Source organism: Panthera onca, chromosome E1 (assembly GCF_046562875.1).
Source record: "Panthera onca isolate mPanOnc1 chromosome E1, mPanOnc1 haplotype 2, whole genome shotgun sequence".
NCBI classification, from domain to species: Eukaryota; Metazoa; Chordata; class Mammalia; order Carnivora; family Felidae; genus Panthera; species Panthera onca.
Window position 1 is genome coordinate 18,302,523 of NC_138352.1, and position 136,642 is coordinate 18,439,164.

General features: G+C 53.3%; 6 protein-coding genes, 3 long non-coding RNA genes and 2 pseudogenes across 26 annotated transcripts; 6 read left to right on the forward strand and 5 right to left on the reverse strand.

Annotated features, from left to right (window-relative positions):
- The window catches only part of LOC132687133 (MICOS complex subunit MIC26 pseudogene), an 871-nt pseudogene extending 576 nt beyond the window's left edge, over nucleotides 1-295 (reverse strand).
- Nucleotides 296-8,134: 7,839 nt separating this feature from the next.
- Nucleotides 8,135-95,366, reverse strand: LOC132688426 (uncharacterized). 6 transcript variants are annotated; one of them, XR_013552130.2, is made up of 6 exons: nucleotides 94,981-95,366; nucleotides 92,972-93,052; nucleotides 19,490-19,626; nucleotides 13,066-15,964; nucleotides 11,591-11,934; nucleotides 8,135-11,460 (listed from the first exon to the last, which is right to left on the reverse strand). It is a non-coding gene; the product is annotated as an uncharacterized LOC132688426 (long non-coding RNA). The 6 variants fall into 6 exon arrangements; XR_013552129.2 differs by having other exon boundaries at nucleotides 8,135-10,999; nucleotides 11,223-11,934; XR_013552131.2 differs by having other exon boundaries at nucleotides 8,135-11,812.
- Nucleotides 18,443-22,054, forward strand: LOC132688427 (uncharacterized). The gene is made up of 3 exons (XR_009614525.3): nucleotides 18,443-19,033; nucleotides 20,493-21,023; nucleotides 21,347-22,054. It is a non-coding gene; the product is annotated as an uncharacterized LOC132688427 (long non-coding RNA).
- LOC132688702 (U4 spliceosomal RNA) lies at nucleotides 38,693-38,775 on the reverse strand (annotated as a pseudogene).
- Nucleotides 73,457-81,964, reverse strand: LOC132688425 (uncharacterized). The gene is made up of 3 exons (XR_009614523.3): nucleotides 77,194-81,964; nucleotides 76,752-76,948; nucleotides 73,457-75,780 (listed from the first exon to the last, which is right to left on the reverse strand). It is a non-coding gene; the product is annotated as an uncharacterized LOC132688425 (long non-coding RNA).
- On the forward strand, nucleotides 82,265-93,805 carry LOC132688422 (polyunsaturated fatty acid lipoxygenase ALOX12). 6 transcript variants are annotated; one of them, XM_060647531.3, is made up of 14 exons: nucleotides 82,265-82,429; nucleotides 82,934-83,138; nucleotides 84,201-84,282; nucleotides 84,364-84,486; nucleotides 84,585-84,688; nucleotides 84,936-85,096; nucleotides 85,876-86,019; nucleotides 86,770-86,979; nucleotides 89,206-89,292; nucleotides 89,507-89,676; nucleotides 90,465-90,586; nucleotides 92,648-92,748; nucleotides 92,869-93,039; nucleotides 93,144-93,805. In XM_060647531.3, the coding sequence occupies exons 1-14, from the start codon at nucleotides 82,295-82,297 to the stop codon at nucleotides 93,321-93,323; spliced, it is 1,995 nt and encodes a 664-aa protein (XP_060503514.2). In that variant the 5' UTR covers nucleotides 82,265-82,294; the 3' UTR covers nucleotides 93,324-93,805. The 6 variants fall into 6 exon arrangements, with proteins under 6 accessions (XP_060503514.2, XP_060503515.2, XP_060503520.1 ...); XM_060647532.3 differs by having other exon boundaries at nucleotides 90,501-90,586; XM_060647537.3 differs by lacking the exon at nucleotides 93,144-93,805 and having other exon boundaries at nucleotides 92,648-92,779; nucleotides 92,869-92,955.
- Nucleotides 95,367-95,397: 31 nt separating the features above from the next.
- Nucleotides 95,398-97,098, forward strand: RNASEK (ribonuclease K). Its single transcript, XM_060647542.3, has 3 exons — nucleotides 95,398-95,613; nucleotides 96,275-96,351; nucleotides 96,755-97,098. Exons 1-3 carry the CDS (start codon nucleotides 95,536-95,538, stop codon nucleotides 96,894-96,896), a joined length of 297 nt encoding a protein of 98 aa, XP_060503525.1. The 5' UTR covers nucleotides 95,398-95,535; the 3' UTR covers nucleotides 96,897-97,098.
- Nucleotides 97,099-97,335: 237 nt separating this feature from the next.
- Nucleotides 97,336-99,958, forward strand: BACC1 (BPTF associated chromatin complex component 1). 3 transcript variants are annotated; one of them, XM_060647539.3, is made up of 6 exons: nucleotides 97,336-97,471; nucleotides 97,675-97,769; nucleotides 98,210-98,311; nucleotides 98,943-99,133; nucleotides 99,337-99,441; nucleotides 99,694-99,958. In XM_060647539.3, exons 1-6 carry the CDS (start codon nucleotides 97,451-97,453, stop codon nucleotides 99,756-99,758), a joined length of 579 nt encoding a protein of 192 aa, XP_060503522.1. In that variant the 5' UTR covers nucleotides 97,336-97,450; the 3' UTR covers nucleotides 99,759-99,958. The 3 variants fall into 3 exon arrangements, with proteins under 3 accessions (XP_060503522.1, XP_060503523.1, XP_060503524.1); XM_060647540.3 differs by having other exon boundaries at nucleotides 99,698-99,958; XM_060647541.3 differs by lacking the exon at nucleotides 98,210-98,311.
- A 5,485-nt stretch (nucleotides 99,959-105,443) lies between these two features.
- Nucleotides 105,444-111,233, forward strand: BCL6B (BCL6B transcription repressor). Of its 3 annotated transcripts, none has more exons than XM_060647514.3 (9): nucleotides 105,444-105,554; nucleotides 106,108-106,298; nucleotides 106,501-106,722; nucleotides 106,825-107,157; nucleotides 107,407-107,531; nucleotides 108,096-108,260; nucleotides 108,349-108,479; nucleotides 108,593-108,730; nucleotides 109,128-111,233. In XM_060647514.3, exons 2-9 carry the CDS (start codon nucleotides 106,120-106,122, stop codon nucleotides 109,242-109,244), a joined length of 1,410 nt encoding a protein of 469 aa, XP_060503497.1. In that variant the 5' UTR covers nucleotides 105,444-105,554; nucleotides 106,108-106,119; the 3' UTR covers nucleotides 109,245-111,233. The 3 variants fall into 3 exon arrangements, with proteins under 3 accessions (XP_060503497.1, XP_060503499.1, XP_081647277.1); XM_060647516.3 differs by having other exon boundaries at nucleotides 105,524-105,612; XM_081791151.1 differs by lacking the exon at nucleotides 105,444-105,554 and adding an exon at nucleotides 105,649-105,753.
- A 2,639-nt stretch (nucleotides 111,234-113,872) lies between these two features.
- Nucleotides 113,873-117,425, forward strand: SLC16A13 (solute carrier family 16 member 13). Its single transcript, XM_060647525.3, has 4 exons — nucleotides 113,873-114,491; nucleotides 114,644-114,787; nucleotides 115,402-116,139; nucleotides 116,816-117,425. Exons 1-4 carry the CDS (start codon nucleotides 114,293-114,295, stop codon nucleotides 117,013-117,015), a joined length of 1,281 nt encoding a protein of 426 aa, XP_060503508.1. The 5' UTR covers nucleotides 113,873-114,292; the 3' UTR covers nucleotides 117,016-117,425.
- A 558-nt stretch (nucleotides 117,426-117,983) lies between these two features.
- Nucleotides 117,984-120,326, reverse strand: SLC16A11 (solute carrier family 16 member 11). 4 transcript variants are annotated; one of them, XM_060647524.3, is made up of 5 exons: nucleotides 120,212-120,322; nucleotides 119,746-119,953; nucleotides 119,297-119,440; nucleotides 118,364-119,131; nucleotides 117,984-118,253 (listed from the first exon to the last, which is right to left on the reverse strand). In XM_060647524.3, the coding sequence occupies exons 2-5, from the start codon at nucleotides 119,945-119,947 to the stop codon at nucleotides 118,015-118,017; spliced, it is 1,353 nt and encodes a 450-aa protein (XP_060503507.3). In that variant the 5' UTR covers nucleotides 119,948-119,953; nucleotides 120,212-120,322; the 3' UTR covers nucleotides 117,984-118,014. The 4 variants fall into 4 exon arrangements, with proteins under 4 accessions (XP_060503507.3, XP_060503502.3, XP_060503506.3 ...); XM_060647519.3 differs by having other exon boundaries at nucleotides 118,364-119,440; nucleotides 119,746-120,052; nucleotides 120,212-120,326; XM_060647523.3 differs by having other exon boundaries at nucleotides 118,364-119,440.
- Between the last annotated feature and the right edge of the window lie 16,316 nt (nucleotides 120,327-136,642).

The following is a 136,642-nucleotide window of genomic DNA, read 5'->3' on the forward strand; positions in this document are numbered from 1 at the left end:
GCCCCACAGACCTCGGAGTTACCTTGAACGTGCTGCTGGCAGGGGGCACTCCGGCCTCCCCTGCTCTTCAAAAGGTCCAAGAGGAGATGGTCTTTCTTTCCGCCACTGTGTGGTGTTGGGTCTGCCCGGGCTCATTGGAGGAGGAGCGCCATCTTGCCAAGGAGGTAAGTCACTGGACGAGCTCATTCACGAAGGATGGACGGATAGGAAAACACAACCCCAGCTCCTCGGTGACGCTGACCTGGACAACCCTAGACTCAGCCTACCTTATGGGCGTCTTATCTTCTGAGATCATAGTTTTTCCCTACTGTCTGAGCCATTTTGAATAGATTTTTTTTTTTTTTTTTGGTTACTGGCAAGAGAAAACATTCTGTATGTAAGTGAAATCATTCACTTCTTATTTCAATCAGTCCCATTATTTAGGTTTTGCTCCTTGAAATGTCACGACATAGCCAGTGGGAGCCCCTCTAATTGGAACCATGCCCTTTCAGTACTGCCTGTGACTTTCTTGAGAACGCCCTTCCTTTTTTTTTTCTTTTTTAGCGACAATAGTATGTCCCAGGCATATCCTGAGGTTTGCCTGCTCGAAGGTATGGAGTCAGCTGCCCTCCAAGGAGCCCACGTTTTAGTGGAAAATAATATCGTAGACCACAGTCCGGTTTCCAAGGAGCTGGTGTAGGTAGAAAAGACCGTTGTTGCTGTCGGGACTCTTTTCGTTGTGACAGAGCTGGAAAAATCGTTTCCTTCACGTGTCCATAGTTCTTACCAATCAGTAAGAAAAAGACGAAAATCCCAGAGAAAAACGGAGCGGCCGGTCCACAGAAAAGGAAATACCAGTGGCTTCTACGATACGGAAAGATGCCCAACTTCACTCAGCGTAAGAGAAACGGAAATAAAAATGACACGAGTGTGCCGTTTCTCGGCTGTCAGACTGGCTGCGGCGAGGGCGCTCATCAGCACGGTGTTGGCGAGACTGAGGGAAAGGGGGCATCCTCACGCATCACTGGCCTCACTGATGGAAGCGGAAATTGCCACAGCATCTGTGGGGGGCAGCTTTGCACGTGCCAAATGTCCACATGCTTGTGGCCCAGAAATTCCATTTTTAGGATATCGTGCTACATGTATACTTACATTTGAGAAACCATGTATGTGCCCGGCGATTTCTTGTAGCAAAACACTGCTTTTTTATATTTACACAAGATTGCCAGCATCCTAAATGTCCACTTAGACAAAGCTGGTAGGCTATGTTTTGCTACGTCAAAACGGTGGCACCCTTTTTAAGAAATATTTATTTCAATTAAAATATTTATTTATTTTTGAGAGAGAGAGAGAGCAGGAGAGGGGCAGGGAGACGGGAGACACAGAATCTCAAGCAGGCTCCACACTGTCAGCACAGAGCCGGATGTGGGGCTCAAAGTCACGAACCTGAGATCATGACCTGAGCCGAAGTCGGACGCTCAACCTACTGAGCCCCCCGGGTGCCCCCAAACAGTGACACCCTTAAGGCACAAGGAAGCTCTTTAAGTTGATACACGATGATCTCCTGATTTAATCTGCAATGTGGAAAAACCAAGCTGCGGAACAGTGTGTAGAATATGCTACCACGTGCAGGAGGAGGACGAGGGCGATCGGCGTGTCTCCGCTCGTGAACGTGCGTAGGGAAGACGTACGGCGACCACAGGAGGTGGAGACACCGGGTGGCGTGGGGCTGAGCGGGAGACCCTAGCGAATGCCACTTTCTTTCTGCCGTTCCCGCTTTGCGTCATGGGAAGTTACCGCCCACGAGAAAAGCAAACCAGAAACGACGCTGTCCCTGTTTCTGTTGACTTCACTTGCTTTGTCAGGCTTATGGGACTCGGCGTCACGGCTACTGGAGTCGATCTGGCTATTCCTTTATTATTTATGTTGCCTGGGAGTTGCTCGTTTGCCTGTGTCTCTCCCGAGGGAAGGACTTACTTTTAACGGGCCTTTGTGCCCAGTGTGTTCTAGCAAACACCTCTCAGCACCCGCAAGCCTGATACCGTGCTGTATCCAGAAGAAACCAAAATGAGGACGTCCTGCTGGGAATGTGGTCCCTGCCGAGGGAAGCTGGCTCACCGTGGTTGGGGATCCGGCCGTTCGCGCAAACTACTGTGGCATTAAGTGTGCGGTAATGAAGTATGCACAGGGCAAAAGCGGTAGAGAGCGAAGCCGATGAGGTCTGGCGGGGGGCGGCGGGATCACCGGGGAGGACTCCAAAAAACCGGAATCTGACCAGGGATTAGAAGGCTGAACAGAACGTCCCAGAAACAGGGACCACGAGCAAACTGCAGAGTGGGTTCTGGGAAACACAGGGGTCCGGCCCACGTGGGGAGACGGGAGGTGAGGATGGGGTGTCGTGGAATAAGGTGGGAGAGGGGCGGGCCAAGTGGAAAGAGCGTCGAAGGCCAAGAAGCTTGGATTTTTATCCCGCAGGCAACAGGCGGGTAGCGATGAGCCCCCGAGCTTGGCACAAGGAAGGCCTGTAAGTGTGGGAAGTTGACCAAGTTAGTTCCGAGGCCACGCTGTACCTCACTGAGGAGCTCCTGTGGACCAGCCCCCCCCCCCCCCACCGCCCTCCTCCCCTGCAACCTTAAGCATGGCCCTCCCAGAGAAGAGCCACCTCGTGAGGCCAGTGTGTGTGTGTGTGTGTGTGTGTGTGTGTGTTCGGATGGGGAGGCCTTGGGGCCCCTGGGTGGCTCAGTCGGTTGAGGGTCCGACTTCGGCTCAGGTCATGATCACCTGGTTTGTGGGTTCAAGCCCTGTGTCGGGCTCTGTGCTGACAGCTCGGAGCCTGGAGCCCGCTTCGGATTCTGCGTCTCCCCCTCTCTCTGCACGTCTCCAGCTCGCGCTCTCTCTCAAAAATAAGCGTCAAGGGGCGCCTGGGTGGCTCAGTCGGTTAAGCGGCCGACTTCGGCTCAGGTCATGATCTCGCGGTCCGTGAGTTCGAGCCCCGCGTCAGGCTCTGTGCTGACAGCTCAGAGCCTGGAGCCTGTTTCAGATTCTGTGTCTCCCTCTCTCTGACCCTCCCCCGTTCATGCTCTGTCTCTCTCTGTCTCAAAAATAAATAAATGTTAAAAAAAAAAAAATTAAAAAAATAAGCGTCAAAAAAAAATTAAAAGAAATTAGATGGGGGGGGGGCCTTCCCAGCCCCACACTGGGAGGCCCCCTTCCCTCCTCCTCCCCCAACCGGGGTCGCTGTGTGCCTCCCTGGCCCCCAACCCCACCCCCGCCAGGCCCGCCTTCTTGGGCTCCGGGCTGGTGGAGACCCGGGTGCCCCCACACCCGGGGGCCCGCTGGGCTTCCGAGGGGGAGGGGTCCGGGCTCTGCTCTTCAGAGAGTCCGCTCTTCCCCCTGCGACCGCGACTTGTCTTCCGGCAGGATGGGTGTCCGCCGGCTCCTCGCTGTGCGCGGGCTCCAGCAACCAAGTGCAGCTGTGGCTGGTGGGCCAGCACAGGGAGGCGGCGCTCAAGACGGCGCGGGAACAGGACCCGGCGGGGACAGGTGACACAAGGGCCCGGACGGACGGGGCGCACGGCGCGCTCCCCCGCGGCCTCCTTGGAGGTGACCAGTGCGCGCCCGCCCGTCGTGGCGCAGAGCTCGGCCTTTCCTCGAATAGGCCGTCCGTCCTCCCGTGTCCCCCGTTCTTAAAAGCTGCCGTTTCAAGCCTTCTGCGGCGTCGCTAGGTGGGGGACCTGCGGGCCCTCCCCGGGTACCCGGCGGGGATGCGGGCGCCGGGGAGGAAGCCCGAGATGCGAAGCCCGCGTTTCCCAGGCTCTTCCCTGCTCTCGCCGCATCCACCTGCTGCTCGCCCCGGCTCCGACCCGCCAGGCCTCACCGCCTGCCCCTCTTCCCAGCCCTCCCCGCGGCGCTCCCCCCCCCCCCCCCCCCCCCCGCTTCCCTTCCTCCGCCTCTAACCGAGAGTGCGCGCGGTCAGTTCTGTCTCCCGGACCTCTCGGCCCCGAGCCCCGCCCCCGCCCACCGGGGCCGCCTTGAACCCGAGTCGCCTGCGCGCCCTCCACCGCCCCGCCCCGGCCGCCCTTCCACCACCGGAGCGGTTCTCCAAACGTTCCCACCTTCAAAGGTGCCCCCGCGCAGAACACGGGAGTGGCTTCCGTGTGTCCTCGGGACCAGCCCAACGCCCGTGGCTTACCCTCGAGGCTGCACGGTGTGGTCGCGCCCCTCTCCCCACAGCCCTGCCCTGAGCCCCAGCTCCACGACGCGGCTCGGCTCGCCTCGGCCCCGTCCCCCGGTACCCCTGCGCGGCACGCCTCCCCGCCTCTCCCTCTCCCTCCCCCGCGCGGCCCGGCCCAGCGCCGCCCCCTGGAGGGGTCTCTCTAGTCGGCACGTCGTGCGGAAGGCCTGCCAGGGCCGGGGACTGCCCGCTGCATCCTGGGGGCGCTGGCGAGGGCGCCCCTGCCGTTCTGCTCTGCGGTCCCCGCGCCCGGGGGCGCTCCCTCGGGGCGCGGCGCGTGGCGCGGTGACCACAGGGAGGAAGAAGTGAGGAAGGGGTGCACCTCCCCGTCTCGCCTCCCCCGCCTCCCCCGGACCCGCGTGGGGTCGTGGGGCCACCTGCTCCGTGCGCGCCCCCTTGGCTGTGCGGCTCCTTTCGCGCGCCTTTCCCAGAGGCCCTCGGAAGGGCGTCCGGCGCGGGCAGGGCTCAGTCCCGGGGCTGCTTCTGGGGAGCCCCGCGGTGGCCGAGCCCCTGTCGCCCGCAGGAAGTGGAGCTTCAGGCGGACGTGCAGGGCCCCGGCGCCAGCGGGGACGAGTTCAGGTTCCCGTGCTGCCGCTGGGTGGAGGGCGCTGGCATCCTGAGACTGCCCGAGGGCACCGGTGAGCGCGGGGCCGGGGGTGTGAGGAGGCCCGGTCGGGGGAGCGGAGGAAGGGGGCAGGGCGCGCGGGCTGGAACCTGGAAATCGGGGTTCGGGGCGGTTCTGGAAGAGGCAGGTTGCTGGAGATACACCTGCCGGCCGGAGGCTGGGGGAGGGCAAGATGCTGAAGGGTCAGGGCCAGCGGGCAGGGCCGGCAGGGGAGGCGTCCTTGGCGGGCAGGGGAGAGGCTCTCCGGAGGAGCCTCACTGCCCACCCCTCCTCCCCACCCCTCCTCCCCACCCCTCCTCCCCACCCCTCCTCCCCACGCGTAGGCCGCGCGGTGCTGGACGACCCTCAGGGCCTGTTCAGGCAGCGCCGGGAACACGAGCTGGAGGAGCGGAGGAAGCTGTACGGGTCAGCCCTCCCCCCGCACCCGACTCCTCCCGACCCCACTCGACCCTCCTCCCGCACCCCGACTCCTCCCGACCCCACCCGACAGCCCTCCTCCCGCACCCGACTCCTCCCGATCCGACAGCCCTCCCCCCGCACCCGACTCCTCCCGACCCCACCCGACAGTCCTCCTCCCGCACCCCGACTCCTCCTGACATAGCGATGCAGGAGAGGGCGACGGAAGGCGCGGCCGCGGAAAGCACCCCTTTCTGGGTACTTGCTCTCTGCCTCCGGCGGGTACCTGCGCGGCCCCCTGCGCCCCGCGGCCCATACTGGGCTTTGGGCGCCACCTGCTGGCCTCCAGGCAGTACTGGACAGGGGACCTGCCTTGGGCGCAGAAATTCGGAGAAAGGGGCGAGCTGCTGCTGGGGCCTCAGGGAACTTTGGAACACCTCCTCCCTGCAGCCCCTAGAGGAGCTCAGGGCGGGGTTATGGCTGGGCTGGGGATTCTCACCTTGTGACTACAGTCCGGGGCAGGATGACAACACCAGCGTTGTGCGTTTATTTTCTGAATTCTTGTATTTTATTTTTTCTTAAGTTTAGTTATTTGAGAGAGCACAAGCGGGGGAGGAGGAAGAGGAGGAGGAGGAGGAGGAGGAGGAGGAGGAGGAGGAGAGAGAATCCCAAGCAGACTCCATGCCGTCAGCGCAGAGCCTGACGCGGGGCTCAAGCTCACGAACTGTGAGATCATGACCCGAGTCAAAGTCGGGTGCTTAACGGACTGAACCACCCAGGTGCCCCTTTCTCACCAACACTTACTATTTTCTTGTCTTTTTGACAATAGCTGCCTCACAGGTGTGAGCTGATAATCTTATTATAGTTTCGATTTGTTGGTTGGTCTGGTTTTAGGTGACTGTCTGCTTTTTGTGTGAGAATTTTCTCTGTTCTGTTTTTATGTGACTATTCAGGAAGATCCAAAACCTCTTGCCACCACCTTCCCAGAAACTCTGTGTGTTACTTTTTGTAGTGAAAAACCCCTGAGGTATGGGAAGCTTAATCTGGGCATTATTTGGAAGGTCGCTATGGCAGGGAGCCAGTGTTGATTTCTGAGGAATGGAAGCGTCATCAGATCGGTTCGGAAGTTTAACTTGGCAGAAGTCTGGCGACTGGGGAAAGGTAGTGGAACGGGAAAGGCCAATTATGACGGTACGTCAGCCCTCCAGATGGGAGATGCCACTGAGGGAGAGGTGAGGGGGGACGGGTGTGAGAAACACGGTGGGGGCTGAGTCAAGTGGCTTGGTGACGGGTGGCGGGAGAAGAAGGAGAGTTGGAGACGTGCCGGTCAACCGGAAACTCCTAGAACGAACGTCTGGGGAAACGGCAGAGTCCCAGACGTCAGTAGGGATGACGGCAGTGACTGCCGAGAGGGGGACCAGGGGGCCGAGGGGGAGATACCGCTAAGGTCTCGAAAATCAGTTTGGCGAGTTACGGGGTCCTGGGCGGAGACGCGGGCGGGCGTCCGGAGCTCGGGGAAAGAGCCACGCCGGACACGCGGGTGTGGGGGTCGTCTGCGTTCCGCACCCAAGGAAAAGACAACAAATGGCACTAAAACAATATTTGCGGAAAAGTGAGAAAAACTGCTTGTGAGACGAAGGAACCATCTGGCTACATCAAAAATAAAAAGGCAGCAGGAAGCTTTATGTGCGCGGGAAGGGCCCGTGGCTTTCTCTCCGAGTGGTCTGGCTCTGTTTACGGGGAGTTTCTGAATGTCAGGATTTGGTTTCTTGGTTTTGTTTTTTTTATTTCAGAGAGAGGGAGAGTGTGCGCGTGAGCAGGGGAGGGACAGAGGAAGAGAGAGAGAGGCTGGTAAGCAGGGCTCGATCCCACGACCCCGGGATCATGACCTGAGCCGAAATCCAGAGTCGGATGCTCAACGCTTGAGCCACCCGCGCGCCCCACTGAATGTCCACGTTTGGAGAGATGTTCTCCGGGGTCATTCACATCACACCCCCTCGTAAGCCTTACGCCCCACCCCAGATCGTCTCTGCATCTACTGCTCCGGGTTCATTTCCCCTTGGTTTCGGCTTCTCCGGAGAAGAAAGCCTCGACAGGTGGGCGGTGCGCTCGAGGGACGTACACCTGTACCCGGATGCCTGTACGTGTACAGATCTTCGGCCCAGCCGCGTGCCACGCACACGCGTTACGGGGTAAACGGTACCTCCCAGGCTTGGGCCTCTGAGAGCTTCCCGGGGACGGTCCTCGGCCTGGTGTTTATTGCTGTCCCCCCCTTGCTGCACTTTGTAGCGTCTGCAATGTGAATCTTCAGTCTTCACAAACGCTCGAAGTCTGTTACGCTGAGAGTCTTCCGTCCAGTTGATTTTGTCCCCGCACACGCACGTTTTGCTTCCCCACTGCGTGCTGGTGGGGCGCCTGGGTGGCTCAGTCGGTTGAGCGTCTGACTTCGGCTCAGGTCATGATCTCGCGGTTCACGAGTTCCAGCCCTGCGTCCGGCTCTGTGCCGACCGCTCGGAGCCCGGAGCCGCTTCGGATTCTGTGTCTCCCTCTCTCTCTGCCCCTCCCCCATTCACGCTCTGTCTCTCTCTCTCTCTCTGTTTTAATAAACATTAAAAAAGTTTTTTTTTAAAGAATGGGATTAGTGATGGCAAATGTGCACAAGAGAATGCCACGCAGTCACGAGAATGAAAGAACAACTAATGAGCAACCACGGGAGCGAACTTCACAAACACATTGTTGAACAAAAGAAATCGGACGGGAGAGAGTACGGATGCTGCAACTTTATACAAAGTACGGAAACAGGCAAAACGAATCCGTGGTGCCACAGGTCGGAACAGTGGTTACCCTTTGGGGGAGGGTACTGACCGGGAGGGGTCACGAGAGAGACTTCTGGGGGACTGGTCATTTTCCACGGTGATTGTTTTTCCCTTTTATCTGGGTGCCGATTATATATGAGTGCGTCCAGCCTGAGAAAGCCATCAGGTTGTATCCTGGTAGCAATCCACTTTTATATATGTAACTTGTACTTCCAGACATGAAGATTAAAAGAGGATGGGCCATAGTTAAGCCACATGGACCTTCAGAGTGAAGTTACTTAGTATCTAATACAGTTTAGGAAAAGGACCCCTTTGCCAATGTCGTTGTCAAATGAAAACAAATCCAGACTTAAGGAAGTGGAAATTATTCAAGAGTATTGCATGGGGAGACCACTTTGACCACAAGATCTGCAAGTGTCTCAAATGTCAGAAAGAAATTCACTCTGGTACGAGAAGTGTTCAGCTAGAAAGAACCAGGGGTGCTGATGTGGTCAAACCTTGGAGCAAAAAACCAACCAGCCAACCAACCAACCAAACGAAACCCTTGGAGCAGGAAGTACCTCTCCTTCAGGTTGGCTGACGGGGTGTTCCCCAATGCTAGAAATTCTCTTTGATTTTTTCTGACCTCTAGCCCTCTGCGTTAAGGTCGGGCGTGGGGTGGGGGAGATGGGCTGTAAACCCCTGGTGCGTACCGTCCGGACGCATCATTGATTCTCCCGGGGGAAGGCAGACAGGGGTTGGGAATCCCTCTATGAGGCGGGAGCAGGAGTCAGTAACAGTGACGTAACGGGTCTCGGGAGGACTGAAGGCAGGGTGGCATGAGGGGTTGAAACTCGAGGGAATCTGGCCTTTATTTGTTTATGGCCCACACGTCTTGGACTCCTACACATCTTTCTTCCCGTTAAGGTTTTGTTTTTGTTTTTGTTTTTGTTTTTTAATGTCTGAGAGACAAAGAGAGACAAAGTGTGAGCAGGGGAGGGGCAGAGAGCGAGGGAAACGCAGAATCCGAAGCAGGTTCCAGACTCCGAGCTGTCAGCACAGAGCCCGAAGCGGGGCTCAAACTCGTGAACCGTGAGATCATGACCTGAGCCGAAGTTGGACGCTCAACCGACCGAGCCACTCAGGCGCCCCTCCCATTAGGTTTTAAAAAAATCAATCCGCTTTAGTTTTTAGAGCAGTCTTAGATTTACAGAAGATAATTGAGTAGACAGTACAGAGAGTTCCCAACACATCTCTGCTCCCCCATCTTGTGTGTAGTTTTCCTATTAATGTTACACGTTATTAATAATAATACATAGAGTACCTTGCAGTGATATTGTACATTTGTTACAATCATTGACCTGATCCTGATACAGTAACTAAACTAAAGCCACTATCGTAACTGATATGAGAATTGACGAAAGTCCACAGCTTACGTTAAAGTTGACTCTTGGTGTTACAGTTATAAGGTTTTGACAAGGGTGTGATGACGTGTATTCCTCGTGACGGTATCCTACCGATTGGTCTCGCTGACCTAAACTCTCCCTATTCGTCCTGCCTGCCTCCCCCACAGCCTCTTTGGCAACCACCCATCTTCTGTCTCTGCGACTTTGCTTCTCCCAGAGTGTCATATAGTTGGAATTATGCGGTGTGCCGCCCTTTTTAGTTTTATTTATTTATTTTCTGGGGGAGGTGGGGGAGGAAGGGCAGACAGGGAGGGAGGGGGGAGAGAGAGAGAGAGAGAGAGAGAGAGAGAGAGAGAATCCCGAGCAGGCTCCGCACTGTCAGACAAGTCACTTTTAGATGGAAGGCTGTGGAAATAGGATCTGAAGTCTTTCCTATGATCTCTCCAGCTCTGTGATAGGTCCCAGCGTATTTGGGTTTAACTGCACATCTTTGTGAATTTTGTAAATTTTGAGAAATTTGAGAAACTGTACTAATTGATAAAGGTAGGAAAGCCCTGACAATAGGACCCTAAAACTCACCTAAATAGTGCAGAACATCCCTGCCTTCAATATAGTTTCATTTCGGACCTGCCCCTTCACAAAGCCACGACACGACAGCCATTGCAAGTGATGACTTCAGACGGGTCCACGTGTGCCCGGTATTGGTCTCCTTTGGCTTCAGTCCCAAGCCCTGCTTCCTCTTTAGATCGTGGGGTTTCCTTGTGTGTAATAATGACCTTTACCATTTGCCGAATGCTTCTTTTTTAAAAAAAATATTTATTTTGAGAGAGAGAGAGAGAGCGAGTGAGCACACGCAGGGGAGGGGCAGAGAGACAGGGAGAGAGAATCCCAACCAGACTCCGTACTCAGTGCAGAGCCCGACGTGGGGCTCGATCTCACAACGGTGAGATCGCGACCAGGGCTGAAACCAAGAGTTGGACGCTTAGCCAGCTGAGCCCCCCAGGTGCCCCTTCGTTGAACGCATCTTAAACATTACATATTGTGTTAAGAGCAGTTTCCACAGCAACCCTTTCAGTGTCCAAGCAGCTTTATGATGTCGGTGTGATTGTTTTTATTTCGTAGCTGAGGACGCAGAGACTCTGAGAAGCTCGGTAACGTGTCACGGGTCGCACGGTCACAAGTTAGAGGCGGGGCCGGAATTGGACTCGAGCGTGTCTGGCTCAGAAGCTTGTGCCCTTAACCACCACTCCGGCTTCCCCCCTCATCTCGCACCCTGAGGTTCTTCCCTTGAGATGGTCTCAAATCTTTAGATGTCACTCGAAGCAGATGGCCTCGTCAGGACACGATTTATAACCCTGTTTAACGTGGAGGACTTTCCCATTGCCCAAAGATGCTGCGGCGGTGAGGATGGAGATTCCCAAAGTCCCCCTGACAAGTTTAATGTTAGGTTTTTGGTTCATGTTTTCTAACTGGAGGTAACGGGTAGCTGTAGGTTTTCCCCCAAAGGGGATATTTGCTGAAGGCGTAGTACCATGGTGGTCTCTTGGCAGGCATACCCGTGCTCCTGTGCCGTAGAGAAAAAAATTCTGTATTCTTTCCACAGATAGATAGATGTACGTATCTATAGATCTGTATCTGTAGAGTAGATCTCTATCTATCCGTATATCTTTATATATGTGTTTAACGATCTTCCCCACGATTCCTCTCCCTGAGAAAGAAACTCACAGAGAAATCCACACAGAAATTTAGTGTGCTATTTGGCACACGGGCCATCATCAGAGACTTACTGGCCAAGTGGAGTTGAAGTGTCTTAGCATCGAGCCCGGCACCTCCACGCGTCTCTGCTGACCTCTTGGCTTTATCGCCTTGACCTTGGGCCATCGATGGGAGGTACAAAACAGCACGGGGGTCCGGTCCTGAAACGTCACCGTCATAGGCTCACGTGCCGGATTCCCGTCCGGTGGTGGAAATCGTGCGGCGTGGAAATGACGTGGCAGGGAAATACCCTGTTGCCTTTGGTCACCACTAGGGACGCAAACGGAGACGGGGTTGGTGGGGCGGTAATGTCTGGGGAGACGGCGCCCTAAGCTCTCTTCCTCCACCCAGATATCCTCCTTGGTTGCCGGGCTCTCTGCTTTCACAGTCGGGTACGGACCTTGCTGTCAGAAACCGGGTGCTGAGGTGATTTGGATGCCACCGTTCGTTCAGACTCACGGTCAGTTTCTCGCTTTGGCGCCAGCGGTCCCACCTCACTGACTGTCGTCGAGAAGCGCACCGTCGTGGGTCACGTAAGTACGGTGCTTTTCCGTTGGGGGAGGGGAGCTCGGACCAGACTGCTCTTCTCTAAGGCGGCTGTTTCGTCTCCCAGAGCCGCGGCCTTCGTGGTCAGGTGGTCCGAGCCCCGCAAGACAACCAGTGAGTGCTTAACCAAGCGCTTTGTTGCCGGACCCTCGCTAGCCCCCCACTCCACCTCGATTTTCCCACCGCACGCAGAGCTTACTAAAGACGTCAGTTCGAAAATGGTTCCATTATGGGGTGGGTGGCTGGCTCAGTCAGTTGAGTGTCGGACTCTTGATTTCAGCTCAGGTCATGATCCCAGGGTTGTGAGATCGAGCCCCACGTTGGGCTCCACACTGAGCGTTGAGCCTGCTTAAGAATCTCTCACTCACTCTCTCTCTCTCCCCCCCCCCCCCCGCCCCTCCCCCCCCCACTTGTGCTCTCTCTCTCAAATGAAATTAAAAAAAAATTTCAAATGGCTCTATTATCAACCACCCCATTCTGGTCAATATAAAAAGACGACTGATAGAACAAGTCACTAGTATTCCGTGGAGTTTGGCGTTTTGGAGGGAACTATTTCCTTTCTTCTCACCAACATGAGAGAGAGGCAGGGTGGTGTTGTCTCTAAGGCCAGGGTGAGAGTCGGGTGCGAGAGAAGCTCTTGTAAAGGTGTCTGCTATAAAGGGAATGTTCTGGATAAATTCCTCTTGTGCCTTTAGACCCACTTTGTAGTGGTTTTGTTTGTTCGATTTGGTTTTTGTTTTTGTTTTTGAGAGAGGGAGCATGCACGAAAAAAAAAGGAAAGGGGCAGAGAGGGAGAGAGAGAATCCCAAGCAGGCTCCATGCTGTCGGCGCAGGGCCCCACTTGGGGCTCAATCTCACGACCCTGGGACTGTGATCTGAGCCGAAATCAAGAGTCTTAGACTCAACCGACTGAGCCCCCGGGCGCCCCTCATTTTGTGTTCTGTCTTCCCTGGGAGGATGGTCTTGTGGGTTATATCAATGGGCTCGCATGCCCCCTGGTCTCTAGGGGGTTTGTCCGAGGCAGCGCCCCGGCGGGAGGTCACGGGGATGGATGAGAGTGAGGTGGGTATGTTTATTCCCCTGGGTCCCTCCCCTAAAAGTGCCTTTTAGGCTGTGTGACCTGAAAAAAGGATACCGCTCCTTTCAAGGAAGCCTTCCCTGGAAAGCTTTCTCTTTCTGGGCTTTAGTCCCCTTTTCCCCGGGCTTATGGGTGGTGACAGCTTACAGGGCCGATGGGCTCAGGATCCTGTACTGTTCCTCTGTGGTTGTGTCACACCCTACCCTTCCTTCGCCAGCTGTCCCTTTGTTAATAAGCTGTCCTCCACTCACCCGAATTTAAACGTGTCCTCTGTCTTCTGTTGGGTGCTTGGCTGACGCGAGGGAGACCAGCAGAATGAGAATCTCCTGGTGCCATCACTGGCGTGGAGGAGAGCGAGATAAAAGTCCGCGTAAGTTTCTGACTGCCCGGGGGCCCAGGGCGTTGCCATTTTAAGTTGCCCTTCTCCATTTTGGGGAAGAACAGGGAGCGATTTGTCTTCTGAATTTGGAGGCATATTTAAAAAAAATTTTTTTAATGTTTATTTTTGAGAGAGAGAGAGAGAGAGAGAGAGCGCACGAGCAGGGGAGGGGCAGAGAGAGAGAGAGAGAGAGGGAGACAACAGAATCTGAAGCAGCTCCAGGCTCCGAGCTGTCAGCACAGAACCCGACGCGGGGCTTGAATCCACACTCCATGAGATCGTGACCTGAACCGAGGTCAGATGCTCAACCGACTGAGCCACCCAGGCGCCCCTGGAGGCATATTTTAAGAGAGAAACCCGTGTTTGCTTTTGGTCTGGAGGCCTTGGGATTGGAGGAATCTTACTGGAGCCTTTCGGATCTAGTAAAGAGTTCCCCGAAGGCCTGAAAGAATCTTAATATATTTGAACCTGGGGGAAGATGGGGCCGTTGCCAACTCATCCGTCCTGAAAGGGTACGGCGGAGGGCATCAGAGTCCCGTGGCCCCACATGAAGGGCAGAAGCCCGGGGACTCCGGGTTTCTCTTCCAGGCCAAACGATGGCACGTCTAGCTGAAAACGGCGTCGGGATATTGCACTGAGGAAACCTGGCTGCTGTCCTAGGAGTTCTTTCGACAGCACCAGCCGGCAGCTGAGCACTGCCCCAAGAGCCAAGCGCTGGGCCTGCAGACCATCCTACCTGCACGAGCAACAGGTAGCGGGTGGCACAGGAGCCTCTGACGAGCGACTTCACCGGAATTTCCTCATTCCGTCCCGGCCCCCGTCGGAGGATGGATGAGAACCCACAGTCCAAAGGCAGGAAGAGTGACACCGCAGGCGAGTTTTGAGTGATTATACATGGCGTGTAAATTGTGCTCGGGTGGGGGCGGGGGGGCAACTGAGACGTGCCCCGTAGGGATCTGGAAGCCGAGTTGGCGGAGGGAACACGTTGCCAGAGAGCAAGAAGCTTCTTCCCGAAATGGAGGTTGAGGCTCTGGAGGTGACCGTAGGTTACGGAGCGGAGGTGGGGTTTGTCGGGTTGGAGTCGATGAGGAGGAGAGGAGAGTGCTTCCGGTTTGGGGGGGGGGGGGGAGGTGAAGAAAAGAGGGCTTACTGGCCGTGAGCTGCAGAAGAGAGGCCCCCGGGGGCGTGCTGTGCGGTGGCGAGTGTCGGGATGGCTCGCGGTCCCCGATTCTTGAGTGTCGGGAGGGGTGGCTGCAGCGGACGAGGTAGCCTCAGAAAACGAGTGGATTTTGCAAGGAAGCTTCCAAATCGTCTACGCCGAACCGGCTCATCAGGTGACCGACGCTGAGCGTCGGGGGCGGGACCGACGGGGCCACACTGTGCCAGAAGCCTCGTTCCCGCACGCCTGGCTCGGTGGCACCCGCCGGGGAGCCTTTTGTTTGTCAAGAATCGTGTGAGCGTTTCTGTCACCTGCTTGTTACCGTCACTTGCGATTCACAGACTTGTGAAATGAGTAAACAAAACGTATTGCTTTTATGAAAACCCAGCTCGACTGACTTACGCCTCTGTGAACAAGGATCATTTAAAAATCACCGTCAAGCGGTGCCTGGGTGGCTCAGTCGGTGAAGTGTCTCTTATCCCGGCTCAGGTCGTGGGAGGGGGGTCAAGGGAGGGCGACTTGCCTGCTTGAGTCTCTCTCCCTCTCTCTCTGCCCTTCTGCCCCGCGTGTGCTCTCTCTCTCTCCCTCTCAAAAAAATTAAATAAAAATCAAAATCACTGTGAATTGAGTGATTAGAAGGAGGCAAGACAGCTGCCGGTGTGAGGAACCCCGTAAAGATCTGGAGGGTCACCGCATTTCGTCTTTTCCCTACAAACACCTTTCATTTCGAGCTCCCTTTTAAACAGATGTCGACTCATCTGGCTGTGGTTTACGCAAGAAAGACCCGGGGAAGGTCTTCTTCAGGACCCACGCTCCGAAAACTCCCGCCCGATACACGAAAACACTCGTGGGTGGCTGTTCATTTACGGTTTCGCTTTAGATCGACGTGTTTCAGGTTTGTGTCAATACTTCTTGATTCCCTCTTGATCCCCTTCCGATGTTGGCCGACCCGACGAATTCAACATGCAGAAACAGAGGCGGCGTTTAAGCAGAAGCCCGTGGACTCGAGGCCTCTGGGTCACGGCAGAGCGGAAGGTCCGGGAAAGGGGGAGGGAAGCCTGTGGTGAGCCGGGCGCTGGAGGGGTGGGACGGAAGTGAGCCTCCCAAGAAGGGAGCTGGGAGGGATGTGGACCTGCGACCGCGGCTTCTCTGAGGAGGCCCCCGAGACCCACACGTGGGGAGGCGGAGGGGCAGCCGACGCTGCTGGGATGGGAGCGGGCTGATGGCACCCGCAATACGGTGCTGGCCCCGAAGAGCCCGTGCGGGGAAAGCCCCACGGAGGCTTCAGGACGGGACTTGAAGGGGAGTTCCCGACTCCTCCTCTTGCCCGGGAGCCTGGACAACCGAGCCACGGCCTCCGCCTGCCCGGCACCGTGTACTCGTCCTGCACTGTCACTCGGGATCCTTGTCAAGATGGTTTACTCACGTTCCCCTGAAAACAGCCCCGCACGTCGAGCCTCCCTCGCCCCACTGTCTGTTGTCGTCTTACTTATTCGCTATATCCGGGTGGCCCGTGCTCAGCGCCTTCAGCCCCCGGCAGGGCGTGGAACTGGCATCGGAACGTTTGCAGGTGGACCAGGGCGCACCTTCTCCGGGGACGGTAGGGGGGCACCTGTGTCGGCGGAGAGGAGCCGGTGGGTGGGAGGTGGAGACCCTGGGAACCGGACCACCCCCCGCCCCGCCACCTCGCGGGGACACAGGTCTGGGTGTGGCTTTCTGGGGGCGGGGAGCGGCTGGACCTCGGATCTATTTAATCGCGGGTCTCCCTCCCCCCAGGTGCCCTCCAGGTCCGGGCGCGACGGGCAAGTACGCTATCCGCGTGGTCACCAGGGACTCGCTCCTGGCGGGTTCCAGAAACCTGGTGCAGCTGTGGCTCGTGGGCGAACACGGGGAGGCCGACCTGGGCAAGAAGCTGGGGCCCGTGCGCAGTGAGGTCGGTGCGCAGCCCGCGGGGCACTGGGGGTCCGGGGGAGGAGGCCGGGCAGTGGGGGGGGTCCCGGGGAGGGGGCCGGGCTGTGTTGGGGGGGACACGGCGGGGGGGCCGGGCGGGTGTCCGGAGCCCGGTGCCCTGCAGCCCTACGCGGTCTGTCCGGGTCGGCTCGGAGGGAAGGTGGGCCGTCTCCCCGGCGGCAAGACCCGCAACCCCGGGTGCGAGCCCGCTCCCCGTCCTGCCGCAGACGGGAGTTCGAGGTCAGCGTCCCGGTGCACCTGGGGCGCCTCCTGCTGGCGAAGCTGCGCAAAATCCTGCTGGATGACGCCTGGTTCTGCGAACGGATCTCCGCGCGGCCCGGGAACCCAGGGCGAGCCGCTTCCCCTGCTGCCGCCGGGTGCGGGGCGACCAGGCCGTCTGCCTGCCCGAGGGCACCGGTGAGGGTGTGGGGGGCGGCGCGCGGGGCTGGAGGAAGCGGGGGTGGGGGTGGGGTCGCCGTGACGCCGAGAGGGGACAGGCGGAAGGGCGGGGCCGGCGCGGACCGGGTCCAGGGAGGCCTGTGCTCGTGCAGTCCCCCAGCCCGGACCCTGAGCGACGACCACCAGGACTTCCTTAAGGCGCAGCGGGAGCAGGAACTCCAGGAGAGAAAGAAGGTGTACCGGTGAGCCCGAGCCCCAGGAACCCCCAGCCCCCCCTGATCCCCGATTCCGTGTCCTTCCTCCAGGTGGGGCTCCCGGAAAGACGGCTCAATCCTGCCGGTGGCTGGGAGGACGCAGTGTGACCTCCCCAGGAACGAGAGATTCCTGGAGGATAAGGATTTCGACTTCAGGGTCTCCCCGGCGAAAGCGCCAGCGCCTGGGGGAGGGTGGGCACCTGCTCCCCGGGACGCAAAGCAGGGGCCCTTCCTGGTCTCCCGGCACCGCCATTCTTTCCGCAGGCCGGAGGGCTTGGCCTCAAGGGTTCCCTGGACCTCACACAGCCAGTTAAAATAGCGGAAGCCTTCAAAAGAGTATCCCTGCGCGCAGGGACTCCTCTGGCTGGTCAGTTGCCGCAAAGTCCCCAGACCTGTGCGCACCTTTCCAACCCAGGGCTCTGAAAGAAGACGGGGAGGCCGGAGGGAGGGGGTACGCTAGCGGATCAGGAGCTCGGGGCTCCCCGCAGGCTTCCGGAGGGGTGTCTTTAGAGCCGGTTCGAAGTTCAGGGAAGGAGGACGCCTTCTTTGGGTACCGGCTCCTCAAGGGCGCAAACCCCACGCTCCTGAGGCGGCACCAGCCTCCCGTCGCGGCTGCTGGGGCCTCCGGGGTGGGAAGAGCCGAACCCCCAGCCGGAGGCCGAGTCCCGGTGCCCTCCCTGTGCTCACCCACAGACCCGAGCCGCCGCCCGTCCCTCGGTTCGCCCACCAGCCTCCGTATGCCCTCCTCCATCTGCACTCAGGGTTTCTCCGAGGCCGCGGGGGTGTCCTGTTCGTTGCAGGGTCCGGGCACTCACTGCAGCCCCGGCTCGACGACCCCAAATGACTCCAGACGCTGCCGAACATCCTCTGGGGCGGGCGGGGGACGAAAGTCCCGCTGGTCAAGAAGCGGGGAGCTAACGTCCGCCCCTGGCATCCCTTTCTTTTCTTTCCCGTCTTCTTCCTTCGTTAGATGCGTCTCCGGCTTCAGGAAAAGCCGGAGGGAAAGGGAGACCGAACAAAGCCCTGGAGAGAGCTGGAGCTGTGGAGCTTTTTGGAGGGGAGGAAAAAGGAACTATTTTTTAAGAATTCTTTTAATGTTTATTTTTGAGACAGAGACAGAGTGTGGGTGGGGGGTAAGCAGAGAGAGACGGAGACACAGAATCCGAAGCAGACTCCAGGCTCTGAGCCGTCAGCACAGAGCCTGACGTGGGGCTCGAACCCACGAACCTTGAGATCATGACCTGAGCCGAAGTCAGACGCTTAACCGACTGAGCCCCCCGGCGCCCCATAAAGGAACTATTTTGTGGTAAGTTTGGCTAAAACCTGGAGGGGGTTGGTGATAGGGAGGACTTTGGTTGTGGGGGCAGACGGTGTGGCGGAAAACCAGGACGTTCACTTCAGGGGGCTCCAACTCTGATGGGGGGGGGGGGGACACTGGGCGTGGAAACCTTGCGTCCGGGGGGCTTTGGCTGTGGGGAAAGGGAGGGGTGTGGGAGGGGAGAGGAAGGAAGCACGTTGCCAATGAAATAAAGGCGGTCCGGAACCGACCCCAAGCCCTTGACCTGTCCCTGCTCCCCACCCCGCAGGCTGGATCTCTGTCTGAAGCCGACTTCTCCCTGCCGGATGGGGTCAAGCCGAACGTCGTCTTAAGACAGCAGGGTGTGGCGGCCCCTCTGGTCATGCTGACGCTCCAGCCCCACCGAGACTCTTGCCCACCGTCGCCCAGCGAGTCTTTCACAGACACGGATCTCCTTGAGGGGCTCCGACGCACAGGCCCCGAGCCCCCCACTCTCTCTCCTGTTCTGGCTTCAGCCACCGCGCCACGGATGCCCCCGCCCCCACTGTTCCTGCCCTCCGGTCCCCGCGTGGCCTGGCTGCTGGCCAAGACCTGGGTCCGCGGCTCCCATTTCCAGCTGTCCCAGCTACAGTCACACCTGCTGCGGGGACCCGTGATGGCCGAGGTGACCTCTGTGGCCACAGTGAGGACCCTGCCCGGCCCGCACCGTACCTGCAAGCCATTTCGGCATCTCTCCTGAGTACGGCACTCAGGAAGCATCTCTGTGGAGTCTGAGCTCGTGGTAGGTGAGGTCAGTAGCGATCTTAGCTTACGTGCATGCGCACAGCGTGTTACAGAACCACCACGCCCGGGGCTGGGGAAAGCGTTTTACAAAGGCGTTGGGGAAATTTGGAGCCAGGAGGTTGCCAGGGGAGGACGAGGGCTGGGCGTTCCAGTGAGAGACGTCTGCGGGGGGCGGTGGGATGCGTCACCCGCGGCTGACATTAGGGGCGACCGAGGGGTAGGGTGTGGGTGACCGCAGTGTCAGGTGGGAGGAAAGGGAGGTGAGAACAGATGACGGGAAGCCGTGCTGCTCGGTGCACGGAAGAATCAAGCTTCGGCCCTTGTAAATCGAGAGGAAGGAGTGAGGTAAGAAAAGGAGCAAGGAAGGGACGCCCACTGGGGCGGGAGGGAGAGCGAAGGCACGATGTCACGGCAGCCAAGAGGAGAGAGCGTTTCAAGAGGGAGGCGTGGTCACCCGTGTTCGATGCTGCTGCGAAGCCAACGAAAGGACGGAGGCGCCGCCTGCGGGCGGTCAGCACGGAGGCCACGGCCGATGCACCGCATCCCAGGGGAAGGGCAGGCGGTACAGGCTGAGTCTTGTAAGACCACTCGCTGTGGGAGGGAAGTGAGAATCGGAAGCTGCTGGAAAGGGGGGGGGGGGGAGAGGGGGAGGTCAGGGCTTTCTCTCAGGGTGTCCAGGATTAAGTGTGTGTGTGTGTGTGTGTGTGTGAGAGAGAGAGAGAGGCAGAAGGGAGAGGAGGTAGACAGAGGATGGAGAAAGGGAAGGAGGGAGGGAGAGACGGAGAGGGAGGAGAGGGGAGGGGAGGGATTGGGGAGAGAGGGAGATGGGGGAGGGGAAAGAAGGGGAGGGAGGGGGAAGGAGGGAGGGGAAGGAGAGAAGAAGGAAGGGGAGGGAAGGGAAGGAGGGGGGAAAGCGGGGAAGGGGAACGGGGGGGGGAAGGGAGGGGGAAGGACTGGGGAAGGAAAGGGAGACAGAGAGAGGGAAGGGGAGGAGGAGGGAGGAGAAGGGCAGGGGAGGGTGAAGAAGAGAGAGGGAGAGGGACAGACTGCAGGAGTGACATCCCAGGGAAGGCCGTAGAGAAGGTGAGATTGGCTTCTGGCGGGAGCAGAGATACTTTCCTGGAGCAGAGACAGAGGCAAGAGGTATAGTTCTGTGCGTGGGAAACGTGAACTTTCGTGGCGTGAGACGAGCGTTCCCGGAATTCTTAAAAATTACATGAGACCGTGCACACGGGTGAACTTCTAAAACCCCTGACCTCGGGAGGCCTCGGGAAGACGGCCCCGCACCTCGCTTTTCCCCGATCTTAGCCCGACTGGACCCAATCCCAGGGGAGTCTGTGATTTTCAGGGAGGCCCGTCCTGTCCCTTCTTCTCTATCCCCGGCCCTTGAATTTCCTCTCCCCGCGGAGGGTCCTGGGGTCCCGGCTAACGGCCCCGCTTCTTTCTTCCCCAATCAGCTCCTGATCCCCTCGCGCCACACCACGGACATCAACTTCCTGGCCCGGGAGAGTCTTGTCTCCACATGGGGGATTTCTGGTCTGGGATGGAGAGCCACGGGCAAAGAGGGAAGTCCCAAGGGTCGCTGGCTGACCCTGTCCTCCACGAAGGCCTCTCCCTGGTCGGCCACGCACCTGAGTCGGTCTTCTCCTTCGAGGGGCCTGAGCAGGCCCACCGACCCGGAATCTGACCCCGACCTCCCTGCCCTCTGACGCAGCTCACCCTGGTGTGTCCGGGGGGGTCCTCGGGCGGTGAGCACCGGGAGTGGGGCCACGTGGACGACATTCTCCTGAGGCCCACGGCTTGCCTGACCCACCGCTCCGCTCCCTCGGCCCTCCTGACGGCCTGGCCTGGCTGATGGCGGCCTCTTCTCTCTGTGGCCAGACGCCCTCGGGCTGTGGGGACTCATCAGCCGGTGAGGGGGACCCAAAGGTGCGGGCCTGGTGCGGAGAGATCACGGAGACCGGGCTACAGGGAGCCCCGGATGGGGGGTGAGCACAGACCCTCCCTGCCGACCTGCGTGTCAGGAAGCCGCGCCCTCTCACAACGTCATAGCCCACCCTCCCCACCCCCGGCTTCCCTGAGGATCCCAGGGAGCCCCTCAGGAGCTTCCAGAAATCCCAGCGATCCCTCCCGACGCTCCCGCCCCTTCTGCCTCGCCCTCCCGTACAGCCTTCCCTGCCCTCACGCACTCGGGGCTGCTTCTGGAACCAGACACGTTCCTCTCGGGGGCGTAAACATCTGAGTACACGCCATGCGGGAGCCGTGGACTCCAGGGGCCATGAGCACAGACGGCTCTTCTCTGTGTCTCCAGGTACCTTTCACCGAGGTCTCTCGTGTCCCGCGCTCGAAGCCTCACTTGTCTTTCGTGTCACCGTGTTCCCCGTCTCCTTAGACTCCGGGGCTCAGCTCTGCCACTTTGTCACCGTGTGTATCTTCACGTGCACCGGTCAGCATGCTTCTGCCCACCTGGGCCAGGTAACCCGCTGTGGTCAGACCCCAGGGGCTCCTGGGCCGTAGAAGACGGGGAAGCGAACGCGTGGCTCGCCAGCCTGGGTTCCCGAGTGGCTCCCGTGCTCGCAGCCGGACGGGTATAGCTGGGTCCCTAATGGCCCACGCACCACGCGGAGGCCCCCGCCCGTCTCCAAGGACGGGACAGAGAAGGACACAGTGGTCTCCTTGCTCCACTCCCAGTGGGCCCGTAAGCAGAGCACCTTCACAGAGTTCCGCGGCGGATGCCAGCCCGTCACGGTTGGAGGCAGATGCCTGGGTCCCGGGGAGGACCGACTTGGAGGGGCGGTGCCCTTGTTGGCCGAGGGGCCCCGGGCCGATTCACCTCTCTCCCCTCCTCTCAGGTGGCCTTAGGGCATCGTGAGGAGAAGTATTTCTCAGGCCTGGAGCCCCAGGCGGTGCTGGAGCAGTTCCAGGAGGAACTGGGCCCAGTGTGGAGCCCAAGGCGGGACTTGAACTCATGACCCTGAGATCAAGACCTGAGCTGAGATCAAGAGTCCCATGCTTTCTTTTTTTTTTTTTAATGTCTACTTAGAGAGAAAGAGCACCAGCAGGGGAGGGGCAGAGAGAGAGGGAGACACAGAATCCGAAGCAGGCTCCAGGCTCCGAGCTGACAGCACAGAGCCCGACGCGGGGCTCGAACCCACAGACCATGAGATCGTGACCTGAGCTGAAGTTGGTCGCCCAACCGACCAAGCCTCCCGGGCACCCCGCTTTACACCATGTATAAAAATTAACTCAGAACGGGTCAATACCAAAATGTAAGAGCTAAAACTATCCAACTTTTACAAGAAAATATAGGGGGTAAATGCATGTCGCTTGACTTGGCAATGATTTCTTGGATGTGAGACCAAAAGCACAAGATACAAAAGAAAACAATGGGCAAATCAGACCTACATCAAGATGTAAAACGTCTGCATCAAACGGCACCATGAAGAGAGTGGAAAGGCGGTCCACAGAACGGGACAGAATATTCACAAACTGTACCTCTAATAAGGGGTTAATATCTGGATTATACGAAGAGCTCCTAAAACTCCCCAACAACCAAAGCAAACAGCCTGACTTTAAAATGAATGAAGGGCCTCAGCAGACATTCGTTTCTTCCAGAAAGACGTACAGATGGCAACAGTCAACATCACAGATCATTAGGGAGAAGCGAATCAAAATCAGGTGAGATACCATCTCACACCCGTTGAGATGGCTACTGTTAATACGAGAAAATGAAAGTGCTGGCAAGGATGTGGAGACCCTGAAAGCCTTGTACTCCGCTGGTGGGAATGTCAAAGGGTGTAGCCGCTATGGAAGACAGTACGGCGGTTCCTCAAAAAAATTCAAAGTAGGCTGAATTCCCACCGGATCCGGCGATCCCTCTTCCGGGCATATGACCCCAAAGACTTGAAAGGGACTCACACGGTTACGTGCACACTCATATTCAGAGCAGACTCCTTTCCAACAGCCAAAGGTGAGGGCAATCCGAGCGTCCGCTGGGAGATGAACAGATACGCCGAATGAGATCTGTACACACAACGGAGTACCAGTCAGCCTTAAAAAGGAAGGGAATGCTGACAAATGACACAACGTAGATGAGCCTTGAGGACAAGGCATGCTAAGTGAAGTGAGCCCGTCACAAAGAACAAATGCTGTATGTTTCCGTTTATATGAGGTACCAAGAGTGGTCAAAATCCTGGAGGCGGAAAGAGTGGTGGTCGCCAGGGTCCGGGGGGTGGGGGGAGAGTTTCGTTTAACGGGTGCAAAGTTTCAGTTGTAGAAGATGAAAAACGTGCACAGACGGGGGCGCCAGAACGAAAATACTTAATACCACCAAATCATACACTAAAACAGGGCTAAGTGGTAACTTTTATGTCACATTTTACCACAATTAGAAACAAAACAAAACAGGGGCGCCTGGGTGGCGCAGTCGGTTGAGCGTCCGACTTCAGCCAGGTCACGATCTCGCGGTCCGTGAGTTCGAGCCCCGCGTCAGGCTCTGGGCTGATGGCTCGGAGCCTGGAGCCTGTTTCCGATTCTGTGTCTCCCTCTCTCTCTGCCCCTCCCCCGTTCATGCTCTGTCTCTCTCTGTCCCAAAAATAAATAAAAAACGTTGAAAAAAAAAAATTAAAAAAAAAAAAAAAAAGAAACAAAACAAAACATTCATTACTTTGTAAAAGAAACTTAAACAGTAATAAGTTAGACACAAGAATACAACACATTAAAATGATGAAGTGGGGAAAAACAATAAAAAAGAAAATTATTGGGGCGCCTGGGTGGCTCAGTCGGCTAAGCGTCTGACTTCTGCTCAGGTCATGATCTCACGGTCTGTGAGTTCGAGCCCCATGTCGGGCCCTATGCTGATGGCTCAGAGCCTGGAGCCTGGTTTGGATTCTGTGTCTCCTCCTCTCTGCCTCTCCCCCCGCTGGTGCTCTCTTTCAAAAATAAATTTTCGGGGCGCCTGGGTGGCTCAATTGGTTGAGCGTCTGACTTTGGCTCGGGTCATGATCTCGCAGTTGACGAGTTCAAGCCCCGCATGGGGCTCTGCTGACAGCTCAGAGCCTGGAGCCTGCTTCCAATTCTGTGTCTCCCTCTCTCTCTCTGCCCCTCCCCTACTCATGCTCTATCTCTCTCTCTCTCTCTCAAACATAAACATTAAAAAAAACTTTAAAAAAGGAAATTACTTATTAGCTATTATATAGCCATTTAAACCTATTATATCCACAATAGCTCAGAAATAAAATTCTATGAAGCATGATTCAGTATAATTACAACAGATCACGAGTACATTTTCCTTTATAGAACACTCAGAATTTAGAACTGTGAATCGAGCTTATGTTGACTAACTTTAAAGGATGATTTTTTGGGGGTATTTACTTGAAAAACATAAGTAATGGGGAAACCCATTGAAACCCAAGACCTTGTGGCACATGCCGGCCTCCGACCAGCTTATTTTATGACTCCAAGTTGGGTGGTGCAGGGATATGCGTTGGATATTCTCAGATTACTCTTCTAGGAATTGGTTGATCATAGGATGGGAACTCAAAACAGGCCAGATTTTGGAGGGGCTTGGAGAAGCAGACGGAGGTGTGCAGACAAGTACCTACCTCCTCTGCTCCCTGAACCCCGGGGGCTCCAAACGGACAATGGAGAATGGCCTGAGGTCAACGACCTTCAACAGGGGCCTCTCCAGGCAGCCCAGGCAAAACAGAAAAGGTCAAAGCATCACAGGGTTTGACAACCACGATCGATCGCTCGGAAAATCCCTTGGGATTTAAGGATCAACAGGTCATAGAGAAGCTGTAGGGGACATTTCCTGGAGTCCTGAGGACAGAAACCAACACCCACAAGGACAAAGAGAGGCTGATGCTGTTTTACTGCCACCGGAAAACGGAGCACAGACACTTCTTCTCGAGAGCATTGGTGAGGCTTGAATCCTGTCACCAGAGACGCAATCTCTACCCACCGCCAACCGCTGGCAAAGAGATTATGGCAAAGAACTGACCCGTCAACGGTCACTCAAGGTCTCTGCCCTTGCTTTGTGCCGTTCAAACACAAATGGTCAGAAGAACAGTATCCCGCATAAAATAGGAAGAATGCTTAGTTTCTGGTAACAACCGAAGTGAATGGAGAACGAGGGAGCATCGTGAGAGGGGACAGAGAAGAGAGAGAGAGAGGCTGAAGCAACATGGCTCCTGTGTGTGTGTGTGTGTGTGTGTGTGTGTGTGTGTGTGTGAGGATGGCGGTTAATGGGAATAAAGGCAACAGAGTGAAATTCCTGGTGTCAGGAAGTCACAAAACGTTTAACAATATGAATGTCCTGCAGCAGGTGTGACAATCTTGGTTGTGTTGAGGGATGACAATCTCCCCTCCATCACGCCAACTGATGGGGGATCTCTGTTGTGTGACTGAGTGACACTATTCTGGGAGGGGTGACTTCGAAGTTTGGGTCATTGGGACAGAGCGGGGACCAGAACCAGCAGACAAATAATGAATAAGGTTGAGAACTCGGTGGAAGATCCTAGAACGAGGTCTGATGAAAAGAATGCAGCTAGAGCTCGGAGCTACAGGCAGAGACCCGCACCGGGCAGCCTGTGCCCCTGCTCGGCCTCAACTGGGCTCCGTTCTCATCTGTCCTTTCACCGTCCTTGTCCAGGAAGGAGGGACATGTGAGAAAGCGCGATGCTGCCCTTCTGGCTCGGCTCTGGGGCATGATGGCCGGGTCCCCGAGGGCAGAGCGCATCTAGCATCAGGGGCCAGGAAGAGGGGCGGGGTGAACGGAGGAACCGTGACAGGTGAACCTCAATAACCCTGCACGACATCTTCTATTTTCCTCCTTCGCTGCCTCCTGCCTCCTGTCAGAGAGGACTAGTCTCCCTGTCCTCCCAGAATGTTCTCCCACATGTTCTCCCAGTGTTCCCACATCTCACCCCCACTGTGCCGTCCCTTTATCTTGTCTGGCATCCATCCTTTCTTCCTTCCTTTCTTCCCTTTCTATTCTTTTTTCTTTTCTTTCCTTCTTTTTCTTTCTTTTCTTTTTTCTTTCCTTCCTTCCTTCCTCTTTCTTTCTTTCTTTCTTTCTTTCCTTCTTTCTGTCTAGTTGCAGGGACTTTTCTGTGTATGTTTTGTCTCTTATCACAGATTCTATGTTCTCAAATTCAATACAAAATATTTACAGTGAAAAGCAACAGTCCCGCCAAACTCCAACCTCAATATCTAAATATTCATCACCCATATCTTGAAAGTGGTTAAGCCTCTTTGGGTCTGTATGTCTCCTCTTCCTTTACTTCTTTAGTTTTTGCAATTTATTTGTTGATGAAAGCAGGTCGTCTCCCAGGATGGACGCTGGTTATCACCCTGTGGTGGTGCTGAACCTATTTCTTTGTCCTGTAGACTTCCTATCGATTAGCAGTTACATCTAAAGATTATATGAGAATTTCTAACAATTTTCGTTAATTTGAAAATGACATCAGAGGTGGTGCAAAATATTTCCATTGGGAAACATTCATGCGGATGGCATGTAACCTTCAGCAATCTCACTTCTTGTGAATTTAGCTTCATAGATAATCCTTACCCTAACCATAACCCTAGACCTCACCCTAACTCCAACCCCTAACCTTAGCTGAAGTCTTGGGTTTTATTCATCGGAGAGGTCTCTGAACTGCAATATACCAGACACATTCCCTCACCCTAACCACACTAATCCTAACCCTAACCACAAATCGCTGACCTCTAACCATAATCCTAACCCTAACCCTAACCCCAAGAGAAGTCAGGGGTTTTATTATCTGGAGAGGACTTTAAACTGCAAAATACTAGGTACATACCCTGACACTTATCCTGAACCTAACTCCAACACTAAGCCTGACCCTAAATCCTAACCCCTAATACCTAAGTTTAACCCTAAGCCTATCCCTAACACTAAACCCAACACTGATCCTATGAGGAGGTCTCTACACTGCAAAACACCAGGCACATACACTAACCTTAACCGTAACCCTAACCATAGATCTGAAGAAGGTGACTTCCTGAACGCATGATAAGAGCAGATGAGAAGCAGCCTAATTATCCAGGAGAAGACCCCAAACATTTAAGAATTGGTAGTGTTTCTGAAACTGGGTTTGAAGATAGACATAAAAAGATTGTTTCCTCTTATGGTTCCTTACCATGAGGAAACAATTTTTTAAATAATAAAAAAAGGGCAGAAGACATGAACAGACATTTCTCCAAAGACACACAGATGGTCAACAGACACATGAAAAGACGCTCAACATCACTCATCATCAGGAAAATACAAATCAAAACCATAATGATATCTCACCCTTGTCAGAATGGCTAAAATCAAAAATACAAGGGTGCCTGGGTGGCTCAGTTGGTTAAGCATCTGACTTCAGCCCAGGTCACGATCTCACAGTTCGTGAGTTTGAGCCCCACATCGGGCTCTGTGCTGACAGCTCAGAGCCTGGAGCCCGTTTCGGCTTGTGTGTCTCCTCTCTCTGCCCCTCCCCCACTCGTGCTCTGTCTCTCTTTCAAAAATACATAAACATTAAAAAGTTAAAAAAAACACAAGAAACAAGCATTGGCGAGGATGTGCTCAGTTGGTGGGAATGCAAGCAAGTGCAGCGACTGTGGGAAGCAGGTATGGAGGTTCCTCAGACAATTAAAAATAGAACTACCCTACGACCCAGCAATTCCACCTCCAGGTATTTACCCAAAAAATACAAAAACACTAATTCACAAAGACAGATACACTCCTATGTTTATTGCAGCATTATTTGCAATAGCCAAATTAGGGAAGCAGCCCAAGCATCTGTCAATAAATGAATAAAGAAGACGTGGTATGTACACACACACACACACACACGAGAATATTATTTAGCCATAAAAAGAATGAAATCTTGCCATTTGCAACAACATGGATGGATCTAGAGAGTATAATTCTAAGTGAAATAAGCCAGTCAGAGAAAGGCAAGCCCCATAAGATTTCACTCATATGTGGAATCGAAGAAACAAAACAAAGGGAAAAAAAGACAATCCAAAAAAAAAAAAAAAAAAAAAAACCCTCACTCTTTAAAAAAAAAACACGTTATTTGTTTTTGAAAGAGCACAAGCAGGCAAGAGGCAAAGAGAAGGGGACAGAGAATCCGAAGCAGGCTCCGTGCTGACAGCAGAGAGCCCGACGTGGGGCTTCAAGTCACGAACCACGAGATCATGACCTGAGCTGAAGTTGGACGCTCAACCGACCGAGCCCCCAGGTGCCCCACCAGACTCTTAACTACAGAGAACAAACCTACGGCTAACAGAGGGGAGGCGGGTGGGGGAGGTTGAAATAGGTGAAGGGGATTAAAAGTACTCATCTCGTGATGAGCACTGTGTGATGTATGCACCTGTTGGGTCCCCGTATTGTACGCTTGAAGCTAATACAACACTGCATGCTAACTATACTGGCTTTAAAACTAAACGGACGAATGAAAAAAGAAAGAGAGAAAAAGGATGTGTTGGCATAGTCATGAAAGCCCCAAATCCCCTCCTTGACTCGGCTGGGTAGGTGGCTGCCGTGTCTATTCCCACACCGGCAGAAGTCTGGGGTTTGATTCCCTGGAGGGGTCTCTGAACTGCCAAATACCAGGCACATAACTTGACTCTAACTCTGACATTAATGATGACCCCTAATCCTTAACCCTAATCTCAAATGAAACCCTGTCAGTAACCCTAATCCTCTGGAGAGTTCTCCGAGCTGCAAAATACCAGGAATGTTCCCTGAACCTAACCCAAACCCTAATCCTAGATCAGAGAATGGAGTTTCCTCAACACATGATAAGAAAAACTGAGAAGCAGCCTACTTATCCTGGATAAGAGCCCCAAACATTTATAAATTGGTAGTATTTCTGAATACTGGTAGTAATTGAATGTGAAGGCAGAGAGAAAACCAGAAGGACCGATTGAATATATATTTAAAGAGTATTTAGAGCCCTGAAAACACCCCAGAAATCATCCTGAAGACTGACAGAACAAACTCTACAACTAAAAGGAGAGAAGAGGCCACATTGAAGAAGTCAGAAGGTTGGAGATGTATTTGGGGGCAGAAAGGGATTGTGAGTGCTGTGTGGGGGTGGAAGCCATGGTTGCAGAGAAGGGTGAGAGAGAGAGGAGCACACAGGGGAAGACACAAGGAGAATGTTTTCCCAAAGCCATCAGCTTGGAAGGTGAGAGGGGTTGAATTTTGTGAGTTCTTATAACCAGCAGGGCTTGGAGACTGGAGTTTTAAAGGTTGGTGGGTTTGGCTGGGATAGAGCTACCGAAAAAGAGAATTACAGGCCAATGTCCCAGATGAACATGGATGCAAAAATTCTCAATAAAATAAATACTAACAGACTGAATCCAACAACGCATTAAAAAAAAAAAAAATCATTCACCATGATCAAGTGGGATTTATCCCCGGGTTGCCAGGGTGATTCAATATTCACAAATCAATTGGTGTAATGTGATACACCACATTAATAAAATAAAGGATAAGAACCATAAGATTATCTCAACAGATGCAGAAAAAGCATTTGGCAAAGTACAGCATCCATTCATGATAAAAACCCTCAACAAAGTAGTTTTAGAGTGAACATACCTGAACATAATAAAGGCCATTTGTGGAAAACCCACAGCTAATATAAAAACTGAGAGCTTTCTCCCTAAGATCAGGAACAAAACAAGGATGTCCACTCTCACCACTGCTATTTAACACAGTACTAGAAGTCCTAGCCACAGCCATCAGACAAGAAAAAGAAATAAAAGACATCCAAATCAGCAAGGAAGGACAAGTTTCACTATTTTCAGATGACATGATGCTAAATATAAGAAAGCTTAATATTTTTAAGAAGAAAAAACTGCCTAAACCAGTCTACAGGTTCAATGCAACCCCTATCAAAATCCCAATGACATTTTCTTCAAGAAATGGAAAAACCCATCCTAAAATTCATATGGGAATTTCAAGGGATCCAGAATAGGAAAAGAGTCTTGAAAAACAACAAATTCGAATACTTCCTTAAAAACTTACTATAAACCTACAGTAATCAAAGCACTGTGTTATTGGCATGAAGACAGACACACAGACAAATGTAATGCAATAGAGAGCCCCGAAATAAATGTTCACATAGAGTCAACTGATTTTCAGTAAGGGTGCCAAGGCCATTAAGTGGGGGGAGAGGAAAGTCTTTTCAACAAATGGTGCTGTCCAGGAAAACTGGATATCCACATGCAAAAGAATGAAGTTGGAACCTTACATTACACATATACAAAAATTAAATGGCTCAGAGACTTAAATTTAATATCTAAAACTATAAAAATCCTTAGAATAAAACCTAAAGGAAAATCTTCATGACCTTAGATTCGGCTTCTTTTTTAAAATATGACATTAGGGGCGCCTGGGTGGCTCAATCTTGATTTTGGCTTACTACCGTGAGATCAGGCCTCAGGATCTGTGCTGAGTGTGTAGCCTGCTTGGGATTCTCAATCTCTCTCTCTCTCTCTCTGTCTGTCTCTCTCTCTCTCTTTCTCTCCCCCCTCTCTGCCCCTCCCCTGTTCTCTCACTCTCTTTCTCAAAATAAATAAGTAAACATTAAAAATATGATATTAAATGTGTAGGGAACAAAAGAAAAATTAGGTAAAATAAATTACATCAAAATAAAAAACTTTGGGGCATCAAAGGCCACTATCAAGAGTGAAACGACACCCCATGTAATTGGAGTAAATATTTGAAAATCATATATATGGTAAGAAATTAATATTCAGAATATATAAAGAATTCATACAACCCCAAAACAACAATACAACTCAACTAAAAAACTGGCAAAGGACTGGAACAGATATTTCCCCAAAGAAGATCCCCAAAGAAGATTCCACTGCCTGCATGTAAACTGCTTTTTATTTATCCATTCATCCACTAAAGGACATTTGGTTGTTTCCAAGTTTCAGCAAATATGAATAAAGCTGCTGTAAACATCCACGTGCAGGTTTTCGTGCTGACATAAATTTATAATTCATTTGAGTTAAACACACACACACACACACACACACACACACACACACACAAAGAATTGTAATTGCTACATCATATGGTAAGGATATGTTTAATTTTGTAACAATATGCCAAACTACATTCCAAAGTGGCCACACCATTTTGCATTCCTACCAGCAATAAATGGGAGTTACTGTTGCTTCGCAGCCCTGCCAGCATTTGGTGGTGTCGGTATTTTGGATTTTGGCCATTCTAACAGGTTTGCAGTGGTATATTGTTTTAGTTTGCAATTTCCTAATGACATGATATTTTGAACACCTTTTCATATACTATCTGCCACCTGCATATCTTCTTTGGTGAGGTACGTGTTCAAATCTTTTGCCAGGTTTTTAATTAGGCTGTTGGTCTTATTGTTGAGTTTTAAGGGGTTTTGTATATTTTGGATAACAGTCGTTTATTAGATATGGCTTTGCAAATATTTTCTCTGAGTCTGTGGCTTGTCTTCTAATTCTGTTGACAGTGTCTTTTGCATAACAGAAGGTTTTTATTGTAATGAAGTCTGGACTATCAATTATTTCTTTCATGGATCGTGCCTTTGGTGCTGCATCTAAAAAGTCACCGCCAAACCCAAGTCATCTAGATTGTTTCTTATGTTATCTTCTAGGAGTTTTATGTATAATTTACCATAATTTTTAAAAATAAAATATATATAGGGCTTTTCAATTTTCTATTTCTTCTTGTGTCAATTTTGGGAAGTTCTGTCTTTCAAAGAAGTTGTATATTTCATATAATTTATTAAATTTACTGCCATGAAGATGGTGACGACATCTCACTATTTTTAATGGTAGTATTATCTATCCCTCCACCAATACCACACTGTTTTGATTACTGTAGCTATAGAGTAAGGCTTGATATAGAATTATTCCTCCTAGTATTCTTCCATGTCAAGATTAGTTTAGATATACTTGGGCCTGTGCTTTTCCCTATAAATTTTACAATAAGCTTGTCTACATTTACAAAATGCCTTACTAGGATTTTGATAAAAATTTTATTAAGCCTACTGGGGGAAACTGAAACGTTTTTACGATATTGAGTCTTCCAATCCATGAACATCATCCACATATGTCTCTACAATTTGCATTTTCTTTGACTTCATTGGAATTTTGTAATTTTCAGCATCCATAATCTGTACATATTTTGCTTATTGTATCCTTAAACATTTTATTTTGAGTGATTATAAGTGGTATTGTTTTTAATTTTGGTTTCCACATATTTATTGTTATATCAATATTGGTTAATTTTTGTGTGTTGATATTGTGTCATGGCTATGGTGAACACACTTATTAATTTCAGGAGTTTTTCTTTTTTTTTTTTTGTAGATTCCTTAGGATTTTCTACAGAAATAATCATGTCATCTGTGAGATAGTTTATTTCTTCATTTCCATTATGTACGTCTTTTATTTATTTTTCTTGCCTTACTGCAATGGTTAGAACTTTCAGTTCTATGTTGGATAAGAGCTAGTATAGTTGATACATTGGACCTAATCTAAAGGGAAGAGCATTCAATCTTTATCCACTAACTATGATGTCAACCGGGCTTTTTTGTAGATGCTCTTTATCAAGATGTGGTAATTCTCTTCTGCCTTCATTTTGAATCAAGTTTTTTTTTTTAAAACATGTATTTATTTTTGAGAGACAGAGCACGAATGGGGTAGGGGCAGAGAGAGGCGGGTACACAGAATCCGAAACGGGCTCCAGGCTCCAAGCTGTCAGCACAGAGCCCGATGCAGGGCTTGAACCCACGGACTGCGAGATCATGACCTGAGCTGAAGTCGGCCACCCAACTGACTGAGCCACCCAGGTGCCCCTTGAATCAAGTATTTTTATTTCACTTTCCTTTTAGCCTCTCTATCTCTTTCTCTTCCTCTCTCTCACTGTCCTTCTCTCTCTGTGTTGCAATTTTTGATAGTTACATTATGGATTACAACATTCGTCTCTGATTTACTGTAGTCTAAGACAAATTAGTACTTAGACCCTTTACTTAATAATACTAATATCTTAGAACACCTTAATTGCTCCCTCCTCTTGCATTATTTTCAAGCATTGTAATTCTAAATATATTTTAAATCCTATAATTATCAATATCATTTCTTGATATTGTCTGTATTCATTTATATTTGCCCACATAGCTAGTGTTTACATTTTCCTTCCTGTATTTCTGTGTTTTCTTCTAAGATCATTTTCCTTTTATAATTTTGTTTCCTTCATGAGACATTTGGTTCCTGCTAAGGACTTCCCTTTATAAATTCTCTTACTTTTGCCTTCATTCTTCCTTCATTTTGTGGAGTATTCTCACCGAGTACAGAATTCTAAGTAAGAAATTATTCTGTTGTAGACCTTGTCTTTTGCTTTCCATCGTTTCTAGCAAGAAGTTTGCTCTCAGTCTCGTGCCTCTGAAATCAATGTGTCTTTCTCTGGCATTTTTTAACATTTCCTCTTTTCTTTGGTTCTGAGTGGTTTATTATGTATGCAGACAGATATGATTTTCTTTTCATTTTACCTGTACTACATGTCTCTTGAACCCTTTATTTTATTAAAAAAATTTTTTTTACATTTATTTTTGAGAGACAGACAGAGCACACAAGTTGGGGGAGGGGCAGAGAGAGAAGGAGACACAGAATCCAAAGCAGGCTCCAGGCTCTGAGCCATCAGCACAGAGCCCAATGCAGGGCTCGAACTCACAAACCGTGAGATCAGAACCTGAGCCGAAGTCGGATGCTTAACCAACTGAGCCACCCAGGCGCCCCTCTCTTGAACCCTTTACAGGGCTTTTACATATGGTGGATTATCTCCCTCACCCTTTCCTACACAGTTCTAATATGTTCCCTAGCTCCCTAGTTCTTCATAGTTCCAAGTTCTATTCCATGTCAACAAACTTTCAAATTAGCCACTATTGGGTCCAGGACCCCCTGGACACTATTCCTTCTCTGTACACCCACAGTTCTGGCCTTTGCACCCCTTTTGCTGTCTGAGCTCTGGTCTCTCAGCCTCCGAGTCTTCTGATTTTACCCAGTGTCCCCGTCTCCTTAGAGTATCTCAGCTCAGCCATTTTTCCTCCACGTGGATCTTCATATGTGTTGGTTCAGTGTGCTTCTGCCCACCTGGGCCAGAAGATGTGTGTGTGCGCGGGGGAGTATGTGTGTGTGCGGGGGGAAGGGGAGTTTCTCAGAACACAGAATAGGAGGACAGAATGCATGGGTCAGCAGGCTGGATCCCTGAGTGGTTCTCTGATTGCAGCTAGGCTTCTGGAAACTGCACCGTGCGAAAGCCCCCACCCACCTCCAATCATATGACCAAAACAGGATATTGTAGACTCTGCTCTGTCTCCACCAGGCCTGTATGGTTTAAAAGTTTAAGAAAAGCATAACAGGGGCGCCTGGGTGGCTCAGTCGGTTGAGCGTCCGACTTCAGCCCAGGTCACGATCTTGCAGTCCGCGAGTTCGAGCCCCGCGTCGGGCTCTGGGCTGATGGCTCAGAGCCTGGAGCTTGCTTCCGATTCTGTGTCTCCCTCTCTCTCTGCCCCTCCCCTGTTCATGCTGTGTCTCTCTCTGTATCAAAAATAAATAAACGTTAAAAAAAAAATTTAAGAAAAGCATAACATATAACCAAATATAAGATCAAGGGGCAATTGAAAAGAAAAATGAAAGCTCTAATAAGGACATGAGCAAAACAGTGTATAAAAAAGATAAATCTTAAAGTGTAGAGATCAAAGGACCTATCTGGAAATTACTGCTGTCATCTCAATGTGAGGAAATGAAAGCCTGGCCTGGGGAAAGGGCTGTGGGATGGCAAAGAACAGGAAAGATAAAGTCTGAATCCCTAAAACATCTTAAACATTTCATTTATCGATGCCCCACAGCTCTCCACAAATGTCTGCAGCTTTTAAATAAGGTTGACATAGTACAGTTAATAAGGCAGAAACAGGCACGTATGACCGATCGAAACCAACATGTTCCGCCAACCTTTTAGCTCCCAGTCACTGTCTCACCAAGCAGGAGGTGGAGTTTGAGCTCAGAACTCGCCCTCTTGGATGGGTAATAAGAGACAGGCCCTGAGAATGTGTGCACTGGTCACTGAGAAGTTCTTCTGGAGAGGCTTTGTGAGGCAAAGACTGGAAGAACTTGAAGGCCGGTGACGTTTCAGGAGAGGAGGAGGGAATGTGGGAGATTGAAAGGTGAGTCTGTGGTTGTGAGTGTGGGCATGTTGAAGGTGGGGTAACAGTGGGACGCGGACAGGAAGAAATTAAGCAGACGTTTGAAAAAGGGGTCACTGAGGTCCAAAAAGGGCTCTGGAGGCTGAGAGTGGGTGGGCCCGGCACTCCTAGGGCACACCTGCAGTGAGAGACTCCAGACAGAGGAGAGGGGCTTGGGAAGGAGAGGATAAGCTTACGGGACAAGGGACACGGGGGGGTTTCCCTGTGCCTCCCCTTTCCTTCAACGCTCTCTCTCTACTCTCCCCTTCCCCGCAAGCACCCTAACCTCCCTGACAGCACACTTTGAGGTTACTCGATCTGCCCAGGGGAACTGGCCGTTGCCTTGCATACCTGTTAATGGTGACCCCACGTGGACCACACCCCCCCTAACTTCCCATCAACAATCTCTCTCCCCCTTGAAACCAGGCTCAAAACACCTGCAGGAATCCTGGGCGGATTTCTTTGCGCTGACTCTTAGTTCTTCCCTCTTACTCCGTGGGTGCCCTTCACCACTCCAGGGTGGGCGTTCCCCGGGTACCCCTTCCACTGCAGCTGGGAGACGCGGTGGCCACGGAACAGGAGGAGGGAGGACCGAGGGTTCTCTTTTGGCTAAAGCTCTAGGCTGGAGGCCACACCACTGGGTCTCCCCAGATCCCCCCACGACGGCCGGCAGCAGCCCCTGTTGTTCCGTCGCTGGCCCCCAGGTGGCTCTCCGTTTAAACCATGGGCAACAAACCCACAATTGAAATGTGTGGTCCCCCTGCGTCACCTGCAGATCGGGTGGGCCTCCTTTTCCACTCTTGGGGTTTGCTGGCATAAAAGCAATAATCCCAATTCCTTAAGTCGAGTACTGTCAGGTACGGATGAGGTTCAAACAGTGGGTGCTGTAAGTTAGGGACTCCGAGGACGCTCCCTCTTTTCTGTCCTTGCCGCACAATTCTTACAATTTATTTTTTTAAACCTATGCTGTATGAGTAGTGCTTCTTTTGTTCCTCAATACGGTTTAGTTTTGCTCTCTCGTTTTTGTCTAAAATAAATAAGCAAAGCTTTGAGATTTGCTGGTCTCACTGGTTTTATTTTAAAATGTTTTCTATGTATTCTTGTTTCTGTGTTTCCGACGGGATTAATTTTTGGTATTTGCTCCCACCTGCTCTCTCTATGTTGAAATTGTGTACTTCTTTTTCGACTCTAAAAAAAAAAAAAAAAAAAAAAATTTGAAGGGTGCCTGGGTGGCTCAGTGGGTTGAGCATTGGACTCTTGATCTCAGCTCAGATCTTGATCTCAGGGTCGTGAGTTCAAAGCCCGCAGCCAAGCTCTATGCGTGGAGCCTACTTAAAAAAGTGTTTTGAGTCCTTAAACCATAGCTGAAGTGGCAGTCAGCTTCAGGTAAGAATGGCTCCAGTAGACAAGTGGCTTATTTTTCTCATAGAAGGTGTAGGTGTTCGGCTGTCCGAGGCTGATGTCCTCTGTGGCTTTTGTCTTTATGATCACAAATGGTTTCTGAATCTCCAGGCATCTTGTCCACATCCCAGGCAGCTAGAAAGAGTATGGGAGAAAGAGGTTTGTTCTCATTTCCTTTGGGGGGCATTGATTTTGTCAAGCAACTCTCTTCTGATAACTCGTGTCTCTTATCGGCAAAATCTTACTGCTGTGTAACGTGCAGAAAAGCACACAGATCATAAGTACACAGGTCAGTGACTTATCACAGGGTAAACACACCCACGGGACTAGTCTTTTTTCAAGAAATAGAAACTTCCAGCATCCCAAAAGTCCCCTCTTGGCATCTTCTCCAATCGCGTCTCCAAAGGTAACTGTTAGTTTTGCTTTTAATACTATATATAGTCTTGTATTATTAGAAGCACACAGTATGTGTTCTTTTGGTCTGGCTGTTTTTTTGTTTTGTTTTGGTTTTTTTGCTTTTGTCTTGGCTCAATATTGGTGAGATTCACCTATGTTGCATTTAGCAATAATATATTTATTTTCATTACTGCATAAGTTTTGCCTGGGTGTTATACATTTTACCAGTATTTTAAAATAACAAACTCTTGCTTTTTAAATATTCCCTGTTTTGAGTTTGTTTCTATTTTATTAATTTCTTCTCATTACTATTTGCTCATTTCTACTTTCACTGAGTTTACTTGCTATTATTTTTCTAACTTCACGAGGTGATGCTCAAAAGACCGCTATGAGCCTGGGCTTTTTTTTTCTATTTTCATTTAATGTTCTAAGTCTTCCTTTAAACGTGGCTCTAATTGCAGGTTTTGATACATATTTTCATTTACATTTAGTTAAAATGCTTTTCTAATTTTCACTTCATTTCTTTATAGACCCATGGTTTTTTGATGATTTTTTTTTTGGTATAATGCTTCATTTCCATGTATTGGAGATTTTCTAATTATATTATTTTATTTCAAACAAGACAATTGTGGTCAGAAAAGTTACTCAGCGTCGTTTAAAATCCTTGAAGTTTACTGCGGTTTACTTTATGCCCTTATTTGATCAATTATGGGAAATGTTCTATGTGCACTTGGACATAATGTGTTTTAGGTCAAATTGGTTAATTACATCATTCAGATTTTCTATAACCTCATGGATTTTCTGTCATGAAAATCAGTTACTGAGATCGGTGTGATGTAATTTCTTTGTAAAACAGAGGACGTGTCTCTTTTTCATTATACTTATGCCAATTTTTGCATTACCTATTCTCAGACTATGTTGTTAGTTTGTACAAAACAAATTTAGAATGACTATATCTTCTTTTTAAAACACTTTTAAATATTTATTTACTTTTGAGAGAGAGCAAGAGACAGAGTGGGAACGGGGGGAGGGACAGAGAAAGAGAGGGAGACACAGAATACGAGGCAGACTCCAGGCTCTGAGCCATCAGCACAGAGCCTGATGCGGGGCTCAAACCCACAAACTGAGATTGTGACCTGAGCCCAAGTTGTATTAAAGATAATAGCTTAACCGACTGAGCCACCCAGGTGCCCCTAGAATTACTACATCTTCCTGGTGGATCTTCAGATTAGGTCAGCCTTTTTACTGCTATTAATATTGTATTTTTCTGTATTTTTACTTTTGACATTTTCATATCTATAACCAGTCCCCTGCTGAAGATATTTGGGTTTCCTCTGAGTCCTCTGTGATTACACGGAGTGCTACAATTGATAGTTTTATGCTTACGTCATTTCTCATTTTTGTCCAGTACTTTGGGGATACCTACAAGTGGGATTTGGTTTCAAAAGGCAAATTCAAGGATGATTTTGCTACATATTGCCACATTCCCATTTTGCCTACACACCAACATGCATGAGGGCCAACAGAGTGTTGCCAAGCTTTTGGATCTTTGCAAATCTGAGAGGAGAGAAATGATACCTTGGTGTAATTCTGATTTGCATTTCTCTTATTGGGAAAAGTTTTCAATTAGCAATAATCGCGCCTCGGATAAACCTCATTGGCTACGATACTGCCACTGCACAAAGCTGCATTTCCCTTATTATGAGCAAGACTGAAAACCTTTTCCTATATCCAAAGGCCATTTAAATTTCTTTTTCTATAAACTCTCTGTGTATATCTTTCACTCATTTTTTTTTCCTACGGGGTTACTGGTATTTTTCTTCTCAAATTTAAAAGCTCAGTATATATTAAAGATAATAGCCTGTTGTGGCAAAAGTTGTTAATTATTTCCCAGTTTACCACTTGTCTTTTTACTTCATTTGTGGGGTTTTGCTGTATAACAGCTTCGTTTGCTTATTTTGTTTTGTATTTACAAAGTCAAGTTCATCTTCTTTTTTTACAGCTGCTGAGTTTTATTCGTGGTTACAAAAGTGTTCCCACTGCCAGGTTGTGAAAGAATTCACCCACACTTTCTATTACCACTTATGGGGGCGGAGGGTGTTGGTTACTGGGTTGTTCTTTTTTTTTTTTCACATGTAGTTACTTGACTCATTTCGAAATTTCCCTACTTTATGGTTTGAAGAATGGTTCCAATTTTGCCTTTTTTCCATATGGTTATCCAAATGTCTCAAACATCACTTATTTAAAAGTCCTTTTCCACAACAAGGGTAGATGATATATATATATATATGTATATATATATATATATATATATACATATATATATACACGTATATATATACATGTGTGTATATATATATATATATATATATATATATATAATCTGTAGATATATATAAAATCTGTATATATATATAATCTGTATATATATATAATCTGTATATATATATACTCTGTCTTATGCTTTTATATCTATTTCTATATTTGTACAATGTCTCATTGATTTATTTACTCGTGCGCCAACACAATCTTGACGATGGAGACTTTACAACGTATTTAGTATTTGGGCTATGACTATGGTCCACTGCACTCCTTTCTCAGAGATTTTCTGGGTATTTTTGCTACTTAGTTCTTCCAAAAACAAGGTTATGACCAGTCTTTTAGGTGTAGAACAAAATTAGCTGTACATATATTACGACTGCATTACCTTTTAAAATTAACTTAAGGAGAATTAACATGGCGTGGAATCTTTCTGTTCATAAACGTGACCTGTCTTTCCACTTGGTCAAGCCTGACTTTTGTCTTTGAAAAGTCTTTTGTAATTTTCTCACGTTGGTTTTGTAAATTTCTCGTTCAGTTTATCCCTAGTAATTTTTCTTTCTTTATTGGTATTGTAAGTGTGGTCTCTCATTGTTTTGTTTTGTTTTTTCCTACTAGGTGTTGTTTTCTATATGAAGGCTTCTGATTTCTGTGTTTAATATCATATTTGGCTACTTTGCTAAATTTCCGTTTCATGTTTTGTTTTCCATTTAGTTTTTTCCCCCAGATATGTATGATATAATCTGCAAATAAAGATAAATTTACTTCTTCCTGTCTTTAAATTTCTGTCATCCCTCTCTACCTGCCATGCTGGCTAATATCTCCAACACACTGTTAAATTATAATGAAGATAATGAACCATTTTGCCTTCTCTCTAACTAGTGGGAATGCCTCTATTTTTCCCCCGGTAAGAAAGATGTTGGCTTTGTATATATATATTTTTCCATGTTAAAGAAGTATCAACTCCTATGTGACTGATTTTTATTTTTATTTTTTATTTTATGTATGTATTTATGCATTATGTATGCATGTATGTGTGTGTGTGTGTGCGTGCGTGTGTGTGTGCGTGTGAGCAAAAAGGTGTTTTTATTAAAGCTCAGGGACAGGACCTGGAAGCAGAAAGAGCTGCCCCAGGACTGTGATGAGTAGCCGATTATATAGTTGTTAGTTAGTCCGGGTCAGGGATAGCGTAAGTCCGAAGAATTGTGCATATTTAAAAAGCAAGGTCTCCAGGACCTTGGGAGGCTAGCTATGGTTAAGATAAGGTTGCTTTTTTGATTTTTAAGTCTGCTTTCACCTACCGGATTCTCAAAGAGGCATGCCTAAATTCTCCCACAGAGATTAAGGATTTACCCATTGGTCCTTCCAGTTTTGTTAGTTTTTGCCTTGTATATTTTGACTGTTGAGCCTATACAAGTTTATAATTGTTATATTATTTTGGTGATGGTTCTTCCGGGCATGACACGGTGTCTTTTTTTTTAATCCTTATTAGTGCTATCTTGCCTTCTACTTTGCATGATATTAAAATTGTTATAACGGGGGCACCTGGATGGCTCAGTCGGTTGAGCATCCGACTTCGGCTCAGGTCGTGATTTTGTGGTTCACGAGTTGGAGCTCCGTATCGGGCTCTGTGCTGACAGCTCAGAGCCCGGAGCCTGCTTCGGATTCTGTGTCTCCCTCTCTCTCTCTGCCCCTCCCCTGCTCGCGCTGTCTCTCAAAAAATAAAAAAATAAAAATAAAATGTTAAAATCGTTATACCACACGCTTTTTGGTTAGTTTTTACAGGACATACCTTTCGCCATCCTTTTTTTTTTTTTTTCCAGCACTGCGGTGTAGTGTCGTTCCAGAAGTCTCTTCTAAATAGCATATACATAGATTGTATTTTTATAATCCAATAGGACATCTCTAACTTTTTGCAGGTAATTTTGGATGTATTGGAAAAATTGATACATTTAGACTCATTTCTCCATCTTCTAATGAGTAACGCTTTGCCACCTTTTATTTGCTTCTTATTGTTTTCTGCTTAATTTGCCATGTTTTTAGAGTACCCTCCCCGCCCTTTTTTCCTGAATTAGAAACCATCAGTTGCATTTCTCTTTGTTCGTGTATTTACATTGACTCTTTAAAAAGTTTTATTTATTTATTTTGAGAGAGATCATGTGCGTGCATGCGGAAACATGTGTGCCAGCAGGGGAAGAGCAGAGAGAGAGAGAGAGAGAGAGAGAGACAGAGAGAGAATCCCAAGCAGGCTGCGTGCTGTGACAGCAGAGCCCTACACAGGGCTCTATCTCATGGCCCTGAGATCACGACCTGAGCTGAAAGCAAGAGTTGGACGCTTAACCGCCTGAGCCACCCGGGCGCCCCTACACTGACATTTTTCATCGAAAATCGAACTGTAAATTTTCCTATAAAACTAAAAGCATTCAAAATAGATATAAATTCTCTCAGCGAATCAGAAAACAACTTTTTGCTAAGTCGGAAGTTTTAAGTCCCAAGTCTGTTAAAATATGGAAAAAATGGTTATTATGATTGTTTCCTTCCAATCAACAGTTAATCAAACCCTTTAAGTGAATAAATTAATTACACTGGACAACCTATGTATATCTTTTGGTGCTCCTGGCATTTCATGCACTCTCTCTCTCTCTCAAAAAAGCCTCCTTTCTTACTGAAATGTCTTTTCCTTTCTCCATCTTGTATATGTCCCTTAAAACTCACCAGAGGACTGTCTCCTTCCCCCGGGTCCTAACTGCCCTCACTTCCAACATCATGTAATATGCGGTTTCACTGGCTGTCTCTGCATGGTTCGCCCCCTCGGACAACAAGCTCCCGGGGAGGGGTTCGGGGGATGCTCACCGCTGTGTTCCCGTTACCAAACATTCATTCGTGCATTCAGAAAGTCACTCAACAGACAGTAATTAACTGTGCACAGGGGACAGTGCAAAGCAGGGGGCCGCGGGGGGCCCTTCTCCAGTTCCCGGAGGCGCTTCACGAAGCGGGGATGGTCGAGGACCAAGCGTATCACGTTTCCCGACCTTTCCTCTCTCCTAAGCGTCCACATTCAGGAGCTGATGCCGTCATATACCCAGGTGTCCCAGCTGAGAGCCGGGGGGTCGTACTGGAGCAGTCCGCCCCCCTCTCTCTCCTTCTCCTCTGCCTCCCCCTCGTCGTGCTCTCCTCTCTCCCCCTAGGACCACCAGCTGAGTCAGAAAGTCGTGCTGGTTCCACTTCCTTAGCATCTCTGTCACACTCCCCCGCCCGTATCTCTGCTGCCCTTCCTTCTCGAGCTCGCCAGCACTCCGGGGTCTCCTCGGGGGCCTCCCGTTTTCTTTGCAACCACACCCCTCGTCCCCTCCCGGCCCAGGCTCACGAATTCCCGTGAAGTTTCACCAGCTCACGGCAACCCTTGCTGCCTCTTTGCCCGCGACGCCCGCCCTCTCCCTGGCTCTCCTCCGTCCCCGCCAACCTACCAGGAGCCTGCTCCGATATCCGGACCCAGGAGCCTTTCTGTCCCCCCTGCTCTATGCCCCTCGGTGCCGTAAGCAGAGCTGTTTCTTCATATACACACCGCCGCGTGTACTTTTTGGTTTTTGTGTCCCCCACTAGACTAGTCCCCTCTACGGGGCAACATGTCTGTATCCTCAGAGACTGGAGCCTGCTTCAGAGTCTGCGTCTCCCTCTCTATCTGCCCCTGCCCCGCCCATACTCTGCCTCTCTCAAAAATACACATTAAAGAAAATTTCTTTTAAGAACAGTATGCTTAGTTTGGTCTGTCTCACAGGCATGCATTTCGCTTGTTTGTGCATAAAGAAATTCTAAAAGAATATACAAGAGGGCGCCTGGGTGGCGCAGTCGGTTAAGCGTCCGACTTCAGCCAGGTCACGATCTCGCGGTCCGCGAGTTCGAGCCCCGCATCAGGCTCTGGGCTGATGGCTCGGAGCCTGGAGCCTGTTTCCAATTCTGTATCTCCCTCTCTCTCTGCCCCTCCCCCGTTCATGCTCTGTCTCTCTCTGTCCCAAAAATAAAAATTAAAAAAAAAAAAAACGTTGAGAAAAAAAAGAATATACAAGAAACGAATATCATGGTCTCCAGGAAGGGGTGTGTGTGTGTGGGGGGGGGATTAAAACAACAGTGACGGGAAGAAGAGTTTTCATTCCACACCCTGCTACTCATTCTAAACATTGAAGGGGAACTAGTACCTTTCTAAATCCTTGGAGATGGCATGCATCGGTACCATAATATGGGAGCAGTGTGTCTGTCAGTACCTAGAAACATAACAAATATACACGACCTTCCCCCCCCCCCCCCCCAATTCTTCTCCTGGAAAGTTACTTCCCAGAAAAAAATTTACTTTATTTGCAAAATGATTTTTTTTTTTTAACCACGAAAAAGAATTCCTCCTAAATGTAAAATTCGTAATGGTTGGACCAATCGTTATCCTCTCCTGAATGGAACAGACAAATGAGAACAACAGGTATGGAAACACGCTTCCCGATAACATCCCCCCATCCAAGACTCTGGGGCTGGGGCACAGGAAATGCAAGATGGGCCCGGAGCATCTCACAGTGGGAGAAGAAAAGAAGTGCTTAAAAACTAAAAGTAAGTACAAGGCTGGGGCGTGTCCCGGGGAACACGGGAGCCAACCTTGAAGAGGCCACCAATGGCCAGAGCCACGACAATTTCGGCAACAAAGTAAACGATGAAGGGTTAGATTGTAACCCGAAGTGTAAGATAAGAATACTTCCTGATATAAATAAGTGATTCCGTAAAGACATAGCTGAGGAGAAGAAACAAACGTTGCTTACAGGACGCCAAATCATTTATGAAGACACTACCCTCTCCACGAAAAGGAGCATATTTCCTTCACCTCTTTTTGAGTATGGGCTGCACCTAGTGACTCATGTCCGCAGAACAGAGTCAGGAAAGGGGAAACAGTAACCTTCCAGTGGAGAAACCTGGCTAGGGCTGCCTTACCCGAGTGACCAAGGGCACATCACCAGTAATATCAACGGACATCACGTATCCTCTGATATGATGGGATGAGAAGGGTACGTCACCTCTGCGGTGGTCTTTCCAACCCCATTCTAATCACGAGGACATATCAGACAAACCCACTTTAAGAGACATCCTACAAATACTTCAAACCAGGGCTCCCTCAAACCCTCAAGGTCACGACAAATAAGGAACCGCTAAGAAGCTGTCACAGGGACTAAGGAGTCATAACAAGAACATTCGATGTGGTTGTCCCGGGCTGGATCGTGAATTTACAAAGGATATATAAAACGTGGTAAAAATCCGCACAAATTCTGGAGCTTGGCTAATCGTACCAATGGCCATTTCTCAGTTCTGACACGCGGACACAGCGATGTAAGAAGATACAATGTTGGGAACACATCGGGTGGGGGACGTGCGCAAACTCTCTCGACTGCCTCTGCAAATTCTCTGCAATCAAAATAGATTCCGCACTGCAAAGTTTATCAAGAAAACTCCTGGCGACGCGGAAAAAGCTTACGATGCAATATTAAATGGAAAGGGATGACGGAGACGTATCTGCCCCGGGGGAAAAGGGAAGAGAAATGGAAAGACAAGGGAAAGTGCAAGTTGGCTCCCTCCTGCCCGTCCCACCTGCTCTCGGCCCCACACTTCCAACTTTGCTGACACAGCCACCCAAACACTCCTAGGAGTGTCTGCCCTTTCCCGTCCTGCCAGCCACCCCCCCACACACCCCCCTCCGCCATGATTGAAGCTTTGTCACCACCCCTGTTGGTATGGCTCCTTCCCTTTGTGCTGAATTCTCTCTGCCTCTGGGTATTCTTCACCCCAGCCACTTTGACTTTGCTCTAGGACAGGTCACGCCCTCCTTCCTAAGAGCTGGACAACACGGCTTGGCCCCTGCCTGCTTGCCAGCAGAAACGAAGGCTTTAACTTGATTTGGTTTTCCTTGCAAACTTCTATGGCTGCTGTGTTCAAAGGCTTGCGAAGCAGCACAGCAGGTGCGAATACAATGGCCCAGGGCCGTGTAGGTCCGCTAAGGGCTGGATGCCCGTCCGGGTGGATCCCTTTCCCACCCTCCCACTTCCCAAGGCCTGTGCACCTGCATAAGTGAGTCCCAGGCTGGTCGCCTTGAGCCCCGGGAATCCCAAAATGAGACCATGAGGAGGCAGCAGTGAGACCAAGGCCCATCAGATCATCAGCTCATTGGGGGGGGGGGGAGGGGGGCGGGGGGTAGATTCCTGGATCTCCGTGCACCTGCGTGTGGAGAGGAACACCGTGCCTTAGGCCGGGATCCCTCTTTACCCTTCTTTCAAAGTCCCTGACGGCAGATCAGGTCTCCCCGAACGTGCCAGCTCACTGGTTCCCTCCCCAGCAAGCGCTGTCCTGAAGTCTATGTCTCACTTCTCCTTGTGAAGCTTTCTCCAGCTCTAGAGACGCAGGATGTGGGAGAGACAGGATAGAAGATGGAGGGGACATTCCTGACCCCAAGACATCAAGGCCATACCGGCAGCGTGGATAAACAAAGTGGCACAACCAGACAAGGGGATGTTGTTCAGTGCTAAACCTGCATGAGCTGTGAAGGCACAAAAAGACATGAAGAACCTCACCCGCGTGTCACTAAGAGAAAGAAGCCAGTCTGCAGGCTACACACCGAAGGACGCCACCCATACGACATTCTGGGGAAGGCGACGCTCTGGAGAAATGAAAACATCAGTGGGTGCCCGGGGCTGGGGGGAGCAGGGATGAACAAGTAGCACACAGACGACTCCCAGGGCAGTGAAAATACTCTGTATGCCACCATGACGGTGGACACAGGTCATCTGCTCACACCCGTAGAACGTGCTATACCAAGAGTGAGCCGGAATGTAATTCGCGGGCTTTGGCACTAGCTGGGGACGCTCGTAGGACAGGCCCAGCACTCCGGTCCTGGACTCTGCCTCTCCTTCTGGACCAGTTTGCTCAAATTTTCCTGATGCGTCAGGAGGATGTCATGACAGTGGGGCAACTTCCATGAAACCTCTTTCAAAAAGTAGAGGTGGCCCTAGTGAGACATTCACTCGGGATCAAAGTTGGGAGACGGTAAAGGCAATAGAACAATGAATGAACCAAGAGATCTCGGCCAGGAACCACACCAGCACCTTCCGAACCTTCCAGCCTACGGACTGCGCAGCCCGGAGCACGTTGTCCCCGTCTGTCCGCGGAGAAGGAAACCCCCAGGGGCCAGGATCTTCTTCGACACACATTCTTTGCTCGGTGTGGGCGGGAAAGACAATCAGGTGTAACTCTGCCGGGATACTTTCCTCTACATTCATAAACGTGTAACAACGTTAGATGCGCGCTACCGACAGGTCATCCTAAGTGATTCGTGGCAAAACGTCAACTTGTTTCACTCGCTGACCCGTATGCTTCCCTTCAGGCAACATTATTACCGATCTCATCCTTCCTACACACAGCACCTTGGGCGTCCAGTGAATACACTCTGGAGAGAGCAGTGAATAGACCACGGCTAAACACAGGCCTCGGCGGGTAGCAGCGGGTTGAAGTCAAAAGCCTGTTGCAATGACCCGTGGACGGCCATTGCAACAGTCGAGCATCTAGGAAAGCGTCTTGATTCTTCCAGACCCTTTGCACCAGACTGCACTGGATTAGATGAAAGGCAGAAGCAGGCTCGTCTTGGCTTCTTACTTGCCAAGCGAATTTTCTCTGCCAGGCTCTCCTGTGAGAACCGCTTGTTGACCGGTCCAGCCCGGCCCTACCTGACGAACCCCGTAATTTTATTTACTTATTTTTTGCTCTTCTCATTTCCAACAGTTCATTTTATTTCCAATGGCTCCTGTCTTCGTTCATGCAGTTTTATTTTGTTTTTTTATTAAAAAAATTTTTTTAATGTTTATTTTTGAGAGAGAGAGAGAATGTGAGCGGGGGAGGAGCAGAGAGAGAGAGGGAGACACAGAATCGGAAGCAGGCTCCGGGCTCTGAGCTGTCAGCACAGAGCCCGACGTGGGGCTCGAACTCACGGACCGCGAGATCATGACCTGAGCCGAAGCCAGACGCTTAACCGACTGAGCCACCCAGGGGCCCCTAAATTTTTTTAAATGTTTATTTATTTTTGAGAGAGAGAGAGAGAGAGAGAGAGAGAGAGAGAGAGAGAACACCTGCGAGCAGGGAAGAGGCAGAGGGAGAGAGGGAGAGAGAGAATCCGAAGCAGGCTCCTTGCTGTCAGTGCAGAGCCAGGCTCGAGGCTCAAACTCACGGACCACGAGATCTTGACCTGAGCCAAGTTCGACGCCCAACCAACTGAGCCACCCAGCCACCCCGAATTATCATTTTTTATTTATTTTTATTTATTTTTTTTTTAATTTTTTTTTAAATGTTTATTTATTTTTGAGACAGAGAGAGACAGAGCATGAATGGGGGAGGGTCAGAGAGAGGGAGACACAGAATCCGAAACAGGCTCCAGGCTCTGAGCTGTCAGCACAGAGCCCGACGCGGGGCTCGAACCCACAGACTGCGAGATCATGACCTGAGCCGAAGTCGGCCGCTCAGCCGACTGAGCCACCCAGGCACCCCTATCATTTTTTATTTAAAAGACTTGGGGAGTCAGGCAGAGAAAGACAAATACTGCTTGCTATCACTTGTATGTGAAATTTAAAAAAATATTTTTTTTTAAAGTCAAATTCACAGAAACAGAAGAGAACGGTGGATGCCAGCGGCTGGGGGTTGGGACAAGAGGGGACAGGTCGGTAAAGGGTACAAGGTTCTGGTTATGACATGAGTAAGGGCTGAAGGCCTGACAGAGAACGTGGTGACTAGAGTTGACGATATTGAATTGTGTCACTGAAATCTGCTAAGAGAGTAGAACTTAAGTGTTTGTACTAAGAGCGAATAAATAAATAAAGGTAAGTATGTGAGGTGATGGATGTGTTCATCAACCCAATTGCAGAAAATCTTTCACAGTGTGTGTATATAAAATCATCACGGGTGCTTTAAATATATCACAATTATGCGGCTCCTGGGGGGCTCGCCCAGTTAAGGGTCCGACTCTGGGTTTTGCCTCAGGTCACGATCTCATGGTTTCATGAGCTCAAGCCCCACATCAGGCTCTGTGCTGGCGGCATGGAGCCTGCTTGGGATCCTCTCTCCCTCTCTCTCTCTGCCCCTCCCCCACTCGCACTGTTCTCTCTCTCTCTCTCTCTCTCTCTCTCTCCCTCTCTCTCTCAAATAAAATTTTAAGAAATTTAAATATATCATAATTTTATTTGTTAATTATACCTCAGTAAAACTGGAGAAAAAGATTCAGGGACCAAGTGATTTCTTGGGGGTTAGCAGCTTCCGTATTTTCTGACGGATCTTGTTACGCACAACGTGTTGACCGTTCTCATTCACTTGTTTCCCAAATGTGGCATGCTGGCAATTTTTTTCTCCATGCCCAAACAATCCATTTCCATCGTAGAAAATGTAGGTTATTTGGGGTAAACACAAAAAGAAGAAGAAATACTATAAAATTCATCCAAAATTCTACCACCCAGAGATGTTACCTTTGCCTACACAGGAAGGGGGCTACTGTGCTCACTCCTCCTTCTAAAGGAATCTCCCCTCTTGGGGCCCCTACTGCTAATGCCACACGTCACTCAGATCAGACCAAGGATGAGCACCCTATCGGCATTAGTCAGGGTTTAGTCAGGAAAACAGACACCACCCTGGGCCCTTCGCTCCAAATAAAGAAAATTGGTTATGCAGGAAGTGGAAAAGCTGAGCGGCCAACCACAGGATGGTGAGGTTAGAAGCAGCCGGAAGACACTGCCTCCCCAGGGCTGAAGGGGCAGCATGAGAGGGGGGTTTTATCGGAGCACAGAAGTTGGGGCCAGCCAGGAGACAGAACCAAGGAGGAGGATGTCCGGGGAGCCTGAAGCGCGCGGGAGGGTCTGTTTGGAGGGAGCAGGAGACTCACAGGAGTAGACACAAAGACCTCACAGGAACACAGAAATAGGAGAAAGAGTCCAGTCTTTCCCTTTCTCCTACTCTCCAGTCATCCGCCCTTGCCTCCTCTTGGCCAAACTCACCCACAGGTCTCAGGACTAAGGAACCTGGGATAGGACGGGGGAGGGGAGTGGGGAAAGGGACAGTGGGAGTGAGCACAGATAGACGATGATCCAGCAACTGTCAAAAGTAGCCAGTCAACTGGCTGGCCACACATCACCTGTTCCTACCACAGAGAGTTAAGCTGGATCTAGCCATGAGGAAATAATTATGCAAATCCAAAGTCGAAAGACGCTGTGCAAACAACTGGCCTAGGCTTTCCAAAAAAGTCAACGTCATAAAAGATGAAAGACAGCCAGGAAACTTGTCTAAATTAAAGTGCATCGAGGAGACACGTGTGGAGACATAATTTCTACGTGTCATCATAGTTTCAATAAGGGATTAAAAAATCATACATAAAAGACATTACTGGGGCAACCACGGAAATATGAATGTGGGTAGCACGTTAGGTTACAATCGTATGTAACTGTTAAATCTCATGAGTGTGATCATTTGACTGTGGTTATGTAAGAGAACGCCTTGTTCTTAGGAGATATATGCTAAAATACTCCAGGGTAAAATGTCATGATGTCTCCAACCAACTCCACACACATACTCATAGAAAGAGAAAGTATGACCAAGCAAATGTGGCAAATGTTAAGATCGGTGAATCCAGGTGCAGGGCGTATAGCCATTCAGTGTAGTATTCTTGCCACTATTCTGAAGACTTAATGTTTTTCCAACTAAAACTTGAGGACAAAAATAGGTTGGCCTCTGACGTTTGACCACTCACACGGAACAAAAAGATGAACCGAACCAAGCAGTTCTTAGGCATTTGAGCCCCAAAACACAAAAAGTATTTGCTAGTTAGCAGGAAAGTTGGAGGTGACAGGAAATCATGAGTGAAGTTAAGGCAGTAGCAAATGAAAATTATACGCGATCCAAAATTCTGGGGTAGGGGAAAAGATACGGCAAATTGTTTGCAAAAACAGCTGCCAAGTACTCTTCCCATCTATGGGAGAACATGCCGCTTCTCCCATCAAGAGGTGAAATCCGTTTCTCCTCCTCACCAAATGGACTTGCTTAGAACAAAATGCAGTGGCGGTGACATGGTGCCAGTTCTAGACCTAGTGCTTAAGGGGCCTGACAGCTCCTGATCTGCCTCTCTTGGAGCCCTGAGCCACCATGTAAAGGAGCCTGGCTGCAAAGATTGACCTGGCCAACCCCTAGCTCTTCTGGGCACCTTAGCTGAGGAGCCAGACACGTGAGTGAAGCTATCCACACTCCTCCAGCCCCAGTCACGCTGGCCCATCAACACTTCATGGAGCAGAGATGAGCCATTCCTGCCAATCCCTTCCCCAATTACAGCATCATGAGCCAATAAATAAATGGTGATTGTCGTTTTAAACCAATGAATTTGGGGGAGGTTTACTATATGGCCAATAGGAAACGCAGCAGACAGAGACCCAGGGATGCCTCTAGGGAGAGTCAAAACCTGCCTGAGTTTTATCGTTCCAGTCCACTCCACATGTTGGCTCAAAACAACCCCTTTCCTTTCTTGAGTTGAAATGAACAAGTCTGTTCCTTGCAACAAAGAGGCCAGATGCAAATGTTTTTCCCCGTCCTTTCATTTTCCAATGATTCTGGATGAACATCTCTTATTTCTGCTTTCCACGTTCCTTTCCCCTTTTATTGAGTAACCGCACCTGATTTTTAAATGGTTTGTTGTGACATGCGCCATGCAAATAAAGAGGAAGTAAAATCACTTGTGCCATTTAAATATAATAATAGGGTAGACAGTCCTCGGGCCAGTTGGAGATACAAAGAATGGCCAGTCCTTCCAGAGCTCTGTTTACTCCTCCTCAAATAGTAGTCTCTTCTCTACCCCCAGCAGTAACCACTGTGATGGCTTTCGTGTTGACCATTCCCATTTGCCCTCTTTAGCTTTCCACCTACACACGCATCCCTAAATATTGCTAAGTTTTGAAGATCGGAGCAGCGAGCTGCAATCTGGGACTATAAGGAGAGGCTAAAACCACCACTGCTGGAGGAAGGCTGGGGGGGAGAAGCTAAACTGAACAGTCTCCAGGCCGTTGCCTGACTTCAGCTTCCCTGAGCATTTACAAAAGCCTTTGATGGGAAAATCACCGAGTAAGGGATGAGTAACCTTGGGCATCAGGCTCAGCACAGCTGAGACGTGTGGCAGCACCATGGCATGGACCAGGTTTTAGGTATTTGGCCAGAGGGAGAGGCCGTTCTGTCTTTTCTGGTCGCCATCACTTCCCCTCCAGCATTTCTAGATGATACATGCAGCGCGTCAGGCAGCGGGGCATGCGGGAATGAGTAGGAACGTCACCAACATGTGGTCAAAATCAGGTGAGCACGGAGAAAACCTCGGGCTGGACTCTCTGGGCATTTCACCCTTGGTTTAAGGTTAGCGTGAAGGTAACAGGGTAATAATGGCGGCAGCCCTGGCTAGGTCTTTGCAGTCACGGTGCTTCAATCGGAACCGTTTCCTTCTGCATCTAGTGCATGGCTGCCCCCTGGACTCTCCCATCACCCTCACCCTGAGGATCCCCTCCACCTCTCCCCTGGGTCAGATTCCTATGTGAGCAGTCCCATGCCTTCCTCTTTCTTGGCTTCTCTTAAAGCCAAATCTGATTGCTCATCCTTTATATATGATTTTTATGTTTCTCTCCCTCCTCTCTCTCTGATTTTAAGATCTCTTTGTCCAGTGTTTCAAAATTTCATGACGATGTGTCTTGGTGGGTCTCTTCTCGTCCTTTTTTATGGGCATTTGAAAGACCCTTTCAATCCGGAACCTCAAGTCCTTCAGTTCCGGTAAATGCTTCTTTATTGTTTTACTGATGGCTGCCTCCCCTAAATGTTCTCTGTTCTCTCTTTCTAGAACTCGATTATTCAGATATTGAACCTCCCAGGCTTATCTTTTCTCTCCTATTTTCCATCCCTTTGTCTTCTTCAGGCGTTTCCTCAAACTGATCTTCCAACCCTTACAGTACCTTTTTCGGTCTGTGCTCCTGCTTTAACCTTTAAGGGCTCTTTTTTAATCCTCTTGAAGGTATGATTACATCATCCCTCTTCTTATAACAACAGCGCAACATATTCTTTTGCCTTTATGAGTGTATTAGTGATGGTTTTATAGAGTTTTCATAGGCCTGTATTCTGTGGGGTTCTTTTGTTTTGTTTTCGTTTGTTTTTGCTTTGGGCTTTGTCTCCAATGTCAGAAGGAGCATCTGATGCTTCTTGGGGGGAACCGCCTAATCCCACAGTCTCAATCCACATGAGTGGGTTCACCACTTGCGAATTCTTTCGTTTTGTATAATACAGTTACCCTGCCTGAACCTTAGTTTCTTCATCTGTAAAATGAGAATAGACTCCATTTCAGTAGGGTTGTCAAGAGGAGTGACTGAAATCAAATCAAGGACACGGGCTGTGAGTCTTTTTCAGATGTGGGGGGACAAAACTGCCCAGGGTGACACATCTACCATAGAACTCGAACTCCGACTCCTCAGGCGACATGTAATTAGTACTCGATAAATTTTAGCTGCCATCATTATTACATAGTTCAGGTGCGCCCCACACCATCTCTCAGCTGAAGAGAAGGCTACGTGGCCCAGGCCTGGCCAAAGAGACCCAGCACTGGGATTTGGGCTGGAATGACTTGGAAGGAAAGACTCTCCTTTCTTTCCCCCCTAGGTTATTCGGTTAGTCAAACATGATCCCGGAGCTGCTGGTAGGCCCTCTGTGATGGTTAATTTTACATGTCAACTTGACTGGGCCACAAGATGTGCTGGTTAAACATAATTTCTGGGTGTGTCTGCGAGGGTGTTTCCAGAAGAGATCAGCATTTGAATGGGCGGATTGAGCAAAGCAGATGGTCCTCCCCAGTGCGGATGGACCTCGCCCAATCTGCCCAGGGCCTGAGTAGGACAAAACAAGTGGAGAAAGGTTGAATTCACTCTACCCGACTACTCAGCCTGGCACATTCATCTTCTGACCTCAGCACTCCTGGGTCTCAGCCCTTCAGACCCAGCCCGGAACCTACACCCTCGGCTCTCTGGCTCTGAGGCCTTTCAACTACACCCCTGGGCTCGCTCTCCCGAGTCTCCCTGCCTCTATTTCCCTGGAGGACTCTAACACACCTTGTTTGACCACACTTGTGGAAAGCGGATCTGAAAGTAAAACCAACATAAAATAAAGCTGAACTAGGAGACGGACGCACATGCCTGGCGATGCCCCATGAGCACATGGGTCCGGCTTACCTGAAGGTATTGTCATGTTCCCTGACTTTCTAGGATTATGAATCAATACATTCCCCTTCTTTCTCTTAAGCCACTTTGAGTTGAGTTTTTGCAACAGAAAGAATCCCTTGTAATACAAAAAAAAAAAAAAAAAAAAAAAAAAATTGGGAACATACTGTTTTAAACCTATGATTTCATTTAACATATCATTATCATATTTTCCTATTATTCTTCAGCATAATTATATGTCTGAGATTCTAATTTCTCCTATCAAGCCCGTATTAGTGGGCAGATAAACTGTTATCAATGTTTCAATACTATAAACAAGAATGAAATGAGTATCTTCATAGCCAGATTTCTTAATGTCTTGTGTGAGATAGTAAGACTTTTGCCACACACAGTGAAAGTGAAAGGTGATGCCAATTGAGTCCCATGTCAGAAACGTAGGAGAGTGCCTATTTCCTCTACCACTGCTTGCAATGGCTAATATCTTCCTTAAAATCTTTGCCAACTTCATCACATACACACAAAAGTGTGTCTCATTTTACTTTGTATTTCTTTACTGAGTCATCTACCATGCATAGATTTTTTCAGTGCTGGATTCTGTTAACACTTTATTTAGGAATCCCGCATCTGTATTCTGAAGCTGGTTCTTCTGGTAATCCTGTTTTCTCAGGTTCACCAGGCGTTACTCTAACCTCGTAAAAAAAACTAAGAAACGTAGAGGTTTGAAGATGGACCATTCTGAGTCTGAGTTCCGTGACTAGATGGCCAATTTAATCTTCCTAAACCGAAAGAGAGCTACCCATTGGGAAGGGAGCCAATTAAGCTCCACAGAATCTGGAAAGGCTCAGCCCTTGGAGAGCCAAGAGATCACAAAAGCTGTGGTGAGACACGAGGCTGACATGAGGGGGGTGCTTGTAAGTGTGGTGCTAAGGGATCAGACCACCAAGTGCCTTCCTATCCCATATACACAGGCTAGCATCCTTTCCCACTTCAAGATGAGAGGCTTACTTTTTGAAGAAGTGAGATACTCTGGGCTTGGGGTGACCAGGTAGGGTGGAGGGAGTGGGGTGACTTGTGGGACTCGAAGGGGTTCAGGACAAGTTCCCACCAAAAGGTGCCCCTTTGGCATGTGGACTATTTTGAGCTGAAGCCGATGGAGACCCTGTGGGCTCAAGAGAAGCTTTAGCACCTCCCTTAACTACCTAGAAGAATCTCAACTGGGGGTCTTTCCCAGAATAAGAGTTATCGCCAGAGATAAATTTTATCTGAATGGCCCATCCAATGGCAGAGAAGATATCTTATCTTGGCATATGTACCCCATTTTACACATCTTTGAACCTCTTGTACGTGTGGGGTTCCCACATGTAGGAAATTAAATTTGATTTTCTCCTGTTCATCTGTCTTATGTCAATGTAATTCTTAGACCAGCCGGAAGAATCTTCGAAGGGTATGGGAAAAATTTTCCCCTCCAACAGCCTGAGAACCGGGAGATCGAGTGACACTTAACGCTGAATGATGGGGACCCCAGTCCTTCCCCAATCTGCTCCTATTTGCAAGTAGTTCACGCTTCCAAAGCAGGAGATAGGGCGCTTCTCATCTGCAGAATTAAACTATTCCAGAGCAAAGGCCTCCTTGTTCTAATTAACACTTGGAGGTACACCCAAAGACAGAGCCCTTTCGCCTTCCAGTTTCCCTGTGAGAGGCCCACACGGCTGGAAACCTCGCCTACGTATTCAGAGTTTCCAGTCGGCTTCGTAAGGCCAAGGAACACAAAACATTCGAAAGAACCACTAAAGTGAAAGAGAACAAAACAACAAAAACAAATGGAAGAATTTTTATTCTTTAATCATAACATTTTTATTATATATCGCATACATTATTAAATAACAGACATTTACTAAAATTTTTATAGCAACTTGTCCTTTTAACTTCACTATAATTTAAGTTACTACAGTATAACACATCAAAAAAGAAGAGCGCACTGAAATAATTGGGGGAGGCGGGGGACGCAGAATAAGCCCTTTAAGATATGCTTCTCGACAGAGGTGAATACTTGGGTCCCTCTTCTGACGTTCCTCGATGAGAAGGGAGCTAAATTCCTGTAAGGTTCCGGGTCTCAGGGGCGACGGGATGCCGTATCTCGCTGGTGATTATGGGAAGAATAAAATGAGGATGCTCGACGCGACCTCTCCGTTCATTTTCTCCTTGGGAGCCAGTCTGCCTGCGGAGACCACGGGTGCTCGGCCACTGCCCTCCGAGCCTCCAGCCGTGACGGACAGGGGCGGGGAGGCTCGGTCCGGGGCCGTGTTCTGATTACTTCGGGTTCACTGCACACCAAGTTAACTCAAAACGTAAAGCCTTCGAACGTACATTTGATTTTGCTCACAGACTCTGTGGGTCTGGAATTCAGGTGGGGACACGGCACAAAAGGCCCGTCTCCGCTCCGTGACCTCTGGGACCTCAGGCGGGAAGGCTCCGCAGCTGGAAGACCCAACCGTTAGAGGCTGGACTCACACGACGGTGCCTTCGCTCCCACGGCTGGCATTCGGCGACAGCCGTCTGCCGGGACCTTTGCTGGAGTTATTGGCCGCGGCACCTCCGCGCGGCCTCTCCCTACGGCCTGGGCTCAGACCTCTTACCCTGCAGCTCAGGGCTCCAGAAACGAGTGTTCGGCAAAGGGGGAAGCCGCGGCATCTTCTCCGACCTGGCCCCGGAACTCGCACATCGTTTCCATCCCGCTCTACTGCTCACACGCGGCGTCACAAACCCACCCGGCTTCAGGTGAGGGGGAGACGCGAGCCCAGCCTTTCAATGGACGGAGCGTCAAAGGATTTGCGGACGCGTTCTGAAACCACCCGAGGGCACAATCTTCAAGCCCCTAAGATCTGATGCAACGGACGAGACATCAAGAAACAGAGCAGTGAAACTGCAGTCAGGCTTACCCCAGCTTAACTCCAGGCAACCGTGGGCTGCCGTGGAGGGGAACTCAGCCGTCTCCCAAGGGAACAACAAAGGGGGGGTGGGGACAGACTGTCCCAGCACCCCGCCCCCATCCTTCTGACACTGTCTTCTCGGCCCCCAAGAGGTAGTCCCACAACCAACCCGAACCCCCAGCTTCTTTTAGGACTTTGCCCAAACCAAGGAAACCTCTCTTCCTGAGTTGTACCTGCTTGGGGACAAAAAGGGACAGTCGCCAGTCAAGGCTCCTTTCTCTAACATTCTTCCCTATATCATCGAGCCAAATCAGAGCTGAGAGATATTCAAACGAGACAGCCACTCTCCGCGTGAGTTTTGACCTTCCCCAACCAAGATAACTCTCTTGTTTCTCAACCTTCAGGTATCCTGTACGTTCCCCTTTCTTGAAGATTGTCCTTTGGCTCAGGAGGAATGAGAGACAGCGGTGATGGCCACCGGACTCCACTCCAGGTGTGAACTGTAACTGTTCTCTCACTGGAGACACCTCGGGGCAGGTTCAAGGGCAACTCCCTCTTATTCTTAAAAAGCAGCGATAAAGTAGCAGCTTAGCCACATGGGATTTATAGTCAAAGAGAGTTCCAGTAGGAATCCTCCCAACAGAGAAGGTCCTCCGCGGTGGCGTTTCTTTTCTGCAACGAGGGCAGGACGCGGTGGTTTCTGGTTTTCTATGTACAGTCAGTCATCTCTCCATTTTAATCTCCAGGAGGGAAGAAAGACTTTTATGACTAATGTCAAGCAGTCTTCAGGGCTCATGAGGAAGGAAACCGTGTTCTCGGAAAGTCATGAGGTGGGACTGTTCTGAGTCCCGGTAACAGAAGCCCACGGAAGGCACCTTACATTTTAAGGGAAAGCTCACTGCCAGGGCCCTGGCGTTTCTCACGGAGCCCAAGGGCAGGCTCGGAAGAGGCTGGGCCTGGGACACAGGAAGTCCCCTTCACGTCCTCAGCCTGAGCCGGCGTCTCAACCTTCCTTCCCAATTCCTGGAAATGACTGGCCAACCGTCAGCCAGGTGCTTGTCTCTGGACCAGTGAACTGCAGCCGGGATGGGGCGTGAACCTGGCTCCTCTCCTGGCCCACCTGTGTGGATGAAGAGGCAGGGAGATTTCCAGAAACCCGGCGAGGAGGTCAAGGCGACAGATGATTCCTTTGGGTGACTCCGCCCCCAAGCCCCACAAAAATCAAACTTAGAGAAGGAAAAGTAAAAAAAGTGGGGGAATGGGCAGACTTCTTGACTTGGACAGTCCCCCCGGGGTGGATGACGCCGGGTCACGCTCTGGGCGCGACAAGCATCCTATCTCTCTGTCTGGCAACCGGGCGCAGCCAGCGCCCCCAGGATTCTGTCTGGGGTCGTCTTCTCCTGGCACAGCCGTCCTTGCCGAGGCCCGTCTTTCCCCACGCCTTCCAACACCATCTGTGTGGGCAGCGGGCACCCATCTAGCAGGATGAAGGCCTGGGAGCCGCCACCTGGGAATCCCTTCTTGAGAACGGATCCAGCCCCAAGCATCCTGCATGATTCAGATCGAAAGGCTTTGGAGTGGTAAATGAGGGGCGCCTGGGTCGCTCAGCCGGTTACACATCTGACCTCGGCTCGGGTCATGATCTCACGGCTCGCGGGTTCGAGCCCCGCGTCGGGCTCTGTGCGGACAACTCGGAGCCTGGAGCCCGCTTCGGATTCTGTGCCTCCCTGTCTCTCTCTGCCCCTCCCTCACTCGCACTCTGTCTCCTCTCTCGAAAATAAAAACGAACATTAAAGAAACTTAGAGTGGTAAATGGACTGCATGCAGGTTGCGGTGGGCGAAGGGGGTCCAATCGGGCGCCTGCAGCCAGCCCCTAGGCAGCTCCAACTGGGTGAGGACTGTGGGGGTGCAGAGAAGACGAAGGACTCAGGAGACCTTTAACAGATAAGATTAGCAGGGCTTCGCGAAGGCACGAGGCAAGAGTAACTCCCGGATTCTGGCTCGCACATCCGAATGTCCGATGGGCGGGATCCACGGAGTAGGACGCTGGAATATCATGAGCCCGGGTTGGACGTGGTGAGGGCGAGGTGCTTAATACTGGAGTTGATAGACAGCAGGCAGTTGCGTGCGGGCGTCCTCGGGGGAGAGGCTGGGCTGCAGGTGTACGTGTGACCTACCCTCCCCCCACCCCCAGCCTGTGCACTGCTCTTCCCCGACCGGAACTTGTGTCGCAGCCTCTTGACCGTGCGAAACTCCGGCCAAACTCCAGTGGCCTCCTCCAATCCGCTGGCCCGGCCACCGTAGGGAATGTTCCGAAATGGCACTCCCCAGGTTGAAACCTTTCATTGATTTCATGATGGAATTCCCAGCAAGGCACACATACTGTGTTCCCCTGGCTACATCGGACTGTGGACACAACAGAGGGTCAGATAATAAATAGCCTGTCGCTGGCATAAATGGGCAGGACTCAGTAGCACACGATCCTAAAATCTCTATTTTTTAAAAAAATTTTTGGATCTTTATTTTTGAGAGAGAGAGAGAGCAGGGGAGGAGCAGAGAGAGAGGGAGACACAGAATCCGAAGCAGGCTCTAGGCTCCGAGCTTTCAGCACAGAGCCCGACGTGGGGCTCGAACCCACGAACTGTGAGATCATGACTTGAGCTGAAGTCAATGCTTAACCGACTGAGCCACCCAGGAGCCCCTTAAAATCTCTATTTTTAATTCTCCACTGTCCTCAAACCTGTGCAAGATCTCCCTTCTGTATGTCTGAATTATATTACAATCTGCAGCTTTCTTATAAATTTTTACTGAAATTGAAGATGCATACAGAAAAGCGCATATATGTGTATACGCTCAGTGAATTTGCACAAACTGAACAGATCTGCAGAATTAGCCTCTAAGATCTTATAGCTTCCTGTGTCACTTTGGCTGTCAGAACAATGATAATTTTAGATATTAAAAGGTCCAGTCTAAGGGCGCCTGGGTGACTTGGTCGGTTTATCATCTGACTTCAGCTCAGGTCACGATCTCATGGTTCGTGAGTTTGAGCCCCACGTCAGGCTCTGTGCTGACGGCTCAGAGCCTGGAGCCTGCTTCGGAGTCTGTGTCTCCCTCTCTCTCTCTGCCCCTCCCCTGCTTGTTCTCTGTCTCTCTGTCTCTCTCTCAAAAATAAGTGAACGTAAAAAAAAATTTTTTTAAAGGTCAAGTGTAATCTGTGATCAAATGCCCATTTTTTCTTCATCCAATTCAAAGCTCTTTCCCTTCCCCCCCGCCCCCAACTGAGGCCTGACTTAGACTCAGAAACATGGCAAAGGGGAAAATGCAGGGAGTGGTCTGTGTCTTTATACAGTTTCTTCCATGTCTCCCCCCGTCCCTCTCCCAGAAGCACATGAGCCAGAGGATGACAGAGAAAAGAGCAAGGCTCGGGCAGGCACCCCTCTGCGTGCCCCCAATCCCCAGACAGCATCGCTCGAAGTGGCCCAAGAAGCTTCCACCGTGCTTCCTCCGCACCCCGTGAACAGCATGGCACAGGCTCATTTCTGCTTCTCAAGCAGAGTGCAGCTGGGAAGGGAAGGAGAGGCTGGAGCCTCCGTCTGGAGACGCACCCCAGGTCTCTACAGATGATTCAATACCACCAACGCTTAGCTACACGGGGCCACCACCTCCTTTTTTGTTAAAATTTTTTTTTAACATTTATTCATTTTTGAGAGTGAGAGAGACAGAGCATGAGCAGGGGAGGGGCAGAGAGAGAAGGAGACACAGAATCGGAAGCAGGCTCCAGGCTCCGAGCCATCAGCACAGAGCCCGACGCGGGGCTCGAACTCACAGACCGCGAGATCATGACCTGAGCCAAAGTCGGACGTTCAACCCACTGAGCCACCCAGGTGACACAGGGCCACCACCTCCTTAAAGAAATGACTGCACAGTCTCTTCCTGGTTGATCCTTCCCTTCTGTTAAATGTATATCAGAATAGAATAAAATCGATACGTGCAAAACAAACGACAGAACTAGAAAATCACCACTTTGTAATCCCTAATGAAGTTATAGCTCGAGCTGGTGGCCACGAACAGCTCGGAAAGTCACCAGGTGAGGGGCCGACGGGGCGCGCTCCGACGAAGGGATCCAGCTGAGACATGAACCCAGTGATGAATTTCAGCACCGCCAGAAGTGATTCAACCAAATACTACGTTCCTTCTGATGTGATGCGATAGGAAACCCACAGCCCTGTCTGTAAGTATTCTTATCAAAAGAGAAGAAAACAAAACTGGACCCAAATCTAATCAAACCTCTAGATCTCCTACCAGCTTACAGAAAGCAGGGGAAAGACAGAAACGTGCTAAGCCACATTGCGAGAACGCTGTCGGTCAAACCCAGCAGGTGACATAGTCTACAGAGCAAGTGACTCAATTTTCCAACAAATACACTGGCACAGAAGGTGTGACTTAAGAGGGACAGTGCTGCAGAGTTTTTGGTGGGGTGGGGGTGGGGTGAATAAATTGCTCTGTGTCCCGATTGAGGTACGAGTTACACGAATCTACACGAAGGTTAACATAGAATCGTAGGGGCGCCTGGGTGGCTCAGTCGGTTGAGCGTCTGACTCTTGGATTTCGGCTCAGGTCATGATCCCAGGGTCATGGGTTCGAGCCTGCTTGGGATCCTCTCTCTCCCTTACTCTCTGCCCTTCCCCTGCTCGCACTCTAAATAAATAAATAAATAGTTTAAAAAATGATCTAAAAAAATAGAATTGCACACCAAAAAGTGAGTTTTACCATACCACAGAGCGGACGCTCAGTCAACATTAGGGGAACGGAGAAACGGCCCAGCAGACACGGTCACTCTTGCCACTGCCTGTCCCCCACGGTGCCACCACGCACACCTTTCCTGACACTTCTACTCTTGGCTCCTCTGATATATACGCTCTCCCACTGCTTGTGGGTCAACCCAAGTCTAAAGTCACGTTCAGATAGAAGAAAAAAGAAAACCCTCACCGTCTCCGTCGGTATCATCCCCTCCCAAAGTTCAATGAGCAGGTTCAACACGGGTCGTGCCTTTTCTTGTATGGCTTTCACTACACGGAGGAGTTCATGGTAATGTGGCCCCTGCCTTCCCTTCCAACGGCACCCCCGTGGCACCCTCCGACCGTCTTCCCCCATGGATTCTACACTCCGGCCCCACAGACCATTTTCTGTGTACCACAAGCACATCGGGTCATCAGTTCTCTGCCTTTGTACTCGGACTTCCCCCTGCCAAGGATGCTCCTTTCTCCTTACACAGCCGGCGAGCTATGTTCATTCTTCAAGAGTCAACCCAAATATAAACTCCCCTCTGGAGACTTCCCTGACCCCTCTGTCTCTGTGCCTCTAGACCTCAGTCAGAATTCTTCCGCATTTTATTTTCGTGGTCACCACACAGCTGCTCCTGGTAGACGACGGGCCGTAACAACGATAGGAGCATCAGGCACTTCTCCACCACCTACGACCACTATTCACTCATTTCACATATACTGACTTTTAATCCCCACCCCCAATCATAGTGGAGGCGCTGTTATTTTTACAATTTTACAAGGGAAGAAAGTAAAGCACAAAGGAGATGATATACGTTTCCTAAAGTCCCACGTCTAGTAACGCTGGGGCAAATGCTGGTCTGGCCCAACAGTCCACGCTCTTTATTTTTAACTGTCCTGAGACTGCTCTTTTTTTTTTTTTTATGTTTATTTTTGAGAGAGAGAGAGTGAGCATGAGCGGGGGAAGGGGCAGAGAGAGAGGGAGACACAGAATCCGAAGCGGGCTCCAGGCCCTGAGCTGGCAGCACAGAGCCCGACCCGGGGCTCGAACCCATGGACCACGAGATCACGACCTGAGCCGAAGCTGGTCAGACACTTAACTGACTGAGCCACCCAGGCGCCCCTGAAACTATAATACTTTTATACAAAAACACAAGACATTTTTTTAAACTTTGGTTTGGGTGAAGTTTTCATAGGACAAAAGAGTATCAGCTACCAAAGGAAAAAAAAAAATTGCTAAACCAGACTTCATCAAAATTAGAAACTTGCCCTCTTCAAAAGACCCTGTTAAGACCATGAAAAGCCAAGCCACAGGCTGGGAGCAAATATTTGTAAGGCATATATCTAATAAAAGAATTGCATCCAGAACATAAAGAACTTTTACAACTCCATAATAAGGAGACAAACAACTCAATAAAACAAAATGGGCCGAAGATTTTAACAGACATATTCCCAAAGAAGATCTGCGAACGGCAAATGAGCACACGAGAAGATTTTCATCACCGTCAGTCACCAGGGGAATGCAAATTAAAACCAGAATGCCTAAAATTTAAAAGACTGTCAATACCAACTAGAGGCTGGCGGGTGGGAAAGTAAAATGGCACAACCGCTTTGGAAAACAGTTGGACGGTTTCTTGTAAAGTTAAACATACAATTACCGTATGACTCAGCAATTCTGCCCTGAGGTGTTTATCCCGAGAAATGAAAACATATGTCCACACAAAGACCTGGCGATGTATGTTAACAGAAGCAGTAAATCACGTTCAAAGCAGCATTATCCATAAAACCAAGAACTAGAAACAATCTGAGTTGCATCAACAGGTTATTAGATAAACAGATCGTGGGTATTTCTATACAATGGAACATTACTCAGCAAAAAATCAAGCGATGAACTGAAAATGAATAGATTACACTTCTCCCCGTACTTCCCACTAAGTACAGCTAAACACTGAGAACGTTACACAGAAGACAAACATAAGAAGACTGTAAAAGGTACAGGTGAGAAGACAGACTGGCTAGGGACCTTGGGACCTCAGAAATGACAGGGTGGTGAGTTCCGGGGGGTTTTGCCTCACGTATCTGGGTCGGATGCCGGAGGGGATGCCAACCTGGGAACACCAACAGGTACAAACAAACAAACAAACAAACATCCCAAGAAATTTCTCTGGTCAAAGGAAGAAGAAGGAGAAGGTGGGGGGGGAAGGGGAAGGGGAAGGGGAAGGGGAAGAAGGATTAGGAGAAGGAGAAGGAGAAGGAGAAGGAGGAGAAGGAGGAGAAGGAGGAGAAGGAGGAGAAGGAGAAGGAGGAGAAGGAGGAGAAGGAGAAGGAGAAGGAGAAGGAGAAGGAGAAGAAAAAGTCTTGCTAGTTTGAAAGACCTTTAGACACAATTGCTCTCTGCCCGCCAAACACCATGGAAAGAACCAGAACCCCATCCACACCTGCATCAGCAAATGCTGAATGGACAGCCTGGACCGCTGCTCTTCTCTGCTATAACAAGGTTCCTCTAATGTCCCCCTGCTGGTGTGCCATCAGAAAAAAATGGGCAGAGAGCTGGGACTTTTATCACCACTTGGTGTTAATGAGGCCACCCTTCCAAGATGTCAGGGGAGACCACGTGGGGATCCTAGACCTCCATCTGCACCTGGTGATCGTAGGGTGCCACTCCCCACCCCACTCCCCAAGTCAGAAGGGGCCAACTGGATTGGCAGCGTGGATTAAAACCCATGCCACAACAGCATTACGTTGACAGAAAAACAGCCAATCTCAAAAGGTCATATATTGTATGATTCCATTTACATGTTTTAAACGTTTATCTATTTATTTTTGAGAGAGAGAGAATGCAAGCGTGGGAGGGACGGAGAGAGACGGAGACACAGAATCTGAAGCAGGCTCCAGGCTCTGAGCTGTCCGCACAGGGCCCAACGCGGGGCTTGAACTCACGAACTATGAGATCATGACCTGAGTCTGGAACCCACCAACTGTGAGATCGTGACCTGAGCCGAAGTCGGACGCTTAACCGACTGAGCCACCCAGGTGCCCCTGTATGATTCCATTTACAGAACATTCTAGAAATGACACAGTTATAGAGATGGTGAACAGATTAGCAGTTACCAGGGGTTAGGGATGGTGAGGGGGGAGGGAGAGGGTGAAAGCAGGGAGAGCTTTGGGGCCACGGAAGAGCCCTGTAGCTTACCTGCATTGGTGGCCGCAGAAATCTCCATGTGTGGCAGGGTGGCACAGAACTACAAACACCCATCGTGCCAGGGTCGATTTTGAAACTGTCCCACAGTTAACCTTAGTGTGTAATGTGTACATGGGACCTCTTTGTCCTACCTTTGCGGTTTCTTGTGAATCCATGAATATTTCGAAATAAAAAGTCTTTTTAAAGGAATGAACTGATACCCAGAATATAGTGGACAAATCACTCAGACGTTACGCTGGGTGAATACAAGAGTATATGATACCTGATTCCACTTACGCATAACCCTGGATAACACGAATCTAATCTATGGTGACAGGAAGCAAATCAGTTGTTGCCTAGGGTCAGGGAGGGTGACTGGCATGAGGCACAAAGAAACATTTTGGGGTAATGAAAATATTCCATATATTTACGTGGCCGTAGATATAAAGGTGTATAAATCTGTCAAAACTCATGGGCACGTACCATAAATGCATTTTATCGTACACAGACTATACCTCACCAAAGCTGATTTAAAATTACTTTACAATAGGGGCACCTGGGTGGCTCAGTGGTTCAGCATCCGACTTCGGCTCGGTCATGATCTCACGGTTCGTGGGTTCGAGCCCCGCGTCGGGCTCTGTGCTGACAGTTCGGAGCCCGGAGCCTGCTTCGGATTCTATGTCTCTCTCTCTCTCTCTCTCTCTCTCTCTCTCTCTCTCTCTGCCTCTCCTCTGCTTGCGTCCTCTCTGTCTCTCAAAAATAAATAAATATTAAAAAAAACTTTTTTCAGGGGCGCCTGGGTGACTCCGTCGGCTAAGCATCCAACTTTGGCTCAGGTCACGATCTCACGGTTCGTTGGCTCAAGCCCCGAGTCAGGCTCTGTGCTGACAGCTCGGAGCCTGGACCCTGCTTCGGATTCTGTGTCTCTCTCTCTCTCTACCCCTCCCCCACTCACACTCTGTCTCTGTCTCTGTCTCTCTCTCAAAAATAAACATTAAAAAATAAAATAAAATAAAATAACTTCACAATAAAACAAAAAAATCAGCAAGTCACCTAATTTCATGAAAAAGAAAAAAGATATTTAATTGTACCTTTTTGTTATAGAATATGGCATACCCGGCCATCCATAAAATGGCTGAGAAAGTCCAATCCAACTGTAATACCCCCGCGTGTACACAGAAGCCTTGCTAACATACTTTGTCTGCAGGTACCCCCCAAAGTAATGCCCATGAACTGCATACCCTCCTGCTATCCTCAAAGCCTGACACGTAGAAGCTTAAAGGTCTACAGGTGTCGATCGACAACTTCACAGACCACGTACAAGTGCATCCCACCGGCAACCAGAAGGTGACCACATTGCAAATATGAGGGCAAAACGATTCTTCAAGATGAAGGTTTCTTGATATAATCCACTCACATTAGAAGAGACTGAGATCCTGCTATTGCTCGAAATACTCTACTTGGCCAGTATACAAACGTACAGGGTCACCACCGAATACCTCCGGAGGAAACTCCCGACCTAAGGATCTTCAAACAAGTTTCAAACTACTGCTGACAGGGTCTCTGCGCGGTCTTTGTAATTTTTCTGTAAACCAGAAACTATTTTCAAATGAAAAGTCTATGAGAATAAAAACAAAAAAACTCTTCCTTTGTAGATTAATCACTGAATTTTTTTTTTTTTTTTTTAACGTTGGGGACACACTGTGACCTGAGCAGGAGTTGTGACGTTTCTGGAACACACATCAGTGAAACCTTAAGGAAGGTCAGTGGCTCCACCCGCCATTTTTTGATGCTAGGCATACACCCCACTGCTCGCAGATGAATGCGTTAGAGTGGATTTGTGGGAGGGGGGTTTGGAAAACTGTACCCAAAACAACACCCCCCCCCCAAAAAAAAAAATATTGGTTAATTACTGCCAGTGCTCACAAAAACGCTTCCGGATGCCAGACACAATGGAAAAGCTATCAAATGTTACTATAAAATTAACATAAACCAGTTGGTCAGTAGACAGGTGCTGTCTGGTGATGTTATTGTCTGTGAACAAATACGAACAGAACCGGAGAGGTCAGATCAAGGTGACCTACTTTAAAGTACGTCTTCTAGGAGAGCTGATGGACAGAACCGTCTTTCCACCCCTCTGAAGCTTGAGGGCAGGCACCAGGACAAAAGTCAACTCCCCAGAAAACAATGCTTCAGAAAAAAAAGACGATCTCTACTTCAGACTACATATCGGGGGGGAGGGGGGGCGGGGGGAGGAAACATTAAGTAGTGAGTCAACGTGAAAATGTAAGGTCGATCGCTGGGCAAACAGTTTTCCCAGACCCAAACGCAAGTGCCCCTGAAATTACCTGACTCACCTAGAGAGGTTCTAGAAATGTGAAAAAAAAGCCAGGGGATGCCAAGTTCCTGCCCCTGAGAGCAGTACCCAGCAATTATGAGAAGAGAGCCATCTGGAAAAGGACCCCAGGAAGGCAGGAAGAAATTCACTCCACATCCACACTCAGACAGGTCCTGGGCTGTCCGGGGAGAACGCTGGGTCACCGTTTCAAGGTGCTATTTCTTGGGCCCGGACCACAGGGGCCCCCGCGCCCCAGCCTAGAGACCGTGCCACTCAGCGCCTGCCACTTGCATTACCCAGGATCCTTTGTTCACATGTAACAGAAAGTCAATTCAAAGCGGCTTTTAAACAAGAACAGACATTTATTGGTTCCTATAATTTAAACAGCCAGAAGTAGTCTGACCTCAGATGTGGCGGGATCAAAGCGTTCAAACGATCTCATCAGGATTCAGTCTCTCTTGTCCGTGACCCAGCTTTGCTTTCCTCTATGTCGGCCTTATTCTCTGACAGGCAGGCTTTCTCCAAGTGGAGGGCGCTGAAGTCAACACGCCCATGGCCTACACGCTTGGCGGCCACCGTGGAAACACAAAGACTCTATTCTTTCTAGTTCCATCGAAGCCTCAGAAGGAAGCCTCATTGGTGCCGATTAGCCCATCCTGGGCCACATGTCCACCTCTCGGCCAATCGCTGTCCCGGGAGACAGGACACTATCATTGACTGGTGTTCAATAGATCGGTTACCAGTAGATACGGAGCATAATCATTAAACACCCTGGGACCCACCAGCAATCCATATTCCAGTCAAAGCAACCACAGTCAGAAAACAAAACAAAAGAAAAAACAAAAAACGAAAGACACCACACAGGCATCTCTTCCAGACTGAGCAGGTTTTCAGATTTGTTCTCGAGAAAAGAGTAACAAGTACTGACACATTAAACTTAATAAGCTTCCTCAAGGAGTCTGGGATCACAATGAGTTCATACGTGTAAGAAGCACTTAGATGAATGTCTGGCCCAAAGGAAGTAGTACAGAACTGTTAACTAACATCACGGAAGCACCCTAGAGAAGGAAAAACAACACATCCTAACAGGCCAGGGTGGGGTAAAGAATCGTTTAATCTAAATATTTAAAGGAATGTAACCCAATTTTGCAACAAACTGGTGAAGCAGGATATATTGGTTAAACTACTTTTGCTTCTTCGAGTCATAGTTTGAGAATCACAAGACTGTTTCAAAATATCTTTCCAGTCCCCAATACAAGGAGATTTGGTAAGGAATAAATACCCAATGCTGATTACAAGATGGCGGACAGATAGAAACTGGAGTCTACTTTCCACACCAAATTCTAACCATAAACATGGTAGGAAATATATGACCGATGCTCCAAGATCAGAAAGTGAATGGTTCATGGCAAAGAGAGGGAGAACTTGCTAAAAGACAGAAGTCCTACTAGGCTGAAAGGGAATACCAGCCTGGAACATCAGCAGGAATACAGAGAGAGGAATATACTCCTTTCTCCCAGGAGGAAACAAGAACAGTGCCCTGAGGTGTGGGAGCCACGTGGAAGCCATCCTTACGGAATATGGAGCAATCACACTCTGTGCCTCACCAGAAGCACACCCGTCCACTTCCAACTTTCAGTGGAAACAAATACAGAGTACAACCCTGACAGTGACACCAGCCCCTCTTCCCAGCTGGGCTGTGAAAACTAAGATGGCAACAATCTAATAGATAATATCAGCTATGAAGAGGAACACACAAAGAAAGAATTAGCAGGCAGTTGAGAAGTTTCTCACCTCATAAGAGAGGCACACGTTCAAACACTGGGAGAACTTAAACCCAAGGCAATGGCATTAATAAGGTGTTAGAATAGGACTTCAAATAGGGATAAATAATATCTTCGGAGAATAAGGGTAGGTAATCATGAAACAGGAACTGGGAGTTTCTAAGTGAAGCAATTAGAGAAGTAGGGAATAAGACAAGTGCTGTTGTTGAGATTACAACTCAGTGGCAGAAAAGACACAGCTAAAGAGCGAATTGGTGAGTTGGAAGACTCAGCCAAGGAATTCTCTCAAAGTACAAAACACAGAAATATCATTTTCAAATTTTTTTTAATGTTTATTTATTTTTGAGACAGAGAGAGACAGAGCATGAACGGGGGAGGGTCAGAGAGAGGGAGACACAGAATCCGAAACAGGCTCCAGGCTCTGAGCTGTCAGCACAGAGCCCGACGCGGGGCTCGAACTCCCGGACCACGAGATCGTGACCTGAGCCGAAGTCGGCCGCTTAACCAACTGAGCCACCCAGGCGCCCCAGAAATATCATTTTTATTATAAAGTGAGGAAGAAATGTTGAGGGACATGGAGAATAAATCCAGAAGTTCTAATATCCATCCAAAAGCTCAAGAAGGAAAGACGAGGGAAAAAAATGGAAGAGCGGCACTATTTAAGGAAAAAATCTTCTTTTAAGTAATGATGAAGGGCTGGAGTTCTTCCTCTCCTCTGCTCTCATTCCTTTCTCCACTGAAATGTCAGTTAAGGGACTTTTTAAAAAAGCATAATGACAAAAGGAATTGGAGATTGTTGGTTCACAATCTGGCCCTGTATGCAGAGAGCAAGGAGAGCTCGAAGTAAGTGGCAGATCATTCTAGATTGGTAGGCGGCAGTTTTAATAATCAACTAACTTACAAGGCTTGGGTGGCTGAAGAACAAGCAGATTACACCTGCCTGCCATATCTTAAAACTGTATAAAGAAGTCATAAATGGGTTCAGTCACATGAACCATCCAGATGGTCTAAATGACACACTGTTCTCTGAAGGCTGTGTCCTTGAAAGTGGCTCCCACTGTAGGGGTGGTGGGGAGAGCATACATTCCAAGCATAGGGAAGGGCAAGGAGCCCCCAATATCCTGAGTCCAACTCTCACATGAACTGTGATCACATCTTCTCAATGACCTCTCCCAAGAGAGATCGTGCAAGGGTAGATAAGAGATGACATCTACAGTTTGGAAGGCGAAAGCACATGGACAAGTGGTAATTAACGTAGCAGACCAGAGAAAGTTAAAAGTCAAATGCCCACAGGGTGTGGGTGGGCCAATCAACACAGATCCCCCAGAAAGTGTCAGGAACTGGAATACTGATGATGACTGCAGTTAGGGCTACAGGTGAGACTGAGCACAGTAGAACTGGTTGAAATTTGGAATGAGAAGGAAGCAAATGGCCCCCATATTCCTTTATCAACCCATTCAGGCAATTCTCCCTCCTCTCCCCCAGGAGAAGACTAAAAGTGTATCCTCTGACTGAGCAAGGGAACTCTGGACCTGGGACATCAGGTGGACGTGTCCTAGTGAAAACAGAAAATCTAAGTGAAAGCCAACATGCCAAATGGTGCATCCCCAGTCCTCTTTCTCCAAATGCTGCCAAGAATGCCAGTGGCCAGGCTTACACACCCCAAACAGGAAATTGGAATGTTGGGTCTCTGGAGAGACCAAGCATCCCACTAGAAAATGCCTAAAGATACTGATACTGGAGGTCCCACACCAATGGCCAGGTCTCTGCTCATTCCTTTGAAAGCCCCACCAACAGGCACTATCCTTTTTTAGTGCCTCAGTCTTAAATATGAAAAGAAGGCCAAGGATCACCAGACATTTAAAAAGAGAAAGGGACTCAAAGAAAACAGGAATAGTGCAGGAGTAGAAATTTTTTTCAACCGTAATTATCATGTTCAGAAATATTAGAGATTTAGCATCCTTGAAACAAGAGCAAGGTCGGTTTTTTTAAGTTTTTATTTAAATTCCAGTTAGTTAACATACAGTGTAATATTAGTTCCAGGTGCAAACTCCATACAATACCTGGTGCTCATCACGACAAGCTCACTCCTTAATCCCCATCACCTACTTCACCCACCCCCCCACCCACCTCCTTTCTGGTAACCATCAGTTTGTTCTGTATAGTTAAGAGCCTGTTTCTTGGTTTCTCTCTCTTTTTTTCCCCTTGCTCATTTGCTTTGTTTCTTAAATTCCGCATCTAAGTGAAATCATGGTATTTGTCTCTCTCTGACTTCTTTCACTTAGCATAATACTCTCCAGCTCCATCCATGTTGTTGCAAGATTTCACTCTTTTTTTTGGCTGAATAGCATTCCTCTGTGTGTGCGTGTGTGTGTGTGTGTGTGTGTGTGTGTGTGTGTGCATATGTGTGTGTGCATGCACGTGCTTGTGTGTGTATATATATACACACACATACACACACCACATCTTTACCCATTTATCAGTTGATGAGCATTTGAGCTGTTTCCATAGTTTGACAATTGTAGATAGTGCTGCTATAAACATCAGTGTGCATGTATCCCTTGGAATTAGTATCTTTGTATTCTTTGGGTAAATACCTAGTAGTGCAATTACTGAATCCTAAGGTAGTTCTATTTTTAACTCTTTGTGGAACCTCCATACAGTTTTCCAGAGTGGCTGCACCGGTTTGCATTCCCCCCAACAGTGCAGAAGCGTTCCCCTTTCTCCACACCCTTGCCAACACCTGTTGTTTCTTGTGTTGTTGGTATTAGCCACTCTGACAGATGTGAGGTGATATTTCATCATAGTTTTGACTTGCATTTCCTTGATGATGAGTGACGATGGGCATCTTTTCATGTGTCTGTTGGTCATCTACATGTCTTTGGGAAAATGCCTATTCATGTCTTCTGCCCATCTTTTAATTGGATTATCCACCTTTTGGTGTTGTTTTATAAGTTCTTTATCGATTTCTTTACCAGATATGCCACTTGCGAATATCTTCTCCCGTTCCATTGGTTGCCTTTTAGTCTTGTCGTTTCCTTTGCCGTGCAGCCTTTTATTTTGACGCGGTACCAATAGTTTATTTTTGCTTTTGTTTCCCTTGCCTCAGGAGACATACCTAGAAAGAAGTTGCTACAGCCAATATCAAAGAAGTTACTGCCTATGTTCTCCTCTAGGATTTTTATGGTTTCAGGTCTCACATTTAGGTCTTTAATCCATTTTTAATTTATTTTTGTGTGTGGTGTAAGGAAGCGGTCCAGTTTCATTCTTCTGCGTGTTGCTATCCAATTTTCCCAACATTGTTTGTTGAAGAGACAGTCTTTTTCCCATTGGATATTCTTTCCTGCTTTGTCAAAGACTAATTGGCCACAGAGCCGTGGGTTCATTTCTGAGCTTTTTATTCTGCTCCATTGATCTGTGTGTCTATTTTTATGCCAGCACCATACTGTTTTGATTACTACAGCTTTGTAACATATCTTAAAGTCTGAAATTATGATGCCTCGAGCTTTGCTTTGCTTTTTCAAGGTTGCTTGGGCCATTCGGGGTCTTCTGTGGTTCCATACAAATTTTAGGATTGTTTGTTCTAGTTCTGTGAAAAATTCTGTTGGTATTTTGACAGGGATTGCATTAAATGTATAGATTGCTTTGGGTAATATAGTCATTTCAACACTATTTATTCTTCCAATCCATGAGCACGGGATGTCTTCCCATTTCTTTGTGTCACCTTCAATTTCTTTCATCAGTGTTTATAGTTTGCAGAGTATAGGTCTTTCACCTCTTTGGCTAGGATTATTCCTAACTATCTTATTGCTTTTGGTGGAGCCAACTGTTTTTTGAAAGTAACAAAGAACAAGACAGAAAAGTTTCAATAGCAGAAGTGGTTTTTTAAATGAGGTGTTTATTTATTTTTAAATGTTTTATTTATTTTTGAGAGAGAGCGTGCCTGTGCGTGCACGAGTTGGGGGGGGGGGCGGGGGGGTGGACAGAGGATCCGAAGCGGGCTCCGCACTGAGAGCAGTGAGCCCAATGCAGGGCGCGAACTCACGAACCGTGAGATCATGACCTGAGTCGAAGTTGGGGGCTCACCCGACTGAGCCACCCAGGTGCCCTGGCAGAAATATTTTTAATTTAATAGAAAAAAAGCAGAGATGAAGTTGAGGAAACCTCAAACAGAGTAGAGAAAAAGAAGTGATATGTGGACTATTCGTTGGATGTTTAAGTCACTGTATTCGGAGATTTCTTTGTTATGGAAATTAGTCTATCCTTACACTCACAAAAATAGTTTCAAAATTCTGAGGGCGGTTAATTTCCCATCCAGGATTCTAGGCCTAGGCAAATTACCAAGCAAACGTGAGTTGAATAAAGACATTTTCAAATATGCAAGATCTCAGAAAAAATGTACCTCTTAAGCACTCCTTCTCAGAAAGCCACTGGAGCAAATGTTCATGCCACACTCCTTGTGCAGTAGATGCGCGATAAATAAATACGTAAGTACCTCCTCACTAACCAGTACTCCGTGTCTCCACTGATAAATCACCATGCACCCGTGAATTCCATAATGCATTTTTTAAAAATTTTTTTGAGTTTCTATTTAAATTCTAGTTAACACATGGTGTAGTATTAGTTTCAGGAGTAGAATTTAGTGACTCGTCACTTACATACAACACCCAGTGCTCACCCCAAGCGCCCTCCTTAATGCCCATCCCCCATTTAGCCCATCCCCCCACCCACCACCCCTCCAGCGACCCTCCGTTTGTTCTCTATAGTTAAGAGTCTGTTTTATGATTTGACTCTCTATTTTTCCCCTGTGTGCATCTGTTTTGTTTTCTAAATTCCACAAATGAGTGAAATCATTTGGTATTTGTCTTTCTCTGACTGACTCATTTTGCTGAACATGATACACTCTAGATCCAGCCATGTGTTGCAAATGGCAAGGTTCATTTTTTATGGCTGAGTAAGATTCCTGTGCGTGTGTGTGTGTGTGTGTGTGTGCGCGTGCGTGTGTACATCTTCTCTATCCATTCGTCAGTCCATGGACATTTGGGCTCTTTCCATAATTCGGCTATTGTTGATAATGTTGCTATAAACATCAGAGCACATATAACCCCTCAACTCAGCATCTTTGTACCCACAGGTAAAATACCTCGCACTGCAATTGCTGGGTCGTAGGGTAGTTCTATCGTTAACTTTTTGAGGAACCTCCATACCGTTTTTCACAGTGGCTGCACCAGTCTGCACTGCCGTCAACAGTGCAGGAGGGTTCCCTTTCTCCACATCAATCAAGCCATTTATACAGGCAGGAGGCCCGCAAAGAGTTATTTGCGTGAGACCCGGCACGCCCTAAGGGCAGCCCCAGTTAAGGCAACGGAGACTGTTGCAACATTGATCACCTGCTTGTGACTTGTGTGACTTTCGGGACAGCCCTTCCCCTCTTTGAGCCTTAGTTTATAAAACAGGGGTAATAATATCTACTTGTCAGAGTCTTGTAGGGTTAACTGTGTACATCCATCTTGCTTTCTCTTACTTTCATCAAACACACACACACACACACACACACACACACACACACACACCCCTTGATTGTAGCCAACTGTTCTCTGGGGATGGTTTGGCCACGTATGAATCTTAAGAGAGTCAACCTTTGTTTCCCTCAATTTACAGACATTTGTGGGAAAGGCAACATGCTTGAGAATTTAATCTTGGGAAATCACTTGTTCTCGTGGCTAAAGTAGCAGATGGCTTATTATTTACAAAACACCTTGAAAAGCCATCTTGGTTTCAGAAAGCCAGGAGGCAGAGCAGAGGTTGAAGAGACGATACTTGTGACAAATAAGTTGTTTACATAATAAGGAAAATACGGCCTTTCCTCAAGTATGTCACTGCTGAGGGGAGTGTGGAGGTGGAGAGAGGAGGTGAGAGGGTCTGCAAATAAACAGAAATAAGAGAAAGTAAGAACTTTCTACAGCAAGGCCCCTGTGGGTTGGGTCTGGGGGTCCCGAGGTCGGCCAGAGAGAAATCTCTGGTGGAAGGAGCAATTGCAAAAAATGTTAAGAATACAGGTGGCTAACGTTAAGTCTTACAACTGATCCTGGGTTTATTTTACGTTTTGGTATCTTGTTCATCCTAGATTTTTCTTTGCATTCATTTTGATTTTTTTAAAATACTGCATCAAAATATTTTCCATCTTTTTTAAAAACATGTTTAAGTTTATTTACTTATTTTGAGACGGGGGGGGAGCGTGCATGCACAAGTGGGGGAGGGGCAGAGAGAATCCCAAGCAGGCTCCACTCTGTCACTGCACAGCCCGACGTGGGGCTCGAACCCACAAACCATGAGATCATGACCTGAGCCGAGATCAAGAGTGGGACGCTTGATCGACTGAGCCACCCAGGCGCCCAAAATAGTTTCTATCTCGATTACTGAGTTTTGGGGGACCCCCTGAAATGTCATGCCCAAGGGGAGTGCCTCACTTCCCTCCCCCTAGCCCCTGCCCTGGCTGTCACCCTTTCAAACCTTCAGTACGAGCCTGTCTCACGGACCACCCGACAGTCAGCACAGGGCGGAACAGAGACCATCAGGCAAGACGCAGAAGCCATCTGGAAGCCGGGGTGAGTAAGAAATGTCACTAACGTAGGGTGACAAGACAAACACCGGGCCGAAGAGGAAGGTCAACGGGTGGGATGGTGAAGGGTCGTAGGCAGGGCTCCCAGAGAAGGTGTGGAGTTTGTGTGGCCCCTGGGGTGTCCTCTCCAGGATGGAGTGGGAGGCTCAAGGTGCCGCGGGGGTGGCCTTCCCCTGCAGTCCTGCCAAGATAAGCCAGGGATCCGAGACTGGCTCTCCAAGAAACAGAGGGCGGCAGCGGGGGCTGGGGAGAGGGCCCAGGGTGCACCTCTCAGCCTCCTTCCAGAGATGCTGAGAAGCGCCCGCTGTGGCATGAGTCATCCGAGCAGTCCCGAGACGCCAGCCTCACGGGGGTAGATCCGGGAGGCCCCTCCTGACACCGTGTCTGCTTGACACGCAAGCTGACGACACTCGACGACAGGCCCGGTGTCCGCGCCTGCTCCGCCAGCGACGCTGGGGAGATAAGAACGGGGGGGGGGCCGTATCAGCCTCTGACAGAGCCTCGGGGTTCCCGTTCCGGCCGTTAACGTTCCGGAGGATTCCAACCTTCTATTTTCGTGTGGGTGCCTAGCAGCCAAGCAGGGAGCACTGCTAAGGAAATCACACCCCTGAGCCACGCTTTCCTATCACCCCCTTACGAAACCTTTAAGACACTGGTTTCTCAATTGCTTTCTGCCCCTCCTGGTTGAAATCTTAGCGCTTTAATGTATCTGTGGACCTGTGTGTGGCCCTCCGGAGGGCCACAAACCGCCGTGGTATCTGAGACGCTGCCCTGCCCGCTGTCGGTGCGCGGGATCTATGGCCGGGTGTTCCATACGCTTCCTGGACTTCACCTGCCCCCTCGGGGTCTGCCCTCATCACCTGTATCCCATTTTCCTGCACCTCCACACCTCCCTCCCACTGCGTCCCCGGGGCCCCCATCTCCAGCTACGACCCCCTCTGTCGCCTTCGCGGCCTTCTTCCTGGCGCACTGCGCTCTGACCTACACCCTGCCTCCACCTGTCGGAGGCACCGGCTCCCCGTAAGATCACAAAGAGCCCCGGGTCCCCACGGGAAAGGGCTCCGGCCAGCACTTGCCCCGCCGACGGCAGAAATAAACTGTTGCTCTCCAGCTGAAGATTTTTGATGGCCAGGAATAGCCTCTCCAGGGACAAGCTTTCAACTGTGAATTCACGTACGCGTGACGAACGCCCCCTTCCCAGCCCTGAAAAATTCCTGATTATCCCCGTCCGTGGACGATTCAGCCCGTGTGTCCCCTGGTGTATTCCACCGCCAGGCAAGTAGACGCTCGGCTTTGTTGTTTTCATCCTGTTTGTTTTATCTTATTCTTGTTTTGTGGTCTTTTATTCTTTGCACCTTTCTCTTGGACTCCGATCCACAGAAATAGAACCACCGAGGGCATGAAGACATAAGCACAAACCCACCCTTCGTAGCGTCGGTCGTGTGCCCCCAAACCGGAAACAGCCGTACGCCCATGACAGTGGAGCACCACACAGCTGTTCGAAGGAACGCGTCGGGTGAATCACCAGTGAGCCCCAGAAGTTTCCGCGAGCAACGTCTCTTAAGGGAGAAAAGCAAGCTGTGGGGAGAAGTATATAGTTTGGCAAAGAGTTTTTTCTTTCTTTTTTTAATTTTTTTTTTTTTAACATTTATTTATTTTTGAGACAGAGAGAGACAGAGCATGAACGGGGGAGGGGCAGAGAGAGAAGGAGACACAGAATCGGAAGCAGGCTCCAGGCTCCGAGCCGTCAGCCCAGAGCCCGACACGGGGCTCGAACTCACGGACCGCGAGATCGTGACCTGAGCCGAAGTCGGACGCTTAACCGACTGAGACACCCAGGCGCCCCTGCAAAGAGTTTTTTCAACGACCAAAACCAACCGCTCCTTGAAGGGCATCGTGACTTAAGAGCGCTCTGAGCGCACAGAAATTCGCACAGACTCTTTGGGCTCAGCTTGGGGACGTCTGCCAGAGACGGGGGCGCGGGAAGCGGAGGGAAGAGAGGCGGCAAAATAACCCGCAGCTTTTTCTCTCTGAATGGACGCAGCTCCCCGGGAGCAAACCTTCTAGGACTCTTCTCTGAGCTTTGAGCGTCCCCTCTCCGGCACCCTTTGGAGGCCCCACCAAGGCTCTGCCACACCCCAATACTCCCGTGGTGTGCAGACCGGCGGATGAGGAGGAAGGGGGGAGATTTGCCTAAAGGGCCCAAGACACTACCTGGAAGGAAAGGGACTGGGATTTGAATTCTTGTTTACATTGTTCAATATTAATCAAGCCCTCTGTGAAAGACTGAGAAGGTTCTAACAGAGATCCATCAACAGGAAGGAACACTGGGGGTCCCGAGAGGGAACCCCCTGTGAGGAAAGTGGCTGTTCATTCGACCGGGCTCAACGCCAAGTCCTGACGGTTTAAGAGCCTAAAGCTGGGGGCGCCTGGGCGGCTCAGTCGGTGAAGCGTCCGACTCTTGACTTCGGCTCAGGTCATGATCTCATGTTTCGTGGGATCGAGCCCCGTGTCGGGCTCTGTGCTGACAGCTCAGAGCCTTCTTAGGATTCTCTCTCTCTCCCTCTCCCTCAAAATAAATAAATAAACTTAAATTTTTTTTTTTTTAAATCACAAAAGTGCTTTGAAAAAAGAAAATAGTCTAAAGCTGGACGTGGCCCTGGTACAGCCCCCTCACACCAGAGTCACAAGTGGGGACCCCGCCCGAGCCTGTGTGAACTAAGAGTCTGGAAGCCCAAGGGTATGTCGTGGTCGAGGCAGGGATCCCTGTATCCCGAGAAACTGACCCTCAGACCGTGCGAGACGGTGTTTCCCCGGTCACCCCACTGAACAAGGACAGAATCGAGTGACAGCGCTCAGAGGGAAGTGCTGGGCCCCTGCAGGCAGGCCGAGCAAGCCCTCAAGTGACCAATAGGAAAAACAGATGACAACATCTCTACGCTGAAGTCAGGTCCCGTGTTTAGACGGTTTAAAGTGACATAGTTTATAATGTCATGTTTGTACATCCAAGTTGTCCTCAAGGAACAGTGACAAATTCATACAGCCCCGTGCCCAAAGTGGGCCCCAAACGCTCATAGTGCCGGGGCGAGGGGGTCATCCTCTAGACTGGCTGTGGTCGGAACCACATTGGCACGGGAGATAGGAGGGGATGCAATTATTCTTACGTTTATGTTTAGAAAAACACTATTTTTTTAAATTCACTTTTTAAAAAAAAAAATTTTTTTTTAACGTTTATTTATTTTTGAGACAGAGAGAGACAGAGCATGAACGGGGGAGGGTCAGAGAGAGGGAGACACAGAACCTGAAACAGGCTCCGGGCTCCGAGCTGTCAGCACAGAGCCCGACGCAGGGCTCGAACTCACGGACCGCGAGATCGTGACCTGAGCCGAAGTTGGCCACTCAACCGACTGAGCCACCCAGGCGCCCCTAAATTCACTTTTTAAAAGTTTATTTATTTTGGGGGGGGGGAAGGGTAGAGAGAGAGGGAGAGAGGGAATCCCAAGCAGGCTGCCCACCGTCAGTGCAGAGCCGGACTTGGGCCTCGAACTCACGAACCGTGAGATCATGACCTGAGCCGAAGTCGGACGGACGCTTAACCTTAACCGACAGAGCCACCCGGGCGCCCCTAGAAAAACACTTTAACGAGCCTTTCCAGCTCGAACACGTAAGGGCCATCCCCCTCGCCCACAGGCCCCCGGGGAGAGTGAGAGGGCTTTGATCAAGGAGTTCACGTGCCCTGTGAAGGGAGGTGGTGGCAATGTGGCAGTCGGCTGCTGGGCCCGGGGAACGGGGCCTGGGGGTCTGGAAGAGGGGGGAGCTCGGCTTCGGCGGGCCCGTGTGGCAGGTGAGGGCCTCCCTACCGCAGAGGGCCCGGCAAACTCAATCCCGCGACAGGCCTAAGAACGAAATGATCATCGTAAGGACAAAAAATAAAAAAAAAAAACGAAGAGGCTTAGTTCTCCCTGTTGAAGACAAGAGGCTTCTCCACTGTTCCCTGGTCTCAGAGCATCTCTGTCAGAAAACCTTTCGTTTTAAGTTCCTTCTCCATCTCCGTAAAATGCATGGAAATCCTCTTAGAAGCTAAACAAGCCTCCGGTAAGCTTTAGATCCAGGAATGTCTTTCCCAAGGACCCAGGATCCACCCCTTTGAAAGGTCAACATCAAAGGAGACGGAGCCCCTCTCTTCTGGCTTCCGTGGGAGGCTGGAAGCCTGACTGGGGGGGGGGGGGGGCCGTGCTCCAACTTGCGGAACCAGCTGCCGTCATCAAGATACAAGAAGTCTGCTTTCCTCACGACGAGGCCTGGCAGTAACACAGACCGCCACCAGTTACCAGGTGGACTTGGGATGAATGGGGCGGGACAAAGGGTGCCACCAAGCCTTTTACTTGAGGACCGGTCACTCTTAACTTGAGACCATACGTGTGTGTGTGTGGCTGTATGAAAGGGACCATTTCCTTCTGTCCGTGAGTCTCTTAGCAGATTGCCTGTGAGACGTGTCACGTTCTGGTTTAAAGCGTAGTCAATAACAAAACTGTTTGGGGGTGCCTGGGGGGCTCAGTCGGTTGAGCGTCCGACTTCGGCTCGGGTCATGATCTCGCGGTCTGTGAGTTCGAGCCCCGCGTCGGGCTCTGTGCTGATGGCTCGGAGCCTAGAGCCTGCTTTGGATTCTCTGTCTCCTCCTCTCTGCCTCTCCCCCGCTGGTGCTCTGTCTTTCTATCTCTTTCAAAAATAAATAAATGTTCAGGGCGCCTGGGTGGCTCAGTCGGTTGAGCGTCCGACTTCAGCTCGGGTCATGATCTCGCGGTCGGTGAGTTTGAGCCCCGCGTCGGGCTCTGTGCCGACAGCCTGGAGCCTGGAGCCTGCTTTGGATTCTGTCTCTCTCTCTCTCTGCCCCTCCCCTGCTCATGCTCTGTCTCTCTGTGTCTCTCAGAAATAAATAAACATTTAACAAAAAGACGTTTTTAAATAATAAAACTGTTTCTTTCTCTGCAATCTTTGTGGAGGGGTTCTCCTGGGCTGGGAATTTGGGTTTTTAACTATATTTCCCCAACATAACCCACATGCTTAAAAAAGGAAAAAGAAAGGAAGTGGGAGGAAGGGCCTAGAGGAGTAAGACCCCTCATGGGAAACTGGGGTCTTTGGAGGGACACGGAAAACAGGGCAGGGAAGGGCAGAGGAATGTCCAGGAGTGATGCGGACTACATTCAACTGGGAATTGTTTCCAGTCTGTAAATAACAGAATGGTAGCAGATAAAACACATTGGCATCGTCTAAGTGTTTTAAACGTATAAACTCATGTAACATATGCCCTACGTGGGCCTATTCTTAAATATTTACTTCCCCCTCTGCCACGTGACCTTGCAATGCACCAGACAGGGCAGAAGGGGCGTCACAAAGGGGCAGAGAAGCAGGTTCAAGTGTGGACTGACTTGGGAAGTAGGTATGAGACAAATTCTTTTATAGGCAAAAGCGACCTTTGAAGGGGGTGTGTGTGGAAAAGGTCAGAGCCAGCCACTACACAGGCTGGGAACGCGAGCCATTTTATTTGGGTATTACAGAGCGGGGCGGTCCCCCAAACTGGAGGAACCGGGAGCCTGCGAATGGCAGACGCACGGTGCTGAGCACAGAGGACACAGGTGGAGAGGAGTCTCGAAAATACGAGGGAGGACGACACCCAGTGCAGATCAGACACTTCCGTGCGGTTTGGAGGCTGTTCTGCGGGTCTAGAAGCCCTCTTACCCCCAATAACCAACAGACCAAATCATTTTTGAGGGTCAGGCTCAAGAAAGCAGACTTACTTTGCTCTGGCCCAGGCCACCAGACATACACCCTGGGGGCCAAACGCTTATGAGTGACCTGGAGCCAGGTCTAGACAGGGACCTGCGGGAGGCGTCTTCAGATTCCTGGATGACAAAGCCCCAGTCCTGGGGTCTACAGAGTCCCTAAGCAGCACCGGCCCCACCGCTGTTCCCTAGTTTCCTGCCCCGAGAGCCAGGAGAGCCACCCAGGAAATAGCTGGGGGGAGGAGGAAAGATAAGGACAGCAGGGAAGAGGACAAAAGTGGAACTTAATGCCTAACAAAAGCCACTTACATATAAGGTTTGAGAAGAGAACAATTCTGGTTAAGGGAAGAAGGCATCAGGGTCAGTGACGACGACAAAAATTAACCTGTTACATACTGAAGGCTAAGGGACTCCGTTCACCCGGAAAGGACCAAGGTCACGGGAACTGCCCGCCTATGCCGGGTTCCCGCCCGACTCCACGCTGCACCCTGACACCTGCGTCCCTAACATCCGCACGCACTCCGAAGGGTTGACGCCAGGAGTTTGCGCCGCCCCTGCCTCGGTGAGGCCTCTGTTTCTGGTGTCCCCGGGTCCTGCAGCCAGGACGTGTGAAAACGGCCCCGGGAAGGAGGGGGGCCAGCCTTTGACCTGTCACTTTTCCAGGTTCTAGGGAACGAACTCCTGGTCATTTCTCGCAGGGCCGGGCTCCAACGCGGTAGAAACCAGGCGCCGCGGGCCCGCCGGGGTCCTTCTACCGGAGGCCAGCGCGGCCCCCCAGCCAGCCTTCCCCAGGTGCCAGCCCAGGGAGGCCGAGACCCCCTCACCCCCTCTCCCTCCCCGCTTTCCCGAAGGCCTGGAGCCTCATCCCTGAAGCCCCCGACCCTGCGGCCCCCAGCTCCCCACCCCTCCCCCCAGGCCGGGCGCGGCGGGCGCCTCCAGACTCTCGGCCCCGCCCACCGGGCCCCCTTTATCTTCCCGCAGCCCCGCCCCAGCCGAGCCCCCCCCCACCCCCCAGCCGTCTCCTCCGCTCACAGGTTCGGGCTCGCCTGGGGCGGGGACTGGGGAGCGCCCGAGAGTTGCGAGGGGGCGGGGACGCAGGCCCCTCTTTAAAGGCCCGCGACCGGCCCGGAGGCGCCCCGACAGCCGCCGGAGGCCCCGGAGCCCGAGCTGCGGCGGGACCGCCATGGGCCGCTACCGCATCGGCGTGGCCACCGGCGCCTGGCTCTTCTCCGGGTCGCACAACCGCGTGCAGCTGTGGCTGGTCGGGGCGCGCGGGGAGGCGCGGCTGGAGCTGCGGCTGCGGCCGGCGCGGGGCCAGGTCAGACGCCCCGAGCGGGGACCCCGACCTTGGCCGGGCCTGGGCTCGCGGCGGGAGGGCGGCGGGGACGCGGGCGGCAGGCGACGGCGAGGTCGCGCCGGCGGAGACAGGAGCCGGAGCCCGGGCCGGGCTCAAGTCCCTTCTCCCTCCGGTCCTCGCAGCCTCCCCACTGGGCTTCCCCAAGTGACCCCAGAGCCGGTGTCAATGTGGGATCGGAGGTCCCGCCAGAGGCTGCCCCGAGGGCGGGCTCGGTGACAGCTCAGGGCTGGGCCCACGTGGGCGACGACGCTCAGTCACTGATTGCTGACCCTGCGGGCCGTGCCCCGCGCGCCCTCGTCCTCCCGGGCGGCGCGGGCCCCGCGCAGGTGTCCGGAGAGGGGAACAAGGGCTGCCGTCTCTGGAGGCCCTGGGCAGCGGGGGCTCCGCAAAGGCGCCCCCGACCCCCACGAAGACGGCCTCTCCCGGGCCCCTGCTCCTAAGTGTCGCGGACTGTGGCCCCCGCAGGAGGAGGAGTTCGAGCGCGACATCCCCAAGGACCTGGGGCCCCTGCAGTTCGTGAAGCTGCGCAAACACCACTCGCTGGTGGACGACGCTTGGTTCTGCGACTGCATCACCGTGCGCGGCCCCGGAGCCTGCGAGGAGGCCACCTTCTTCCCCTGCTACCGCTGGGTGCAAGGCCAGGACGTGCTGAGCCTGCCAGAGGGCACCGGTGAGGGGTGGGGGCGGGGGCGGGGGCGGGGAAGCGGTATGGACACTGGGGACCTCGGGGGTCCCCAGGAGGGGCTTGAAAACAGTGGGGGCTCGGCAGAGGAGGTAGGGAGAAGACAAGGATCAGGGAAAAGTTCTCAGTCCCCGAGTGACACACAGAGTAAGGCGACTGGAGGGGAAGAAGGATCTGGAGAGCCCTCTTCCAATGAGGGGAAGGGGCCTGGGGGCTGCAGCACTGGTGGAAAACAGAGTGGAAGGCAGGTCTCTGTGTGGCTGGACAAGTGAGGGCAGCGACAGTCAGGACAGCACGCGCAGCAGGGGACCGCTCGGGGAAGACCACGAACCAGGCCGAGAAAGCACGCAGACCCCTGGGAGGGACAGGGCGCACCCCGACAGCGGGCCGGAGGAGGAGGAGGCAGTTCGGATTGGTCACTGTTCCAGACGAGTCCTGAGACCAACACGGACAAGGACAGTAAGGATGGGCGCCTGAGAGGGGGCTCCGACACAGGTGAGTGCGGGCACAGAGAAGAGCTAGAACCCGTCAACACACAGACTGTGCCTCTGAGGCTAAGAAAGGTGAAGTGAGGGAGAGAAGGCCAACCCAGCAGCTCCTCGACGGCTTCTGAAGACAGCCGCAGGTGTGACAGGTGAGGGTGCAGACGTGTGAAACTGAGCAAAGCTGATACATGGTAGAAAGAGGTGCGGTCACACGAGTGATTCAGATTTTATCAGCTTAATTAAGGTGATGAATCCAACCCCCGGTATTGATGAAATAGGGTCAGGGAGGGAAAGACAGGCTCACAAACATGGGGGACAACCATGACGTTTGTGTCTCAGGGCAAGGGCTGAGCGCAGAGGTGAGGGCCCCCGGGGGGGTGCAAGGTCGGCAGGTCTGGGAAGCGCCCGTCTGGGCGACTGATCACGTGAGGCACAGGGAGAGACAGAAGCGACAAAGCAGAACGGGGCCCTCGGGCCCTGACCACCGTGGCTAAGACGAGGACAAGCAGGGGAGAGCCCAGGACCACGCAAAACCGTGTGGCCAATCACCTTCGTGTCTCCCCAGCGCGCCTGGCAGGAGACAATGCCTTGGACGTGTTCCAGAAGCATCGGGAGAAAGAGCTGAAGGAGAGACGAAGACTGTACTGGTGAGCCCTGTCCCCCCTCCCCGGGCCCCGCCCCTCTCGCTGACGGAGACACCCTCCCTGAAGTCCCCTCCTGTCTCCCAGCTGGGCCACCTGGAAGGAAGGGTTACCCCGGACGATAGCGGCAGAACGCCAGGACGATCTGCCTCCAAACTCGAGGTTCCATGAGGAAAAGAGGCTGGACTTCGAGTGGGCGCTGAAGGCAGGGTGAGGAAGCCTGGGGCTCGGAGCGGAGCAGGGCGGGGAGACCGGACGACGGCGGGAGCGCGCGAGGGGCTGGGCTCACGTCCCCACACCCGTCCTAGGGCTCTGGAGACGGTCCTCAAGCGCGTTTACACCCTCCTGAGCTCCTGGAGCCGCCTGGAGGATTTTGACCAGATCTTCTGGGGCCAGAAGAGCGACCTGGCTGGTCAGTGGTTCCCCCAGGTCTCGATACGTCCCCGATGGCCCCGCTGGGTGACCCGCCCTTCACACCCCATAGTCCCCTTGACTCCTCAGACCCTGTCGGCCGACCAGGTCACAGAGGCCTCCAGAGTGACGAGCCAGGGGCCGCAGACAGGGTGGTCACGTGCCTGAACTGCCCCGGTAGGGCCTGGAGGGGAGGGACATCCGGGAGGTGACCAATACCCACTCCTCCACTCCCCCTGGCCCCACAGAGAGGGTTCACCGCTGCTGGCGGGACGATGAACTTTTCGGCTACCAGTTCCTCAACGGCGCCAACCCCATGGTGCTGAGACGCTCCGCCTCCCTGCCCTCCCGGCTGGTGCTGCCCTCGGGGACCGAGGCGCTGGGGGCCCAGCTGGAGAGAGAACTCCAGGTACTCCTGGCCGTGTGGGCGGGGGAAGTGGTAAAGGCAAGGGACCAAAGATGGGTCAGGGGAAGGGAGGCCTGGTCGCCCACCGTGCCGGGCTGCGGGGCCCCGTGCAGAGAGCCTAAGGATGACAAAGCGTGGAGACGGGCGCCGCGAGGAGCTCCCGGCACAGGGGGGAAACGGGACGAATTCCCAGGGCCCCGGCGGGGCCGGAGACGTTAGCAGGGACGATGACGTTCCCTGGCCGACGTCATACTCCCGACACGGGCGCCGCCAGCGGGCGAGACCTGGGGAGGCTGCCTGGAGGAGAGCAGGGTCTGGAAGGGCCGCGCGGGTGTGCGCACGTGCCGGCTGGATTCGGCGGCGGCCGTGGCCGGGGGCCCTCTGTGCGGCGCTCGGACGAAAAGGAGACATTTGGACGGGAAGCGAAAGAGCGTTTGCCGAGCTGGTGGGGACCAAACACAGGGAGCAGAGCACCGAGGGGTGACGGCGAAGGGGACCGGCCAGCCTGGCAAAAGGACAGCTTCCGGTACCCGTAACACAGACCGGGCCGGACGCGGGCCCGGCTCTGAGCCCAGATCCGCTAACCGCGTGACGCTCCGTTTCTTGGCTCAGCGAACCTGACGGGGTGGGATCAGACGCTCCGGGCCTGCCAGCGGGGCTCCGGTGCCGACACAGGATGATGGCAAGAAGCTAGATCAGGGCCGTCGCCTGGCCTCTGCCCGGGCCCCCCGGGGGTGCGCCGTCAACCGTAACCTTGGGCGCGTCCCTCCTCCTCCCCGCAGAGCGGTTCCCTGTTTGAGGCTGACTTCAGCCTGCTGGACGGAATCCCGGCCAACGTGATCCGAGGAGAGAAGCAGTACCTGGCCGCCCCCCTCGTCATGCTCCAGATGCGGCCCGAGGGGAAGCTGCTGCCCGTGGTCATCCAGGTGAGGCGCCCCGGGCACCCCCTCCCCACACGGCTCTGTCCGCCCGACCTCTGCTCCCAGCTTCTTTGTCCCTCACCCCCACCTCACTCAGAGCGGCCGGTCCGCCTGTCACTCTTGGCTTGCTGGCTCACCCAACTGGAAGTTCCCGTTCTGTTCGAGAGCCATACTGGCCTCCTGGGTTCTCATCCTGTACCCGGTGGTTCTCAAACTTTTGTGGGCATCACAGTCACGGGAGGGCCTGTTCAAACACAGGTGGCCGGGTGCCCCCACCAGACTTTCGGGTCCAGTAGGTCTGGGGGTAGGAACTGGGAATCTGCACTTCTAACAAGTTCCAAAGCTGCTGCTGGTTTGGGGGCCACACTCTGAGAGACCTCTCCTCTCTCTGGGGCCCCTGACTCAACACCCGTCGTCCCGCGAGTCCCTTCCTCCCACGGTTCTCGACGGTCCGGTCCGTCACCGAGTGCTGCCCACCGTCTCACACACCCAGCTTCTCCTTCCCATTGCCCGCCCTTGCTCGGGCCCAGGCTTGCTGGGCCCCCTGCTTCCGACGCCCCTGCACTCGCCCCACCATCTGGGCAGCGGCGCGCAGCGCCGGCGGGAGGCAGGGCAGGAGGGGGCCTCGGTCTTCCTCCTAGACCCTAACCTGCAGGCAGCAACGCCTTCCGTACTCGGCCGTGGCCGCCCCCGGGGCCGAGCAGAATGCCACACAGCGGGCGGAGGGTCAGTAGGTGTCTGCTTTCCTTCTTGCAGATCCAGCCCCCCAGCCCCAGCTGCCCCGCGCCCCCGCTGTTCCTGCCCTCGGATCCCCCGCTCGCCTGGCTCCTGGCCAAGATCTGGGTCCGCAATTCCGATTTCCAAGTGCACCAGCTCCAGTACCATCTGCTCAGCACTCACCTGGTGGCCGAGGTCATCGCCGTGGCCACCATGAGGTGCCTCCCAGGGCTGCACCCCGTCTTCAAGGTACGTGCCCTCCCCCCCGAGCCCCAGTTCACAACCCCAGAGAGAGGAGAGAGCCCAATGCCAAGCGGCGCCGCAGGAACACAAAAACGTTTACGCCAGTCTGTGAACGAAAGCGGGGAGACGAGGAGCAAGACCGTACAGCTTGACACCCGTGTGTCCGTGACGTCAAGTCACTTAACGTTTCCTCGGGAACGCTCTGAAATTCCCAGGGAGCTGACGATGTAGCGATGAGCCTGGAGTACAGCTGGAATGTTGTTAGTAAGACAGCAGCCCCGTCCCTGCCTTTGGAGAGTCACCGTTCGGCCAGGAAGGCAAGTGACGCCCCAGAGAGCCACCCGGGAGAACAGTAACCGGGCCTGGAATTTGACGTCGCCAGAGACAGCCTACGAGCGCCACGGGACTCACGGGGAATGTTCCGCTGCCACCGAAGAGCGTGCTGAGTCGGAACAGATCCAAAGGCCGGGAGAACGCCCCAGCAGGCTACCTGTACCTGCCCGGGACCGGCACACAGAGACACGCGCTGGCAAGGTGGGGGCGTGAATGAAAAGCGAAAAGAAGTCAGAGACTTCGTGGAGGGAGGGGCCAACGGCTGCAGTGATCCCGGGTGTGAGACTGGAGACGGGCTGGAGGTCCACGCTCCCACGACACCTGGGAGCCCACAAGGTGGGGGGGACGCCCTAGAAGGTGGTGAAATTTTATAAAACGGCGAGTTCAGGATCCACGGCTAGGCAGAAGGCAGCAAAGAAAGCCTCGTGCTCGCTTAAAAATGTTCTCAACGTCTTGATGGCACTTTAGGTACAGGGACGTGGCGGGGAGGGACAAAGCTGATACCAGCTTCCGAACGGGGCTGGTTGTCAGCAACGGCAAGGTCAGGAGAAGAGCCGGTCTGGAAGCAAGGACGGGGTGTCCAGTTTTTAAAACGGGGCGCCGAAGGGTCGGCAGGTTGGCACGTGAGTCCCCGCCGTGGGGTTTCAGCTGGGGGCTTCCACCCCTCCCCCAAGCCTGGCCGGGCGCAGCCGCGGCCCCCGCGAGTCCGGGACAACACAGACAAGAGGGACACCAGCGTGCGCAATCGAGTCTCAGATCTTGCCGATCTCGTGATGCCCCCGCGTCGCCGTCTCCCGCTCTTCTGGAATGGGTTAGGCTTCTGTTCATGCTCGCGACCCCCCCCCCCCCCCCCCCCCCCGTCACTAGCGCAGCCCTGTCCCCGCCTCGCCCCGCTCATCACTACGCTGCCCCGAGGCACGTCAGCCCCACGAGAGAGCGAAGCTGCTAACGTCACAAAGGGTCCTCCCGCAGCCTCTGGATCTGGATGCGGGGACAGACTGGAATCCTGACCTTGGCACCTCCCAGATGCGCGCTCAGAGTCCTTGACTCCAAGCGGGGATGACGGGAGCTCCGCTGTGGGTTTGTGACGGGATAAGAGGACGTAACGCCACAGCGTGCCACAGGCTGAAAGCCACAAAGCACATTCGCTCTTGTGATTATTGTGGCTGTTATGAGGGTTGTTGGCCCTCGGGGATCTTCTCTCCCCCTGTGGACTTGGGGCTTTCTAGGACACTCAGGGATCACCGGGGTCATTCCCCGCGTGCAGCATCTACAGCGCAGATGAACCCCACACTTCAGGAAACCTGCACGTGACCTGGGCGGAAGTAACACAAAACAGTCTGAGATCAAAGAAATGCGTGTGGGGGTCAGACGGCCTTTTTCATGCCTAATAAAAAGCAGTTTCTTAAAGCTATTGAGATTAGAGGGGCCTAACCGCCAACCTGGGGCTGGGGCAGATGTGATGACGCCCCCCCCCCCCCCCCCAGTGTAAGCAGGCAGCTCAGTATGGCCCCTCCCACGACTCACGGAACCCCCCCCCCCCCAAAAGGCGCCTCCCCTGGACTGCAGCGCCAGATGGGGGCGTGGCTCTGCAAACGAGCAGAGAGGCTAATTTAAGCTAGGAGTATGTGCACGACACAAATATAAAAGCAAATAAAAAGGACACGTACACTCAAGGCGGGAGTAATGAAGAGCAGTGGTAACAGCCGCAGCCTGACTCCCGGGGCAGCAGAGGGCACGAGAGCGAGTGCTCAGGGACGCACAGACAGGCCTGTCCCCGCAGCACCAGGGAGGAAAGCGTCCAAGGGGGAGAGGGCCACCAGGCCTGGCGCCACACCCCAGGAGGAGAGACCCCGGCGTGGCCTCCCTAACCCCCCCCCCCAACCCCCTCCACCCCAGCTCCTGATCCCGCACATCCGCTATACCTTGGAAATCAACACCCGGGCCAGATCCCAGCTCATCTCGGAAGGAGGAATATTTGATAAGGTAAGGAGGTGACGGGCCACGGGGTGGGGCTCATCACCCAGCATTCCGTGACCTCCCGCTACTTTCAGGATCCCAGACGGTGGGAGTGTCCTGGCCCTAAACCCACGCGCCTGTCCCTCTAAGCTCGTGTCTTTAAATGTGGAACCCCACCTCCGAGCCCCTGCACACCGTGCTCGGTCTTTTCCCTCAAGGCCTCTCTTCTCTCTTGTCGCAGGCGGTGAGCACTGGCGGAGGGGGCCACGTGCACTTGCTCCGTCGGGCCATGGCCCAGCTGACCTACCGCTCCCTCTGTCCTCCTGACGACCTGGCTGCGCGGGGCCTGCTGGGAATCCCAAGTGCCCTCTACGCCCACGACGCCCTACGGCTCTGGGAGATCATTGCCCGGTGGGTGAGAGTGGCGGCTGGGAAATGCAGGGGCTTCGGGGAGGGGGCCAGCGGGGCTCTGACCTGAGGTCAGCATGGGGCAAAACTCCCACATGAAACCTAGAAGGTCCAGGGGCGCCTGGGGGGCTCAGTCGGTTAAGCGTCCGACTTTGGAAGGTCCAGACAGGAGGCGCAGGAACTCAGTCCTGGGGAGACAGGAAGAGTCGGGAGGCAGCGGACGTGCAGGAAGGGTGGGCAGGTAAACCACGGGGTCTGGCGGAGTCAGGGATTCTGTCAGAAGAATGCCTTTTTCAGCCGTGGGTCCAGAATTCTTTTTTTTTTTTTTTTCCCGTGTTTGTTTGTTTAGATATTTATTTGTTTTAATGTTTATTTGTATTTTTGAGAGAGAGACAGAGACAGAGCAAGAGCGGGGGAGGGGGAGGGGCAGAGAGACAGGGAGACACAGAATCTGAAGAAGGCTCCAGGCTCTGAGCTGTCGGCACACAGCCCGACGCGGGGCTCGAACCCATGAACCGTGAGATCATGACCCGGGCCGAAGTCGGATGCTCAACCGACTGAGCACCCAGGTCCCCCACGAGTCCAGAACTCTTAAAACTAATGGCACACGTTTCCTTCCTTTCTAAACTAGCGTTTGGAAAGAGCTAGGGAACGTCCCCCAAGACAACGCCGGTAAGACCTGTCCCCACAAACAGTGAGCGTCAGCTGGGCAGAGGCCGCAGGAAGGGAGTAGAGGTCAGAGGCTGGCGCCTTCTCCCCTCAAGGAGCTCAGCCCCTTCTCCTCTGGGCAGGTACGTGCAGGGCATCGTCCGCCTTTTCTACCACAGGGACGACGTCGTGAGAGGGGACCCTGAGCTGCAGGCCTGGTGCCGGGAGATCACCGAGGTGGGGCTGTGCCAGGCCCAGGACCGAGGTAGGACCCTCCCCAGAGACAGGAGCCCCATCTCGGTCCTGCCCCTCTGGGTTCAGGCCCCAACCCCTCACCACACCCCCCTCTCCAGCCACGCATGAAGCTTCGGAATCCCGTTCCCACCTCCTCCTACTGAAGACAATTCCAGATACCCAGGGACTGTCCTCCGCAGAGACCCTGGCCATCAATCTTTACTGCCATCCCCTATCCCAAGTCAAAGATGCCCCTAATCCGCCACAGCACGGGGGCCCGATAAGACCAGGACCACAGCCAGGGTGGGACGTGCCCGGGTCCCGCTGGGGCTCCCGTGTTCTCCTTGTGGTTATTTGCCTACATGCGATACAAACAGGGTGAGTTTTCCACCGAGGCCCGGGGTCCGGCACTCAGCTTCCCGGCCTTCTCCTCCTGCTTCTGTGCACACGCTCTGGGCGTACTGCACACGACCACGGTGCGCGGTCACATCTGGGGCACCCTCAGCACCGTCCACGCCTTGGCACAGACCTGAACTCCATGCACTGCCCCTCGGGGTCCCAGTTCCAAGGCCAATCTGGCCTCCCTTCCCCTCGGCCGAGATCTAGCCTCCGCCGTTGGCACCCCCACCTGCTCTTTAACCTCTGGGGAAGACACAGCTTTTCTCAGCTTTTCGCGGGTCCATCCTCCCTCTCCAGCACACACGGGCCAGCAGGGACCGCTTGAAATCATCCTTCGGGCATCCTGCGTCCGGGGAGCCGCTCTGGCCAGGCCCCGGGGGTACAGTGGGCGATAAACCAATGCCTGCACTCCCCCTTCCGGGGCAAACTTGCCCTGGTCCACCTCAGTCCCAGAAGACCCTTCTTCCTCTCCCTGGCCATCTCCTCCCAACCACCATCTACATCTGGAAGATAAAAATAAACACTCATATGGCAGCTTTAATCTCCACCGACTGCCTCTCATTCTCTCTTTTCCCCTCTCCCCCCCCCCCACCCCACCCCGGTTCTCATGGTGCTCGTTGCCTAATTTTCCCGATAGCCTTTCTAGAGGAAATGTGCCAAAATTAAAAACAGCTTGAGAAAAGCAGTCAGGACCCGGAGTTCAAGGTCAGCCTCTGCCTTTTACCAAAGATGGGATCCTGCCCAGCAGGTTAATCTCTCTGGTCTTTGATTTTTTTTTAATCTACAGAAGGGGAGTGATTATATATGTTCCTCTTAACAGGATAATTGGGTCTCTGAGTCCCCACCTCCGCTGTAAAACCAGTGGCCCGAGACCACCTTTGTGGAAACCCTCTCTCGGCCATGACACCACGAACACGGGACTTCTTGTAATCCTCACCTTGTAACTCAGACACTTATAATGCCCTTGTTCCAGAGTAGGAGGAAACATCCCTAAATTCTTAACCCCTTTTTGAGGCAGAAGATATTCCATCAGTCAGAGCTGTTCACCCCCAACCCTTCCGTAATAATAATTATTATTTATTGAGAATTTATAATGTATTAGGTGGCTTCAATGCATTATCTCTTTTATAAGGTAGGTGGCATCCACACTTTACAGGTGAAGAAACCGGGGTTCAGAGAGATTAAGTCATTGGTCTAAGGCACCCAAATATTATTGCTTGAACTTGAACTGAAACTCACATCTAATGCAAATATATTTGAATAAAGGAACAAATACCCATCAATGCCAAAACACAGGTGACCCTTAAATAACGCAGGGGTGAGGGCACCGACCCTCCCCCACATACCCAGCAGTTAAAAATCTGCATCTACGTTCTGACTCCCCCCAAAACTTCACTACCAAGAGCCTACCGTTGACCGGAAGCTTTACCAGTAACATAAACGGTCAATTAGCATGTATTTTGTGTGTTAGTCTATGTATCGTATGCTGTATTCTGACGGTAAAGCGAGCTAGGGAGAAGAAAACGTCAAGAAAACCGTAAGGAGCATACATTTGTAATACCGTACGGTAAATAACCCACACATAAGCGGACCCGTGCAGTTCAACCCCGAGTGGTGCAGACATCCCAAGACGTCAGACTTCAGGTTTCTCCTCTCAGGCTGTAGCCTCCAAACCCCCTTCCTCTCTGCCCAGGTTTCCCTGCCTCCTTCCAGTCCCAGAGTCAGCTCTGTCATTTCCTTACCATGTGCGTCTTCACTTGCACTGCCCAGCACGGGGCCATCAACCAGGGCCAGGTATGACAGCCAGCAGCCCGGGTCCCCGAAGGCAAGTGTCAGACCTTGGGATTCCCGAGGGAAAGACGGGGGTTCCAAGCAGAAGTACCAGGATCCTAGGCTTGCAGTTTCTTCCCCCAGCTGGACTGGTACGCCTGGGTCCCTAACGCCCCGTGCACCATGCGGATGCCCCCACCCACGACCAAGGAAGACGTGAAAATGGCCACAGTGATGGGCTCACTACCTGACATCCGACAGGCCTGTCTTCAAATGACCATCACGTGGCACCTGGGTCGCCGCCAGCCAGACATGGTGAGACAGGACTCTGGGAAAAGTCAGAAGGGAGACATGAGAGTGAGGGTCTGCATGCTTCTGCCTTTGGACTAGAAACTGATCGACGCTTTGTTCTTTCCCAGGTACCTCTGGGGCACCACAAAGAAAAGTATTTCTCAAGCCCCAAGGCCCAGGCTGTACTAAGACAATTCCAAACAGATCTGGAAAACTTAGAAAGAGAGATCACAGCCCGGAATGCACAAGTGGACCTGCCCTACGACTACCTGAGGCCCAGCCGCATAGAGAACAGTGTTACCATCTGAGCTCTAGGGCGCCCCCGCCTGGAGGCCTTCAGATCCGCGCTAGTGCTGAGGCTTCATCTTGAATTTCCAGGAGTCCAGTCTCTGCTGCTAAAGCTCTACCCTCTCCCCGCAACTAAAGCCCCCACGTCAGTATCCCACCAGTCCGGGGGGCTGCAAACCTTTTCTGTAAAGGGCCAGCAATAAATGTCTCAGGCTTTGCAGGCCACGCGGTCTCTGTCACAACCACTTAACGGTCCCGAAGCGGCACAAAAGCAGCCACAGACGATAGGTCACTGAAATGAGGGGTCACTGGGCTCCTGTAAAACTGTACTTATGAGCCGTGAAATATGAACTTCAAAGTGTCACAAAACGGTCTTCTTCTTTTGGCTTAGTCAACCATTTAGAAATGCAAGAAAACCTGGTGTTTTGCTGGATGGACCCGCACAGACTGTGGGCTCGATTTAACCCGCAGTGGGGGGACCTGCCTGGGGCTGCTCTGCGCTAGCCTGAGGCACCGCCCCTACTCTGCGAAAACGGTTCCAGAGAACCTCTCGGAGGTGGGGCAGAGGTTTCTTGGATAAATCAACTACTTCAACTAATTCTCCTTTCCCAGGAGCTAGACTTCCTGTGCAGTGGCCAACTTAAATCTTCCTGCCTCTGTTTTTTGGCAACGTCCCCTCCACCCTGTTCCCCCTATTTGCACACCTACCCGGAAGGCCCTTGAGTAACAATGATGCTCCTGGGCAAAATAAACACCCGCGTGCCTTGATGGCTTCCCCCCCCCCCCCCCACCACCACCTCCGCCAGTCTCAAGCACGAGAGGCATGAAATTCATGTCCCAAGGCCACTTTTCCCAGCCCCTTTGGTATCCCAGGGTCTGTGTTTCCCAGGATTCAAGTTCGTTCTCACAACCTGTTTGAGAATGATATGCATTAAATAAATGGGGGGGAAAGTACCACAAAGTTGTTCTAATCAGGGACACAGTGTTTCTTTGCGTTTGGTAACGAAACGTGACTTAAAGATTCCAGATGCTAAGAGCCCTTGGGGTCTCGGGATCAAAATGGCCCCTCTCGATTATGCGGTGGATCACTGCCCTCACTAGAACGGGTACAACGGGCTCAGTAGAAAACGGTGTTCTCCAAACACCCTAGCTCCCTAAACAATTCTCACAAACCTGCCTCTCGGCAGTGAAGTAGACGAGCTTTCTCCTCGGAGTGGGTGATCGATTCCCATTGTTAAAGTCTCGTGCCCTACACCTTATTCAAGGGGCCTATGATCACTTTCCGTGGTTCGCACGCAGCAGGGAAGCAAAGTGGCATCACTTTGGTGTACTTACTCCTCTCTCCAAATGCATTGAGCAAGACCACTCCCCCTACACACACAGCATGTTCACGGAGTCTGTTTTCCCGAGACTTTTCCTAACGCCCCGCATTCCTCCTGGGTTTGGGCATCCAGAACTATTCAGTATTCTGCGTTTGGTAACAAAACGTGACTTAAGGATTCCCGATGCGAAGAGCCCTTGGCAATTCTGAAGCCTCCTGGCCACGACTGCACGCTTGGCCTCGGGACGGGGCTCCTATCTCCTTTCATCGTGTCGGAATATCTATTTTTAAAGGCGGGGATGAGAAAAAAGGAGATAGAGGCGGTCTTTCTCGGTGTAAACCCCTGTGTCACTTACCATGCCCCCCATCACGGGACACCACCCGCAACTAGCGTAACTGAGGGGGAAAATTCGAGCAGCTCCAATCCTCCGCGCCTCAGAGCCCGACGCCACGGGTACTAGCAGCTCCGCCAGAGCTACTCTTTCCCCAGGCGCCGCTGCGCTGCTTCCTCGTCACGTGACGCGCAGAATTCGGTCACGTGGCGCGCTGGGTCCTCCCATTCCAGCCTGGGCCGGGGGGTGACCAAGAAAGCGGAGGCGTTGCTCCGACAATAACCCGCGCCCCGGCTACATAGATCATGAGGGGTTCCTGGGGGGCCGTCTCGGCCTCACACGCCTCCCGCTCCGCCGGAGATCCGGGAGGGCCTGGAGGCGCCCAGCGAAGTCCGCCCGGCGTCCCCCGGCGCGATGGTTGGGACCGGAGGCCACGCCCCCTCGGCTGCGCTCCCAGCGGCCCGTCCTCCGCCGCGCGAGCCCCCAAGTCCATCTCGCTTTCCCCGGGCGCATCCGGGCCTCCGTCTCGCCGCCTTTCCGCTCGGCACGCGACTAGGTGTTCCCCCGACCCCCTTCTCCATGGCGTCGCTTCTGTGCTGTGGGCCCAAGCTGGCCGCCTGCGGCATCGTCCTCAGCGCCTGGGGAGTGATCATGTTGGTGAGGGGACCGCCGGCGACAGCCGGAGAGGGCCCGACGCGCCCCAGTGTTGGAGGGCTGGAAGGCTGGGAGAGTCCGGGCCGTAGGAAGCAGCAGGCAGGCTGAAGGGGGAGGCTGATTACCCGCTGGAGGACGAGACACTTGAGCTTGAGAAATGGGGAACTTAAAGGGGCGGGAGGGAGACGAAGCTGGGAACGGGAGCCGCGGCTGGTAAATTTGGAGACCCCTCAAGGTAGGAGGAAGACGAGCTGGGGTCTTGAGAGACGCCTGCGCTGAGTAGAGGGCAGTGGGGCAAGGGAGCGCTTGTTCCCGAAATGGGTAGCGGGGCCCTTGTTTCCCCACGACTACCCGCCCCCCTCCAGGAAGAAATACTCAGAAGGGCCGATTTCCTCCCCGTCCCGTGATAATGACGCCCCTGGACAAGAGGATAATCTGGGTTGCTCACTATTCCTGCCCGTGCACCAGCCGAGCCGTCTCCGTCACCGACTCAGCGCCCTATTCCGGGTGACGGAGTCCGAATCCGGCAACAACTACTCGAATCCCAGCTCGTTCCGGTAGTGCCCAAATCCAGATGTTGTGGCAACATTAGAAGTGGGAGGAGTTTAGACAGCGAGCAGGTTCGGTGCCTGGGTTCACCCACCAGACCATTCCCTCTTTTCAGATAATGCTCGGAATCTTTTTCAACGTCCATTCCGCTGTGCTAATAGAGGACGTCCCTTTCACCGAGAAAGATTTTGAGTAAGTCAGGTGGGAGCGGCGGGGCTGGGGGCGGGTGGGAGGCGGCTGAACCGCAGTAGAACGGTAGGCGGGGGATTACAGGTGGCGGGGTGCTTGGGGCCCCGAGGCGAGGGAGCTGAGTGCAGACGGCTAGTCTCCCTAGCGGTCGCGGAGTCGGACCTGAGTGGCCATGCTAAGCCCACCGCTTTAGGCGTGGCTTCTTAGGTATATTCCTTGACTTCTCTGCGCCGCCATCCACCTCTGCCAAGGGGATGCTATCATAGGGGTCACCCCGGAGGGTTAGGAGGAAGCCCGAATAGTACGTGTAGAAGCGCCTAGAATGGTGGCTGGCACACCGTGCCCAGTAAATGTTGGCTGCTGGATGGTTTCTGACACTTCACTACCTAATCTCCTCCCCCCCTAGGAAAGACCCCCAGAAAATATATGACCTTTACGAGCGAGTCAGCTACAACTGTTTCATCGCCGCGGGCCTTTATCTCCTCCTCGGGGGCTTCTCCTTCTGCCAAGTTCGACTCAATAAGCGCAAGGAGTACATGGTGCGCTAGAGCATCGTCGCGCCTCCCCTCTGCGGCCCCCTCCTCTATTTAAAGACTCTCCCAGCCCTCCCACCCGCGTCCCCACTCCGGCGCCCCCTGCGGGACCGGGTTTCCCTGCGCCGAGATTGAATCGCTCCTTCCCCGGCGGAGGGAGGCGGCCTCCCTGACCCCCCCCCCCCCCAACCACAATAAAGCGAAACCGCTCCCTTCAGCCTCGTGTCTGTGCTTGGGTCGGAGTGAGGGTGGGGGGCGGGCACGGGGGCTGGAGGCCGGTGTCCACACCCGGAGTCTCGACGCACCGACGGAAGTGGAGTGAGGCCGGGCCGGAAGTGAGGCGGTGTCTTCCACCGTCGGCCCTCGGCTCGCCCGGGGCCGCCCGAGCCTCGGCTGCTGGCGAGGGGGGGGGGAGGGGGGGAGCGGCCGAGCGGGAGCCAATCGGCGGCGGCGGAGGGGGCGGGACTTCCTGCGCGGGGGCCCGAGCGCCTCGGTCGCCCGGCTCCGTGGTCCCGGCCAGGCGGCGGCGGCGGCGGCGGCGGCGTCTCCGTGAGGAGGCGCGCGGGACCATGACGTCAGCGTCCACGAAGGTTCGCCCTCGCTCGCGGACAGCGCTCCCTGGCGGCCACGGGAGGGCGGCCCCCCCTCCCCCGTTGGTGCCGACTCTTCCGCCCGAGGCGGGGGGCGGGCGGGAGCCGGGCCGGGGTGGGGCCAGGGGCTCGGGGCGGGCGGGCGGGCGCGGGGCGGGGGGGGGGGGGTGCGCCGGCCCCCCGTGACGCTGCCCCGCCCCCAGGTCGGGGAGATCTTCTCGGCGGCGGGCGCCGCCTTCACGAAGCTCGGGGAGCTGACGATGCAGCTGCATCCCGTGGCCGACTCTTCCCCCGCGGGGTACGTGAGCGCGGGGCGCGCGGACTCCGTGGGGCCGGGACAGGTGGCAGCTCGCCGGTGTGAATAAAGACTGTCGGATGAGGGAATGACAGGTAGCAGCGCAGACTGGAGGCTCCAGACCCGGAACCCCTGCCGCGAGCCGGCGGCCGCAGAGCCGGGGGGGTCCCCTGCGCACCGCGCGCGGGGTTCTGTCCGTGAGACCCCCGCGGGTCGGATGGGTCTGCGCCGGCTGCTCACAGCCGCCGCTTCACGTGCCTGGGGGAGAGGCTTGGGGGTCCTCAGGATTCCCACGGGGCGTTAAGAGCTTTTATTTGTTTATTTTTTAAGAAAGCCCTCTTTAGGGATCCACGGAAGGGGCCCCAGCGCCTGCGGGGGAGGCTTGGGGGCTGGCTGCGCACCCCCCTTCCCACTTTCGCTGTTCCCCCTTTCCCCTCTGACAGCGCCAAGTGGACGGAGACGGAGATAGAGATGCTGAGGGCTGCTGTGAAGCGGTTTGGGGACGATCTTAATCACATCAGCTGTGTCATCAAGGAACGGACAGTGTGAGGGAGGGTGGCCGGCAGAGGAGGGGGGGGCGGGTGGGCACTGTCTTCCACCGCACCCGCGCCAGCCCGAGGTCCACCTTCCCGAGAACTCCCTTCCAGCTCGACAGCCCTCCTGCCTCGCTGCCGGCTCTGTTAGCACCTCCGCGAAGAGTTTGGTCAGAAGTTAACTGAACCGCCGGGGTAACAGGACCTCCCAAGAATTTAATCTCGGGGCGGGGGCCGCCTGAGATCCCCAACAACCGGAACTTCTCTGGTTGTTTGCGCGGCTCCTTGGAGGGGACATTGTGATTCCGAACGAGTTGATCAGGATCCGCTAATAAGTCCCCCTCTACCTGTCGGTCAGCCACCAAGGTTCACCTGGGAGCCTTCCACACCCCGGAAGAGAATTAGGACGCGGGCCTTTCCGCCACTCAGCTCAGGGAGTCCACTCTTCAGATTCCATCCGCCCTAAGCGCGTGCAAAGCCTCAGGAAAACGAGAACCCTACCAAAGGGCCAGGGCCCTAACCAGATTCTTATGGAGGGGCTCCCAGTGTTCCTTCAGAATGGCCCATTACCCCTTCCCTCCCCTCCCTTCTTCCTTCAGTCTCCCCGGGACTCCCTCCCTAACCTGCTCTGTCTTCTCTTCAGGGCCCAGATAAAGGCCACCGTGAAGCGTAAGGTGTACGAAGACTCCGGCATCCCTCTTCCGGCCGAGTCACCCAAGAAAGGGCCCAAGAAGGTGCCATCTGGTGTCTTGTCGCCTCCTCCAGCCGCCCCTCCACCAAGCAGCTCGAGTGTCCCTGAGGCCGGGGCCCCCCCCGTAAAGAAACAGAAGGCCGGTGAGGGCTCTGGGGCTGAAGGTTCAGTGGGAGAATCGGGCTTGGGCCAGGGAAGGACAAATGTCCCTTCCTCTCCCCGTCAGGGTTCCCAGAGAGTGGCTGAGAGGGCAGAGGGAGGGGGAGCTCGAGGCTCTGGGAAGCTGGGGGGCAGTCAGAGAACCTAGAACCCAGTTGATGTCCCCACCCCCCCCCCCCCCCCCCAGATGTGACACTCAGCGCTCTGAACGACTCGGACGCCAATAGTGACCTGGTGGACATCGAAGGGCTAGGAGAAACCCCTCCGGCCAAGAAACTCAACTTCGACCAGGGTAGGCGTCCTCCTCCTCCCACACCAGCGACGGGGCTGGGGGCGGGGGGGAAGCGCTCACTCGGATGGTAGGGGAGGGTCTCCACAGGAGCCCCCTGCCCCCTCGTACAGAGGTTCTGGAAGAGAAGGTCCTCCAGTCCACGCTGCGGGGGACGGGCTCAGCAAAGAGCCGGGTGATGTGGGGGGGTAGGAATCGCCTTGGAGGCATACTTGGGGCTCACCCCGTCTCGGCCCATCTTGCTTCCTGTTCCAGACAGCCTGACCCTGGATTCTGGCCTTCTCGTGACCTCTGCTGACCCTCCTCTGCTCTCTCGCTGAGCCTTCCACCTCTGACCCCTCTCACTGTTCACCCTGGACCTGTGGATCGCCTGGGACTCCGAGCGGGCCCGCAGAGCACGGCCCACGAGGCCGCTGGGGCTGCGCACTCTGCTGTTCCCGTATGAGCGTCTACCCCCAGCCCCTTTGACCTCCATCAGACGGACGTTTTTATACCGAAAACAATAAAGATTCTCCTCTCAGCTCCGTGCCTGCAGCCTAACATCACTGGAGCGCCGCGGGCGGGTGCCTCTCCCCTCAGCCCCACGGGGCTCAGCCCCTTCTGGAAGTTCTCACCACCCTGCCTAGAGCAGCACAGCCAATATTGGCAGGCTCTCTTCCCAGTGCCAATATTTCTGTGCTGCTAGAGCCAGGGGAGCTGGGCGTGGGCAACAAAGACTCCACTTTGCTCTCCGAAGGCAGAACTGAGCTCCCAGGGTCTCTGGCGGTCAGTATTCCTGAGGCTGCCCTGGGGATCTCAGAGGGGCGTATTTCCGGTGCTTTCATCCTCCCCCCCACAACACCTCACAAGAAGGCCCAGATGTTTTCCGTGTCGCTTCTCCGGGGTGGCCTCCCCGGGCCAAGCCTCAGCGGTGCCTCCCCCACCCTCGCTCTAACACCACAGTGTGGTTTGGACGTGGCCACAGTGCCGTACAAACCACAGTGTGCTGCTGGGGCGGGGGCAGGACCGGGGTGGGTTGAGAGCACGGGACGGGGCTGTGAAGACCCCGGCACCCAGAGCAGGGACATAGACAAGGCTCACAAGGCAAACGTGGCCCCAAGAGGGGTTGGGGAAAATAAGAAACGGGGGCCTATGGGGCGAGCTCGCAGTGGTGATAAGACTGGAGCCATCTTCCCTCTGCAGGAGCTCTGCTCAGGGGATCCCTAGGGTGGGGTCAGGGGCAGAGGAAGCGGGGAATGACCGTGGGGGCCAACACACTGCCTGCCGACTCGGCGAGGGCAGGGCCCCGAGGCTTCCTGTGTCCGTTCCTCCCCTCCCTGGGTCAGAACCCAAGAGAAAGCAAGGAGAGACAGAAGGCCAAGGACAGCAGGGTTGGGAGTTGGCAGTCCAGAGGTGGTGGGGCCGGAACATGGTCGGGAGAGGGGGGCCGGAAGTCGCCCTGGGCCCTGGGCCTGCCACAAGATGGAGGTCCAAGGCAGGAAATGGAGGCCAGGGGGAAAAGGGGAGCAGCAGGGCCCAGGAAGAGGGCTGCCTGGACCTGGGGGCCAGGTACTCAACCCCCAGCACTGCTCCAGCTCCCCGCCGCCCCCCAGGACCCCCGCCCTGCCCCCTGCGACCACCCCCATCAGCCCATCCAGCAGGCCCAGGAAGGCGGGCCCACCCCAGAAAGCCACGTTTAAGCTGAGACACACATGCCTGTCCCCACCCCCACCCTAGGCCTCCCCTCAGCCTCTTCCTCCTGCCCAGGACTTGATTTTTAGAAGCACCCCACAGGAAGCACAATCTAGGGGCCCAGAGGCCTTCCACAAATCAAAATAACATCCTCTGAAACCCTGAAGTCTTCCTTCGTCCCATTCCACCCTTTACCACCACCCCCCTGCCGACACACCCCCCAAAACTCTTAGCAATCAAAAAGATCTAAAATGGTGGGTGTAAGCAGTCTGCTTGGGCCCCGGGGTGTGCCAGACCCCCTGCCTTGAGACCCCTGTCTGTCCTCTACCAAATCCCGCCAGGGCCTCCTGGTCCTCACCCCACCCTCCATAGCCCCCCAAACTGAGCAGCTGTCCCCAGCTCCCAATTCTCGGCAGAGCCTTTGTGGGGGTGAAACAGAAATCAAACACCATGCTAACGGCCGGGGATGTTGGGGGGCCTTCGGGACTCAGCCTTTGGTTTCCACCTGGCGGACTGCACTCGAGGGGCACAAGAGAAAGCCTCTCCAATCGTCCCCCCACTTCCAGGACTGACAAAGCCCAACCCCACCCCAACACGCACCTCCAAACCTCCCCCCCAACCGCCACGTCTCTCCTGAAAACAGGGGACACTTTCCTCCCCACTTACCTCAGCTACTCTCCCCTGAGATCCTGGTCCCCTATTTTGAAGGGAGCAAAATTTGGGGTGCATCCCTCACATTTGGGGCGCAGGAGAAAGGAGCCGCCCCAGTCGCATCGCTGGCCTCCTTCCTCTCGGCTGGCTCAGGGAGTGGGGAGTGCCCTAGGGAGGGGGGACCCCCACAAGAGAGCTCAGAAGGGGGTTCCTCCATTCCCAGTCAGAATTGGGGACACCCCCCCAAACCCGTCCCAGCCCATCCGTCTCCAACTCGGCGGGAGAGGCAGCTGCAATGCCCCAGTCAGATTCCCCCAACACTACATTCCTCACCCCATCTAGAGGGGTCCCGGGGGCCCCAAAAAATCCCAAAAAAATCTAGGATGTTGGCAGGACGGTCCTGGACCAGCACCCCAAATTTGGGGTCCTCAGATACCCCCGTTTTTTCAGGAAAATTCCGTCTTTCACCTGCCTCCCGCCAGCCCTGCTCTGTCCCGATGCCAATTTTGGAAGTCACTCCCTCCTTCCTCCTCCCCGGCTCTCCAGGCCCCCCCGCTCGGGGGCTAGGGTCCAGGAAACCTGGCTTCCAGACCGGGGGGCACTCCTCGAAGGGCTAGGGGCCAGGAGGTCAAGCTCATAGCCCCAGTCTCAGGGAAGCAGGAAAGCCCGATCCTCCCCTCCCCTCCCCCCTGGCTGGTCTCCGCGGTGGTTTAAGGAAAGTCTGGAGGATTGGAATCTGCCATTGCTGTTGCACAGGCAGGTTTTTTTCCTTGGGTTGGGGGGGTGGGCGGTGGGAGGGAGAGAGGGGAGGAGAGCCGAAGAGAGCAGGGACCCAGGCGTGCAGAGCTGGCCTGAGTCACCCCCTCGCCCCTGCTGCCGTGGGGCACCCCTCCCCCCTCCCCACCTCACCCACATTCCCAGTGCTCTGTCTGCTTCCCGTTTGGGGCTCTTATCCTGGAAACTCTGGGTACAAGAATCACCTCCTCGTACCCCCCCCCACCACCACCACCTCTCCTTGCCAAAGTTCCAACAGCACTGCCCAAGCCCGGGATGTCCACTTTACCACGGGACACCCCATGTCCCCCCACCTTCCCGGAAAGTGAGGTGTGCTCCCTTAAGAAATTGGGGTTCCGAGTCTGAAACCACCTTTTCTCCCACAGATCTATCCAGGCCACATAGAAATAAGAGGAGACACCCTACGCACTACCTTTCCAAATCTCTCCCTTCACATCCTGGGCGTAATTGGGGGTCCACCAGAAAAAGAGATTTCTAGAATCCAGGGTGAGAGGGAGCTCTGGGCAAAGGACATCCCACATCAGCATCATGCTCCAAATTAAGTGAACCTTCAGATCAATCTCACCTTGAGACCCATCCCTCCACTTCATCAAACACACCCAAAGAGTGGCAAAAAAAAACACCCCAAAATAAGGACACCCCAAAACTTTAGTCTCTCACCCTGGGCCCTCACCTTGTTTCTCCCCCTGGAAAAACTTTCATGGCTATCTATGTAAACAGTGGACTGTTCCCCTCAAAGTAAGTTTCCACAACATTCAGATATAAAGCTTTGCTTCCCCTCAGTGACCCCTGGTAGCAGAAGGCCTTCAAACTTGCTCCCAGGTCCCTATTATGTCCTGCCTCAGGCTAATAAAAAACCCTCGAAGTTAAATTTCACGCCCCCCAAATCTAACCTGAGCCTCGAAACGCATACGGCTTCCCCAAACAGACTGTACCCCAAAGTCAGCATGACTGCTCTGCTGGAAATCAGATGGTCCATATGCACCGATGACTATGAATCCCCAAAACAAAACCCTCACCCACCCCCTGAAGACCATCTAGCGGTTTGTCCTCATATTCCAAGCTGACAATCTCCAAATTATGGGTGTCAGAATCCCCCCAAACGAATGTAGCTTCAGACTCAGCTCCCTCCAACTTACCATTGGCCCTCGGGGCCTGAATTCAGCCGCCAGTGCCCAAAACAGTCAAATGAACTCAATACCCGGTCATAAACGTGCACTCTCCACCAACTGACCAGATAGCGCAAAATCGACTCCAGCCTGATCCCCAAGGGAGCCCCCAGGCGACCTCCCAACTCCAAATGGAGCAGCGACCGAAGTAACCGTCACAGACAAAGGCCACACCGACCCCCACCCCATCCCTAGTGGTCCTGGATTCTCCATTTCTCAGCTGCTCTTTCCTGCACCCAAATAAAGACACCCTCAGATCTGAAGAGGAGGACCCCAGGCCCGGATAGGCAGCTCCATGGATGACGGGTAGATGTCCCTGGGCACCTGTAGACTGTCCTGAACACAAATGCAAGCCCTGCTTTGCAGCTAGCCTCAGCTCTGCCTCCCCCGCCCCCGCCGAATAAACACTGCCGCCCCCAACGTCTCCCCAAACAAAATATGAGGGTGTGACCCGTGCCTATCTCCCAGATGCGGGGACCTAAATTTAGGGTTATCGGCCCCTCCTTCCCTCTCTCCCTCCTGCTACCCTGAGACCCTCCCTCCCTGCTTTCCTTTCTCCGTCCACCGCACCCAAATTTCATATTAATGTTCACTAAAAATTCACCCCTACAAACAGATTGATAGGGTCTAGCTAATTAGAAAAGAAAACCCTGAGCACCCAGGGCTCAGACCCAGAGCCCGCGGATTTCTAACCCCGGCCTCGGAGGAAAGTCCCCGCTGTCACCTAACTCTCCCTCCCTCCGCCCAACCCCAGTCCCCTCCTAGGAGACAGAGGGACAAAATTAACCAGCGCAAAGGGGAGAACGAAGGTTTCAGCCGCTCAGACCGAGTGGATCCTGCGCCCCGGTCCGAGTGGACCCCAGCCGGGTGGAGACGGCGAGGCGAGGCTAGTGCTCGTCCGCCCCCTCGTGGAAGGAGTCAAACATTGCCGGGTTTTGCCTACTTGCCGCGCTGGACCCCGGCGTCCCGCCAGCCTCCGAGCGTAGCCGACGGGCGGGTGCCCGAGGCCCTAGTGAGCTGGGATTGGGGGAGGGCGAGCGGGCTTTGGGCGGGAGTCTGTCTCTCTGGATCCCTAAAAGGATTCAGGAGAGAGTTGGGAGCGAGAATCCGGACGCCCAGGTCTCCTGAGCGTCTCTGGGCCCCCACCCGGGGCTTTCCCCACCTCCTCGAGGGGAAGCAGCTGGCGGAGCCGTCCGGTCGCAGGACAATGGAAGGAAACGAACTAGAAATCATATCCGTCCCCTCCCTAACCCGCCCGATCAGAGCCCCCCTTCTTGTAGGCACCGCTAGAGGAGCCTGCCATTCACACGACGCCCTCCCGCTGTCTTGAGACCCCACGCGAGTCCACCATCGCCTCCCCACACCTGGTGCCTTGTCGGGCGCCCCTTTATCTCCTGGATACCTTACGTTGGAAGGGGGGAGTTTCCCTGTATTCACTCTCCGGGAACAGGCACCCCCTTCCAAAAGCCAACACACCAATTTTCGCTGCCCCAGGCCCCTCGACGACCCGGGTCACCCATGTTTCCGATCTCGAGATTCCACAACCCCCTCCCCCAATTCCACCGTCCCATCCCCGGTTCCACTTTCAGTGGCCCAAGACCCCTGACGTTACGACCACCCAGGGTTTCTGAGGTCCCGCCCTCAAGCCGGAGACCCCGCCCCGGGCTCGCCATCTGGAGAGCAAGGGAGGAAGGAAGGATACAGACCCAGGCGTTCACCCCACCTCCACCCCCGCCCCCGCCATCCCGGCCAGATAAAGGAGCCGAGTCCAGGAGGGGAGAGGGACCCCGCCCCCCTGAGAAGAGAAGCCGCAGCCCCTGCAGGACGGGGGTAAGAACGACAGACTGAGGGACCCAGACTCCGGGGTCCCCGCGAAGGGTTCTGGATGGTAGGAAGACTGAGGCCCACTACTCGGGCTGCGCTAGGGGTCGGGGACCAGATAGTAGTGGGAATTCAGTGCTTCGGAAAGGGAGCTTCGACTGGGATTTGGAGAGGTGTGGACCGCGGGCCGTCTAGGGTCTCCAGGCAGGTGGGACACCCGAGAGCCAGGCGCGCGGCGAAGCAGAGGGGAGCCGGGTGCTGGAAGGGCACGAGCAGTGGGGACCAAGGGCGCTGCGGCCGGATTCCCCACGGGCCATCGACGGCGCGGTCGGGAACCTCCAGCTCGCTGCAGGCACTGTGGAGTCTCGGGGGGGGGGGGCGGGGGGGGGGTGCAGCGAGCGCCGGTGAACTGAGGCCAGAAACAACTAGACGGCTCGAGCCAGGCTGCGCGAGCCGGCCTAGGGGCTCGGCTCTAGCTGCGCGTCAGCAGAAGGGGCGAAGCGCGGAGGGCAGGCGTCTGAGGTCGGCCCGGGTGCCTGAGCTCCTTGCTCTGCACCCGCAGGCCTGCGTCGCGATGGGCTCCACCGCCACCCCGGAGGGGGCGCTGGGCTACGTCCGCGAGTTCACGCGCCACTCCTCCGACGTGCTCGGCAACCTGAATGAGCTGCGCCTGCGCGGGATCCTCACTGACGTCACGCTGCTGGTTGGCGGGCAACCCCTCCGCGCCCACAAGGCGGTTCTTATCGCCTGCAGGTTGGACGGGTGACTCAGGGGATGGGGTGGGGCCAAATGGGAAAGGGGCGGAGCCATGAGGCCTTCGGAAGGGGATCCGAAGCCTAGCCTTCCGGAAGCAGGAGGCTGAGCACCCCGGGATTGGGGCGACAGTGGGGAGGACGTGGCGCGTGTCTCCCAGGGGCTCCCAGGCGCTAACATAGCCTATCTGCCCTCTGTCCAGCGGCTTCTTCTATTCAATTTTCCGAGGCCGCGCAGGAGTGGGGGTGGACGTGCTCTCCCTGCCCGGGGGCCCCGAAGCCGGAGGCTTCGCTCCCCTTCTGGACTTCATGTACACCTCACGCCTCCGCCTCTCTCCCGCCACTGCGCCCGCGGTCCTTGCGGCCGCCACCTACTTGCAGATGGAACATGTGGTCCAGGCATGCCACCGCTTCATCCAGGCCAGGTGAGGGAGCCCCAGCTCCGTGGGGGTGAGGTGGCATCCCGGGTGTCAAGGGCAGAGGCCGAGATTTGGAAATGGCACTGAGATCCATCGCACTGTTCCCAGCTATGAACCTCTGGGCATCTCTCTGCGGCCTTTGGAGGCAGAACCCCCCACGCCGCCAATGGCCCCTCCCCCGGGCAGTCCCAGGCGCTCCGAAGGACACCCGGACCCACCTACAGAGTCTCGCAGCTGCAGTCAAGGTAGCCCAGACCCCAAGGCCTGCAACTGGAAAAAATACAAGTTCATCGTGTTAAACTCTCAGGCCTCCCAAGCGGGGAGCCTGGCGGGGGAGAGGAGTTCCGGTCAACTTTGCCCCCAAGCCGGGCTCCCCAGTGGAGATGAGGCTTCCAGCAGCAGTGGCAGTGAAGAAGGACCCATTCCTGGTCCCCAGAGCAGGTACAGAAACTGGAACCTCAAGAATTGGTAGAGGCTAGCCTCAGCTAGGAGACCGAGCCACCGGGCGGGCCTGGGTGGTCAGGCGCGGAGAGGGAGGGGTGGGGCTTCGGCCGCACAAAGGGCGTGGCTCATTGGTCAGTATTGGCTCACCTCCAGGGGGCAGGCCTTTGGCTCCAAGTCCTCCGGGGTAGAACCCCCCCTCAGTAGAAGCTCTCCTAACCCTTTTCTCTGGGCTTGCCATCTGCCTAGGCTGTCTCCAACTGCTGTCACGGGACAGTTCAAGTGTGGGGCTCCAGTCCATACCCGCCATCTCCTCACAGCCCCGGCTCAAGAGACCCCTGGCTCACACTCTGGGCCGGCTTGTCCCCCACCAGGTACAAGAGCCCTTTCGGTTACTTCCTTCTTGGCTTTTCTCCTGGGTCTGCTCAAGGCCAAGTCTGGGCCAAAAGGAAAGGCCCTTTCCAATTACTGCAACGTAGAGTCACGTGCGGAGCTTTGAACAATCCCATCGCCCAGGTCACATCCCCGAAGATCAGAATGTCTGGAAAAGGGCACCAGGTATCAGTGCTCTTTAAAGCTTCCAGTGAGCAGCGAAGTTCTGGCCTGTTCCCCTCGGGGAGGAACGGTGGGCCCAGAGCTCGGCAGGGCCTGCCTCTCTGGCAAGCTGTCAACCATCGTGGTGCAAGAGGGGAGCAACAGGGGCCAGTAACTGGGGCCTCCCGGTACCACCGCCTCTACCGAAGAGGTTAGCAGAGTATTCTGGAGTCAGACAGACATGAAGTCAGATCTTGGCTTGTCCTCTCATTAACCATGTGACCTTGAGTAAGTCAGACGAGCCCCAGAAGCCTTTACAGTAAATTGGGAAAGAGAAAACCCACTTTACCGATGTGGTTTGAGCATTCATTGGTATTGTTGTCATGACCCACCTCCCCTCCCAGGAAGTGAATTTTTCAGCTGCCAGAACTGCGAGGCTGTGGCCGGGTGCTCGTCGGGGCTGGACCCCTTGGCTCCTGGGGATGAGGACAAACCTTACAAGTGTCAGCTGTGCCGGTCCGCCTTCCGCTACAAAGGCAACCTGGCCAGTCACCGCACGGTGCACACAGGTAGGGGAGGAGAGGGCCCTCCCCGGGGCTTCGTGCCCGCAGGTGTCCTAGGGCCCAGTCCCCGACCTCCCTTCCTCCCTGCCTCCAGGGGAGAAGCCCTACCACTGTTCCATCTGCGGGGCCCGCTTCAACCGGCCGGCCAACCTGAAAACGCACAGCCGCATCCACTCCGGAGAGAAGCCGTACAAGTGTGAGACGTGCGGCTCGCGCTTCGTGCAGGTACCCAGCCGGCTCCGAGGCCAAGCTCGGAGGCCAACTGGCCGGAGCGCGGGGCGGGGCCGCGGGGAGGGTCCCTCCGGCCGGCGCGGTCTGAGGTCGCCCTCCCCTCCCAGGTAGCGCACCTGCGCGCGCACGTGCTCATCCACACCGGGGAGAAGCCCTATCCCTGCCCCACCTGCGGCACTCGCTTCCGCCACCTACAGACCCTCAAGAGCCACGTTCGCATCCACACCGGGGAGAAGCCTTACCACGTGAGTACCCGCCCCGCCCCGCCCCGGCCTCGCCCGAAGCCTGAGCCGGGCCTCGCGTTGACCTAGGGGCGGGGCCCCGAGGGGAGCACCTGGAAGTGGGCGGAGTCCTGAGAGATCAAGGGGCGGGGCCGGGGAGGCTCAGGCACCCGAGTCAGGCCCCCGGACTGGGCGCCGTCCGTCCCCCACCCCGCGCCCCCAAGAGGAGCTTGGGGGGGGGGGGGGAGGGTCTGAGGGCGGGGCCCGCCTCCTCGGCCTCCGCGGAGGATCTGGGAAGACGCGAGGACCGAAGAGCTGGTCTTCCGCGGGGAGCCGGACAGTTGCCCCGCGCGCCCCGCCTAAAAGGTGCTGGTGGAAGGGGGCGGGCGCTGACCCGGCTGTCCCCCCCCCCCCCCCACAGTGCGACCCCTGCGGGCTGCATTTCCGGCACAAGAGTCAACTTCGGCTGCATCTGCGCCAGAAGCACGGGGCTGCCACCAACACTAAAGTGCACTACCACATTCTGGGGGGGCCCTAGCTGAGCGCCGCCCCGATCCCACTCGCCTCCTGGAAGCCGGGAAAGCTGCGCTCAGGCCCGGCCTCCCGGTCGGCCTTGGGCATGAGGAGAGGGGTGGTGTGCGAGGCCCCTCTGGTATCAGAAACAGCCACCGCCTTAAATTCTCATGGGGGGGGCGGGGGCGGGGGGAACAGGGATGGCAGGTCGTGGCTTGATCTGCCTGTTTTGCTGGTCAAAACCTCTTCCCCACAATCGAAATTGTCCTGGAGGAGACAGCAAGCTGGGAGCTGAGGGAGGGGAGCGACTGGAGGCCTGGATTCCCTGAGGGAACAGTCAGTCCTCCACACGCGCGGCCCCCTCTCCGTTTGGTTTGTCTGTAAATATAATTTATTGAGGCCCGTGGGTGGCACCGGGGCCTCCATTCGGTTGCATTTCCCACCTCCCTCTTCCACAAGTGTGATCCAAAGTGACCTGAAGCACAGTATGAGAGGTCACAGCTCTGCTGGCAGAGATTAGCACTTGGCCGCGTCCTTAGGCTTGAGTGTTTTATGATTATTATTGTCATTAACTTTTATCTTCGGAATCGTCTCGTTTCTTCAATCTGTTTGCTTGTTGGTGTGTGTAAAATGGAGGAAAGGTTTCTGTGTGTCCTGTCTCTCCCGATTGTAGGTCTGGAACCTTAATTTTCTAGGGCAGCACTGGGCACGTGTGAGTTTGTGGCATTGGGTCAGGAACCCTCTCCGGTATTCTGGATAATGTAGGTTCTCTAGCGGGCTGGAGCTGGCTATAGACTTTTTTCTCTGTTTCCAAGACTTCGAGGAAGCTTTATGGTGAGCCTGACGGGGAAGTAGGAAGTGTTTCCTGGGGGCTGTGGATGTGGGAGCTTTGTCAGTGTTGGAGTTAGGGGGAATGATTGGAGAGGCTTTCTCTTATGGCCCTAACCTTCCCAAGAGTCTGGCCACCTGGGTTTGGCTGCACTATGTCTGTCTGGCATGAACTGGACTGTATTTGAGCCCAGAATCTTCCCACAGGGGCTTGTGCTTAGCACTGAGTTGATCCCTCCATGAGGGAGAGATCTGAAATTCCTTATCAGAGATGATGCAAGCTTTTCGGGTTCTGCCCAGCCTCTAAGAATGGTATGACCTGCAGGGGAATTATGAAACTCTTTATCTTGACTAACAGCTGAGTCACGACCAGTCCTTTACTGTAGATGTGTCTGGATTTGAATGTCCCTGGGGATTCTGTCTACCTGAGACAAACCCCTTGTCCCTTTGGTGAGCTTTTGGGCATTTGTGGCAAGGGTTCAGATTCCAGAAACGTCTTTGCCTTGAGAAGTCACAGGTGCTTGGTAGCTTTGTTACTTTAGAGAAGCCAGGTCTGTGACCTGGCCTTCCTGCCACTGTGTTCCTGTCTGAAACCAGTGAAGGCAGCAGGACCTTCCACAGGGAGAGAAATGGGGCTGAGTTCCATTCTGGATTTGCTAGAGTTTGGGATTATGATTGGGATTGCTGTTGGGATTAGAGATTTAAAAGATTAATTGACTGATGGACCTTCCAGCTGACGGAGTATCCGGGTAGGACTGAGAGATTGGTAGGTTGGTTGAGGGGCACAGTCTCCGGTGCAAGCCAAGCAGGTAGAAAGTTGGGAATGGAGTTGCCTCTTAACTGGATGGGATGTCTGGAATGTGAGATGATACCCTGGAGCCTTGATTTACAGTCCTTCCCCTCCTTGGGAGCTCTTCGATTGCAGGGTGCGGCGTGGAGCTGGCTCAAGATAGGTCAGTACTAATCGCTTCTGCTTGAGGCCAGGTGAGAAAGCAACTTTTCTTGATCTTTCCCTCTTACTCCCCGCCACAGAGTTGAGAGCAGAAGAGAGATAGGAGAAGGAACCATGATTTTTTTTTTTTTTTTTTTAAGCCAACTGGATGGGCAGGTGGAGAGCGCCCAGGGGTGGAAATGTTAGATCCTGCAAGATCAGAATGTTGGAATAAAGAAGCCTCTCTGTGCTGCCTGCTGTGTCTAAGGTTCTTGCCTGGGAGGATCTGGGAGCAGGGTGCAGCCAGGGAAAGAAGGTTCTTCCCTGCTGGACTCCATCTTGGATTTTGTGACCATTCCACTGCCCCCATCACATCAGACCCTTAGAATGGCCCTTGTTCTCCCTTTCCCTGCCCTTGCCTTCCGGCTCATTGTGTGAGAACCAGTGACTTCATGAAGTTTCTCCGGAGCCACCTGCATCCTGCTGTTCTGAAGTCACTTCCTGGTCGAGGTGTGGGGGCAGCCTCGAGAAACCTGGAAGCCACGAATAATGCCGAGAGCGGGGGGGTGTGGGGGGGGGGTGTGGGGGGAATATGCATCTGTGCTGGGGTCCTAATGCTTGGGACACCCCCTGCCTACCACCACCACCGCCACCAAGGAAAATAGATAGGACTTGGGTCCCATGAGGACCGTACAGGATGCAGGTGGCAGTGACAAGGCCATGTATGTGGTTGGAGCCCATGTGAGAGCTCCACCCCTCCCCCAGCGATGGTGCCTTGGAATGTAACCACTGCCCAGTTCGTGCTTCTTCCCCGTCCTATGCGTGGCCTGGGTGCCCAGCTCCACTCTGCCCGTAGGCAGAGGGTCACTGATTCTGTTAGGTTACCTCCCTTTTGGATTTAAATTCCTCATCTGTGAAAGAAGTCCATTAACATGGTCTGCCGTTCCTTCCAATATTTACAGTTTGTGGTTGTATTTCTCAATCTGAAAACTCATGATCTAGATTAGATTTTTTTTTTTAAGTAAAATAATGAAACAACCCAAACTAAAACCTCTCTTCCTCCTCTCACTATAGCTTATGTCCTGTTGAAAATGAGACCAGCTAATATTACTTATCCCCTGCTACCTGTCAGGTCCTAAACTAAGCATTTTATTTTAGTGCATACATAGATTTTCTAATTCAATTCCCCTGACAACCCGAAAAAGTAGGTACTAATCTTATCCCCAGTTTACAGTTAGGAAAGCCACCTGAGAGGCTCAGTAGCTTAGGCAGTATGTGATGAAACCAAGATTGGAGCCTTGATTTGCTCCTAAAGATTATGTTCCTGCGCTATGTTATACAGCCACATCAATTTCTACGTCTTGGCATTATTTCCCACCAGCCGAAGTTTTGATTCCACTTAACAAAATCTTGGGGGGGGGGGCATGATTATTTTTATTAACCACACAAAATTATAAGGCTCAAAATGCTTTTCTTAAGAAAAATAGTTTTGGGAAAGCACAAGTGGGAAGGGGCAGAGAGAGGGGGACAGAGGATCCCTAAACAGGCTCTGTGCTAACAGGCCGACAGCAGTGAGCCCAATGTGGGGCTCAAACTCGTAAACCGCGAGATCATGACCTGAGCTCAAGTCCAAAGCTCAACCAACTGAGCCACCCAGGCGCTCCTGCTTGCTTGCTTGCTTTTCTTTCTTTTGAGAGAGACAGAAAGAGCAGGGGAGGGGGGAGAGAGAGAGAGAGAGAGAGAGAGAGAGGGAGAGAATCCCAAGCAGATGCGGGGCTCGAACCCACGAACTGTGAGATCATGACCTGAGCTGAAACCGAGTCCCACGCTTAACCAAGTGAGCCACCCAAGGCTCTTTTTTTTTTTTTTTTTTTTTAAGTAGGCGGCACACCCAGCATGGAACCCAATGCAGGCCTCGAACTTACGACCCTGAGATCAAGATCTGAGCTGAGATCGAGAATCGGATGCCCTACCCACTGAGCCACCCAGGCAGCCTCCCCCCTCCCCACCCCCATTTGTCTGGGTATGAGCCCTTGAACCCAATTTGCCAGGTCAGGGTCTTGGGGAGCGTGAATTATAATGAAGAAACAGGAAGCCAAGCCCTCGGTGCTGTCTTAGGTGGACCCACTGGGTACTGGATGGGTAGGAGGGGCTGACCGTTCCGGTGGTCAGAACTTGGCTCTTTAGTCAACCCCACCAGGAGATCAAATACTGCGTAGAAGTTGTTACCAGAGGGTGAAAGAAAAGGTTCCAGCCCCACCGAGGAAGGGGTGTAGGTGATGTTTGTGGGGCCCGGGGTGAGCTCACAGCCGCCCTTCCTCTTCCCAGTTATTTTTGGTCTCTGTGACCTGTGGGTTTCCTGCTGGTGAAAACAGAAGCAACAGGAACTGAGTTCCCACTGCAGAAATGAACGCCCGCAGTCCAACAGCCTGTCCTTCCCCTGGTCTCTTCCGGGGCCTTGGAGACCTCCGGGATCCAGGCATGTAGCTTCTAGCGTCCTCGGGCGCTCGGGCAGGTGTCTTCGTCTGACACTCTCATCTCAGAACCCCTGCGCCCACCGGGCGACCTGGCCTTGCAGCTAGGCCCCTCGTTGAGCAAGTGGGTGTCTTCCTCTCCCGAACCAGTTCACCCACCACCTTCCCGCACGAAACTGCCAACGGGAGGGTCTTGGTGCGGAAATCCGCACGGATAAAAGTGGGCGGGGGACGCAACGGCCTCCCCGCACACCCCGGAGTCCCCGTGGGGCCCACCCGGTAGGCCGCCTCGGGTCCCCTCTTTACGCATGCGCCCCACTCGCCGTCCGGGTCCGGGACGCGGCTCTAAGCCCCGCCCCGCCCTCCTGGCCCCACCCCCCGTGCTCCGGAGTCGCGCGTCCCCACCAGCGAGCCGTGCCCGGGGGTGCCGGCCGCGATGGCCGCGTAGCTGACACTTCCAGTGACAAGAGCGATAACCCACACGGGGGCTGGCGCGCCGCAGGGCTGGGCCCGCACCCGGGGCCGCCTCGCGGCTCCTCCGCTGAACGTCGGGCCCCCGCGCGGGCCCGTCCCGCCCCGGCCTCGACCCGCCGCGCGCTGCCCGCGGAGCCACGCCCCCGGGCGCCGCTCGCCCGCCCTCCCCACCTAGGTCGCCCCCCTAGGGGAGAGGCGCAGGCGCCTCACGCAGCCTCCCAGCCGCTTAAAAGCCCTCGTCGGTGCCTTCCTCTTCAGCAGCCTGCCCTCCGCAGGCTGGGCGGCTCGCGGGGCGGAGGTGGAGCGTCCCCGCGCCCTGCTCCCGCCCGGGCGGCGCGCACTGGCTGCGGCCGCGTCCCCTCCCCGATGGCGCGCAGGGCCGAGCCCCCCGACGGGGGCTGGGGGTGGATGGTGGTGCTGTCCGCCTTCTTCCAGTCGGCGCTGGTGTTCGGGGTGCTCCGTTCTTTCGGCGTCTTCTTCGTGGAGTTAGTGGCGGCGTTCCAAGAGCAGGCGGCGCGGGTCTCCTGGATCGCCTCCATAGGGATCGCCGTGCAGCAGTTCGGGAGTGAGTGCCGCGCCCGGGTCCGGCGTGCAGGCGACCCTCCCTCGGAAGGGATAGGGGGATGAGGGGGGCGGGGGGTGAAGGGGGCGCCAGAGAGGCAGGGCGGGGCTGGGAAGGACGCCGGAGATCTCGCAGAACCTCTTCCTCTTTCTCAGGCCCCGTGGGCAGCGCCCTGAGCACGAAGTACGGGCCCAGGCCCGTGGTGATGGCTGGGGGCATCTTGGCTGCGTCGGGGATGCTGCTCGCCTCCTTTGCTACCTCCGTGACCCACCTATACCTGAGCATTGGGCTGCTGTCAGGTGAGGCCCAGGACTAGGGCAGGAGAGGGAAAGGGCCTCCGGGCTTTCACCTGCTTCGTGCCCCTTCCCAGAGGCTCGGGGAGGCTCAGAGAAAGTTTCTGCTAGCACCTGTGCCCGCAAGGGAGGGTTGAAGAGGGATGACTAACTTGATAAAGCGCGGCGTGGGGGATATTGAGAAATTCAAAGATGACGGATCCAGCAAATGCAAGCCCGGGGCTGGAGTGTCAGAATCACCCTACACTTGTGCCAGCTTCTGTGGCTGTGAAATAGATCTCATTGTCCAATTTGCATACAGACCAAGAAAGGCTTCCGAAGCTTATGTAACTTGGCAGCTGGAGCTCACCGTAGCCAGAAGTGATATATAGCCCAAGCCCAACTGCAAAGTTCTGAGCTACTACCCGGCAAACGGTGTCTCTAAGCCTCTGCAGTCCCCTGAGGTGTATCACCCCATCTGCCAGACGGCGAGCCCAAGGCTGGGCGATTGAACAAAATGCAGGAAATCGATGCTAGGGGCTGTAACCCAAGCCTGTGCTACATCCTGGGCAGTGGTGGGATTTCTGGGTGCCCCGAGCCCCCTAAGAGTCCCCCAACCCCTATTTGTTCCTTTCTGACAGGCTCTGGCTGGGCCTTGACCTTCACTCCGACCCTGGCTTGCCTGTCCCGTTACTTCTCTCGGAGGCGATCCCTGGCCACGGGGCTGGCACTGACCGGCGTGGGTCTCTCCTCCTTTGCCTTTGCCCCACTTTTCCAGTGGCTGGTCAGCCGCTACGCCTGGCGGGGGGCACTGTTGCTGGTGTCTGCCCTCTCCCTCCACCTGGTGGCCTGCGGAGCACTCCTCCGCCCACTCTCCCTGACGGAGGACCCTGCTGTGGGCGGCCCTGGGGCCCAGCTCTCTTCCCTCCTCCGCCATGGCCCCTTCCTTCGTTACACTGTGGCCCTCACCCTGATCAACACTGGCTACTTCATCCCCTACGTGCACTTGATGGCCCATCTCCAGGACCTGGACTGGGAACCTCTGTCTGCTGCCTTCCTCCTCTCGGTGGTGGCCGTGTCTGACCTCGTGGGACGTGTGGCTTCTGGGTGGCTAGGGGACACCGCCCCAGGACCTGTGGCTCGACTCCTAATGCTTTGGACCGCCCTGACCGGGGTGTCACTGGCCCTGTTCCCCGTGGCTCGGACTCCCACGGCCCTGATGGTTCTGGCCGTGGCCTATGGCTTCACATCAGGGGCCCTGACCCCCGTGGCCTTCTCCGTGTTGCCTGAACTGGTGGGCACTGGAAGGATATACTGTGGCCTGGGACTGGTGCAGATGGTAGAGAGCATCGGGGGGCTGCTGGGGGCTCCTCTGTCAGGTAAGGGGGACTGGGCTTCCAGGGCGGTCAGGGCTGCATGTATTGCGATTCGGGGAGGGGACTATTTAAATTCCAGTGTCTGTGAATACTGCCCTCCGGGATGGCACAGAGCACGGGTCCGTCAGAGTAGCCCCGGAGTGGGTCCATGGCGCAAAGAAATCGGGGACTGTGGGAGGATTAAGGGGAGCTATGAGGAGCCCTTGGCAGGGTGTCTGCAGCTTGGGCTTTCAGAGGACCTGGCTGGACCTGGCCAGACATAGCTCACCAGCGTCTGCCCGTTCCCCTGGCCTACTGGGCCCCAGCCCAGGTGTCTGAGCCGTCGGGTCAAAGTTCTCCATGCCTCAGATGCCAAAACCTTCAGACCCTTAAATTTCTCCTAACTATTAACTCAAAGTGTAAAAGAAGGACCGCTGTTGCTTGAAAGAAAGGCATAGGTGTGCCTGGCTCGATGTGGACACCCAGGTCTCTGCTGGCTGGTTTGGAGGCCCTTTCCAAAGGCAGGAAGGGGGTGGACGTTAGCTTTAGAAACCTCGGGGTCCCAGAGTTCTGGAGCTCCTCCAGTCCTGCCTTGTGAGTCCTGATTCTTCCGAGATGATGCGTTCAGGATTCTCTTTTCCCTCCACCGGTCTTGGGAAACGGGTCACCCATGTGTGTTCTTTTTCTCTCTTGGATCTAGGCTACCTCCGAGATACGACAGGCAACTACACAGCTTCGTTTGTGGTGGCCGGGGCCTTCCTTCTCGTGGGGAGTGGGATTCTCATCACGCTGCCTCACGTCTTCTGCTTCTCGGCCTCTGCCTCCAAGCCCCAGGACCCCAAGATGGATGCAGTGGATACCCAGGTCTCTCTCACCAAGGAAGGGCTGCAGGAGGACTGAACTCTGCAAAGGGACTGTCAGACCCAGAAAGCCAGAGGGCGCAAGCTCTCAGGGCCTTCTGTCCCATCCTGGTGCCCACAGAACCGCAGTGCCCAAGAACAAGGCCTCTTGGCCCGCCTCCCCCCGGGGCAGTGTGTTGCCTGTGCCAACCTTTCTTGTCTCGTCGAGGACTCGTGGCTCTTCCTGGCTCCCACGACCTTTCCTGGAGGATCCGGAGCTCAGCCTGCTCCCCTGCGCTGTGAATCAGCCGTGAACACCCAAAGCCAAGATCTTCGCGTGCCTTACATGTGATTTCTACTTTGCTGCCCTTGCAGCTTTCTTCTCTGAAGACCGATGTTTGGGAGAGAGGGAAGCCCTTCTGAGATAAACCTAAAGAAGGAAACTGGATAATAACGAGAACCTCACAAAGAGCTGGGGCGCATGTGCTTGGGTTGGCTGAATGGGTCCATGGCTAGGAAGCGGGGAGGGGAAGTATCTATATGAACCCTGGACTCTGCTCTCTGGGCCACGGTTCCTCTGCCTTGTCCACTGACCTCTTTCCCAGTCTCCCCCCCCCCCCCCCGTGACTCAGAAACGAAGACAGCAGTGAGGACACAGGGTGGGGGGAGTCTGGGAGGGGCAGCAGAAGCTTAAAGAGCTAAGGTCTGGGTCTAGCATTTCCCACAGGCCAAAGGAGCCAGAAATACAGGAAAGACTCAGCCGGGAGGGCTGGAGGGGGCTGATAGGTCCCTCATGAGCTCCCCACCCCGAACGCACGGAAGCTTAGGAACAGCTTTTCAGAGACTCCCTGTCAAAATGGCAACAGCTTGGGCAAAGACAGGTGGACCAGCTGGACGGACGGAAAAACAGCCCAGAGTTCAGTGGGACCCCGTCCGTTTGAGTCAGCCTTCTTAAATATCTTCAGCAGAATGTTTGCAGCGCCCTAGATTGGCTAACAGCTGGAGCTTGCAGGAAACCGGATAGAAATTCTTTATTGGGGGAGTGGCCCAAACAAAATGGTCAACACGTAGTGTCCAGAGTGGATGGAGGGCCTCCCGAGGAGGAGAGCAGGGCGACCGGAAGAACCGGGAGCAGCTCCCCCCTCTCGGGAGGAGGGGTGGCCTGCGGGGAGGGGGAGGCCGGTGGGCAGGAGGGCAGCGCCCCCGGCAGCCCCATGTAGATGAAGCTGCCGGAAAGAATGAAAGAGCCGCAGGCGAGGAAGGAGGCGGTGAAGTCTCCGGTCTCGTCCCTTAGGAAGCCTGCAAGGAAGGGGAAAGGAATTTAGAGGCCTGGGACCCAGGGGTGGGGGGAGGCGGTAAGCGGGGGACAGAGGATGGTTGGGAGCGGATCTGCTCGCTCGGGCCCTTACCTGACAGGGGAGGGCCCAGAAGCCCCCCCAGACTCATCAGCATCATCACCAGCCCTGTGGCCTGTACGACACCTCCGACGCCCACTAGCCCCGGGAGCACACCGAAAACCAGGGGGGCGTAGCTTCCGGCGCTCAGCCCGTAGGCCCCAGCCGCGGCCAGCAGGGCCCCCCGGCAGCCCTCCTGGCTCCCCGCCAAGGGCGCCAGTCCCACGGCCAGCACCCCCAGCCCGGTCAGAGCCCCGAACACCAGCAGAAGCCGCGAGAGGGGCACCCAGCCCTGGTCCGCCAGCCAGCCGCTGATCAGCCGCGCGCCCGCGTCCCCCACCGCAGCCACGGCCACCACCAGCGCTGCCCCATACCCGCCCAGGCCCTGGTCTAAAGCGTGGGGGGCCAAGTGCACGTAGGGGACGAAGTAGCCGCCCCCAACCAGGGCTGTGCCCAGAGCAAAAACTGAGAAGGCCCGGCGCGCGAAGAGACCCAGGCCGAGGGCAGCTAAGGGCCCGCGGGGTGGCGCCGGGGGGTCGCCAGGGAGCACCAGGGGTCGCAGCAGGGCGCCACAGGGGGCGAGGTGGAGGGTGATGGCGCCGAGGACGAGCAGGGAGCCCCGCCAGCCGAAGGTGTCAAGGAGGAGCTGCAGGGTGGGCGCCAGGAGCAGCGAGGAGGCCCCGTTGCCCGTGAGCGCCAGCCCCACGGCCAAGACTCGACGGCGGGAGAAGTAACGGGACAGGGTTCCCAGGGCAGGGGCGAACACCAGGGCCCAGCCGGAGCCTGCGAACGGACAGGACGGGGTGACGACAGGGACCCGGGATGCTCTGCGCCAGCAATCCCAGCCCGGATCCTCGCAGGAGGCCCCGCCCCTTTGGCCTCCAGCCCCCAGGAAGCGCCCACCTCCACCATCACCCCTTAAGGACCCGGGTGTCCCTCTCCCCTCACCAGCAAGGACGCCCAGGCCAAGGTAGAGGTGCAGCAGACTGCGGGCGAAAGCGGAGAAGACGAAGCCCAGCGAGGTGAGGACGCCCCCAACCATCACCACGGGGCGCGCCCCCCAGCGGGTGCTCAGGGCGCTGCCCACTGGGCCTGGAAGGGGGCGGAGTCAACGGAAGACACGCCTCTGGACCCCCAAACTCCATCCAGCACTCCTCTTTGGCGGCTTGCCAGGCCTAAAGCGTCTCTCTGCTCGCCCCCCCCACCCCACCCCGCCTAATAGCTCCTGTCCTTGACCTCAAGACGAGACCCTCTCTTTTCTAGAACTCATTCCCCCCGGTCCCCACCGGTCGCCCTTTCTCAAGGGCTGTCTGGTGAGCAGGTGGGTCCTCCGCCACCGCACACACTCTCCGCCACTCCACCCCGGTCCCCGCCTCCCACCTGGGGGTCCCCCTCACTGGCTGCCTGCTGCACCGCCAGGGCCAGGGCGCTGACCCACGCAGTGTCCTGAGTGCTTCGGTCAAAGTGCTCCGCGAGGTCAGGGAGGGCGAGGCCCAGAGAGCGTAACAGCCCGTAGGAGAGCCCATTTACCGCGAAGGCTGCGGCGGCCACCACCCAGCCCCAGCCCCCGTCGGGGGGTCCGGCAGGCTTGGAGGTCATCGCCGTCTGGGGAAGGGGGGACACACAGCGTCGGCGCCTCCTCTAGGAGACCTGGGCATCCCCGAGATGCAGGTTCTGGCTGCTGGCCAGGGTGGGCACGGCCCCCTGAGCACGATACGGCGGGGCGGAGGGAGCAGGAGTCAGGCCTAGGGATAACCCCCACCCCCATCCCCACCCCCGGTCCGCGCGGGCTCCCGGGACGGGGTGACAGCCGGATCCCCCAGGCCTGGGGCTCCCCCTCCCACGCCCACCCTCCCCCCTTACCCGGCCCCTCCGGGCGGTGAGGGAAGGGGAAAGGCGAGGACACCCCGGCCAGGATTTCTGCCTGCTTCCTGGGCGGGCGGGGCCCCGGAGGGGAGCGAGCGCCGAGATGGAACCCCACCTGGACCGGCTCTCTCGGTAAACAGAGCTGGCCACCGGGGCCTGAGCCACCTGGGACGCGGGGGGTGGGGGGGGGTAAGGAGGGCGGGGGAGCTGACTGTCAGCCAATGGCCTAGCCGCTGGTGAGGCCAGACGCTGAGTCCCACGGGGATTGAATTATATACACACGCCTACACACACACACACACACACACACACACACACACACACACACACACACTTCTCTTCCTCCTCACCAGGGAGGGGGGCGGGAAGAATGAACGCGGCCCCGCCTGGCTCAAGTCCACGCACCTGCCACCTGCTTCTCCTGGAGGAGACCCGTGGATTGCAATCCAGGGCTAACCCAAGGTCGGTAGGCAACACGTGGAAATAGGCGTGACCCCCAAGGCCAGGGGCGCTGAGTACTTTTGCTCTCAGGGAACATTGCTGGAGGGCCAGGCAATTCTTGGATATCAAATCACTGACCTCCACTGAGTGCTCATTTCTTGCTCAGCAGTAACGGGCCCTCAAGGACCCAGGGGGAGGAAGAAGATTCCTTTACTAGGAGACGCTGTGATGAGCCAGATGCCCTTTACCCATGTCACCTGTACACGCTCCCAGTAAACCCGTGAAGGTGTTGTGCCCAATTTACAGATGAAGCTACCGAAACTTGGAGAGGCTAGGTGCGTTGCATCAAAGCAACCCAGCTAAAAGATGGTGGAAATACTTGAATTTGGTTGGATCTGTCCAACTGCAGACGGTGAATGGAGAACAGGCCTAGGATTGTGATAGGATACCACAGTGGAGGGAAGGGCCTGGGGACAGTATGATGGCTGACTAGCCTGGAAATGGCAGAGCTTCTGCAGGGCCATGGAGTTGGTGATTCTAAGATAAGCGTCACTGGGAAGAGAAAGGATCCTTGGGATCAGACTCCCGGAAGATTCAGATTCGAATTAAAAAAAATTTTTTTTTTAACGTTTATTTATTTTTGAGACAGAGACAGAGCATGAATAGGGGAGGGTCAGAGAGAAGGAGACACAGAATCTGAAACAGGCTCCAGGCTCTGAGCCATCAGCACAGAGCCCCCACGCAGGGCTCAAACTCGCGGACCGCGAGACCATGACCTGAGCCAAAGTCGGATGCTCAACCGACTGAGCCACCCAGACGCCCCTCAAATTTTAAAAACAAAGTAAGAAATCTGAGAATTGGACCCAGGTACTGATTTCATGGGGGAACTTTATTTAAAAGTATACTTTTTACACCAGGATTAAGGTTACCGTTGCTTTACTTCAGGTATTTGAATCAAGAGATCTGTGGGGCGCCTGGGGGGCTCAGTCAGCTAAGCGGAGACTTCGGCTCAGGTCATGATCTCAACAGTTCGTGAGTTGCAGCCCCGCGTCGGGCACTGTGCTGACAGCTCGGAGCCTGAAGCCTGCTTCGGATTCTGTGTCTCCGTCTCTGCCCCTTCCCTGCTCATGCTCTGTCTCTCTCTGTCTCTCAAAAGTGAATAAACGTTAAAAAAAAAAAAAAAGTGAATCAAGAGATGTGTTCTTTGGTTTAATCATTGCGCAATATCATAGAAAATGTGGCAATCTCCAGTTTGGAGCAGGCGTCACCCGAGAGCCACGTGGGGGCAGTGTTCCCTAATTGTTGAGAGAGTATCTGCAAATTGGAGGAAAACGACCACGTTTCTCTACTTTGGGGATTAGGCCTGTAACAGTCGAAAGTAGACTCCCCCTCTCCCCTCTCTCCTGTGCCTTTACAGCCATCAGTGCCTCACCTGCTCCGAGGACATGCCTGGCTTTTTCTCGCTTGTGAATTTTTGCAGGTGCGATGCCCACTCCTTGAAATGTCCTGGATGGGGAGCAGGAGTCCCTGAAGGTTTACAGTCCTGCCCCGTGCACCCCAGGAAAGTGGTCTTACCCCGTGCACCCCAGGAAAGTGGTCTTTCCCTGTGCACCCCAGGAAAGTGGTCCTGCCCCGTGGACCCCAGGAAAGTGGTCTTTCCCTGTGCACCCTAGGAAAGTGGTCCTGCCCCGTGGACCCCAGGAAAGTGGTCTTACCCCGTGTACCCTAGGAAAGTGGTCCTGCCCCGTGTACCCCAGGAAAGTGGTCCTGCCCTGTGGACCCTAGGAAAGTGGTCTTGCCCCGTGCACCCCAGGAAAGTGGTCTTTCCCTGTGCACCCTAGGAAAGTGGTCCTGCCCCGTGCACCCCAGGAAAGTGGTCCTGCCCCATGGGCCCTAGGAAAGTAGTCTTGCCCCGTGCACCCTAGGAAAGTGGTCCTGCCCTGTGCACCCCAGGAAAGTGGTCTTGCCCCGTGCACCCTAGGAAAGTGTCTTTCCCCGTGCACCCTAGGAAAGTGGTCCTGCCCCGTGCACCCCAGGAAAGTGGTCCTGCCCCGTGCACCCCAGGAAAGTGGTCCTGCCCCGTGCACCCCAGGAAAGTGGTCCTGCCCCGTGCACCCCAGGAAAGTGGTCTTACCCCATGCACCCTAGGAAAGTGGTCTCACTGGTTTCCCTCCAGCCAGGGCTGCTGTTGTGAGAGGCACCTGAAAGGCGGAGCCGGCAGACCCCCACTTCCCAAGCCTGCTGCTGAGGACTCTGCTGCAAGCTGTACCCCCTCTGAAACAAAGCTCGCACTGTCCGCTCTCCGTGGTGGAGTAAACACGCAGCGCTCAAAGAGGAGGCCGGCGCCCCTGGGTCCGGCGGTTGTACAAAGTGACCCTAAGCACCTTTACGGGCCACCTGTGAACCTAGAGGGCATCCCAGGGCCTGGGACTGGGCTGATGGGTGGTGAAAGCGCACGGTCATTTTCTGTCTCACGCTCCCTATATTCTTAGCCAAAGTGACCATCACTTTACAGCTTCTGCTTATGGGGCCAACACAGCGTCGGAGGTCGGGAGAACGGACTCCAAGCTGGACTTTCTCAGCTCAGCCGCTGATTAACCGTATGATGGTGAGCAAGTTACGCAGCTTCCCTGTGCCTCAGTTTCCCCATCTCTAAAATGGGGGTAATGATAGTGGCTACGTGGTAGCGTTGGTAGGGGATTAAATGAGTCGCTGTGTGTCTACACCTATGAGGACAGGACCTCGAGAATGTTGGTCTCGGTTGCTCTGGGGGACCCCGGCTGGACCCCACGGGGCCCCTGCTCGGTCGAATGTTGCCGTCTCTCCCTTCCGAGCCCCCACACTCAAATTAGGGCAAAGGTGAGATACAGAGAGCTCGACACAGGGAGAGGGACACAGACCCCACCGAGCGGTGCACCGGAGGAGCTGACTCATTCATTCGCTCAGGTCTGCTGGGAAGGCTTCACAGAAGAGGAGCCCTTGAAGCTGGGTCTTGAAGGATGAGTAGGAGTTTGCCAGATGGTTGCCGTGGGCGGGGACACTCCAGGCAAAGGGAGCGGCTTGTGGAAAATCACAAATGCAGGCACCAGCTTGGCATATTATTTATTGTTTGGGGGGCCGTGACAAGCGACTGTGCGGAGACGAGAGAGCATACAGAACAGCGCAGGACAAAGCCGCCAGGGTAGAAGAGGCTCCCGTCATCCCAGGTCTTGAAGACCAGACTGGAGGGTTGAGACGTTTTCCCAGGGACCGATGCCTCTCGAAAATTTCCACTGACGTAGTAGCATTCGCGAACATCAGAAGCTGAACACAGAGGATGATGGAACACCCCAGTCGGGGGCGGGGGGGGGGGGTGGCAGGAGAGTCCGGGGTGAGACACCTTTTTTTGAGGTGGGAAATTTCTCTGAAATATCTTGTTTTACGCTGAAAATTCACGTGAAGGTCTGCAGCCTACCTCATTCTAATCTTTTAAGTTTTATTTTATTTCTGATTTTTTTTTAACATTTTGTTTTATCTTCTGAGAGACGGAGAGAAACAGAGGGTGAGCAGGGGAGGGGCGGGGAGAGAGAGGGAGACCCAGAATCCGAAGCAGGCTCCAGGCTGCGAGCTGTCACACAGAGCCCGACGCGGGGCTCGAACTCACGAACCGCGAGATCGTGACCTGAGCCGAAGTCGGACGCCGAAAAGACTGAGCCACCCAGGTGCCCCCAAGTTTTCTCTAGGTCATCTCTACACCCAACATGCGGCTCGAATTCACGACCCCGCGATCAAGAGACTCACGATGCACCCACTCAGCCAGCCGGGCGCCCCCTCTGCTTCATAACCTTCGACGCATATTTTCACGGGAAAATAATGCTTTAAGTGACAAAGCAAAGCATTTAAGTTTTTCTCCACCAAGTCTCCACTGAGGGTGCAGCCAAGCCCCTGGGGGAAGTCGGCCCCGACCCCACCCACCGCTAATCAGCAATGGTTGCTTCCCCTGCCTACTTAACCCCCATGGAATCTTCTGGGCCTGCAGGAACAATACTCACCGTTGTTTGTCTTCTGCCCCTCACCCCCACGTTGCCTGGGAGGCAGGCCCCGGCACTATTGATCTCCGGGTCTTTGACCCCAAGGTGCAAGGTGACAACTAATCCAGAGAAAACACGGAACAGGGGATTCATGGGCTGAGCAGACTGGATGGGGGTGGGGCGGCATCCCAAGCGGTGGCTGTGATGGGCCTGGGTGCCGCTGCCTGCCCACAGGGAGAAAGCCCCAGACACAGGCGCTGAGCCAGGGAGATCAAAAGAGAGGGTCAAAGTCTGCTCGTAATTTGGGATCCAGGAGCGTGTGGGGCTGTAACTATAAAATAGCTCTGGGACTTTCCCAAGGCAGCACCTGCAGGAGGTTCTCGGGGCCCCAGCGGTCTGAAACCCCAGGGAAGTCCTGAGCTGGGCCCAGCCATCCCCTGGGGCCACCTGCCGGGTGGGATCCTTCTGCGGAAGGCCGGTGGGAGGGAAGGGGGCAGGCAGGGACACAGGGCTGTACTCCAGGTAGGCAAAGTCTGACGCTTTCTGGAGTTTGGCCCAGCTGACCTTGGGCTTCCGCGTGCCTAACAAAGCTGCCTCTTGGGGCGCCTGGGTGAGTTCGGGGCTCGTGAGTTCGAGCCCCGCGTCGGGCTCTGTGCGGACAGCTCAGAGCCTGGAGCTGTTTCGGATTCTGTGTCTCCCTGTCTCTCTCTGCCCCTCCCCTGCTCACTCTCTCTCTCTCCTTCTCTTTCTCAAAAATAAATAAACATTAAAAATAAATTTCAGAGCTGCCTCTTACCCCATCACCCCCAAAATCTTCTCCTTCAGCGCACCCAGAGACCAGGCTTTGGGAAGTCAGCACAGACCTCAAAGCCCAGAGCCAAGGCCTGGAAAAGTGGAAGGAAACATGACCCAGGAAGGGGATGGGGACGCAAAGGTCCGGATTTGTGGGTCAGGGCCAGGCCAGCACATGGGCTGAGATGCTCTGAAAAGAGGGGGGTGGTAGGTAACAAAGCAGGGGGTAAAGGCGCCCACCCAGGACAGTGGGGCTTGTTGTGGGCAGGGAACGAGTCCCCTTGGGTGACCACATGTGAATGGAGAACGAGGCCGGGTCCCCTGAACTGCCTGTGGGGGGCTGGGCCTGGGTAAGGGATTTGCTGAGTCTGTGGCTGAAGGAGCCTGGTGACGGGGTCACAGTCAGAACCCGCAAGACAGAGCTGAGGCTGGAGCCTGGGCCGGGCCGGATCCTACCCTCCCTTCCTCCTCACTGACTCCCCCTACCAACCCGTGCCTCTTGCAGCCCAGCCCCATCCTGTCCCTCTGCCACTACCCCTGCCTCCCCAGACCCCTTCCCAAGGGGAAGGCCGGCAGCCTCTGGCTCCTGGGTCTTTCTGGAAGCCCAGTTTCCAATGAGAAGGGATCGGGAGAGCCGGAGCACTCCGCTGAAGGCTTTGAGCCTGGTCTGTGTGTCTAAATGTCCAAAAGTGTCTTACCTGGCATTTTCTGGTTCTGGGACTTTGGCTCACGTCTGTGTCAAAGCTCTTAATTACAGGCCATGGGTGCTAACTCTGACTTACTGAAGGAGAGAAATGGCGGATTACAGGACACCAGGTAGTCTCGGAATTACCCAGAAGGCTACAGAACTTTGGCAGAAAATGGTCTGCCGAGGGCCTAGATGACTTACAAGGGCCACTGCTGTCACCGCGGGCCACTAGACGTTGCTTCTGGCTCTCTGCCACCACTGGGCCTAAACCCAAGCCCAGGGTCTGTGCTCCTGACCACCTGAACCCCAGTCACGTGCTCTCGTCCTAGCTGGAAGGGACACCGGGAAAGAGCACCTGTGCCCTCAGCGTCCCTAGGTAGGTGGATTCTTGTCTCCATCAAAAATAATGAGGCGGGGTTCCCCGGGTGGCTCAGTTGGTTGAGCGTCCAACTTCGGCTCAGGTCATGATCTCACAGCTCATGAGTTCGAGCCCCGCATCCGGCTCTGTGCGGACAGCTCGGAGCCTGGAGCCCGCTTCCGATTCTGTGTCTCCCTCTCTCTCTGCCCCTCCCCCGCATGCACTCTGTCTCTCTCTCTCTCTCTCTCTGTCAAAAATAAAAACATTAAAAAACAATTAGAAAAAATAACGAGGCACACGTCAATCATGTCTCAGCAAAGCGTAGACCAAGTGTGGGTGACCCTTCGTTCCGTCTCCTCCCGTTCTTCTGGCCACAGGCAGCCACCCTTTCATCCTCTCGGTCCCATGTGGTCTCCAGCTCCCTGCAGGCCTCCTGTCTTGATTCCAGAGGGGGAGTCACGCCAGAAAGGGCCAGAGGTGAGGGCTGTCATTTCCCCTCTGCAGTAACCCAAATTCTTAGCTACCTCTGCATCCTCTGGGCTGCTGTCTGCCTTCCCAGCCCCAGCCTGCGACCTTGCATTGGACTTAAAGGACTCGCCCCTTAGGGGACTCCCGAAGCTGACAACCCGACAACCCTTCACATCTGCCTAGGGCTACCAGGACCCTGCTTGGTTGGGATTCTGCTTCCCTGCGGAGCACCGTCTTCCAGGACCAAAGCCAAGGTGGGAGGAGACAGGGAGTGAGAGAACAGGTTTTCCCGCCCCTGCCGGGATGTCACTTGGACATCCTAGAGCCAAACGTGTGTAAGGCAGAGCTTTGGGGATCAAGTAAGCGGGAGGGGGGGCTGTCTTCTTCCGCCCCAAGAAGAGCTCCCTGCACAGACACCAGGAGCAGTGGGTGGGCAAGTCCCGAAGTCTCTGTGACCCTGAGGCCACAGGACCTCTGGCTTGTGTGCAGGGTGGGTCTTTCCCTTCGGGGTCCCGGCCTCCCACAGAGCCCCTCTTGTCTGCCCAAATCTCCTTTGTCCCGGCCCACACTTCAGGGTCATTTCCTCTGCAAAGCCTTCTCCAGCCTCTCCCTACTTGCAAAGCATTTTCAGTCCTGAGCAGTGTTTCCCCCAAAGGGTCCCTTCCTTCTCTCTCTTCCATTCAGGCAGGCGGCCTTTACCCAACTTTCTTCCCCCGGTCTCAAGTCCGGGCGTGTCTCTCTTTCTTGGTTTACAACCAGGAACTTCTCGCAGTGGGACCGACCCAAAGCACATTTGTGAGTCTAGTGTCTACTGTCTATTTGAACAGGGTGGTGGCAGGGGCTGGCCTGAAAGGAAGTCACATCGGGCTGGGCCTACAGAGGTGGAGGCGAGGCCTTGGGCATCCGGTCGACCAGCTGCCTAGCAGAGGCATGTGACTTACGGGTTATGAGCTTACCCGTCCTGGACCCAGAGATCCGGGAGGTGACAAGTTGGTGCCCAGGGCTCAGATGTCTTGGGACAGCAGCCAGTGATTGCTGGGAACAGTGAGCAGCAGTGTGGGGTAAGACTGGAGCCTGAGCTCCATGGTACATAAAGCCGGGTTGTTCTTTGTGGCTTGTGGGTTTATTTCCCTGTTGTCCTTGAGGAGAGCTGATTCATCCCCTGAGTACACAGGGCCCAGGACCAGAAGCTTTCCGAGTGCTTACAGATATGTTACAGACCTGAAAAAAAAGTATATTCTAAAAGCCACAAACTACAAAAATCTAAATTAATAAACGTCTAAGGAAATGTGTGCAAAATACAATGGTAGCCAATCAACATCTTGGTTAAATTTCATATTCCTAAAGTTTCATTACATCGGCACACAATTTGTAGATTAGTTTTTCTCACTTCCTAGAATTTCCTGAGTGTTCGTGGATTCAATCCGTTCCTTGTAGGCAATTCTAAAAAAGAAAACCCTTTCAAACACCTTAACAGCAAACATATTATGTTTTGTGTGCAATGTAAGTGTATTTTAATATACTCGATATTGAGAGGTAATACGGTCTGGTGGGAGGAACAGGGACCCTGTAACCAGACTGCCTAGGTTTAAATTCTGGCTTTGCCACTTACCAGCTGAATCACCTAGAACAAATTATTTTGAATTGTTTTTCATGTTTATGTATTCTTGAGGCGGGGGGAGGGAGAGAGAGAGGGAGACACAGCATCCGAAGCAGGTTCCAGGCCCTGAGCTGTCAGCACAGAGCCCGAGGCGGGGCGCGAACCCACGAACTGTGAGATCGTAACCTGAGCTGAAGTCAGACGCTTCAAGGACTGAGCCATCCAGGCGCCCCTGGGACAAATTATGTAACCTATCTGTGCAGCGGCTCCCTCGTCCGTAAAACACACCGTGGTAAAATAGCATCTACTTCAGAGAAGAAAACATGATGATGGCAATACCTTGTTATTATCGGCACAACTTCTCAGGTTGTTGTGGGGATTTGTAAAGCATTTGGAACAATTCCTAGCAGGAAGGAAGCTCTATTTAAGGGTTTGTTTGTCTAAACAAACACATGGGGGAAAGCTGTGGATCCCCGAGTGTTTGCTTAGGTCTTTAAGAAAATCCTATCCCAGTTCACCGGGGCTCGTGAACCCAAGGAGAGTGTTGCGTGCGGCCTCAGGCCACAGCCGTGAGAGGAACCATGTGCACCTGGGCCCTCAGGATGGAGGCAGAGTGAGAGGGGCCCCAAGGAAAAGGGGAAACTCGGCCCAGAGAGTTAGTGCTTGGTTTTTGTGTTCTGCCTGTTCGGACTAACCCATGGAGTTTCTAGCTTGGCTTTATTGAGGAGGCTGTCTTCCTAAGTCCTCCCGAATGTGATTATCCATTTTGGCACTGACCTTGCTGGAGAAGGTCATCAAGAGGACCCGACGGGCAAGGGACCCTGGAGCTTGACCCCAGCAATCAGAGCCTCCTTACCCACTCTCCTGTCCTTAGAGCACACATTCTGCCATTTTCAAGGATGCGGCCTTGAGAGAGCGATGTGTCGTTGAGACCATCTGGCCCGGACACATGAGTGAACCCTGTTAAGGCTTCTGTGTAAACGTTTAAGAGTCTGGCGGGCAAGTGCTGAGACCTACTCATCTTGCTGCCGCCCAAGACCAGCCTTGCATAGGAGTTTTCCCTGCTTATTAAAACTGTCATCGGGGCGCCTGGGTGGCTCAGTCAGTTAAGCGGCCGACTTCGGCTCAGGTCACGATCTCGCGGTCCGTGAGTTCGAGCCCCATGTCGGGCTCTGGGCTGATGGCTCAGAGCCTGGAGCCTGTTTCAGATTCTGTGTCTCCCTCTCTCTCTGCCCCTCCCCCGTTCATGCTCTGTCTCTCTCTGTCTCAAAAATTAAAAAAAAAAAAAAAAAACGTTAAAAAAAATTCTCATAAAAAAAACCTGTCATCTAACAACCCGGGGTGGCCACCTCTTTCTTTGGTCTCTCCCTCTCCTCCGTGTCCAGGAGCCAGTTTCAGATCTCACCTGGGGAACTCCCGAAGTTGCCAACCAACCGACCTCCGGGGCTCAAGCAGCCTTCGGCCCTGCCGCCCTGCCCTACACCATACACTCCACCCGTTATCCCACACCCCCGCCCCAGTCGGGGCTCTCTCCCTTTCACGTCTGTCTTTGTCTCCAGTTACGGGTCCAACTTCCCCGTGATGTCACCGGGTATTGGGGATGGTGATGAGAAGTGGCCGTACCCGGAGATCCCAGCGGATGGCAGTTCTTGGTAATATGAGCCCCAGAAGGAAGGGAAGATTGTGTTGCTTAGGATCACAGACCCTTCGGGAAAGCACAAGACGCGTGCTCGTTGGCTGCGAGTAGCAAAAACTTGGCTTAGACAATAAGAAAGTATATTATCTCGTGTATCGATGAAACTGGAGGTAGGAATACCCAGGGCTAGCGCATCAGCGGCATGACATCATCAGGGCACCATGTTCTCCCTGTGTTCTCATTCTGTTGCCCTCCGTGTTTTAGCCTTTTCCTTTTACCATTACAGCATGGTATCCAGGCGTAACATCTCTCCCAATGTGTCCCGCTTAGCAGGAAGGAAATCTTTTCCTACGGCCCCAGAAGTGGCCAGATTGGTATCCCATGATTAAGCCAGTCGCTGACAAGGCGGATGGGACCACCCTGATTAACTACCTCTGGGGCTGGGCTGGAGCCAGCCTCACCTGAAGCACACGGCCATATGGAACAGGGTGGGTCCCTACACACCATTCGGGGTCAGGTAGGAAGAAAGGAAACGTTAGAATTGTCGCTGTGTAGGAAGCCAAGCGTATCGTTGGAGCCGTTTATGAATGCCAACTTGGGAAGGTTGAAAAACCCAAGATTATTCTAGAGGGCCAGCCTCTGCTGGGGGGTTCCTTGGTTACTATTGATGTGACTTGTCCCCTCTGATTTTTACCACAAGCTCCGCCGTCCTCCACTGCACATACACACAACGGGAAGAAACACCTAGACTCTGGGTAAAGGACCTCACATAATGTCCGGCAGGAAGTGGACATCAATACAGCAGCAATAAATAAATGCATAGCTCCCTTCCCCCAGCGCAGATGACCACACCCACAACCTAACTGGTCTCCCTGCCTCCAGCTGGCCCCGGCAATCCAGTCTCTTCACAGCCCGCAGAGTGATTTGTTTCAAAATTCAAATCTTATCTGCCTTCAAAGGCTCTCCACTGCCCTCAGGACAAGCGCCAGATTCCTTAGGCCCGAGCCGAGTCCCTTTATCATTTCAATCCACCCTGAAAACCTTGTGAGTTCTCTTATCCTCAGCTTCAGCATGGTGACACAGGCCCAGAAATCATAACACACAAAGATAACGAGGCATCAGAAGTAAGAGTCAGCAGAAATAGCAAACATCAGAATTAGACCTGTGTATTTACATGTTAGAATTATTGGGAAAATACAAAATAACTAAATCTAATATGTTTGAATAAGGAGAAGATAATTTTAAAATATGAATAAGAAGGGGCGCCTGGGTGGCCCAATCGGTTAAGTGTCCGACTTCCGCTCAGGTCATGATCTCACCGTTCGGTTCGCGAGTGCGAGCCCCGCCTCGGGCTCTGTGGGACAGCTCGGAGCCCGGAGCCTGCTTCGGTTCCGTGTCTCCCTCTCTCTCTGCCCCTCCCCCGCGCGTGCTCCGTCTTTTTCTGTCTCTCAAAAACAAATAAACAAAAAAAAATATTTTAAAAAATATGAACAAGAAAAAAAAAAAAAAAACTATCAAAACTATGAGAACGATTTCCAGCAGAGAGGGTCCACAGCTGCTGCCACCGTTTTGGGCACAGTAGTGAGGTTGGGACCTGAGCTGGTCCACTGCAACCGTGCTGGGGCTGGTGGGGTTCCATGTGGCAACAGTGTCTCAGCATGTTGGTGTAGCGATGGCCGTGGTGGATGGCTTCCCCTGAAAGGAGTAGTAGACTAGGAGCGTTGAGTGTCCTCGGGTCCCAAACAGAAGATCAGGAGTTTGATTCGTTGCCTACTTCGCTGTGATTCACAACATGCACAATTGGGACAGGACAATGTTGATTCGAGCCGTTTCCAGGGCCAGGTAAGGTAATGGGGGTAATTCTCAAGCAGAAAGAGCCAGAAGGCAGGTGACCCAATCCTTCTTTGACTTTAAGAAGAGAAGATCTTGCTGTTTAAGAGAGGAGACATCCTGAGAATCCAGAAAAACCTGAAGAGCAGTGGTTGGATGAGGACAGCAGAGGCTGGAAGGGGTTAACCCCAGTCCCTACAGTTGAGAATAGACCTGCCTGCATCTCGGGACTGGCTGTGACTGGTGGTCAGGGAACTGGTAAAGATCTCAGGATTATCCCCCCACCAAGGGGCGGATGTAATGGAAACAAGGTAACTTCCCATCCCGTCCTGTCCCACTGCTGGATGGACAGAATCCCAAGGGGCTTCAGCAGAGCACAGCTAGACAAACGTTTTGCGGACAGAGGGAACGATCTTTTTTATTTTTAAAATTTTTTTGCAACCGCCATGTGTAGGATTTCTGACAGACGTCAAGGGCAGTCGGCTCGTACACATTCTGTTTCTATGACTTTCTGGGACAGAAGGACTCCATTCCTAGGGGCGTGGTCAGGGTATGAAACCAGAGAGTTCACGCATTAACTTCTGAAGTAGCTAATTTTAGGCAGTATTGGCTACGCCTGGGTGGATTGGCATTTTGTCCCCTATTCTCGGGCGGTGCAAATCAACCTGTAGGAAACGGATGGAGTTAGGAGGGCGGGGCACGGCTTAGCCTCGTTTATCTAATGATTTTCCGCTCTCGTTCTGAAACCATTCCGTCGAATGACAACAGACGGTGTCCATCCACCCCTGCGAAGCAATCACGCACCCTGTGAACGATACGCAGCCGGATCGCTTTTCCATTTATAAAACCTGACCGGTTATGACTCACGCTGGCATTTCAAATCCTAGTCATGCTCAGGGCACTGCTTAGAGGCACTTGTCTTCCTTCGTAGCCAGTGATGCGTGCATTGCTCTCCAGATTCTGTTCGGACTCTTGTCCTTCTTTTCCTCAAAGCTCCAGGTGAGGCAACTCTGGGTGCAACGTGTATTTCACGCCACATGAGACGCCGGCTGTGCAGGGCACCTCGCTCCGCGCATGGCATGAAGCTGGTACTGGACGCACCCAACACCCAGCTCTCCGCCTTCCCCCGAGGGGTCAGGTAGCTGGCTCGCCCTGCTACAGCAGCTAAGTACACGCCTGACCCTTGGCTTTCCCTCCACAGTCGTGAGCCACCCGTCACTACCGCAAACATCCTGTCCTCCCCCAAGGAAGTACCCCGAGCAGCCGGGAAACCAGCGGAGCTCCCCTCCTGGAAGGCAAACTCTTTCGCAGAAGCCCCGGCCGGTTTCCGGATCCTCACGTTTCATTGGCCAGGACGGAGTCACATGTCCACCCCTAAAGCCAATCGGAGGCAATAGAGAGTAGGCGTGCCCTAACGGGCTGCAGCCAATCCTAATCCAGCGCTGCCTAGAGGACGGAGGCGGGGCTGACCCTGGACCTGCCGCTGCCCCAGACCTGCAACCCCGAGCGGGGCGGGGGAAAGAGCGGCCGGGGACCCCAGAGAATGATGGTCTGCAGGGAGAAAGAGGGGTGAAGCGGATGGCAGGGAGGGGAAAGAGACCCTCGGGGCTCCAGCTCCCCTTTCCAGTCCGTCCCAGGGCTTCAGCCCCTCCCCAGCCCTGGGCTGGCCTGTTGGCTTACCCCAGAACCCCCCCAAACGACAGAAGTGGATGGTCTCACGGTTGTGGAGGCCGAAGCCCGAAATCCAGGTGTCAGCGCGCTCCCTCTGAAGCCTGGAGGCGAGGAGCCTTCCTCCCCAATTCCCAGCTGCCAGTGGTTGGTGGGCAGTCCTTGACCTGCCACCTGGGTGGCCACGTGGCTTTCTCCCCTGGGTGTCTGGGCCTCTCCTCTCCGGATGTGGACAGCGGGCATATTGGGTTAAAGACCCACCGTACCCTACTGTGACCTCATCTAAACTGCTTACATCCGCAGCCATTCTATTTCCAAAGGAGGTCACAGGCACGGGTCCCGGTGTTAGGACTTCAACATCTCTTTTTGGGAGCACCCAATTCAGCCCTTAACAGGTTGTGTGAGACTCCCTTGTAGAACAAATGGTCTTTTTGCATTACCTAAACCCGGAGATTTTTCTGTAGCTTATAACCAAAGAGTCCTTCCAATACAGGATTCTGATAGGGGTTCAAACGGGTCCAAAGAAACAGGTGTCGCGCATCACCTCCTTACCTGAGCCTCCTTGTTTCCGGAAGCAACTTAGAGAAGCTTACATAATCACCAGAGGGCAGTTTTCTCTCTTTCGAACCAAAGTCCTTCTTCAGAAGAAGGTCTTGTGTAACTCTGAATACAGAGGGTTTGCTTGCAAAGTTAGAGAGTGGTTCGAACCCACGAACCACCAGATCATGACCCGAGCTGAAATCAAGAGTCGGGTTTTATTTTGGGGGCGCCTGGGTGGCTCAGTCGGTTCAGCGTCCAACTCTTGATTTGGGGCTGGGATCGTGATCCCAGGGTCGTGGGACTGAGCCCCAGGTTGGGCTCTGTGCTGACCATAGAGCCTGCTTGGGAGTCTCTCTCTCTCCCTCTGCCCCCCTCCCCTGCTCTCTTTCTAAAATAAAATTTTTAAAAATTAAGATTTTATTTTTAAGTAATCTCTACACCCAACGTGGGACTGGAACTCACAACCCCAAGATCAAGAGTGGCACGTTCTTCTGAGCCAGCCAGGTGCCCCTGGACATGGATAGTCTTAATATTCAGAACCTACAACCAATTGTACACCCCCATCTAACCAAGCCCCCTCCAAGGATTCTGACTTTTCAGAGCTGGGACAGCCTCCTCTTTGTGACTCTGGAAACACTGTCGCATCCCAATCAGGCTGTACTTGATTTTGTCTTTGCTGCGGGGGACGCGGGGGGGGGGGGGGGGCGACAGTTACAGCATGACCTTGACTCGCTCATTCCAAACTTGGAGGGCTTGTGAGAGCTAGTGAAATTTTCTAATTAGTATTTTTCCTTTTTTTTTTTTTTTTAAGTTTATTTCTTTTTGAGAGAGAGAGAGAGAGAGCATGCACATGTGAGCAGGGGAGGGGCAGAGGGAGAGGAAGAGAGAGAGAGAATCCCAAGCAGGCTCCATGCTGTCAGGGCAGAGCCCAAAGCGGGGCTCAATCTCAAGAACCGTGAGATCGTGACCTGAGCTGAGATCAAGAGTCGAGCCCTCAACCGACTGAGCCCCCCAGGTGCCCCCTCACTAGTATTCTTCAATGTCATATGTTTGTTGGTCTTTTTTAATAAAAAAAAATAATACGCTTTATGCAGTTAGAAAATCCAAGCGGTGCAGAAAGACATTAACTGAAAAGAGGCACCTGGGTGGCTCAGTCCATTAAGCCTCAGACTCTTGATCTCGGCTCAGGTCATGATCTCATGGTTTGTGGGATCGAGCCCTGAGTCGGGCTCTGGACTGACAGCTTGGAACCTGCTTGGGATTCTGTCTCTTCTCTCTCTGCTCCTCTCCCCCACTCATGCTTTCTCTCTCTCTGTCTCCCTCTCTTCTCTCAAAATAAATAAACATTAAAAAAAAAATCTGCTCATCCTTCAAATATCACTTAAATCTCACTTCTTCAGGGCGGGCTGCTTGGAATCCCCCCCCCAGTTCTAAATCCTTCCGTAAATCTGTGTTTTCACCCTCTGGGCTGTCATTCACTTGTAGTTAGTAATTCAAATTCTGTCCCACTGACAGGTGAGGCCGTGAGAAGGAAGCCCTCACCTGCCCCTTCACTGATACAGTCTCTGCCCCTGGGATGGCGAGACCTGATTTTTTAATGAAATGTTTCAGCCCTCTGCTGACCAGTAGATCGTTTGCTGATGGCTTTTGGATTTTCTTCTGTTTCGACTCATGTTTTCACAGTTCACGAATGGCTTGTGGATTTTATGCAATATCTTCTGGAAGCCAGAGTCCCATGGATTTCTCTTTCTCCATGGTTCTGTTGAGCTGGAAAGTTGGAAAGTTAGATGTTAGAATCTAGATGCTGAACCACCCTTGTGTATCTGGAAAAAATCCTACTTTGCCGTGTATTGCACAGTATTCTTTGGATGCACTGGTGGTTTCTACTGGCCGGTATTTCAGCTAGAACTTTTGCATGTTTACTCTCTTTACGGTAGAACATGAGATGCCCGACCTCAGGGTCATGAGTTCAAGCCCCACACTGGGTGTAACGCCCACTTTAAAAAAAGAAGAAAACGAAGCTAGTGAGCTAGCAATCTTTTCCTGCAACCTAGAATGGTTTAAGTCACGTTGGAATTATCTAGGTTTCTTTTTTTTTTTTAAGATTTTATTTTTAAGCAATCTCTACATCCAACATGGGGCTCACACTTACAACCCCCAGATCAAGAGTCACACGCTCTGGGGCGCCTGGGTGGCTCAGTCAGTTAAGCGTCTGACTTCGGCTCAGGTCATGATGTCACAGTTCGTGAGCTCAAGGGCTCAGGTCATGATCTCACTGTTTGTGAGCTCGAGCCCTGCATCAGGCTCTCTGCTGTCAGGGCAGAGCCTGCTTCGGATCCCCTGTCTCTCTCTCTCTCTCTGCCCCTACCCCGCTCACTCACGTGTGTGTGCTGTCTT

Bases quoted from the DNA above. Each gene is read 5' to 3' on its own strand.
- LOC132688422 (XM_060647531.3), top strand. From the start codon at position 82,295: ATGGGCCGCTACCGCATCGGCGTGGCCACCGGCGCCTGGCTCTTCTCC. The intron at 89,293-89,506 runs GTAAGGAGGTGA...CTCTTGTCGCAG, and splicing joins AAGGAGGAATATTTGATAAG to GCGGTGAGCACTGGCGGAGG. The intron at 92,749-92,868 runs GTATGACAGCCA...TTCTTCCCCCAG, and splicing joins GGGCCATCAACCAGGGCCAG to CTGGACTGGTACGCCTGGGT.
- SLC16A13 (XM_060647525.3), top strand. From the start codon at position 114,293: ATGGCGCGCAGGGCCGAGCCCCCCGACGGGGGCTGGGGGTGGATGGTG. The intron at 114,492-114,643 runs GTGAGTGCCGCG...CCTCTTTCTCAG, and splicing joins CGCCGTGCAGCAGTTCGGGA to GCCCCGTGGGCAGCGCCCTG. The intron at 114,788-115,401 runs GTGAGGCCCAGG...CCTTTCTGACAG, and splicing joins GAGCATTGGGCTGCTGTCAG to GCTCTGGCTGGGCCTTGACC.
- BACC1 (XM_060647539.3), top strand. From the start codon at position 97,451: ATGACGTCAGCGTCCACGAAG. The intron at 97,472-97,674 runs GTTCGCCCTCGC...CCCCGCCCCCAG, and splicing joins TGACGTCAGCGTCCACGAAG to GTCGGGGAGATCTTCTCGGC. The intron at 97,770-98,209 runs GTACGTGAGCGC...CCCCTCTGACAG, and splicing joins GCCGACTCTTCCCCCGCGGG to CGCCAAGTGGACGGAGACGG.
- SLC16A11 (XM_060647519.3), bottom strand. From the start codon at position 119,947: ATGACCTCCAAGCCTGCCGGACCCCCCGACGGGGGCTGGGGCTGGGTG. The intron at 119,441-119,745 runs GTGAGGGGGACC...GCCCCCTTCCAG, and splicing joins GGCGGTGCAGCAGGCAGCCA to GCCCAGTGGGCAGCGCCCTG. The intron at 118,254-118,363 runs GTAAGGGCCCGA...CCTTCCTTGCAG, and splicing joins TCTGGGCCCTCCCCTGTCAG to GCTTCCTAAGGGACGAGACC.
- RNASEK (XM_060647542.3), top strand. From the start codon at position 95,536: ATGGCGTCGCTTCTGTGCTGTGGGCCCAAGCTGGCCGCCTGCGGCATC. The intron at 95,614-96,274 runs GTGAGGGGACCG...CCCTCTTTTCAG, and splicing joins CCTGGGGAGTGATCATGTTG to ATAATGCTCGGAATCTTTTT. The intron at 96,352-96,754 runs GTAAGTCAGGTG...CTCCCCCCCTAG, and splicing joins TTCACCGAGAAAGATTTTGA to GAAAGACCCCCAGAAAATAT.
- BCL6B (XM_060647516.3), top strand. The intron at 107,532-108,095 runs GTACAAGAGCCC...CTCCCCTCCCAG, and splicing joins GCCGGCTTGTCCCCCACCAG to GAAGTGAATTTTTCAGCTGC. The intron at 108,480-108,592 runs GTACCCAGCCGG...CTCCCCTCCCAG, and splicing joins GCGGCTCGCGCTTCGTGCAG to GTAGCGCACCTGCGCGCGCA.